This window comes from Otolemur garnettii, unplaced genomic scaffold (genome assembly GCF_000181295.1).
Source record: "Otolemur garnettii isolate 467f Iridium unplaced genomic scaffold, OtoGar3 scaffold00062, whole genome shotgun sequence".
Classification (NCBI taxonomy): domain Eukaryota; kingdom Metazoa; phylum Chordata; class Mammalia; order Primates; family Galagidae; genus Otolemur; species Otolemur garnettii.
Genome location: NW_003852457.1, coordinates 7,469,630 through 7,613,808, shown reverse-complemented (window position 1 = coordinate 7,613,808; position 144,179 = coordinate 7,469,630). Strand labels below are relative to the sequence as shown.

Genomic DNA, 144,179 nt, shown 5'->3' with positions numbered 1-144,179 from the left:
GGAAAAACTCTGCCGGAGAGAAACTGGTAACCACTGAACAAGGGAGGGTTAATAACAGACTTGTGTCACTGTGACATGCGGGGAGATTTCTGTTCCTTTAACATGAAGTCTCCTTCATACTTCCTGCCTTAGTCTGAGGGAAAAACTGACCCTATTTACGAACTTGAAGGCAATGAAGGAGCCAGGTCTTGAGGAAAACTCACAATATCTGGAGAGGCACATTTTTTTTTTTGTTTTTTTTGAGACGGAGCCTCAAGCTATCCCCCTGGGTAGAGTGCCATGGCCTCACAGCTCACAGCAACCTCCAACTCCTGGGCTCAAGCGAGTCTCCTGCCTCCGCCTCCCAAGAAGCTGGGACCACAGGCGCCCGCCACAACGCCCGGCCATTTTTTGGTTGCAGCCATCATTGTTGTTTGGCGGGCCGGGCTGGGGATTCCAACCCACCACCTTAGGGGTATGTGGCTGGTGCCTTAGCTGATTGAGCTATGGGCGCCGAGCCTGGAGAGGCACATTTTAGGCGAGATCCTTATAGTATGTCTTGTAAGAAGAGGCTGCTTTCCTTTTAAGGGGAAAGAGGCTGCCATGGTAGGCTGTAATTCTCTTAGGAGAATTTGAGGGTTTAACACTCTCAACCAGCCTCAACAACCCAAATATCCCCATGCTCGGTGTCATAGTCCCACTCTTTCCTTCTCATGGCCCAGTAGACTTTACTATAGGAGACCTGTCAAGATTACACATAATTTCCTTTGAAACTCTGCCTTTTTAAGTAATCTGAAGAGTTGGATCCTGGGCCATGACGTCAGCCCAGTCTGCCCTGTGACTGTAGCAGATGAGATTCTTCTTTAAAAGGGCCTTCGAGACTGCCTTAGTCTGTGATGATACAAAGGAATACCTAAGGCTGTGCAATTTATTTAAAAAAAAAAAGAGGTCTATTTATCTCACGGTTTTTCAGGCTGTACCATGTGCCTAGCACTGGTGTCTGCCGCTCGGCTTCTGATGAGGACCTCCTGCTGCTTCGGCTCACGGGAGGAGAAGGGCAGCCACGTAGTGGGGGAGGAAAGGTCGACAGGGAGGGAGGTGCCAAGCGCTTTTGTCGACAATCACTTTGCTCCAGAATGGCAGAGGGAGAACTCACCTGCGAGGGATCTGCCCCCATCATCCAACACCTTCTACCAGAGTCCACCTCCAACACTGGGAATCAAATTTCATCATGAGGTTTGGAGGGTCAAATATTCAAATTATACCTGAGGCAGTCTGGCTTTCATGGAAGCTTTAAATTTGTAATTAACCCTTCTGATTTTATCTTTTTCATTTTTAAAGCTTCAATGCTATCGAAAGAGGTCACTCCACCCCACGCTTCTCATAATTATCATTGCCCACAGACTAGTCAAATGCAGCTGCCACTTGATCTCCCAAGCCCGGCCTTTCTGAGGTAGCTCATTCCAGTTAAATGATAAGTGAAATTTTAGTAATGTTGGTGCCATTTCATGTAAAGGTTATTATTACACACTTAACCAAAAGCAATCGATTTTGTCTTACCTTCAGACTCACAGGAAATTTACATCCAAAATTTTATCTGGCTGGTCCGTTTTCTTGATTCATTTCTGAGAACCAATTGTCTGAGCCTGGGTTTCCTCAAAAGCAATTCCTGAGCTCAATTGGATGGGTTTCATACCAGGAGAGCGAGAGCGAGAGAAAAAGAAAGAAAATGAAGCTGACCACAGCTTCATAAGAAAACGCAGTCTGTGGCTTGGCCGGGAAGGGTATCTCTAGAGTGGTTGTATGGAATCATTGCATCAAGGGAGTGGAAAAAGGGAAATATATGTGTGTGTGTGTGTGTGTGTGTGTGTGAGTGTGTGTATGTGTGTGTGTGTGTGTGTATTTCTTACAGGCTTCTCGCTTCATGGATCACTGTTCTAAATCTATCCCATAGGGTATTAACATAAATATTTAAATATTGTTTTTTGCTCCTACAGACACCCACTAGGGAAGCCAGAGTCGAGATGGGTCTGATTGGCTTGGACCTGGGTGGTAGAACAGTTTCAGTTCTCTCCAGGATAAGTCTGATTGAGCCTGGGTTGAGAGAAGGCTGAGATAATGGCAATGTTAGGACATGAGACTCTGGCCACAAGGGCTTTACAACCATAGGAAGGGCATGAGCAAGGAGCCTCTTGGAAAGGGAGCCCCAGGGGACCTCAACTATTGCATAAACTGGATGAAGTGGCTCACACCTATAATCCTAGCACTCTGGGAGACCAGGGCAGGGTATTGCGTGAGCTCAGGAATTTGAGACCAGCCTGAGCAAGAAGGCTGCACTTCTACTAAAAATTAGCTGGGCGTTGGGGCGGGCATATGCAGTTCCAGCTACTTGAGAGACTAAGGCAAGAGAATCACTTGAGCTTAAGAGTTTGCTGTGAACTATGATGCCACAGCACCCTACCCAGGACTGAATTAAGACTCTACCTCTACAAAAAAAAAAAAAAAAAAAAAAAATACAAACTATTGCGCAAACAAGGCCAACCTATCTTGGTGCTCCATTTGTCCCCTTCCTCATTTATTCCTTCTCTTTCTTTACTCTGTTCTGTTCCCTGAGGTGCTGGCCTAAGGACTATATTATTCCACATACCTTTCCATGTCACCTGTAGTTGGATTCCACTAATGGTGATACAGTAGATCAGTAAATGGAAGAAGGAGTGGCCAGAAACTAGCCCCTCCCACTCCCTTCCTGACTGATGCTGTGATCCTAGCAGTGGCTGCCTCTTTCTGTGGCTGAGTACTTTAGGAGGGCCCTCCTTCCATGAGTCCACTAACACTGGTTCTTCTCCCTTCCCTTTCTGGCTGAGGGTTGGGAATGGCTTCCTACCTGAGCTCCTCAACATCCCTCAATGGTACCCTCTACCCAGTGCAGGCATCTGTAAATGGACTCTTTTTTTTTTTTTTTTTTTTTAGACGGAGCCTCAAGCTATCCCTGGGTAAAGTGCCATGGCATCACAGCTCACAGCAACCTCCAACTCCTGGGCTCAAGCGAGTCTCCTGCCTCAGCCTCCCAAGTAGCTGGGACTACAGGCGCCCGCCACAATGCCTGGCCATTTTTTGGTTGCAGCCATCATTGTTGTTTGGCGGGCCCGGGCTGGGGATTCGAACCCGCCACCTTAGGTGTATGTGGCTGGCGCCTTAGCTGCTTGAGCCACAGGCGCCGAGCCTAAATGGACTCTTAATTAAATTTCCTTCAAAGTCTCAGACAAGTTCCTTCTGTTTCCTAGTGGGACACTAAGTCTACATTTTCTTTCTTCTTCTCATTCAGTTGTTATATCAATTCTTGTAGGCGCCTTTTTGTTTTAATGTTCTTATTAACTTATCCTAGCACATTATGACTATTATAAATGTGTCCTTATAACCTATAACACATTTCCTTCACTTCTGTATTTCTTATAGGTTAGAGTCTGTTTGCTGCCTGCTGCATTCATTCGCTGAGTGTATCTATTTCTTCTAAGGGTATTTCCTTCTGTACTGTATTTGCCTAGTCATTGTGTCATTTCTTTCTATCTGGCTCCTGCATGAGCAGCTCTGTGCAGATGTTCTATTTGCTCTGATAATTTGGGACTGATTTACTGATTCTTCTCTCACTGTACCTAAATTCAGTTAACCTTCTCTCCAAAGCATAGTTGTTTGGTTGTCTCTCCACATTCAGACCCAGAGAGAAGATCTGAGATACACATGTATGCACACGCATGGATGCACACACTCACCCAGCCATACACACTACGGAGAGTGTCACTGAGTTTTTGGCTAGTTTTTCTTAAAACATCTGAAGTTTTTTTCTCTACCTCTGATCTTTTGTGCTGTTTGCATAAGCCTTTGAAGAGGTATCCTTGGGCTTTCAAAGTTCTCTCCAAGTCCCTGAGGGGCAAGCACTTATACATGAATCAACTCAGTGTTTTCTCAAGAACTCCTGCACCTCCTGGAAGCTGAGGTATTAGCTTCCATTTGCCTCTGTAACAAATCACTGCAAGTTCAGTGCTTAAAACAATATCAAGGCATTATCTTACAGTTCTAGACATCAGAAATCTACAATTACAGAGCTGAATTTCAGAGGAGGCTCCAGGAGCCCATGCCAGGTTGAGTAGTGGTTTTCCTCAAATTCATGCCCATCCAGAACTTCAAAATCTGGCCTTATTTGGAAATAGGCTCTTTGCGAATGTAATTAATTAAATTATCTGGAAGTTACATTGGGTTGAGGTGGCCTCTCAAACCGATAAGTGATGCCTGTCTAGGAGGAGAGAGCTACAGAGACACAGCCAGAGAAGGCAACCATGTGAAGATGAAGGCAGAAATTGTGCAGAGGCAGCTGCAGGCCAAGAAATGCCAAGGATTGCAGCCACCTGCAGACACAGGATGGATTCTTCTTTAGAGGCTTTGAAGGGAGCTTGGCCCTAAAGACACCTTTGATTTTGGACTGTTGCACATTGGGAGATAATACATTTCTATGTTGAACTACCCACTTTATGATACTTTGTTTGGAAGCTTTAGAAACAAATGCAGGGAGAATCTATTCCCTTGCCCCTTTCAGCTTTTAGAACCTGCCATCATTCCTTGGCTAGTGTCCCCACATTAATCCAATCTGTTTTCACTGTCTTATGACTTCTCTCTGACACTGACCCACCTGACATCCTCTTATCAGGACCCTTGATTACTTTGGACCCTCTCATATAATCCAGGATGATATCCTCATCTCAAGAATCTTAATCACATTTTCAAAGTCTTTTTTGGTTATATAATGTAACATCTTCACAGGTTCCTGGAATTAAGCCATGAACATCTTTGAAAGGTAACAGCAGGAAGGAACTATTCTTCCTACCAAAGTTGGGTTGGATCCTTGAAGCTTGAGCTATGACAATGATATCTAATAAATTAGATAACAAGAGAAATTTCCCCAACTTTATAAAAAGGGAAGTGTCAGAAGGCTCCCAGGCTTGGGGGTGTTATTACAGACTTATTTTGTAAGACCTGAGAAACTGTTATCTGACTATGTGTCCTGAGAGGGCTCAGACAACACTCTCTTCATTAAGAAAGGAGTATCATGGTGAAGGGGGAGTATAAAAATCTTTGATAGTAGCCACCATCTAAAGGACGAGGTTGACAACTGAAGATGCTGTCATGGACCTGAGTTTACTAACATCAATTAGAATAATGGAGCTTCCTGAAGCAGTGACCAGGTGGCAGATCTTAACCTCTAGAAGAAACGCGGACTTAATCACTTGCTTTGTCCACCTGTAGGGCTGGTAATTGGAGTGCTTTGATGCACAGCAATCCTTGGTTAAGAGATCACAGTGGTCTTATGGTCAAGAAAGATGCACTGCTTACTATTTATAATAATAGACAACACACTAGAGGTATTGCTTTCTATTTTTAATAATACATAGTTGAGATCTGGCAAGCAGAAGGCTGATGTCAGCCACCTTAATAGAAACCTGAGGTCCCCATCAAGTTTCCACACAGAGACAGTTACAGATACACAGTCTAATTGATGGGAGGGGGAACCATGCTCCTTTGAGGAAGGACCCTGAAAAGTCAACACAAATACATGCAATAAATACTTCTCCAGTCCTTTCTCATGGGCCAAAGGTCATGAGCCAAGTACAAGTCCACCAGGGGTTGGACTTTTAGAGGTTGGATAATTCCCAGATCTTTTGGATATTGTTGCATACAGAGTCTGAGTGGATGCTGATACTACTCAGAGTCATGCCGCTAGAGTCAAAAGGTCATTATAGCCCACTTCTGTTAGGGTCAGCACGTATGGAGGAGAGTGAGAGTTCCAGCCTCCTGGAGCCTCCTGAGGGAGCATGGTACAGACTTGGGACTTGGGTCTAGTGGGACCGTCCCAGGATGCAGAGGGAAAAGCAGCATTCTCTGGGAACAGGGAGGGACTTGCATCCCTTAAATGCTGTTTGTGTGGGGTCACAGAGGTCTGCATTTCTCACTTGTGACCTTATCTTTATCACTGTCTTGGTCAATCAGCTTTACTGGTCCCACTTCAGGAGCAAGAAACTGAAACCTGGAGATATCAGGTGTATTGCCCAAAGTAAAAACGATGGTAAAGGACAGAACTAGATTTGAGCCCAGGCTGATTTCAAAGTTGTGTTCTCACCTATTCACCTATTAGGCAAAGGTTCTGGGTATGGGTTCATGTTGGGGACCCCATCCTCCTACTGCATAGGAGAGGCAGTCTAAGCAGCATCAGAATTACCTTTCCTTAGGAGAGCTCAGAAAACTTAACGAGATGCTGAGAAGGGAAGTAGTATAAAATTAAACCTCCAATCACAGGGTGGGTCAACTGAGACCCACTCCCGTAGGCCAATGTCTGGAGCCCACGGCCTGTTCTGGCTTCATACTTCAAGGCCAACAAAGGGCTGCATACCAAGGGAGAATTGGTGCCTATTTCAAACAGGATGAATTCCACCTGCCTTAAGTCTTGGATGAGCAGATGGAGTCAGCACCTGGGAACATGATTCCTATTCTGCCAAAGATTTAAAGAGGTGACTTGGAAGCAAACTGATGAGGAAGGGGAAGGCAAAGTCAGGGCAGAGGTGGAAGGAAGTCAGCCCTACTTCCCAGGGATTCTCTGTGGTCCCAGACAAACTTCTCCCCTCTCTGGGCCTCAGCACCTTTTAATTTACCTACCAATCTCTGAATTGCTTCAGCTCTGACATTCCAGGACTCTCAGGAATACAACAAGCATCTGGTCTTGGGGAACAAATCAGTGTAAAGGGAAATCCTGCTGTTAGCCCACAGTGTGCACGGATGGGGAGAGCCCTCCTCAAGCTGGCAGAATGTGGGTCTCAACTTTGAGCAGCCCTTGGATTGTACAGAGATCATAACCTGATGATTTATGAGCAAAATGCCTCTTGCAGACCAGTTCTGTTTACCTAACAATGTGAATGACAAAAGAAAAGGAATTGGAGTGCCTTTACAGACGGTGTGCCCTCCCTGGTGGGCCACAGTCCCGCCCCCTCCTTTGCCTTAGCTCCTGAGGACAACGGGTTTGAGTTTTTGCCTCCAAATTAGAATCTTAATTTGTCTTGCCGAACACTAGTTCAGCCTCCATTTCCTCCTGCTCCTCCTTGGCCACCGCAGGCCAAGAGGGAAGCTGTAATTTGTGGGCTGCCCTTTCATTGCAACACGAACAACATAAATGCCTTAATCCTTCTTTGCCCTGCGGAGCTGTGCCCGACAGCCAGGCCCCCAGAGGGCCTGAAGGCCAGCGTGAGCGGGATTCTCTCCCATGCATTATTCACACCAGTGCTTCCCTTTCTATTTTTAATGTTCAGCATGTAGCAGTTCCCTCCGCCAGCTATTTTTAGCATCATTGCTGCCAGCTGACAGCAGAGACAAAGGCACCCAGGCACCTTGAGAATGACGAATGGCGATTTCAATGATGAAAATAGAAAGGCCATTTTTCATCCAGGAAAGAAAGGGAAGAAAACATCTATAGTTGCAAAGTTGCCAGGGCTTGAATTGAATTTCTAATTTGGAACACACAGGCTGGCATGCACGTCAAGGATTTTCTTACACACACTCACATGCTCATCATTTTCCCAGATCAAACCTACCCGCCCTGCAGTTTATCTGAACTCTCCCCTCTCTGCTCCCGATGAGACCTCCTTTCTCTAGATAAAACATCTACATTATTGCGGTTCTCACACAAACTTGTAAATGTTTGCTTCTCTGCAGGCTGTGAGCTCCTGGAAGGCAAAGACTTATTGTTAGGTCTCCATTGTCTAGTGCTAAGAAAAAATAAGCATCTCCTGCCATCCAGAAGACGACTAGGAGCTCATAATGGGACCAGATTGTTCTCCTGTTGCATATAAACAATCTCACTGAATACCAGAGTAACAGGGTTACTCTGAGACCATGAGAAAGTGAGACAAAATAGATTACTTCATAATTTTTTCAGCACACAAACACAAACAAGTATGCTGGGCACCCACAAAATATCAGATCCCCCCCTCCCCCTGAGTGACAGCTAATTCTTAGTCACAGACTTATTCCCTCTCTCATCTGCCCTGCTTATAGACAAGACTGATTGAGATACCCAAATTGCCTCCACTTCTGACAGCCCCAACCCATAGCAAATCCCTGCTTCTTTAAACCTACCTCCAACTCTCCAAAGTCTGAATCCCACAATAGGTTCTTTATAGCGCCCCCTTGCCAAGACACATTTAGTTCCCAAGGGTGTGTGTTTTCCTTTGCTGCAATGGGTAATAAACCTAATGGATTCAGCTATAGGAGTGTTCCCGGTGACCTTTGGTTAAAGGGTGCTGACAACACAGGGTCTCACATAAATATAAGGTTAATGCATGTTTGATGAATAATGTGAAGAGGCAGGGCCAGGACTAGGGTGATGCCAGCAAGGCACCCAGGTGCAGACCAGAGGGCCTGGGCACCTCATCTGATGCACTCTAATCCCAGCCCTGGGAGTAGCTGTCTTCCTGGGTGTCAGCTCTGTGCTATACATGCGCTGACTCTCTAGTTACAGCTCACAAGACTTCTATAAGGTAGGTACTATTATTTCCATCTATTTGGGGATCAGAAAACAGAGATAAAGGGATGAAGTAGACTGATGAAATCTTCCCAGTCACCTGTATATTTAGGGGTAGAGAAGGGGCCTCTCCAGGTCTGGCTGTATGCCTGCCCGGTGTAATCAATTACACGTGTGTATGTGAGAGATGAGTGTATCATGTATCATGAGTGTATCATGTTGCATCAATTTAAATGCAAACTTTAAAGCAGTAGTAGTAGGAATTTTAAGGTAAGAACTCTGTATGTAAGACACAGAGCAGAGTATCTGACATGAAAAAAACATATGTAATGAAGGCATTGCTGGTGGGGCCTGTATTGAATAGTTCAAGCTAATCATGTAATTACATCCTCCCTGCCAGTGACCGACTCAGAACAAATATTTAACCTAATTCTAGGACTGAAACACGGGAAGAAAGCCTTCTGTGGGGCTTCTGAAAATGGTTTCCTTGCCCCTCAAAATGAACCCCTAGAAGGGGTTCTCCTCCTCTCTGTGTTGCCTTGTTGGGTGTGATTGGGATGTTGTTGCAGTGCTGTGCACCCAGGCCCAGAGTGAGGCCAGCCTTGAGTGTGACTGCGTGGACTTTTTGTTCCATGAGCCAAGTGCTTGCTCATTGGAGAGGCTGGTTCACCTTAGAGTTTGTGTTCCTTACACAAAACTTAACTCCTCTCATGCCCTTGCGTATCCACGCACTGGTTGTTCTGAAGCTTCCTCTGACTATCTCAGCCCAAACAGCACCTTACTCCACATACTATGTTTGTACTATGCCCACATGGCACTAATCATGACCTGAAATTGTATTAGTCATTTAACTCTCTGTGACCTCCTTGGGTTTCATCTCTAGAGGGTGAGCTCCATCAGGCGAGGGTGGCGTCTGTTTAATCATCGCTGCATCATCACTGTATCAAACAGTGCTTGGCACGGAGGACACACTCAAGGAATATTTGTGGGATAAGTGAATAAGTGGAAGGGTGTTTGAGCAAGTGAAAAACCAGAGGAATCTACTTGTGAACATTCACCAAAATTCAACCTTCACTTACAGTTTCTATCCTTCAGATATGAAAGGTGTGAAGAGACTGAATGACTTGCAGAGTCACACAGTTAGAGAGAGGAGGACCGGGTGTCAAGGCCAAGTAGGTTTGAGTGTAATGTCCTTGTTCTCAGCCACAGTTCTTTACTGACTAATTGTCTATGAGCGTAGGGGTATTTAGCTTCTTGTACGGTATACAGTCTGTGTTTACCACAGTTTGGATGTGGTTTGTTTCTGCTAACACTCAAGTTGATATGTGATTGCCCGTGTGTCAGTGTTGAGAGGTGGAGCCTAGTAGTAGGCTTGGGCCGTGGGGTAGAGGGGAATCCCTCATGGGCAGATTAACGCCCTCCTGTGGGAGTGGGTGAGATCTCACTCTATGGAGATAGATAAGTTACCAGAGAGCAGGTTGCTATGAAAGTGAGTTTGGCTTCCCAGACTCTCTGTTGCTTTCTGCTTTGCCATGTGATCCCTTCCCACACACTGCTCTCCTGTGGCTTTCTGCCATGAGTTGAAGCAGTACGGGGCTCTCACCAGATGCAGCTGCCCAATCTTGAACTTGGGCATCTTGATTTCTTGGAGGCACCAGAATTGTGAGCCATGCCAGGCGTGGGGGCTAACACCTGTAATCCTAGTTCTCTGGGAGGCCAAGGTGGGTGGATTGCTTGAGCTCATGAGTTCAAAACAGCTGAGTGAGACCCCATCTCTGCTAAAAATAGAAAAACCAAGGCAGGAGGATCTCTTGAGCCCAAGAGTTTGAGGTTGCTGTAAGCTCTGATGCCAGAGCACTCTACCCAGGGCGACAGTTCTAGACTCTGTCTCAAAAAAAGAAAAAAAAAGGAATTGTGAGCCAAATAAACCTTTTTTCTGTTTAAATTACCCAGCCTCAGGTATTCTGTTATAGCAACACTAAATTGACAGAGACCATGCACACAACATGGGCTACTCGGAATAAAGAGAGAATGTCACAGTCCCATCTCATCTGCATTATTCAATCCACAGATGGTGAAAGAGTTTCCACGGTGCACTCAGACATGAGACCAGGAGAGGTTCAAGCCAAGTTTAGTGAAAGAGAACTGAGATCCAGCTGGGCAAAGGTGGTGGCTGCCCCAAAAGTGGTGGGGGGCTTGTTTTTATACTGGGCGTTGGAGGAGGGAGATTCTACAGGTTGCTAGTAGGCTTTGGCCTGGCTAGGGTCTTTCAGGCAGAACTCTTGGGGCAGGGCCAAGCAAGCCTTTTTTTGTTCTGGGAGGGGAGATGGGGGAATGGTTTAGGCACCTAACAAATGGAGGCCTGGATTAACTCCTCAGTGCCATGTTTTGACCAAGAGGAATGTATTTAGGGCAGAGAAATCTAGAGAATGAGAGATCTGAAAACTTTCAGGGATCTAGGAAAATGGTGACTCTGAGGACCAGAAAGAGTGGGAGGAAGACAATGGAATTTCTTGGGCAATGTATTCCCTCTGACCTTCCACTCATAGATGACAGAGCTGTGGGCCAGCCTCCGGGTGTGCATGGTTTTACATTAATGGAGACCCTTGTAATGACAAAAGAGAACATCTTAAAATTGCAAAGAGGAGGACTTCAACAGCAGAGTTCTTCTGGTGGTTTTTATATCAGTCAGAGCTCTCCCAACTACATTGAGACAATAGCGCAAAGATTTACTGTACCTACATTTAGCCGCCCTTTTCCACTGGGTTAATAAATTTTCATCGTACTCATCTATCAGTCCACAATTCTTAGGGCCCAGTCGGCTTTGGGGTGACCACCTCTCTGCTTCTTCATGGTTATACAGCCTCCTGGCTTCTGTTCCTCTAGTCCCCTGATGTCAATAGTCTGGTACTTCTAAAGATGGATCCACAGCAAAATCCTCTTTTTTTTCAACCCCTAGGCCTTTTATCTGCATATTTTCCTTCTGTGCCCACTTCAGCCTGTCCCTGAATGGGATTCTTCTGTAAAAGAGGATTATCATTATCTTCAGACAGCCCATACAGCGAAAACCTAGAGATTTCAGAGACAGACCTCAGCTTAGTATCATGAAGAAAGCTCAGTATTAGGGAGAACAGCTGAAAGATACAAGGTTCTGTGGTATGAACCAGAGAGTTGCCCAAGGCAGGGAGTATATAAACACAAGTTGCGGCTAGCTGGCAGAAATATTTACAGCACCAAGATGAGGTATGTGAGTCAGGGTGAGGGGCGTCAGCAGAAAGGAAGGATTGTTAAAGTAATTCCCAAGTCTTCATCCTGCTCCCTCTTTCTTGCAAATATATCGTTAAGTAGACTATAAATGCTATTGTGACTCAGACAAAATTTCCTTTTAAAAGTTTACTGAATTTATAGTAGTATAGTTTTTCAATCAATGGACACTAAAAATAAAACTTAACACTATACAGGAATTTGCGAAATTTCCTGACCCTAAACGTGCCTTCTCTTTCTTGAAAAAGTCAACATTGTAGTTTTAGTCATTCACACTCTTCACACAAGGCAGGAACAATATGATTAGGTGATATTTACATTTCTTCCTGCTATGATATGAATGCTTGTGTCCCCCTAACATTTATGTGTTGAAATCTCACTCTGACATGATGCTATTAAGATGTGGGACATTTGGGAGGTGATGGGGTCATGGGGCAAACTCTCATGAGTAGGATGAGCCAGTAGAGATGTCTTCCCTTCTGCCACGCGAGGACAGAGCTAGCAGGTGCCATCTGTGAAACAGGAGACAGATCCTCAGCAGATACCAAACCTGTCGGGACCTAGATTGGGACTTCCCAGCCTCCAGAACTGAGAGAACTAACTTCCCATTGTTTCTTTTTTTTTTTTTTTTTTTGAGACAGAGCCTCAAGCTGTCCCCCTGGGTAGAGTGCTGTGGCATTACAGCTCACAGCAACCTCCAACTCCTGGGCTCAAGCGAGTCTCCTGCCTCCGCCTCCCAAGTAGCTGGGACCACAGGTGCCCGCCACAACGCCCGGCTATTTTTTGGTTGCAGCCATCATTGTTGTTTTGGCAGGTCCGGGCTGGGGATTCGAACCCGCCACCTTTGGTGTACGTGGCTGGCGCCTTAGCCGGTTGAGCTATAGACGCCGAGCCCTTCCCATTGTTTCTAAGCCACCCAGTTTATGATATTTTGTTGTAGCAGCTCAGACAGACTTAGGTACTTCCAGACCAGTTCTTGGATTCTAAGCATTCACCTTTAATGTAACATGATTTCATAAAAGAAGAAAAGGAGAAATAAATAGGCTATTAGCCACAATGAGATTTGTGTGTGTGATTTAGTTTGTCACTAAGCAGCAATGGATTATTTAAAAAAAACTAAGTAAGGGTCATGCCCATGAGAAAAAGGGAAATTGTGTTTAGTAATGCAATTGTCCTCATATCTGTCATTGACATTAATTTAAGACATTTTTTCTTAAAAATCCATTTGTACAGCCCACTTAAGTCGCCTTTACTTGGCCCTGAACTTTAGACATCAACTAAAGTGACGCACTGATCATGTCTAAATGGTCTGCAGGAACAAAAAAAAATTCCTAATGGAGACAGGTACTCAACCCTTCGCCATTCAACTCCACTACGGAGCTGAATGACACAGGCAGCCTTTCAAACCTACAACAAGAGTTATTCAAACAGCACAAATTAAGGCTTTTTGAAAGCAAGTCTTGTCCAATTCCAGAGTTCTTGCTGGATTGGCTGAAATGGGCTAAGATGGGCATTAGTCCTCATTTTTATGCAACTGATGTTAGAGAATATGTTTACCATTTCACCTAGGAGATCAAATGGCTTCTAGAGAATGAAGAACAAGTTTAATGAAACATTTTTATTGGCAGTTTTTGGCCAGGACTGGGTTTGAACCTGCCATCTCTAGCATATGGGGCCAGTGCCCTACTCCTTTGAGCCACAGGTGCCGCCTAATGAAACACTTTTTAATCGTACACTTGAGGGAGAAATCATATAATTTTCATTTTTTAGGTAGCAGAAGAATCCTTGGATTACAAGACAGGGCACCTGTGTGCTGCTTCAGTTTGTCTACATCAGAGTTTTATTCCTGTCCTCAGTTCACCATGGGACTGTTTTAACCATATTAAAATGGGCTATGAGGTCAAAGGAGATGCAGGTCAAAGGAGAGACTGAGACAAGTTCTGCAGTTTTTTTTTTTTTGGAGACAGAGCCTCAAGCTATCCCCCTGGGTAGAGTGCCATGGCCTCACAGCTCGCAGTAACCTCCTACTCCTGGGCTCAAGCGAGTCCCCTACCTCAGCCTCCCAAGTAGCTGGGACCACAGGCGCCCTCCACAACGCCTGGCTATTTTTTGGTTGCAGTCATCATTGTTGCTTGGCAGGCCTGGGCTGGGGATTCGAACCCACCACCTTAGGTGTATGTGGCTGGCACCTTAGCCACTTGAGCCACAGGCGCCGAGCGCCGCAGTTTTTTTTAAGAGCACAGACTTTATTTGCTCTAACTTTTCAAATTGACACATAATAATCGTACATATTTATAGGGTACATGTGATAGTGATATTTTGATACAAGCATACAATGTAATAACCATATCAGGGTAATTTGGATATTCATCACCTCAAACATTTATCATTTCCCTGTGTTGACCATATTCCAAAGTTTTCTCTTGTCTGTTTTGAAATATACAATAAATTGTTGATGACTGTAGTTACCCTATTGTGCTATCAAACATTAGATCTTATACCTTCTATGGAGCTCACAGCTGGCCACACAGGGCCCCTCGGGAGGAACCATGCTTCCTCATGCCTCAGCAGGAGAGAAGGGAACTGTGGGCAGGCAGCTTTATTGTGATTTTTGTCAGGATAAGCCTGCTTAGAATTGGGTAGTTACATGGACCTTGACTTCCGTTTCTTCATCTTTAACTTGGGAGGAAGAACTAAAGATCTTTAAAGTTTCTTCAACTCTGAAGTTATTCACAGTGATGAAAGTGCTTTCTGAATTTATTTGCAACATTTCCAAGAAACCCATTGCTGGCCAGCTGGAATATGCTTCGAGCCTAATGTTAACATACCAGAGAATAAATATTCAATGAAATTTAATTTTTAATACAGTATTTGAAGTCCTGGTAGGTGAACCATGCATCTCCGCATTGCTCTCACATCCGTCACAGATTTCAGGTCTGCAGGCCACGCCCTGGACCGGCCTTTACCCTCCTACCTCGTCTCTAAGGATACTTTTTCCCCTGTAAATTATATTCTAACCTTCTTGAGGATAATGAATTTCATCATCTATTCATTCATTCATTCATTCATTCAATTATGTAATAATTCAACAGACATACATTAACGCAAAACTTCCATTAACCAGGCATTGTATATGCAGCAAAGATACAAAAGTAAATAAGGCATGCCTGCCCCTCAGTGAGGCCAGTGTCCAGATCAGGAAGCTATTCACTTCAATAGACAGTTAGGGAACATGAGGGAAAGAGTGGAAATCACAGAAAAGTCACAATTGTCAACCTGGCCTAAAAGAATGAACACGCAAATTTCTCTGCAAATTGAATGGGGTTGGAGGTGGGGGGAATGGCTTGGACTTCTCAAAAAAAAAGAAAAAGAAAAAGAAAAAGAAAAAGCAGAACAAAACAAAAACTGTGAAAGCAATGATGTGTGGCTGCCTCTTTCTGGGCCTTTTTCGTTTCTTTGGAATCTTTTTACAAAACCCTCCAGGCCAATGGTATTTTGAAGCCTCTCCTGAGGGCGATCCACTCTCTGAACTCCCTCTCATTTCCTGCGAACACCCAATACTTTACCAAACCCGCATTTCATCGGCAGGGCCCTGCTGAGACTGAATCTTTGTGTTGTCTGCTGATGGGCTTCCTCCTCCTGAGAATACGACAGTGAGAAAAGCCACATGTGAAGGTGATTTGTGGAAATGAGCGGCGTAGTGCAGGGGAGGAATTTATGATGACCTTGCTTAGGAGAAAAAAGGAGACAACACAGGGAAATCACTCAGCTTGTTTCTAAGTATGAATTTGCCTGAGCTTGTGTGCTGGAAAATTCTTGTGCCTTGCAAGTCTGAGAATCTACCATAAACTTAAGTCACAGTCAATGTAAATAAATACCCGTTTGTGGAATAGCATTACTTCCGCCTACCTGGTTCTGTCAGGGCATGACAAGACGATACGGGCAGTGGGCAGGACGTTTACTGGGCACTTGCGCAGGCACCGGGCCGGGCAACTCACAGGAAGGGTCTCACTGATCTCTCTATAACCCTGTGAGGTGGACATTCTCATTTTAGAGATAGGGGAAATGAGACCCAGAGAAATAAGAAGGCAACAAGAAAAATGTACTAACTGAGCAGGAACGGTCAGTTAAAGTAACGCTAAGATTAAAGACAGCATCAGTTCAACCAGAAGAAGGATGTTATGGAGGATGGGCGGAGCAAAAGGAATCAGAGGTCATTTGGAAGGACCTTCAGATTGGCGGGTTCAGATTCTGTTTTGTTTGTGCTTGATTTTTATTCTCCTGAGCCACTGTTCCCATGTGTTTCCTTCCCCTGGGGTTTCCATATTTGCTACTTTAACAACTTTGTGGCCCAGATACATATACTTAGCACCCTGAGCTTCACACAGTGCCTCTGTGCCTGGAGCTCCCCTTCTCAGTGTCATGGTGGCAAGGATTTCCACCTGGATGTCCCACAAGTATAACATGCTCACACCAAACTCACCCATCTCCTCCTCCTGGCTTCCAAGCTCACCATCTGCTCAGTCTCCTAAGCTGTGACTGTGGATCTATCCTTGGCTCCTGCACCTCTCCTTTGCCGCTGCATCCAACCATCTGAGACTAGGGGTTCCACACGTACTTCTGTGCCCTCCCCTCCCCTGTGTCCCTCTGGCACTATTCTTCCTCAGGTTCACACCCTGTCAACTGGACCTCTGCAACAATTTTCCTTGATCTCCCTGCAGGAGATCTCTCCTCCCTGTAGGAGAGGCTATTTAGCAATCTTTTCATTTTGGCATTTTCCACTGATCAAAATCAACTTAGACTGGTTTCCCCAGAAGTAAATACTAACACAGTGATTCACATGCAGATAATTTTTAAGGATGTATTCCTAGGAGAACACGATAAGGGACCAAGGAGACTCTGCTTAGAAAGAAGTGAAGTGGGAGGGAGTACAATTTGAGGCCACATCTCCAGCCTAGTCCTGCAGGGAAGTCTGGAGTAAAATGGATACCCCAGAGTTTGTCCCAAGTCAAGTAAGGAGACTGGGCTTTCATATTCCTGCATCCAGCAGTCCTTGGCTGAGGAACATCAGGGAGGCTCTGCTCCCATCGGCTTCCTGCCCTCTGCAGGTGCATTGTCAGTACCCTAAGTGCTCAAAGCCCCCAGAAATTGGGGAGGATTTCATGGAACAGGGCAAGGGAACTCAGGGGATCTGGCTAGAGCACCAAAACTTCTGCTTTGGAACTTTTCCAATGTTAAAGAAGGATGAGAACTAACCTTTTCTAAGTACATCCCATAAGCAATCACTCTGCAAGTGGGTATTATTTTCCTTATATTATTGTAATGGGACAAAAATAGTATCATCTTAATGAATGGCTCCAGAATTTCTCAACCGGAAGATAATCCCAAGTCAGGTAATATGTTCAGGGCTTGAGTGTCCAAGAACAAAAGCAGGTTACCTAAGTCTCTGCATGGGGATAAACCAGCTCTCCAGGAGAAAGAGAAGAGAAACCAGGAGAGAGTGGGGAGCAAAGTCAGGCCGGTGGTGAGGGCAGGGTGCAGCAGAAGGCGGCAGAGTCAGGGTGGTGAGGGCAGGGTGCAGCAGAAGGCGGCAGAGTCAGTGAGATGTCTCCAGTGACGACCTGAGAAAGTGCAATGTCAGACCCATTAATGATCAGAGGATGAGATACCTGGGAACCCAGGAAAGCCGGCAGTAAACAAGGTGCCCCCCAAAGCCAGCTGAGCTCACATGGCTGACGAGGGATACCTTGTCATAAGTGATTCCCCAGCCCTCTTCTTTCCTCTCACCACTGAACAAAGGGACACTCAGTTATTCCACTGCTCCGTTCCACGTGCAGAGCCGCTCCCCACTCCCCTCGCCCCTCCTCCGAGTCACACAGCAGAATCCCAACCCCTGGGAGCAGCAGCGGCTCCTCCTGAGGAGACGCCCACAGTTTCTCTGCTGTGTGGACTCCCTCTGTGCGACAAGTTAGTAAACCGAACTTGGTTCACCTTCAGGTGCGTTTCTGAGCTGTGTCTCATGGGCTTTACTAGACTTTTCACAGAGCTGTCTAATAAATACACGGTTGAACAGTGTCGTGGCTCACCGGAGATAACACCCTCCCTGCCATGCTTCCTCCTTCTTGGTAACTCCCTCAGGCTTTGTGTGAGAGGGGTTCGTGGTGGGCTAAGTTTCACCCCAGGATTGACGCAACATGGTATAGAAATGTTACCACATGAAGAGGGTCCAGCCATCTGTCACTGTCAGCTAATACTCAGAGACAGAGAGAGGGTCACCAAACTTTATCTGTCAGAAGGCCGGGATTCCGGAGAACAGCGAGAGCAGCCTCTCCAAGACTGTCCTGTTCTTCCGTTTCCAAAATTAGTCTTACACATAAAAGTTCAAAGTAAAAGTCATGTTAATCTTTATCTTAAAAATAATCGACTTAACCCATGGCCCATAGTAAATAATAATCAGTATCACCCAAAACAACATTCCAATTCAAAAGTTAATCTCCTAAATCAATTGCCCTAAACTACTCAACTACACTTTTTGGTTAAAGCTGAATTTACAGGCTCGGCGCCCGTGGCTCAAGTGGCTAAGGCGCCAGCCATGTACACCCAAGGTGGTGGGTTCGAATCCAGCCCGGGCCTGCCAACAACAATGACGGCTGCAACCAAAAAGCTGAATTTACAAAACAGCAGGAATGGGAGACATGAGGTGAAGGTCACGGAGGACCTAACCCAGCCAGACCAGCTGTGTCGTCTCAGCCCTGGTCTGAATGACTCCTTATTCTCACTACATGTGTTTTCAGAGTAAGATGGAATAAAGATCCCAGAGGTCATGGTCACAAGAGAATTGAAATTTCCACCAATAGCCACAGCCCAGCTGGTGTGTGCTTTGGACTTCCATGGCGCGTGTGACCGTGGAACTGGTGAGGCTGAATCAGCCTTGGATGAGGAGGCCCTGGGGCTCCTTCCAGTTCACTGTCTCCATCTTCCTCTTGGCAGCCTCCCTGAGTTTCACTGGGTACAAGGCCAGCTGGCTAGAGGCTACATTCTCAAGTCTCCCATGAGTCAACATGTGGCCATAAGCATTGGTCTGGCCCAAAAGATGGAAACACAAGAAATCTGCACAAGTTTCAGGTCCTCACAGTGGAAGCCCATTGCCCTTGGTCCAGCTTCTTGCTTCTGCCACACGGGCAGCTGGTGAGTCTGCGTTGACCAAGTGGACGGAGCAACGCCTGGAGACACCACGTACCAGCCAGCAGCCTCACTGCCGGGCCTGTCCCCTCCTGCTGTGTGAGGGAGGGAGAAATAACATGCATCTGTGTATGAATCCCTGACTCTGGGAGTCTCTTTGTTGGAGCAACTGAGTCAATACTCTGTTAAACAAATTTAGATCTCTAAGGATTTGGAGACTCAGCTCATAACCAGTCTTCACACTCCAGGCCTGCTGGTCCACATCCAGAGGTCATGTTCCTCTGCTTGGTACCAGGTCAGTATATCTGACCCAGCCCGTGTCTGAGCAGTGTGTGGGAACCCTGATTCCCTCAGCTATGTCCGTCTCTCTTAAGCACCCTCAAACTCCTGGCCTCACCCATATCCTCCAACCAAAGTGACAGCTCCAAAATTCAGATATTTCTGTTTTGTTTCCACATAGACACCTTGCCCTGGAGCGTTCTCTGTGATAAAAAGCTCTGTGAGGATCACTCTGGCGCCTCTGGAAATACCAGGATGACTGAAAGGGCTCACATCTGCAATCCTAGCACTCAGGGAGGCCGAGGCAGGAGGATCCCTTGAGCTTAGGAGTTTGAGACCAGCCTGAGCAAGACTGAGACCCCGTCTCTATTGAAAATAGAAAACTTGGCTGGGTGTCATGGCAGACTCCTGTACTTACAGGTGCTTGGGAGGCTAAGGCAGGTCCATCACCTGAACCCAGAAGTGAGGTTGCTGTGAGATAGGCTGATGCCACAGAACTCTAGCCCAGGCAACAGAGTGAGACTGCCTCAAAATAAAAGAAGCAGAAGATTTCACATCCAAATTATAATGTGAAAAAAAGAAGAAAGAATGAAAAAAGAGACAGGTTCCTGAGCCTCTTAAGCCGCAAGATGGAACTCCGTGCCTCTGTTAGTGTTTATGAACCAGGCTTTGTCTCTCGGGGCAGGACGATTGAAGAAATGCCAGGACAGAGAAGTCAAGTGGAAAATACAGACTTTAATGGCCCAACAATAATCCCCTTTCCTGGCATGTGGAACTGGGCACTGACAGAGCGCTCCCCACCTAACTTTCTGCTGATAAACGACGTCCTGGCAGAGTGTGCAGACCCTGGTCTTGCACCTCAAAACACCCTGCTTTGGCTCCAAGCTCCCGCTAACTAATTCTGTCACCATAGATAAGGCAGTCGGCCTTCTTACTCTCAGCTTACATGTTAGTAAAGTGGGTACAATCCGAGGTTGTTGAGAGCATGAGAAGCACACGAGTGATAGCTGACAGCTACAGAGGGCTGCCTATTCGTTTGCCAGGCACCATCCTGTTATTTACAGGAAATCCTTCCTTTCTCCCTTGTGACTAACTGAGGAAGAAGGGAGAGAGAGTGAGAAGTGAGAGAGAGAATATCAGCCTCTCAGTATGGACTCGGAAAGACCAGATCTGCCTATGGTCTGTGTCTGCAGTGTGTGCGTGTAGCTTGAGGGCAGACGAAGGTGGTGGAGTCTATGCTCATCTCTTTGGATTTCCAAGCACCCGCATAAAATGCGTTCCTTTCCAGGGAAGGGTGGGTTTACTTACTTGCCTCCCCAACCAGACTGCTAGGATGGCAGAGGCTCTGTTTCTTTATCTTTGCAGTATTTATTCTCTTAGAGATATTTGCATTTTAAGAAAAGGAAGCCCTCAAAGACATGCTAATTTCAAGAACATCCATGGGAGGCAGAGTTGGGAGCTTGGGCGGCAGGGAGAAACAGGGCATTTCTTTCCCCCCTCATGTCGGCCTGTACTAATTCCCGTGTCCCTGTGGGACACCAGCCCCTAGTGCCATGACCTTCCCTTCTCTCCTCCATGAGTGTTGGTGGCTTTCTGCTGTGGACAGTCCCCTTCCATCGCCTATGTAACTAAGCTGAACTGTCTTGTGATCGTTACAGCTTTCCTGTTTTCTGGACTAGATCTGGCCCTCAAACAATGCGGGGAGTGAGGGTGGAGGCTGGTGGAGCCACCCACAGACACTCAGTTGAGAATTGACTATACCTTTTGACTCCCCAAACTTAAATACTGTTGACAGAAGATTTACTGGCAACACAAACAGTTAACACGTACTTGGTGCGTTTGATACGTATATATGCTGTATTCTTACAATAAGCCAGAGAAAAGACAACATTACTAAGAAAAGGAAAACGTAGGTACTATTGATAAGAGGAAGTGGATCATCACAGAGGTCTTCAGCCTTGTTGTCTTCACATGGAGCAGGTCGAGGAGGAGAAGGAGGAGGAGTGGTGGCAGAGATGGAAGAGGACCCACGCACCAGTGGTCCCCAGCAGCTCAAACCCAAGTCTGCGACCATAGACAGTACCAACAGTATCTCCTCGCTCACCCGAACCCTGAGCAGAAGGGAAGTTCCCTGCGGGTGGGGCTCTCTCTCCCTTTCTCCCTCCTGTCCTAGGGGCCTTGGACATGTGTGAAGAGTGACTGAAGGACGGATGAATGACTAAAGGGATGAGTCTCTGGACGGTTCTGCTGGCAGTGGCCCAGGCGGCCTCCCTTTCTTCCTGACTCCTTTTCACTGATTTCATCTTCCAAAGTTGCAATGGTCCAAGCCCTTTTCCTTCCTGTCTGCCCTCACTTCCTTGGTCACTTCGCCCATCTTATTGCTTTAAACACAATTTATGTGTGAACAACTCCAAGTTTACATCCAGCCCAGAAGGTTCCTCTGGCTCCCAGGAACTGCCTGTGTCAGATTTCCACGAAGGCACATCTCCTACCAGCGTGCCTGAGACTGAACTCCTGACATTCTTCCCACAGTCTCTCCCTGGCATACAGCCGTCTTACTCTTGTAGGTCCCTAGGCCCAAACCCTGGAAGTTATTCTTGACTCCTGTGTCTCCAGCTGCGTTTTTGAAGCATCGCAAATCCTCCTGCTCTATATGGAAACGCGTCTCCATCTGACCTCTTCCTGCCCCTCCACTGCCTTTCCCCTTGTCCCAGACAGGGCCGTCCCTCACCTGGACCCACTGCAGTGGCGTCTGCCTGGCCTTCTATGGAGCAGCCTGACGGATCCTGGTAACATACTAGCCAAATCATGTCACTTCTCTGCTGCTAACCCTCGGTGGCCCTGCATAACCCTGCCCTGCACACCACTCCATCTCCTTCCTGACTTCACGCTAGTTCCTGTGTCCACCTGGCTCCATCCACACCACCCGCCTCGGGGGCTGTGCACCTGCTATTCTGTCTACCTGGGGTGGGCTTTTGTCAGATATCTGCTCGTTCAGGTCTCACCTTCTGGGTGAGGCCATCTTGGTACTACCTCTCCTCTCACTTCCTAGTACTCCTCCCTGCCTTGGCTTATACTTTTATCACAGTTTTACTGATTTATCTCCTTACTATCTGTCCCCACTGCCTGCCTTGCCAACCTAAAGCTCCCTGAGGAGAGGTCATATCTCTCCCTTTCATCCCCTGCTGTCCCAGTGAACCACAGCAGGTGACAGATTGTTGTCAGAGCACTGGATGCTCTGGACATGTGGGGACACACCTTCTGGGTTTCCTACTCCACTCATGTCACAGTGGGGTTAATTGCCTACTCTCTGCAATTGGACAGAGGTACGTTTAGACTTTATCTCTAAGACTTAATGACCTGGAGCCAGGGATTGGATCTCTGTTACTGAAAGTCTCATCTGTAAAGCAGGGATTTGTATTTACATCTTCTCAGAGCTTCTGAAGGCCATGGGTACAAGACACTCCCCACAAGCCCATAGCTCTGTGTGCCTTCCATGTGAACTATGGTGTGGGTGCCTGAGAATCCAGGATAATTTTGAAAGTCTCAAATATTCACTTAGTCTCACCTCTGAAATTAGCTGTTAAGTGTGAAAGAAGCTAGCTTGCTGGCTTTGCAGCATTGGGCCTGAGATGTTACCTTATTATGTCAATCAGTACACAATTTTAGTAGACACATTAACAACATTTAAATAGAATCTTGGCATAATTTATGGATAATTGAGAAAAAGAGATTGAAAAAATTTCCATTTTCTGGGCTTCCTTTTCCAAAACACCTTAAGAAATCCTTTCTCATAAATACTCCTCCCTCCTATTTAACATTCAGAGTTTCCTCTTGACCCTCACATACATTTATTTTGTTTTAACATATAAGGCCAATAAATTGTACTTAGTTAAATATCTAGCATAGAAGGGAGCATCACTGACCTCTCATTCATTCATTTACCCCACTTATTCATTGACCAAATGTCTACTGAACACCTAATACATACAAACCTCCTGGTTTGGCTCTCAGGGTAATATAGAAGTAGATTAAAGATTCCACTTTCATAAAACTTGCCATTTAAAAAGTGACAGAGATTAAGATCTGCACACAAATATCAGCAATCCAATATTAAAATTGATCCAGAGAGATACAAAGGTGGAAAATGGTAATTCAGCAAAGGGGAGCAATTGCTGAGATTGTGAGCCATCTGGTCACGCTTGCCCTCAGCCCCTCTGCCATCTGTGCGTGTGTGCTCCCATGGAACAGGAGGCAGAGACGCAGGGGCCAACACCTGGGCAGGCCTTGGGCTGCTCCTCCTGTCCTGGCTATTCTGCCTGCTCTTGCTCAGACTGCCCCACCTCCCCATTGACACTGCCAGAGCCTTTTCCAGTCTCAGCCCCACTCTGACATGGGGGCTGCCTGTCCTTGTGTCTCCTGGTTCACTTATCTCCTACCCGGGGCTATGGCTCTGTGGCTCAGTCACCCTCCTGTGAGTGGACCTCCAGGGAGGGCTCCTTTGGACCTTCTTTGCCTCTCAGAAGGGACAAATCTCCAAGGCTCATACAATACTGCCTTGCCCACAAGACCATTTATTTCAACAGCAGCAATACCATCTGTAGTATTTTTATTATAAACAATATAATAAAACCACACTAAGGGCTTTGGATAAGGTATAAATGGCTTCTTCATGACCAAAAGACATAATATAAATCAGCCACCTTTTCCCTGCTGAGACTGAAAGTATGCATGGGAGGGGACTCTAAGGATGCTTGGTCAAGGCAGGCAGAACATCAAATGGGGTAGAGTTTACTGACTTGAATGCACTTTCCTTAGATAACAGATTTTAATATCTTGCCAAGGCTCCCAGGAGGTGGTGTGAACTTGTGATCCTGGAAGCACAGGAAACACATTGCCTTATGCTGAGCAAAATTGCAAGGCTCGCACTTCGGTGCCAGCGGGCGGGAGAAAGAATGGGAAATCTCAGGGCAGTGGGCTGGATTCGACTTACCATGACCATGCTGGGGAAAACTCATCAGATTATTCACTGGAAGCCCCAGACAAAGCTTTTAAGGAATGCTCCATTGAGAGGACACTGCTGACACAAAGTCTGGTGGAACTTCTCTGCAAGCCTGGGATGAAGTAGAGAGGCTTTAAAAGAATGTGGCTTGCAGAAAACAATGGGGATGAACGGCTCCTGAAACAATAACGTCAGGTGGCAGCGCGGAGCTGTCTCAAACTGGGAGTTGCAACTACCACAATTATTAGACCAGGGGCCTGACATGCAGAGGATCTTGGAGACAATTCACAGAAAACTGTATCCTTAGGGGCAAAACAGATGGGCGGTGACAAGGGTAACACTCAACTTCCCAACTCATACAAACAGAAGAAATCAGGGATGATGACCACCAAGGCAGTAGCTGAAGGTGAGTAGTTGGTCTTATTAACTTCCCTTTTCTAAGTTTCTCCTTAGGAAGAGAAGCCCACCAGAATCCTGGAGAATCGTATCTGCCAATATATGTGGAAAAGCAGGTCTGAGCAGAGAAGGAGGTGGCCTGTGGTGGATGGGTGGATGGGCTGCCCAGATCCTTTTCCTAGAGAGAACTTGCTGCCAGGGGTAGAGGCTTGACCAGCATCAGCCTCTTGCTCCTCCAAGGTCTGACTGAGCCGGCTAAACCCAGACTGTGCCTTTCCTGGGGCAGCTAGTGACTGGACAAGATGGTGATAATCCATCTGGTGAGATTATTGTGGTTCTTCTTTCTCTTTCCCACACCCTACTTGCAGCCTCCTGATTCGAGGGTGCTGTAAGCCTGATTGGTACTATAACCACCAGGACTGGTGCACCTACGGAGATGCCTACCCGTACAGACATAGTCTAAAGGAAATACATTTTGAGATTCTGCTTTATGTAACAGGTCAATGCAAACGTCAGGAAAATCCTGGATGCAAATATAAACACAGGCCTACAATATGTACTCTGCTCTTAAGTTTTCTGGAAGACTTTTCATGTGTTCTCATCAGTTCGTACAGGGTGCATTTTGTTTTCATTCCAAGAAACTGACTGCCTGTCTTCAATGTCACCCATTGAACGTGGCACCGACTAGCCACCATCAATCAACCTGGAGTCAATCTCTTTTCAACACTGCAGATCTTGCCAGGCTCAAGAAAGCATTTGTTCTCTGGGGGCTTCCAAAAATATTGACAGTTTCTGGAAGAGATTCAACACTAATTTGGGGGACTTTCTCTTTTTCTTTTCCATGGTGACAGCTTTCCTGACAGCATGAAGCTAAGCATTTCTGCTGTTTAGATGGTGATTTTTTTTTAAAGATGATGATGATCTCATCTCTATGGCTCTGTGTGGAAAGGCACAGGAGCAGAAGCATCTCACATGCCGGGCTTCATAATGTGATCTCGAGTGGATGATGTCTTGTTGGATTGCTGGCACCACCGTGGGGTTGGGGGTCAGGCTCTTTCTGCTTGTCTGTGGCATTAGGGGAACCCTTGCTTCTAAAAATAGCAGAGCTGGCATTTTCTCTTCCAAAAGGCCATTGAAAGCTCCTCTCCATAGGGATGATATTTGAGGCAAATACCTTCTCCCCAAGGTACATGAGACAGGCCATTCCTCAAATGCGTCTGTTACTGTACTGTCTTCAGACTCTTGCAGGGCCCTCCATATGGCTCCTTCATTTCCACATGTCCACTTTCAGCTAACATTACAATTGTGGTTGGCCCCAAGAAGTCTCCCCCAGTCCCTCACATTGGATTTAATATTTTTCTTATCTGAACATCCATAACATTGCAATGCTATGATACCTTAGAAATGATACTTGTGTAGAATTTTGATTTTCCAAACACTTTACATGTACATTATTTAATCTCTACAATGTATTAGCCCATTAGTTTGTTGCAAGGGTTATTTGCCGGGTGAGTCATCGGTACTGTCCACACAATATTCCCAGATCTCTTGGCACATAATAGGATCATACACCCCTGTTTCTGGGAATTTAGGTATAGCCACATGACTTGCTTTGTCCAAGAACATAGAACAGATATGTCATTTCTGGGCTATCGTTTTAAAATGAAATTTGTCATTTTCTTTTTTTTTCCTCATCATAATGACCGGTGATATTTGAAATTTTGGTTGCTCTGACAGCCTGGATTCTTCTAGGAGCTGGGGATACAGATGGGTAAAAGTTGGTCCAGTCTGGAGGTGCTCACGGTCTAGAGTGGAATGACTGGAGCTAGTGTTAATGCATAGAGTGCTATGATAGAATTATATAATGACTGTATTAGAAATATTTTCAAAATAATGTAGGTATATGAAGGAAAAACCTAATATGTACCTGAAAAGACTCATGGAAATAGTTACATTTGAACTGATCACCAGGAAAGAAAAAAGTGGGGGTGGGTTCTTTCAGACAGAGGGAGGACCATGTGACAAAGAACTTGTAACAACAGATCAGATGGAGTGAACGATTGGCTTCCCAAAGAGATTATGATGAAGGATGACACCCCAATGCCTTCATAAATATTTATCTTTATTATTATATGTCACAAAATAGGCACTGAGTAAATGATTCTCCCATGCCTCTCTTCCCATGTCAAACTCTGTATTGTTTCTGAGGTCAGGGATGATGAAACTATTTCACATTCTCTGTGTCAATTTTCTACAAGGATATCCAACTGTCTTTCCCCAAGTTCTGCCTCTTATATTGAAAAAAGTATGGTGTTGTAAGTCAATGTCCTGATTCAAAACTGTCAAGCAAGGTTCTCCACAACCTTCCAGAGATAGTTCAAATAATCCCCAGGCAAGACATTCAAGGTCATTCACAGTCTGATCTCGGGCTATGTTTCCAGGATCAATTGTTTTCTATTCTTGTTCCTACTGGAGCACCTGTCTAGAATATTCAGCTCTCTGAGCCAGTCATTCTCTCACTGTGAAGGTCTTATTCTACCAGGTAAAGTCTTGCCATCATTTAAGGTCTAATACGTACTATTTCCTAGATGAAGTCAAATTCTTCCCTGGTTCCCTCTCTTTTCTCCCACAGAGGAAATCTGTCTCTTCTCTGTTCTCATGCTGTTTTTATGAGGGTTCTGCCTCCCTTTGGGTTTTGGTAGTTTTAATATGATGTGTTTAAGTGTAATTTTTATTTATCGGGCTTGGGATTTGTAGAATTTCTTTCATCTTTAGTTTAATGTCATTCATCAGCATGAGAAAACTTCCAACCATTATATCCCAAATGCTGTTCCTACCCCATTCTATCCTGAAATGGGCTCCATTACCCTTTCTTCCGTGGTTACCTGTATTTTCTCTAATCTCATTGCATTCTAGATATTTTTCGGTTTACAGATTATCCTACTGGCTTGGTTTAATCTGCTGTTAAAGGAATCTGTTGAGATTTAAATTTCAGCCTTGCATTTTTCAGTTCCAAACTTTTAATTTTTTGATAGTTTTGGACTTACTGCCAAAATTCTCAATCCTTTCTTTTATTTTCTGGAATATATAATGCATATTTACTTTACATTCTCAATTTGAAAACTCCATTATTGGATCTGTCTATGGATCTGTTCCTATTGCTGGTTTTGTTTTTCACTTCTATCAGCTTGTTTCCTTGTGTGCCTAGTTATTTTTTATTGAGGTACATATACAAAATATGGTATATTAAAAAAATAGGCAAAGTGGATAATAGATATGACATGGCTATAATCCCTGATAGGGAAGGAGTCTCATGATCTTCCAGATTTTGCCTAGGGTAGCTTTTTAGAATATGGTAGAGGGAGGTGAAGCCCAAGAACAGAGAAGAGGTTCCGGTGAGTGAGGAGATGCCAAGGAGGCTGGAGATTATGGGGATGGATGCCAGAGAGAAGGGGAAAGTTTCCAGAGATACGCCAGTGGACACTGAAGTCTTTGATCAAATATTCATCTGTGCATGCAAAGAATGAGACTCAACTGAACCTGGCAGAAAACAACCACAGAGGGGTGGGAGCTAAATGGAGATTCTGGAGGCCACTCAGGGCTGGGGACATAGAAGTTCTAACCAGCCAGAAAGACCTCGAGTAGCCACCAGGTCACTCAGGGGACATTCTAAAAGCCCTTTGTGAACTGCAGTAGTCACTGTAGTTATCTTCGGCTTATCTTACCCTGGGGGTTGGGGAGAAGTTAAGTTGCCCCTTAGCTCACAAGTCTTTGGTTTGAGAAGAACCATGTTTAAGGAAACACACCAATGATCCTCATCTGCACCCAGAACTAGATAAGATGCTGAGATTCCGAACTCCAAGCGAAGGCAGTGAGAGTGTGGGATTTGGGGTTCTTGGGAAGGGAGGACCATATTTTGCATGTGGCAAAATGGTTTACGACCAGATATAGACCAGGGGAAAGAAGACCATGAATTCTCTGACACTGCTTCCACTGAGAGGTGGGGTCTATACCTCATCTCCTTGACCCCTGAGATCAGCTCCTAGACAAGAAGATACATGCAGGCCCTATTTCCTGTCTCTCTTGGGGAGGTTGGATACAAGGGGGCCCCTCTCTGCTTGGCACTTTTCCCTTCCCCATAGTCTCCCCCAGGGCATGTTACTTTCTGCTATTGTGCAGGGTAGGCTGGCTAATGTAGTGGCCACACAGAATCCCCTTGAGGAATAAGTATCTTCTTTTGGCTGGCTGGTACCAGTTTTTATGAGCAATTCCCTTGACCCCTCTTTCCCTTGACTTTGAGGAAGAGAAACTTCTCCACTTTCTCCAGCCCCCAGCAGATGGCTATGGGTAGGGAAGGAATGGAGGAATGTAATGTCTCCGTATCAGTCCTGTGTGCCCTAAGAGGGCCCTCTCTTGTCAGCTCCAGATTCCACTCAGATGTGCTGGAGGGTGCTGCAGGAAGATAAGGCATAGTTGTAGGAAATTTTCTGCCTAAATGACACTTCTCTGGAAGCCACGTTTAAAATGGGAGCCCTAGAGCAGGGGTTCTCAACCTGTGGGTCGCGAGCCCTTTGGGGGTCGAACGACCCTTTCACAGGGGTCGCCTAAGATATTTACATTATGATTCATAACAGTAGCAAAATTACAATTATGAAGTAGCAATGAAAATAATTTTATGATTGGGGGTCACCACAACATGAGGAACTGTATTAAGGGGTCACAGCATTAGGAAGGTTGAGAACCACTACCCTAGAGGGTGTTCTGTTTTCAGTTGTATCTTTACTTTTACATTCTAGCAGGGGGAAAAAGTGAGGTCTCATTCAATCTCTAACAATGCCCTTTTACACAGATAACATGTTGTCTATGTTTATCAGTTACCAATTGATTTTTTAAATTACTGCAATATAGACTAGGCCAAAATATAACCTTGCATTCTGTCTTTTAAGCCTAACATTTCAACAGAACCATTTTCTATGACTTATCACATTCTTTCTAGCAATGATTTTTGATGTCCCCAATTTACTTAGCCATGTCTTCACTGAATGTTAGATGCTTTAGAAAATTCTAGCATTATAAATGTGGCTGTGATGAACATCTTTGAGCATAAGACATTTTTATGAGATTCTGATTATTTTCTAAGGTTAGATGATCAGTCTCAGAACTTTGAAGTCACAAGACGTAAACATATTTAATATACTTGCTACACCTTCAAAATGTTCTTTCCAAAAATGTACCAATTTACATCGCAGCCAGACATGGTTCTGAGAATCCCAGATAGGATGGATTTTGAAGGGGAAATCAAAGGCGCTTGGGGTTTTCCCTGTCCATAGAGAATGACATCCTCTCTTGGTGTCCCTGCCAAAAGCAATTCTCTTTTGGGTGGACTGTGACGCGTGACTGCTGTTTAAGCCAACGAAAGGCTGTCTAAAAATGGGATCTTACATTTTTTTTTTCAAGTGAGTGGGAACCAGTTGGCTCTAGATCTAAGCTTAGACAGAGGAAAGTTTGAACTGAGCTACATTTTTTTTTCATATGAGAGATTCACAATAGGATTTTCTTTTTACATCTAAAACACTCTGCAATAGAACTGGGATGGATATAGCACTGAAAGTTGGTTTCCAAACTGGGTTCAAATCCTGACTCATTAGCTGAGTGATCTTGAATATCATAATTAACCTCTGTAATTGAATTTCCTTCACTATGCAATGAGGTTAATAAGACTCATTGCCAAAGAGTTAGAAATATTAACATCTGCCCAGTCTTTTCCCCTGGATTCTAGACTCTCTGCCTATATAACCTTTCTTTTTGGAGATCCAGTAGGCATTTAAAACTCAGCATGCCCAAGACTGAAATCCTCACCTCTCACTGTCCCAGACGATGATTCCAGGTCTCTGTAAAGGTTGACTCATCCTTCCAGGTTCTCAAACACTTCTATGCCACCCTTGACTCCTTTCTCTCTCTCAAAAAATGTGCATCCTTCACCTATAAATCCCAATGTGTCTCTATACAAAATAAATCCAGAATGCAGTCACTAGTCCCAGTCTTCACTGCCACCCTGCCATCCAACCCAGTGTCATCTCTAAGAGATCCCTGGCTTTTCCTTTGCCCTTATGGAACAGCCAGATGGGGTCTTACATTTTTTTTTAAGTGAGCAGGAGCCAGTGGCTTCCAACCCTTCAGTCCTTCAATGCCCTTCTCTACCAAGCCTGTTCCACTTAGAATAAAAGCAAAGTCCTGACCACAACCTGTTGCCTTGTCCTGGTCCCACTAGCACACCTTAGAGTTGACCTACCCAGTTGCTTGGAGATGTAATGTGCTCTCTTCAAAGGGGCAAGCCTGGACAGAACTATTTGACCCAGGACAGAAAGCTCTCTTTGAGTTCTGGGGGGCTGCAGATGCAGAGAGTAGTGCAACCCATGGGAGCAGGGTGATTAGAAGGACATGGTTGGCAAGGAGGACTTCACCTTCTCTGACCCTGGGATTCTGCTGATGGCTAGCATAGGCCTGCTGAGTTTCTGCTGAGTGCCCATTCTTGTCTGAAGTCAGCAGTCCGGGGGGTGCTAACCGCATTCAGGTAACACTTTAGAAGGTAATATCACGCCCTACCTTGGTGCTGATCAGGCACTATTAATTTGGGGACACTTTAACACCACTTCACTGTGCCAGGTTAGCAACCTGGCTAATTAAGAAAAAAAAAAAAAAGAAAGAAAGCAAAAGGTTGATTTAAAGAGACAATACAATAAAAACATAATCAAGAGTCACTGCAAATGTTTTGATACAAGGAAGGAGTTTGAGATTCTATACATGTCAGTGGAGATAACGCTAGGTTGTTGTTGATACATTTATATGGAATTTATACGTTTTCTAATATATCAGTGAGTTGGAGTATAAAAGAAACATATATAGTCGGAAGCATATGGATTTGAAATAAGATAGATTTGAGTTTAGTCCAGACTGTATTCTTAATAAAACAACATGGAGAAGTTGTTTAAACTCAATGAACCTCAAGTGTCTCATCTTTAAAATGGGGATAATGGTTCCAACATTGCCAGGTTTTTTGGGGATCAGAGTTGTGTATGACATGCTCAGTGCTGTGTTTGTCCACAGTAGGCACTTTATACATGTTTACAGTGGGAATTCAGATGACAGCCTTACAGACTGGAAAAGCATTCTTGACATGGATTTGGTGAATCAAGAATTCTATGTTCATAAACCCCCTTCATTATACTTCTGTATGAAGAACTGGAGGACCTGCAGGGCCCAGTGGAAAGGATACCATCTAGTACAGGCTCACCTGGGCATTTGGGACCCAGCAAAGGGTCAGCAGAGCTGAGCCTCAGGGAAGTCAGGCCTTTGAGTTCAGAATATAAAGCCTCTGGAGGATTGTGGCTATAAGGTGGTGGCATGGAAGATAAAAAACTCTGACGCCAGTGCGAGGGAGTCACACAAGTGGCCAACTCATGGCCAGGCAATGATCCAGGGATCTTAGAAAACACTCTTGGCAAATGCACAGGCTCTGCTCCTGGGGAGATGGGGAGAAAATGAAGTGGAATAATTCAGAGGTTGTGCTTACAGGGGTGAAGGCCCAGACCAAAAAGTGTTCCCGAAGAAAAACATGAGGAATATAAGTAGAATTTACAGTGTTAAGATGCATGGGAGGGAATGAGCCTGCACCTGTGAGTTCAGCGTCAGGGACTGTGAGATTCCAAATCAGTAGCCTTCATATATGCTAACAAATCATCAAGCTGAGAATAAAATCAAGACTTTATTCCTTTCACAGTAGCACCTAAGAAGATGAAATACCTGGGAATATATCTAACAAAAAATGTGAAAGATCCCTATAAAGAGAGTCATGAAACTTTGAGAAAGGAAATAGCAGAAGATGTTAATAAATAGAAAAACATACCATGCTCATGGCTGGGAAGAATCAACATTGTTAAAATGTCCATACTACCCAAAGCAATCTATAGATTTAATGCAATCCCCATCAAAGCACCAATGTCATACCTTAATGAACTTGAAAAAAAATAGCACTTCAATTCATATGGAACCAGAAAAAAACCAAATAGCAAATATAGTTCTCAGAAATAAAAACAAAGGAGGCATCATGTTGTCAGACTTCAGGTTATATTACAAGGCTATTGTGATCAAAACAGCATGGTACTAGCACAAAAATAGAAACGTAGATCTATGGAATAGGATAGAGAATCTAGAGATGAACCCAGCCACATATTGTCATTTAATCTTTGGTAACCCTAACAAAAACATGCAATGGGGAAAAGAATCCTTATTTAACAAAGGCATGGGAGAACTTGTTGTCCACATTTAGAAGACCGAAACTGGACCCATACCTGTCACTATTGACAAAAATTGATTCTCACTGTATAAAAGATTTAAATTTAAGGCGCAAAACAAAACAAAAATTCTAGAAGAGAGTGTGAGGAAAACACTTGAAGATATTGACCTGGGAAAAAATTTTATGAGAAAGAGCATCCCTAGCAACTGCAGCAACATCAAAAATAAATAACTGGGACTTGATCAAGCTAAAAAGTTTTTGCATAGCTAAATGTACCACAAACAAAGCAAACAGACAGCTTTCTGAATGGGAGAAGATTTTTGCATGTTATGAATCTGACAAAGGCCTGATAACTACAGAGGATTCAAATTAAACAATGAGAAAAGTACAAACAACCCTCTCCATAAGTGGGCAAGAAATTTGAACAGAAACTTCTCTGAGGATGACAGATGAATGGCCAACAAACACATGAAAAAATATTCATCTTTGATCAACAGAGAAATGCAAAAACCACTCTAAGATATCACTTACCCCAAGCAAGATTATCCCATATCACAAAGTTCCAAAAAACCAGATGCTGGTGTGGATTTTGAGAGAAGGGAACACTTCTACATTGCTGGTGGGATTGCAAACTATTACAGCTTTTTTTGGAGAGAAGTATAGAGAATCCTCAACAGTCTAAAAATAGACCTTCCATTTGACTCTGCAATCCCATTACTAGGTATCTGCCCAGAAGGACAAAAATCATTTTACCACAAAGACATCTGCACTAGAATGTTTATTGCAGCTTGATTCATAATTTCCAAGTTGTGGAAGCAACCTCAGTGCCCATCAATCCATGAATGGAGCAACAAACTGTGGTATATGTATACCATGGAGTACTATTCTGCCATTAAAAAAGATGTAGACTTTACATTTTTTACATTTACCTGGATAAAGTTGAAATACATTCTTCTTAGTAAAGTATCGCAAGAATGGAAAAATAAACATCCAATGTACACCGTACTAATATGAAATCAATATATAAACAATTACATGTTCCTAAGAACAATAAAACACTATTATAGTCCAGTTCAGGGGTGGAGGGAAGCGGAAGGGGGCAGGTGGGAGGACATTTGGCAGAAGGAGGAGGAGCCCGAGGCTGGATCTCACCTAATGTGCACATGGTGAGGGTGTATAACACACCCCCTGGGTGAGGGGCTCTTCTACAAATGGAACTTTACCTTGGAAGGGAGAACAATGTAACCCTCATAACATTGTAACCCTAAACATTGTACCCTCATATTAATTTGGAAAAGTTAAAAAATTTGAAAAAAACGGAGTGTGAGATTGATGGACATTTGTCTGCATGGAAGGAGACATCAGAAATGGGCAGTACATGTTCCCTTCCGCAAGGGATTTGATAGTAACATGAAAATAAAACATTGCCACTTAGTTGATGTTCCACATGATACACTCTGCTTATGACAAGCAATCGGCTTCAAAGATCACTAGGCTGTCTCATCACCAAGTAAAAATACCTGTCTTTCAAAGGTGAAAATGGAGTTTTATTTCCTAAACTTACCCCTGCTTTAATTTTAGGATGCATTGCTCAATTTACTTTTGTAGCCAACTCTGCTGGGTATTTATTATTATTATTATTTATTAAATCATAGCAGTGTACATTAATACTATCATGGGATACAGTTTCTCTATACAATTTGAAATACTTTCATCCAACTGGTTAACATAGCCTTCATGTCTTTTTCTTAGTTATTGTGTTAAGACATTCATATTCTACATTTAGAGAGATTCACATGTACCCTTATAAGATGAACCATAGGTGTGATCCCACCAATCACCCTCCCTCCCCCCACCCTCCCCCATCCTCTCCCCTCCCTTCTCTGCTGAGTATTTAAATAGTATACATTCTCCTGTTCTTCCTTTCTGATAGAACCTCTATTTCCTTTGGTGTGAAATGGTGCACAGTTGAAAATATTGTATCTCCAGGCTCCTTTGCAGCAAGTAGTGGCCATGTGTCATAGGCTTGGCCAATGAGATGAAAGTGGGAGCCGTGATGCAGGGTCTGGTGTGTGGGGAGCACGCCCAGTCATACTGTCTCTGGCCAATGAGATGAAAGTGGAGCTGTGATGCAGGGTCTGGTGTGTGGGGAGCACGCCCTGTCATACTGTCACTGTTTTCTGATTTCTCTTGTTTTTCTTCTTTCTTTCTGGAACATCAAAGTGTTGCTTGAAGGTGCAGTGTCAGTTTGTAATAACAAAGGTGCAAAGTGATGCCAAGGATGATGGGAAGATGGAAGAGCAGTGTTTCTGAACTAGCAGGCTGGCCCTGGATTGCTTAACCCCAGAATCCCTAGACTTCTTGTGTACTAGGCCATTATGTGTTGGGTTTTTTGTCACCTGTACCCAAATGCATCCTTAATTGATGTAATTTTTTAATTTTAGATTTTCATTTAGATTAAATGAAAGCATGGACTTTTAGTCTCTAACTTATGAGACATACATTCAGAAAAGATGACACACCATTAACTGACCTGGGGGTTAAGAAGGGCAGAGCTGAACAGCTAGTGACCAAGAGTTCTGCTTTGAGAGACAGGGTCAATAGCAATTTTTATAATCACAGGTTGGTATGCAAGTTCTGACAAACGATTTTATCAGGAAAGAGACTATTTGAAACTTTGTAGATTCTTTGATTCTAAGGGATCAAACCCTGAGAAGGTACCCAAACGTTTGAAGGGAGCATTATGGAATAAGGTAGAATATGAGTTTGGGAACCAGAAAGACAATAGTTCAAATCCCAGCTCTGCCACTCACTACTATGCATTGGAGTGAATGACTTAATCACCCTGGGACTCAGTTTTCTCCCCCTGTAAAATGGGGCCATGAAGTCTACCTGGAAAGGAGATAAAGCCCACACACTGGGCCATGGAAAGTCACCCCCTGGAGCTGGGCTGAGCACACTGGCACAATCAGATGTGGCAGTCCTGCCCAGGAATGTGGGTGACCAAGAAATGATCCTTTGCCATGGATATAAACTTACCATCACAACACCTGTATGAAACAGATGTGATTATCCTTGTTCTGTAAATAAGAAAACCAAGGTCAGAGAGGTCAGTAAATAGCCTGAGGTCACATTCCTGGAACAAGACAGTGCAGAAACGTTCATTCTGGTTCAGTTTGGCTCTTACATATTCATGCTATTTGCCAGAATTAGCAGAGATCACCAGCCTTTATTTTGTGCCCAGACTCTGGTTTCATCTGGGAATATGGTCATACAGAGCACAGACTCCATTTCCCAGCCTGTCTTGGAGCTCAGAGCCACCATATCTCTAAGTCTGGGCCAATGAGAAGCATCTAGGAACTCCAAAAAGTATTTTTGAGGACAGCTAACATGTACTCTTTTCCTTTGTCTAGCTGGCCCACAACTATGTTGGTTGGCCCTCAGCAACCATATCAGGCCCTGAGGTGACATCTGATTGAGAAGCCATGTGCTTCAGTGGAGAAGTGGAAAGTTGAGACCATGAGACTTCCAGACTAGCCCTGGATTCCCTGCCTTTGGACTCCTGTTCATTGGAGGAAAAATAAATGCCACTCTTATTTTATTTTCTGTTATCATCTGAAGCTAAAGGAATACTAATTTATATAACACAAAGACTAACTGCTATAAGTAATGTGCCTGTTGGTGTTATTGGTTTATAAGCTTAGTCTGAGGTTGTGGGCCCCACATTTCGGTCAATTGCGAGGGGTAATTGGAGAGTGTCCCAGTGCAAGGTCTGTGGTGAAGACTGGGTGTGTCTATATTCTCAAGGTGTTCTTCTCTCTGGGACATGCAGTTGAGGCACACAGGAGGAGCCCTGGGCTTGGAGTCAAGTGTAAATCCACCTGCTAGCCAGCCCGCATTAGCAGCATGGCTCTGTGCTGGCTTCTGAGCCTCCCTGACCCTCAGGTCATCATTTGTAAAGCAGAGGTCATACGATAATTTCTCCCTCATTGTTGCTGTGGTGAAGACCAAACAGACGCTGAGTGTGAAAGGACCTGGTACAGTTTTGAATCTCTATAGGTCCTGGGTTAATGTTTATGAATGCAACATTGCTGAATCTGAATTTTTTCACCTTTTTGGTTCTCTCAGTTACTTTCGCTGTGGTCCTATCTTAATGTTTAGCATAGTTGGGTTGCCTGTGGAGGTCTTCTCAGGATGTGAGCATTCCAGGACAGGGCCAGAGGCTATCTCTATGTGTCCAGCGTCCCGCATGGTACCTGGTATTCAGAGGCTCTCAGCATCATTTGCTGAATCCAGAGCTTTGATTTTCCAAACCCTGATTGGAGAAGGAAGGCTGTGGTGAGTGCCAGTTATATTTTCCTTGACACCTCTGGTGATTAGCAAAGTTATATTTAGCGCCGAAAACAACCACAGCCCAGAGCAAGGGTCACTTGACTGCAGACTGCAATTGATGTTCCCAGAGGCAGGAGGAAAGAGGAATGGCCTTGGGGGCCACAGGGACCAGGTTGTTTCCAGCCCTGTTTTCTTTTAGCCTCTGTGCTCTCATTTTCAACATAACACAGGTGACAGGTGGTTACTGAGATGACAAAGTGAGAGTGAGGCACTGAGGACACAGATGCAGGAGCCTGATCCCACTTGAGAGCAGTCTCAAGAAGCTGTACAGCCATACAGGTGACAGAGTCACAGAAGCAGCCAAGACTGAGGGCTGAGTGTGGGGTGGGCTGGGCATGACATAGCCTTGTGGAGAGGCTGCAGGGCCCCGGGCACTGTGCTGCACCCTTCTGTCCAGGCCTCTGATGCAGACAGTGTTCTGCAGTCTGCACTAAAACCGAAGAACAGAGGCACAAAAGCTTCAGAGACTAGAACTCATGAGTAAATCCACAGCTGAGTGGAGAGTGCAGTCTGACCACCTTCAGAGTTGCAGGACCTGTGAAATTATGTGTGCTTTTGAGGAGGGGTGGCAAGAGGCCAATGCACATATGATTAACCTTGCTTGATGCAATCAACAAATACTCCCCACATGTTCCCTCTGAACTAAGCACTGTGCTAAGCACTGGGGGCACTGGGGACAGTAGATGACCTGAATCCAGTCCCTGTCCTTGAGTAGTTATGATCAAGGGTGGTGCAGATGAATGGAACAGTAATTTCACTATGAGACAATGAAGGTTGAACTTATAGGTATCATATTTTTAAAAATAAAATATAGGAAAATACTTCAGAAAATTATTGTGCCACTTCTGGTGTAAGGAGCAATCTGAAAGACATAGTTTGGGTACAATCTAAGAAATCTGAAGTTTTTTTGATGGTTTTTAGGAAAACCTGATAGGATACTTCAATGGAGGCTCTAGCCATGACCCTGGTCCACAGTTACCAGGGATGTGCACACCCAGGACCGGGGCTGGTTAGGTCTAACAGGAAGGAGGAAAGAACTGACTTGGGGGGTTGGCCAGGTGACAGTGAGGAGGGGTCAGGTGGTGGGACTTGGTGAATACACTCTTCCTGTCTGTCTCTACGAACTCACAGAAATCTGTCTTCTCCCTGCCAAGAAAACTAGTTCAACATAAATTTGGAAGGACGTGGAAACGAAAACAGAAAGAAGAAATAGACAAACTCCTGGTTTCTTGTGGGGGCAAAAGCTTTGCTGGAGCTCGTGGAAGATTGACAGATGATTAAGGTAATTCTTTTAAAGTGGAGTGGGTACAAATTGAGTGCTCTGAAAATACTGTCCAAAGGCTTTCACAGGGGAGGGGTGCCTCGGGCTTTTGTTCAGGAATGGAGGTCACACTCACAGCTGCCCTTTGAGGCAGGGTTCCCTTCAATGACCTAAGGGGAGACTTCCATAGCCCTTTAAGCAAGAGAGAAATTGCATATTTTGACAGTTTTCCTTTCAACAATTCTCAATGGAAAATGGTTCTCTAGCCCAAGAATTAAAACATCTTTACTGGGAAGGGTCAGATAGTCAACATTTCAGGCTTTGTGGGCCACAGGAAATCTGCCACCACCACTGAACTCTGCCACTGTGGCATAAAAGCACAGACAAAACAGATAAGCATGGCTGTGTTCCAAGTAAACCTGGTGAGAGTGAAATCTGAACTTCCTACATTTTTCGCCTATCATAGTCTTCTTCTTTTGATTTTTCCCCCTAACCATTTAAAAATGTAAAACCCATTCTTAGTTCGCCAGCTATCCAAAAACAGGCAGTGGGGAGTTTTGGCCCTTGGCTTACTGATCCCGGCTCTTAGTCTACAGAGTGTCCCAAAGGGTCAATACATTGCCAATGTGGTCCCTTCACATGGCCAAATGTGGTGGATGTCCCGACTGACCGAGCTCAATGGAGAAAACAGCAACAAGAATAGTTTGGAAAAAAGTTTATGCACATAAAACTTTAAGTATATGGTGTATTATATTTACATAAAATTAAATATATATGTGTTGCATATGTGATATATACATAATCTCATACATATTTATTCTGGGTCTGATCTTTGTGACTTGGTTCCATGTATTCTTCTTTCTTTAGTGAAGGCAATTTATTAAATGTCCAACTAAACAAAGTGGTGATTTAATGGCTGCATGTTGTCTTTCCCTTTAAATGAGTTCACAAAGCAGGAAGTGTCCTGGCAGATTATATACCCACGTGCTGCCTGGGAAGTTTGGCATCTACTCAGATACTCTGAAGTCACCATGCTTGCCTGCCTTGCTCTTCCCTCTGTCACCTCCCTTCCTCTCATAAGCACTTCAAGTGCTCTGTGAATCAGGTACTAAAGGACATACAAAAATAAAAAAGGATCTTGAGCTAATCTCCAGAGGCTTGTCTTGTCCTTCAGTGGGGAACAGAATATCCTGTCTCTTCATCATTTCCAAAGGAAGGATCCTATGAATGGTGGCAGGTATGTTTAGAAATTCTGCCACTCCCTACCCACTAGAATATAAGCTCCCAAGGAAAGAGACTTGTTACTTGTCACCCATGTAGCTTAAAACAATGTGTTCATAAGCTCTCCTTGTGTTTGCTGAAAAAAATGTTGAGTGACCCAATCTGAAATTGTTTGTTTCTTGTTGGGTAAATTACTTCTCAAATTCCCTAAGAGTAGTGTAAAAATAAGAAATCAGTATTAATGTACTAGGAAGCCAACTGGCGGGATCTCTTCTAATGTACACAGTGTGAGGGTATTCAGCATGACCCCTGGGTAAAGGGCTCACTACAACTTGAACTTTACCTTAGAATTAAAAACGGTGTAACCTGGCCTGCATGGTGGCTCACGCCTGTAATCTGAGCACTTTGGGAGGCCCAGGCCAGTAGATCCCTTAAGCTCAGGAGTTGGAGACCAGCCTGAGCCAGAGTGGTACACCCCTAAGAAAATAGAAAAACTAGCTGGCATTATGGCAGTACCTGTAGTCTCAGATACGTGAGAAGCTGAGGTAAGGGGATCACAAAGGGAAATCAGCAAAGGGAAAAGGAAAATGGGGCAGAGACTGGAAAGTTTCCAAGAGTCCCTTCCTGATGGGGTCACACAGGATGCACCCAATTCTTCCTGCAACAAGTAGTGGCATGTGAAATGCTGTCTACTAGGAGCAGTCCTTAGAGACTTCATGGCCATGGTTTTTATTGTCTGCTTAAATCCCAGACCTTCAGAAAGGAAAACAGGTGTTGAATAAATACCACACCGTCTGTTTAGGAACTGCAAGCCACTCCTATCAGTTCTGGGGTTGGAAACCCTCCTGAAATCCAAGATCCAGGATGCAAGAAAGTCTTTCCAAGGATGGTGGTCTTGGGCCTGTTCTATTAACTCATTTCCGCTTAAGGAACCTCTCAGGAGAGAACTCAGTGTGAAGGGAGGGGGGCTTTGAGAGCCATCCCAGAACCAACTAAGAAGAGCTGCACTTCAGAGTATACTGTGATGACTATTCCCAGATCTGCCTTTAGCAGAACCTGCGGGAATTGGCTGAGTCCTAAGGAGAGAAACACTTTGCACAGGGTGGCTACTTAAATGAGAACTCCACCCCTTTCCTGACTTGGAGGAGAATCCTAGCAATTCAGGGGAGGTCCCCAGGCACAGAATGTTGCAGAGTTTGATAATATTCTAGGGCTCTGTTTGTTCATGAGAAATGAGCCCAACCATTTCTTTCTGTGATACCAGAAAGAACGTGGTGGTCACATGGTGTTGAAATTGGATGTTTATTTGTGGCGTAAGGAAGAATATTCATGGAATGAGGTATGTTTTACTTTGAATCTCAGAGTAGAAGATCCCACCCCACCTGCTGCCTTGTTTTAGCAGGGATGCCCTACGTTTTCTTTTTTTTTCTCCCTGCCATGTGTTAGAATAATTGTCTTGGACCACACATTAAATATACAAATACAAACGAAAGTTGATGAGAAAAAAATGCCCATGAATACTTTTCATGATATCCAACATCACAGATAAGCAAAAAGAGTTCTCACAAAATCAGCATGCAGGCTGTGGGCCACAGGTTGGACACCCCTGAAAAGGGTAGAACTTATTCTTCAGGAAGACCCCAGCCAAACCTCACAGAGTCAGCTTTCAGTGAAATGAGAGCTCACCTTTCCCTCTGCGGCCCCCAGGATGGTGTAAATGAAGAAGTTTTTAAGATGCAATAGGAGGTTCAGACTTGATCACATCTGCGGAGTTTAGTTGGACACTTCCAAGAAAATGGGGCAGTGGAGATTGTGTTGGGGAAGACAGTACTTGAGAAGTAAGAGGAATGGAAAGGGAATTACAGAGAATGAGTATAAATGTAGGGCATCAACTCAGGTCTTAGGATCTGATGTCTTGTCCCCGGATGATAGTGAAGGGACTGGATGAGGCCTAGTTCTTCACCAGCTATGTGCAATGTTGGGTCAATCACTTGAACTTCCTGGGAAGGATGCCCTTAACTTTCCTGGAGACCCAGATGGTATTTTTACCTGAGGATAGGTAGGTATGGTGGCAGGGAATGTCTAGGGTCAGTGCTCTCATTATGAACCTTCTAGGTGGCAGCTGTTGTCTACACAGATGGAGACACAGCAGGAGAGAGAAAAGGTATTGTCACTTATGCCCCCAAACCCCCACTTACACAAACGATGTAGGGCAGCAAGGAATAGTTTCAATTCATGCAAAGTAGTCCATTCCTTAAAGTCTGGGGGTCCCCAAAAACCTGCTCTGGGAACCTCTCTAGCAAAGGATAATAGGCAATTGCTGGGCATGTTGGCATCTCTAGAGCCCTGGGCATGGGTCATGGTCCAAGGAATAGCAACAGGGACTAGAGCCTGGAGGGAAGGATGTCCCCAGAAGGTGCTGTCCAGGTGGGGAAAGGAGCACTGGTACTGTGAGGGATTCCCTGGGAACACCAAGGGACACAAACTGGAGGTCCTTCGGCAGCAGGTGGGATCAGATCCAGGGAAATTTGAGTTAAGGCCATGACAGTGATTTCAAATGTACTTACATACTGACACTTTGGGAAACTTGAGTTGTAGTAGATAAAGTGCAAAGATACTAGAAGAAAAAATAATTAATGAATAGATAGGTAAGGACATCACATTTCACTGTGGCTCTCAAAGAAATAAAGCCAGAGGAAATTAAAATTTTTCTTTTTTATCTTTATCTGCATAACCCAAGGAACAATAAACAGGATCTAATTCATAATTCTGAATAACCCTGCTCCACTGCCTCTGAGGATCTTTATTTGGCCTTGCATTGATTTGTAAATATTTTTATCTGTAGAATTCGCCAACGGAGGAAGAGGCAGGCAGTGGTGTAGGTTATAAAAATGGCCCTGGGGTAAAATTAAACATGCATCTCTCCCCACCACTGCCCATATCTTTTATTCATACAAGAGGGAAGGAACCACCTTCTCTTCTCCTTGAGAGCAGGGAAAGTCATAATGTCACCTAATAGAACTCAAGCTTCATGGAAGAAGCAGGGCTTTGCAATGGACTGTATTTTATAACCATCTCACAACAATTTCTCTCATTTCACATTCAAGAACCTTGGCCTCTCCCAGCCAGGAGACTGTGCCCTCTCCTCTAGAACCAGGGCAGCCCTTTGTAGTTGCCCTGGTCAATGGGGTGTGGCAGAGAAAGCTAAGCGACTTCCAAGGCCAGGTCCTAATCATGCCATGAATTGCTCCATTGTTCCCATGGGATACCACCCTTGGGACCTGGCTGCCATGCTCTAAGGAAACCCAGACTAGCCCTCATAAGACACGTGCAAATGTTCTGGTCTTTAGGCCAAGTGAACTCTTGTCAAAGGTCAGCATCTACTCCCCAGTGTGGGAGTGAAGACACCTCCAGATGACGACAGCCTCCAGACTTCAAGTTACCCCCTGATTTGGGGATCTTCCAAATGAGGCTCCACATGTTAGAAAGAAAAGACAAGTTGTTCCCATTCTATCTGACCTACTGTTGACCTACAAAAACCAAGGGCATAATAAAATGGATGTGTCAACATCACCAAGTGCAGAATAGTCTGTCATGTTGGTGGTAAACACCGTGGTCCTCTATGGCCCTGGGTGCTGCTGGTGGGAGCTCATGGGTCACTGTGGCCAGTGATTTCTGCCCTTGATGGCACAGAAGTCTGGTGCACTTCCTGGGTGAAGCTGAAGCAAGATGACAGCTCATGACAGCAGACTTAATGTCTCTCTGAAAAGGCTCCCTTGCTTATAACTATTCCAACAACTGAAGTTCTTGTCGGGGAATAGGTGTCTTGCGCATTTGTCTTGCCTTCTCTCCCCCAGCAGGCCTTCCACTCTGTCCCCAGCCTTGGCACCACTGCCCTGCCCTGCCCTGTCCAACCCTGAGAGATGCTAGGCTGGGCCCCTGGACTCAGCATATCACCAGCTTCAGGCCAGTCACACCACTGGCATGTCCCAAGAGTGGTGACCACTTCTGTGCAGTGGGCAGACGGTTGCCCATGGAGAGTTAGTAGGGATGTAGCCCACAGTGGCTTGGGGCCAGGGTGTGATGTGCTCAGACTGGTCCTTAGGGAACATTGATACCAAGGAGAGCTGAGGTGGGGGCAACGTTGGAAGAGTAGGTGATGGGGACTGAACCCAGGCAGCGGAGGTGGGTTGGAGAAGACTGCAGATCCTTTCCTTGAGGTAGAACTGATGGGACTTAGTTCTCAGCTGAATGTTGAACACAGGAAGCAGTGGATGCTCCACAGCGAATCCATAAAATGAAAGCCAGAAAAGAAGAGGCAGAAAAAAAGAAGTTGGAAAAAATGAGGGTGAAGACCCTGAACTGAACAAGACACCAGGAGAAGACAGCAGGAGTTTAGGCATCACCTGGGGCCTGGCACAGAGACCCTGAAGGCATCAGCGTAGAGCTGATGGCAGGCGCCACGGGGATGGGACTGAGGGCCCAGGGAGTGTGCACTGAGCAGAGGTGGGGCCGGCAGGGACCCCTGGGCAACTGGCCTTTATATGAAGGACAGTCATGGGCACAAGGGAGGTAAGACCTGCAGCAGTGGGGTCTCAGGAGCGACTCTCTCTGGCATCTAATGTGGCTCCTTGCAAATCATAGGTGCTTAGTGAGTGTTTGCTGAGCAAGAGACCCAGTGCCTGTGCAAACTGCAGCTCGTCTCTCACACCAGGAAAGCACTAGACCAAATGCAGGGGCAGTGAGGAGGGTGCAGACCTGAAAGCCCAGCCCGCTCAGCTGGGCTTTGCTACAGAGTGGCAGACCACCGGCCTGGCGTGCGTCAATCACAGATGGGCTGTGCCTCATATCCAAATGTACCAGGCGAGCTGTGACAGGCTGCAAATGGTGACAGCCACACACTGCCTGCCGCAGCTCAGCTGTCAAGTGGAGGGCAGCCTTCCTGTGAGTGAGCAGGGACACCTCCACTCGGGGCCAGGGGTCTAGAACCTGACACACCTCCCGAGTGGTCACTGCTGGCGGCCTCCTCTGGACATCTGCAGGCCACTCACATGCAGGCAGGTCCTGCTGCCAGGCTCAGTCATAGTGGCTGGGAATGTCATGCAGAGACGTGAACAGCTGTGCTGGGGATAGGGACCACATGGGCGGCGATGAGGAAGGGCCAGGCCACACTGCTCCCGAAAAGCCTGAGAAGAAAAGCAGCAGCAGGGAACGCGTGGTGGACGTGTCTGGGCATCGTGTCCGGTGACATGTCCTTCCTCCTGGGGGCTGGGAGGAGGGCCAAAGGTCCCCCTGTGGGGGACAAGAGGAGACAAGTCTCTGGAAAGACAGACAGGAACAGAGGCACGGAATGAGGAGGGAGGGTTTGGAAAGAGCAGCCAGAGCACCCGATGCTGGAATCCTCAGTGCTCTGGAACTCTGGCTATTCTCAGCATAATCTGGAAATGGGACATCCACCTTGTAGATGTGATCCACACAAAACAGGCTTCTCCTTCCCCTTTCCTTAGTGAAGGTGGCCACCCCTGACCTTGGGTGAAGATTTAGGCAGGACCTGTGGCATTCCCTCTTATTCTTGGGTAAGCAATGGCCTTGTAGCCACTTGAATCACATTCTGAGTCTCAGGCTGCAGCTGAGGTGTTTGCTGAGGGAAAGGCAACATGGAGTAGGTAGTGGAAGAAGGAAGCAGTGAACATCAGCCACCAGCTTCGACCATGTGGCCAGCTACATAGAGAACTAGAATAGTGATGGTCTCTCGTCCTTGCTGTGATATGAAGGTGTGTGTATTTACACAGATCCACATATGAAAATCTACCTAGTGTTTTGAAACACCTTCCCCACTGACACCTACCTGACTCACAAGGTCACGGTTGGATGTATTGGGGAAAGACCTCCTTTAGACACTGCCCGGACTTTCATAGTGTGAATCTTCCTGCTAGGCCCCGCAAGGGCGCCCGCATTTATCAGGATGGCTGTGCATCGGAAGGAAAGAAATACCAAGGCTTGTCAAGGATGACCGAAACTGGCTCTGAATGAACGATAATTCCTGGGGACCCAAAGCAACACTGCGGTCCACAGTTGGGGGGGACACATACTTACATCCATGGGTAAATTTTATCCATATGCTTAAATCTTTGTTTCTATTTTCCCACTCTAACATGAGATGTGTTAATAATGGTTAACTTTATATCATGATGTTTAATTCACAGGATACAGAATCAGAGTGTGACTTCTCTAGAAGAGGAAAAGCCATCCTCGAGGATGGAAAAGGTCACACATGACGCTCAGTGTCCTTTCTGGGAGAGGGATGATGTCAGTGTTCTTGGACTGCCATAAAAACAAACAAACAAACACGACAAAAGCACAGACTGGGTGGCTTACACAACAGAAATTTACTCCTCACGCTTCTGGGGGCCCAAAGCGTGGGACGGAGGTGCCAGTTGATCAGGCTCCGGGTGGGCAGCCTCTTGCTGACTTCGTGAGAGTGAGCTGTGGAGTCTCGTCCTGTCCTTATAAGAGCACACGTCTGGTCATGAGTACCGGCCCCCATGACTTCATGAAACCTAATCACCTCCTCAGGCCCTATTCCGTCTCCCCAAGCACTGGGGTGAGGGCTTCAGCATAGGAACCTGGGGGACACACTCAGGCCATAGCAGATATGTGCTTTAGTTTAGTCCAAAGTATAATCATGTTCTGTCTTTATGCGGAAGTTTAACATATAGTCCTGACAGATGGCTATCCGAGCTGATGGGGGTTGAGCTCTTTTGGATTATGGAATTCTGGCCTGGCTACAGCCGCTTTGCATCCCCTGCCCTGTGTGCTTCCCAGGTAGAGCTGACCATGCGTCTGGGGAAGTGAAATCCGAGGCGCTTCACTTCCCTCAGAAACCACCCACTATATTACAGTGCCTCAGGTTCCTGGCGGGACACTGACTGGAGATTTTGGTTCTCTGCTAAGATGCTAGAGAGGCTGCTGTCGGAACCCTGTCTAACAGAGAAAGGCCCTGGAGAGAGAGCACCCACTGCCCTCGCCCCCTCCCTGACTCGCCTTCACAGCTCTTCTCTGCGCCCGGCGCCCGGCACAGCACGTGTGTGTACACTGGGCTGCTGTGTTCCCAGAATCCCTCAGGAACACAGCAGGTGCTAGGCGTTCAGTATTTATTGGATGAATACTTGGGGGAAGCTGTTTTAAACACTGGTAGATCATGATCAGAGTAACAGCAATTTTTCCTACAGTGTATGCAAAATATTGAATTCATAATACTCTAGGTAAAGAAGAAAGTAAAGAAGGAAGTGGGGGGAAGGGTAGGACAGGGAGGAAGAAGGTAAAGGAGGAGAAGAAGAGGAGGAAAGAAAGAGGAGGGGAGGAGAGGAAGGGAGAGGGAGGGCGGGAGGGCGGGGGAGGCTGTGAATGTGGCTGACAATGCAGGAGCTTTGTGCAGGTCACCGGGAGGCAACTCTGCGCACAAGTCTTATTATCAGATGACAGGTGAAGCCCCTAAGGCCCAGGGGACTAAAGGACTTGTAGAAGGTCTTTACAAAGTGGTTGAGCTGGAGTCCAAATACAGGGTGCCTGATTTCAAAACTCACATTCTTGCCATCACACCACACCACCAGAGAAAGCAGATGTATTATGAGAAGAAAAATTGAAATGCTCTTTAAAATCGTATTAAAGCATCCCATGTGGGTCTGAAATTACAGACTTGACTTCTTAGCTTGACCAGTTTGCTGAAGTACCAATTAATAATCAGTCCTTTTACCTGTGGACTTCATCTGTGCACTAGCAGGCAGTTCTGTGATTTATAACCAATGTTTTATGTAACAGTTGTGTGATCTCACTGAACATTTTCAATACCAATGCTTTGTTATAGACACATGATGAGTTGTATTATTGAAGGTATACGTTTTAATTTTAAACTAGTTTAAGAATATTACTATACAAAATACAGGTTAAAACATTAGAGCAATAATAATGATGACCAGCTCTCTGTGGAACCCCATGGATAACCCCATAATTTCTCTACACCCACAAAATCTGGAGCTGATGGGTCACAGCCTGGGACAAGGCAGCCTGATGTTTCAAATCAATGGAGGAACTTCAGGGTCATCTTCAAAGCCTGGGTCTTCCTCACTTGGGGTAATTTTGGGTTCAGATTCCAGTCTTCTGGGTGTGTGTTTTTTCTCTTGAACTATGTTAGTTATATCAGGGAACGAATGTTTGCTGGGATCCACTTCTAGTTTTTCAATGTGCTTGCTTCTACAACAACACAAAAGAAAAGGGAAATTGATGTCACGTCATTTAAAATTTCAAGTAGATTTGACTCATTCACTCATTTATTCAGCAAACATTGGCAAGTGATATATATCCCTGAAGCACAAGATAAAAATAAAAGACTGTCCCCGGCTTCAAGTAACTTACAGCCTTGTGGAAGCAAGATTCTGACTTGTGAAGAAAAAAAAGTGCTACAACGTGCTGCAGGGCTGTCCTGACACAGGCAGCTGGAGGAGAGTTCACCCAGGAAACTCTGCTTACCTAGGACTTTTTTTTTTTTTTTTTTTTTTTTAATAATTGAAAGGATACAGCAGCAGGCAGAATCCCTCAGCTGGTATCAATAACAGAATCTCTCGTGAATGCAGCTTATCAGGCTTCTGGACCCTGTTGCTTCAGGCAATCCAACCCATCAGGGTTTGGCAGGGGCATCTGTACCACCAGTTCAGATGCGCAGCAACGCTCGGCCACCAACTTGCCCTGCACAAAACCTGCGCCTGCTGCCTGCATCCAGTTCTCAACTCAGCACAAATGAAACAGAATAAGGAGGGACCTCTGTTGGCCAGTGCTCCCAGTATCATGGTCCAGAAGGAACTCTGCAGATGATGCAGGACCCGGGGCTGCATTCCTGCTGATTTTGTTTTGATAGATCTGGAATTTGGCCCTATCATCTGTAGTTTTGTAATGCTACCCTCCAGTGATTCTGATAACCAGTGAAGTTATTTTAAAATTGCAGTGCCATTCATTCATCCAGCAGATCTATGCCTGCTCCATTCCAGAGGCAATGTAGGCACCAGGGATAGTCAGTGCAAACAGGCCAAGGTCCTGGTAATATGTAATAGCACAGTGTAGTTCTCTCACATAGAATTTGCTATACTGTCGTGTAATTATCTCATTATTGGTTTGTTTTCCTACAAGACTGACATCCTTGCAACGAAGGTTTCGTGTTTTTCACCTTGTATACTTGCATACAGCTGCTGCATAAATACTTGTTGAATAAGTGAAAAAATATTATTCTACTAGAGAAATAATGAAATTATATCAGAAATTACCTCTGACCTTAAAAAAGAAATCACAGTTAGTTTAATCCAGAATCTCCAAACTTATGTCCTGAAACTACATTCATCCAGCAGACCACTGTTAGGGAAGGAAGTTCCCATTTTCCTCTGGAACTGTGAACTCTCTACTGTCTTTGCAACCCCTCCTCCTCATTTCTGTAATCTGCTCAGCCCTTGAAGGCATTTGAGTTTTTAATTCCTTTTAGTATTTTGACTAATACACACAGACCTGTGAAGAGAAATACAAAGTGCACAAAGAATATGAATAGGATAGTCTGAAGACCCAGATTGCACGCCATGAATAAACTGTGTATGGCACAGGAGGAGGAAGGGCTTCAAAGGGGCTTATGTATTCTCTGAAGAGGTGGGAGAGGTGGGAGTGCCCTGGAGGATGTAACAGGATGCGGATGCACAGAAGAGGGAACCAAAGCTCCAGAGAAACGGTGCCGTGGTCATAACCCAATCGCATCTTCTCAGATGCCCCTGAACAGCGGTATTCACTGACTCCTCTGCCTTTAAAGGGACAGAGATTCATGGCTTCTGCGATGAAGCGCTTATCATCAATGCACAGGAAATAACAGTCCTCACAAGGCTGGAGGCTTACTGCAGAACAGAAAGAACACCCAGAGCCGGCCAGAGGTGACACTCTTTAGAAAGGCCCACCTGCAGGGCTGGGTGTCGCCTGCTAAATTGTTCCTTGTCTCTTCATGAAACTTTCCCTGAACAATGAGGGTGATGCACTGTGCCCTAGAAATGTACGCAGTCAGCATGGTTTATGCTCTCCTTCTGGGAGTACAGGACTTTGGTACATGCCAGGCAGAGGGTGCCTACTAGTCCCTAATAAAAACCCCAAGCAGTGAGTCTCTAATGAGCTTCCCCAAAGGACATTTCAAATGTGCTGTTGCGAATAATTACTAGAGGAGTTAAGTGTGTCCTATGTGACTCTACCGGGACAGGATGCTTGCTTGCACCTGGTACTCTCTGGATATGGCCCCTTTGCTGAATTTGCTATAATAAATCTTAGTCATGGATATGAATATATGCTGAGTCCTATTAGTCCTGATTCTAATAAATCACTGAATCTAGGGTCATCTTGGGGACCCCTGACACATTGTCTTTTACTGAGACCTGTAGTAAGCCTCTTACCTGTGTCACTGAATCTTCAGAAAAGCTCATTACCACCTCCTTCGGGCCCAGGGGTAGGACAAAAAGAGCAGCCAGCCAAGGACAATCCACAGATAAACAAAGGCAGGGCTGGGCTGGGAAGTGAATATGGGTCTGTGATATTAACATGACATAAACTGTCCCTCATGGAAAATCAAATACCATACAAGGCACAAATAATCAGTTTCCTATCTTTCATATCTGGCTCATAAGATTAAATCCATCAAAAAAGTTCTCCATGTCTTTTGTCCACTTTTTAATGGGGTTATTTTTTTTTCATGGTGTTTTGTTTGAGTTCTTTGTAGATCCTGGATATTAACCCTTTAGTGGACATGTAGTTTGTGAATACTTTCTCCCATTCTGTAGGTTGTTTAGTTACTCTGTTCATTATTTCTTTTGCCATGCAAAAGATCTTTAATCAAGTCCGTTTTTTAATTTAAAAACATTAAGGGGGTTACACGGCTTAAGTCAAGGCCTATCATCTAACTAGTGTTCATTATACCTCTTGGGTGTTTTTTTAATCTCATTTATTTTTTTGTATTTGCCTTTAAAGTCTTAGCTATAAATTCTTTGCCTAGTCGGATGTCTAGAAGAGTTTTTCCTATGTTTCTTCTAGAATTTGTATGGTCTCCTGCCTTACATTGAACTCTTCCATCTATCTTGAATTAAATTTTGTTTATGGTGAAAGATAGGGATCCAGGTTCTTTTTATCCCCTTCATCCTGTTTCATTCTTCTGCATGTGGCTATTCATTTTCCCCACTCCATTTATTAAATAAGGCTTCCCTTCCCAGTGTAGGCTGTTGTCGGCTTTGTCAAAGGTCAGTTAGTTGTAGACGTCTGGTTTTATTTCTGGGTTCTCTATTCAATCTGTGTCTCTATTTTTATACTAGTCCCATGCAGTACTGGTTATTGAAGCTATAAGTCAGGTAATGTGATGCCTCCAGATTTGTTCTTTTTCTTAAGATTACTTTGGGTATTCATGTTCTTTTTTCATTCCAAATGGAACTTAGAATTTCTTTTTCTAGAGATGTGAAATATGGCGTAGGTATTGTGATGGGTGTCGTGGTCAGCCTGTAAGTCACTTTGGTCAGTATAGACATTTTAACGTGTTGATTCTACCAATCCATGAGCTTTTCCTATTTGTTTGTGTCATCTGTGATTTTTTTCATTAGTGTTTTGTAGTACTCCTTGTAGATATATTTCACCCCCTTAGTTAAGTATATTCCTACGTAGTTAATTTTCTTTTTTTTTTTGGCCGGGGCTGGGTTTGAACCCACCACCTCCGGCATATGGGGCCGGCGCCCTTCTCCTTGAGCCACAGGCGCTGCCCCGTAGTTAATTTTCTTTGTACCTACAGAAGTTTTTCAAAAGAAGATAGACAAATAGCTAACATATGAAAAAAGGCTCAATATCAGCAGTCTTCAGGGAAATGGAAATAAAAATTACAATAAGATGCCACCGTACCCCATCAGGCAAAAAAGAAAAAAAAAAGATGCTGGTGTGCAGAGAGAAAGGAACACTTACTCATTGTTGCTGGGACTGCAAATTAGTACAACCTCTATGAAAAACAGTATAGTAATTCTTCAAAAAAAGAAATGTAGACTTACCAGTTGGTTTAGCAATCCCACTATTGGGTATCTACCCAGAGGAAAAGAAGTCTTTTTACCAAAAAGACCTGTACTTGAATGTTGATGGCAGCACAATTCACAACTGCAAACATGTAGAATCAATCTAAGTGCCCATCAATTCATGAGTGGATAATGAAAATGCGGCATATATAATGTATACCAGGGAGCACTACTCAGCCAGAAAAATGAACGAAATAATGCCTTTCACAGCAACTGGAGACTATTCTCCTCAGTGAAGTATCTCAGAAATGAAAAAACAAACACTACATGTACTCTCTAATAACTGGGAACTAAACAGTGGGTACCCAAAGAGATGTAAAGGTCACTGGAAATCGAGAAATGAGGAGCATGGAGAGGTAAGGTACAAAACGTACCTGGTAACAGACACACAACAAGCCCGGACTCAAGCACTGTACAAGATACCCATGTAATATGCTCCTTTTGGAAAGAAGTCTGGAGAACACTTAGGGAACTAAAAGTAGGCCTGCCATTCGATCCTACAACTGTAGTAAGAGAGGAGCACAAGTCAGTGTTCCAGGATAAGGGTAAGAGGCGGCTAGTCAACTCAGCGTGCTTTTCAGTACACACCTTTCAGGTGCCTGGTACCATATCAGTGCTAGGAATCTGGAGGTGAGCAAGACACGGCTCGTTCCCCAAACCCAATGCAGTACATCCACATACTCGGCTATGTGCAGCGTGGCAAGGCCTCTGCAAGCAGAATACACAGATCGTGTTGAAGCCATAGGAGGAAACAATCCTCAAGGTCTAGAAGGAATTGCGGTAGGAATTGTACAGGGAAGGGAACTCGGCACCTGGCACTGAGGAAGGACAGGATTTTGCTAGATTTTGAGGGATCAGGACATTCCAGATAGATAACACATTCACATGGTAAGAAAACATGTGTACGGCTCAGTCTTAGCCTGGTATCATTAGAGAATGAGGTACCCAAGGGGAGCAGGGAGTGGGGGAGTCATAGGAGTGGGAAAGTGTGGCCCAATCCAGCTAGGGTGGGGTCCCAGTAAATGAGGGAAGGTTGTATGGAAGAATTAAGTTCACGTGATGAGGAGGCTGCCTGGAGAAGAGCGTTCAAGTCAGAGGCCGAAACTTATGGATACGTGGCAAGTGCTGGAGGCACAACTCCTGGAAAGGGGGGCACCTCACCCTATCATGTCTCTCTTTCCACTGTGAGGACACCCGACCGCTAGAGAGTGTGTTTATTTTCAGGGAAGTTAGAGCTGCTTCCTTTTTCTCAAGGAAGGGAATGAAGTTTAACAATGTGGTCATTATATTGAGTGTCACATAAATTTAGTTAAAAAATGGGACAGTGATACTAATCCCTGGTAGGGCCCCACTGTGCAAGTTTCTAGTGTTTCTTTAATTGCTACATGTCACAAAGTGGCTGACTGACTTTCCCTATTAGCGGCTTACAATTCACTTACCCGTTCACTCAATAGTGTTTACTGAGCACCTCCTGTGAACCTAGGCCTGTGTGGGTCCCGCCGACTGGAAAGGATAAGCTCATGCTCAGTATGTAAAGTGCTATTACTGTTATTAGCGAAAGGAGCAGTTACAATAGTGGTAATGATTATTTTTGTTTTTAAGATGTCATATGACTTGTGCCTAGTGGGACAATTTGACTGACCACACCGACCCAGCTGTTCTGATGAATTGAAAGGGCCATGCTGCTATCTCTCAGTACAGACTGAGTATCCCCAACATGAAAATCTGAAATCCAAAATGCTCCAAACTTCAAAAGTTTTCGAGCATCAACATGACACTTAAAGAAAATGCTCACTAGAGCGTTTTGGATTGTGTGTGTTTGTGTGCCAGCGTGTGTGTGTGTGTAAGTGAGTGTGAGTGTTTGAATTAGGGATGCTCAACTGTGTAATGAAAATATTCCAAAATCTGAAGAAGTCTGAAATCTAGAAAATGTCAGGTCTAAAGCACATCAGAAAGGGGACCCTCACTCTTCCCGGAGCAGTCTTGTCTGATGCTTGTGCCAGCACTGAGTGCCCAGCCTGGCCCAGACCACCAGTGCGTGTGTGAGGGAGGGGCAGGAGGAGCCGGAGCCGAGGGTCAGGCTCAGGATTAGGGTGAGCAATTCACTTCATCTGTGGTGATTTCAATAACTGTCTAAGCCTTTATACTGAGAGAAGTTCATGCACAGAAAAGAGCCTAAGTCACAAGGGCAGGGCATTCCTGAGCTGAGCATGTGGTGGATTCACAGCAGAATGTTTTCAGCTCTCCAGGAGCTCCTGTGTGCTCCTCCGGCCCTGATGCTCACACCTGACCACTGACAGCTTAGAATCACTTGGTTGTTTTATTTCATTTTGTTTTGTTTGTGATAGGGTCTCACCCTGTTGCCCAGGCTAGAATGCAGTGGTGTCATCATAGCTCGCTGCAGCCTCCAGCTCCTGGGCTTAAGCAATCCTCCTGCCTCAGCTTCCTGAGAAACTGGGAAAGCAGGTATGCACCATCATGCCTGGCCTCGGCCTCCCAAAGTGCTAGGATGGCAGGTATGAGCCACTGTCCCCAGCTTTCTTGATAATGTTAAAATCTGTAAGCTTTGAGGACCCTGGCAGGAGCTGTGTCCCTCCCCAGAGGTTACCTTCCTCATTCTTCTCTGATTTCAGACACTGTTGGGAATCCCTTAACATCCCTTGACCTCAGGGAAGGTGGGATTACAGCACCAAGGGATGAATCCTGAACAGTCTAAATCACCAATGGCAATTCCATCCCCCTCATGATGCCTTTCTACCAACAGGAAGCCAGGGGAGCCTGGCAAGGAGGAAGGTTTTATCCTAATTCCTTCTGTATGAGTTTCCTCTTGCTGCTGTAAGAAATTACACACTATGTGCATGTGTTACCTCCAGCTCTGTAGGTCAGAAGTCATGTGTCTCACTGGGCTAAAGTCAAGGTGTCGACACGCCTCATCCCTCCTGGGGACTCGTGGGACCAAGTGGCTTCCTTGCCTTTTCCAGTTTCTAGAGCCTGACCACATTCCTCTCATCTTCAAAGCCAGCATTGTCCTCACGCAGCATCACTTGGTTCTGGCTTTACTGCCTCCTGCTTCGTCTATAAGATTCCATGTGATTCCACTGGGCGCACCTGGATAACCCAGGATACTAAGGTCAGCTGATTCCAACAGCAACCTCAGTCCCCCTTACCATGTAAGGTGACCTGTTCACAAGGGTTTGGTAATAGAACTTGGCCAACTTTGGGGGCCTCTAATTTGCCTGCCATGCCTTCCTTCCTATAAAGCAATGGTTCTCAACCTTCCTAATGCCGCAGCCCTTTAATACTGTTCCTGTGGGTTGCGACCCCCAGGTTGAGAACCGCTGCTATAGAGGATGCTGACTTGGGGTCTGCCAGCTGAAGCTTGAGCAGGCACCTGTGATGCTGAAGGAAAGGCCAGAAGAACCACAGAGATACTCACCTGGGGCCCTCCTGCTCAGTGGCAGAGCCACCGGGGAGCCCCCACTTCCAGACTAAATCTTATTTGGAGAGACAGCCTAAATATTTTTTTTTTTATTGAATGGTAACTGTGTACATTGATGCACTTTGGGGGTACAGTGTGGTGTTTTCACACACAATCCAAGACACTTCCATCAAACTGGTTAACATAGCCTTCATGTAACTTTCTTAGTTATTATGTCAAAACGTTCACATTCTACTCATAGAAAGATTCACTTGTACCCTTGTAAGATGAACCACAGAAGTGAACCCTCGAATCCCTCTCCCTACCCCCTCCCCATATCCTTAGGTTGTTATTAGGTGACAGCCTCAATATTAAGCCTGTGTTAGCTATTAAGTCATTTGTAGCCAAATATAACCTAACAGATACAAGTCATGTCCAAATGTTGTCTACACAGGGAAACATAGGAAACAGGATGCCAACATCTGTCTGAGAACCAGGAATCCCATAAACTAATAGGAATCTTTACACGGCTTAATGACAAACTGGACCAATTGTGACTAAGTTTTCATAATTATAGTTATCATTTAGTACGGTTATTTAGTTGTATAAGTAATAATTATGACAACAATGGCCACTGACATTGACATGGCACTTTCCAGTTTGGGAAATGGTTTCTGATACAAATGGAGGACATCATAGTTCATGGGAGTTTAAGGGCCTACATTCTAGTCATTAATTAAAACTCAACTTTTCAACTGCTACTACACATGCTATTTAAAGGCTATATATTTGTGTCATAATTAAGGAAACTTTAAATTCATCTATTATAATACATTTTCTTTGGCTTTTAGGAAAAACAGCCTATCTCACTTCCAGGTGTATGTCTTGGCCCGTAAGTTCTGGATCTCACGACTTAGCAGCCCATGGTTACTGCACTCACCCTCTTCAGACTCCGTGAGGAATGGACTAATCTGCAGTAGAGAACGTTCATTACTCACAGATCTCTGGGTAGTAAACAGCCAGCAGCTAAGCCTGCGCTGCTTGAAGATCACGCTAATCCCCAAAATAAAGAGGAGATGGGCTCTTCTCCCTGCTGTTTCCTGCCTCTGTGTCAGAGGCCGGAAGGACAGATTCCCATCTCTGGTTTCCACACCTGACTGTCAGAACCAGAACCCTGGAGTCCAGCAAGAATAGCTGGAAGATAAAATGAGCAGCTTTATCACCACAGAAGGAAGCGTGAAAGATGATTATGTCTAAAGCCAATCACGAAGTGTAAAACACGTTGGAGATTTGTTCCATCTATCGAAGATTAAAAAGAAAGAACTTTTGGGGGGTTATATAGGGAGCTCGCGTATTTGGACCAAGACTCTCACCTCCCACTGAAAACTTTCTTGAGATCATGAAAGAGCTACTAAGATCATAAGGAAGGAAGTATAAGGTCAGAATCCAGTGAAGGCAGGAACCCTGGAGGAGGAGCAGAACCCTGAAGCCGCCTTTGCCCCCAGGCATTTGCAAGCCCTTGAAGTTGTGCTTTGGACCACTGATCTGGTAAAGTCTGAGGACAGAGGTCAAAGCCACGAGCCTGCGAGGTGGCAGTCAAACAGGATGCCCTCTCTGTGACAAGGGTACAGTGGCAAATGGGTCCTCTCGCATTGAGAGCCAATGAGAAGTAAACCCCCTCTTGCCACCTCGTGGGGAATCTGAGGGAAGCTGCCTTAGTGGGGCTGAGGAAGGCTGAGCTGTCACCACAAGCTGGGAAGTTTACAGCAGCTGCTGCTTAAAAGTCCTCAATCTCGAATTTAGATGAAAGCGGTTCCAAATTGAAAGTATTTTTCCTGGAAGCACATGCCAATGCTCTCTGGCCAAGGGCCTTCCCAGCCTCTGAGAAGCCTCCAAACTATTTGCCAAAGCAATAAAGTGTGAAACAGGTTCACTATACTGGTTCCTAACTTGTCTGAGTCCGGTAAAACCAAACATTCCCAAATGCAAATTGCATGAAGCAAGTTTATTACTTACAGGCAAGGAGCAGAAGCCAAAGCCTAGGGTTCACTGGGAGCTGGTCCCCGGGGAAGGTGCCCTGGGGATGGTGATGTCTCCTGTATATGCTCCACTTGCACTGATGCTGAGGGACCCCAGAAACCAGCAGAGGATTTCTAGGCAGCTCCCCCTTATTTCAAGAGGTTTTATTCTCAGCACATCCTACAATTATCCTTGAGAATTATAAATCAGAAAGGGGGTCAGTCTAAAGTCACCCAGATAACTTTCTATGTAGAGCAGCTCACAGTAAAATATAAACAAGCTTTCCAGGAAAAGGGGCGCTTAGCACGAGAACCAACAGAATTAACAATAGAAACAGAAATATAAGACCTTCAGATGCCGAAATGTGAAAGAATGAATTATAAATCACTACAACTACCATGTTTAAATAAATGTCTCAGACTTAACAGAAAAAGGCTGAGAGCGCTGGCTCTGGGATTGGCAATAAGACAGACGTGCCCACGTCACACCTCTCCAACATCACCTGGGGCTTTTCCCTATGCAGTAAGGCATTAAAAAGAAATAAAGAGGATAAGAACTGGAGAGAAAGAAAGCTATCACTCTTTGCAGATGTACAGAAAATCTAAAATACCCTCCAGATAAATGAATAAAATAATAACAGAAATTAGTAAGGTCAGTGGGCACAAAATCAAACACGAAAGTGACTTACATGGTGGAGATGGTTGCACTCATTGCGAATATACTAAAAACCACTGCATTGTTAACTTCTAAATGATTAAAATGGTCAGTTTGATGTAATGTGTATTTCACTATAAAAAAGTAAATTACAAATATATATGCTAGCAACAGAAAAAAACCCAACACATTTATAATAGCATAAAAACATTACACATCAAAATTAACACACTAATAAGTCTTCTGTCATGGCTGACCTTACGGAAATGTTATACAATTTTACAAAGAGACATCCAAGAAGGCGGAAAGAGATCCTAATACTAACGGGGATTCTCCTCCCTAGGTTGGTCCATAACACGAACATGATTCCAATAAAACTCCAGTTCAGGTGTTTGTGTGTGTGTGTATGAAACTTGCCAAGTTGATTCTAAAATATACAGAAGTACAAAGGGCCAAGAATAGCGAATTCATGTTCAGAGAATAAGGTGAGAGACTTCCAACCAGTTATAAAGACCCACAAAACTGCAGAAACAAAGGCAGGGGAACAGTAAAGGCTCTAGAAACATATGTGGGCCCCGATCCACGACAGAGGTGGTCGAGATGACCAATGCAGACAAGGTAAACTTTTTAATAAGAGACACTCAGAGAGTGGGGTCCCCATATTGGAAAAATACTAAACTGTCATATCTTAAACATCAATTCCTGATACATTTGATTTCCCATCAAATTATATACTTAAATGTGAAAGGCAAAACTATAAAGTCTTATAAAAGGCTATCTCCATGATTTCCAGGTAGGAAATAATTTCTAAAACAAGACCAAAAAAAAAAAAAAAGCCCAAACAAACTGAAACCATTAACTATAGAAAAAGTGTAATGATCTGGATTTTTTTTTTTTTTTTTTGGAGATACAGAGTCTCACTTTATTGCACTCAGTAGAGTGTCATGGCGTCACACGGCTCACAGCAACCTCCAACTCCTGGGCTTAGGCGATTCTCTTGCCTCAGCCTCCCACGTAGCTGGGACTACAGGTGTCTGCCACAACACCCAGCTATTTTTTTGTTGCAATTTGGCTGGGGCTGGATTTGAACCCACCACCCTTAGTATATGGGGCTGGCGCCCTACCCACTGAGCCACAGGTGCCACCCGATTTGGATCATTTTTAAATCAAGATCTTCTGTTCATTAAAAGACACCATGAAGAGTTAAGAAAGCAAGCTCTAACTTTTATAATCCTGGTTTCACCTTTTATCAATTTTGTGATCCTGGGAAAATATAACCTCTCAATCTCAGTGAAGTGAGAAATAATAGTATTTATCTTACCGTGTTAGTTTTGAAGATAAAAGATCCAAAGCATAACCCCACGTGTCCTGTAGTTAGCACTGAAGAAATGTCCTCACGACGTGGGATCACAAGAGGTCACCCAGTGTTACCCTTCCAGTCCTGATGAACAAAACCCCACCTCATCTGCTCTTCTCTCCATCTGCTGCCTCCACAGCCTGAGAAAGGGGCCACTCTAGCCAAGAGAGGATCAAAGGGCCTCCATGGCCCTCCCAGCACACTGCTGCTGCAGCTGTCCATCTTTGCCTCAAACCAACACTCCTGTCTGACCTCCATCCCCATGTGCAGCTTTGATGAGCAGCTGTTTAGATAATGGGGTCGCCCAGCCAAAGGCTGACACCTGGCCACAGTGAAGTTTGTCGAGGATTAAGAAGCACTACAAAGGACCTTGAACAAACATTTTATGTGTGGTTGTGAGATGATCATTTCTCAGTAATCAAAATGAAAAAGGCAGCCCTTGCAAAAATACCACAGGAGGGACTACTATGAAGAATTGTGCTAAGACGTCTTGAGTCCTCATGTAATCACAGTAATGATAGTTTTCCTGGGGTCTGAAAACCAGCTCCAAACTGTTTGCGATGATTTGGCTTCTCCTAGCTGGAATTCCTCACCAATTAGAGTCAGATGCTTTACATGTGTTGATGCTGCTGGGGGTTAATTATGACTGTGAATATTCATAATAGTCATAATACCCTGGAATCTTGTATCTGTAATGGAAATCACTAAGCTGGGAAACAGGAGAGCTGATTTCCAAGGTTAAAAACAGCAGCCCACTTTTCAGTAGGAATTCAATTCCATACCTGTTGTTCAAACAAACCTCATATTTAATAATCTCTACAAAACTTCAACACTTGCCTGTGGATATACCAGTGCCCGCCTGCTTTATTATGCAATGCATAAATATAGCTTTCGTTCAGGTATTTTTATGATGCTAATTCGAGCATATACATTTGTATCACAAAGATAGTTTGTCTTAGTTCAAAATAGATTTTACCATCTGGATGGTAAGAGTCTGGAAATCACGAGAAGTAGAAGGACAGTTGAGAGAAGTGGGACCTCACTGTAGAGAAGAACTGAGAAATGGGAGAACTTTGTGCAGAATACTTTAAGGGCTGTCACTGTCTAAGGGAGAGAGGCTTGGGTCTGAGGGTCTCCAGAGGCAGAGCCAGGATCCTGTTATAGGACTCAGGCAGAGAGAGGCTTTCTCACATTGGGCATATTGAGAATGGGATGGTTGTTCTCTTGAGAGGGTGAAGGTTCTGCTGGGAAAGGAATTTAAGCAAAACCCAGATGATGACCATCAGGAGACTGACAAAAGGTTGCATCATGGGGACTCTTGGGTCTTTGGTGCCCTGGGAGTTGAGGAGTCTGTGAAGTGACATGTGAGTCATAAAAGGGAGGAAGTGAAAGCAATGGTGTGAGCAGGGCTCATCAGAGTTTTCCCAACATGTCACAGCTACGTGGCTTTCAGGACACTCTGAATTCCTCCCACCCCTAGTTGTGACAATTAAGTGTGTTAATACAGGCGGCACAAAGCAAGTGCTCAGTAAACGTTAGTAGCCAGTCATGTGGATAGTATCAGTCTTATTCTTATGGGACAGTGGGAACTAATCTGTCTGTATACAGATATGTTTTTTAGGGATTAGGAGTTCATTCAAATCAAGAGTCCAAGGTTTGGGGAACAAACTAACATTCATGGTATTAATGATTTAAATAAATCTTTATTTTGGAAGCTGCTGCTTCATTTTGGAAGCCGCCTTCTACCCAACAGATGAGAAGGGAGAGTCTCAGACAATGCAGCTAAGGACCAGGGGGTGGTACCTTGAGCTTGTTTGTTCTTTGCCTCTGTCCAAAGTAGTCTTCAGTGACTTGAGTGTTCGTTGACCACTTTTGATTACTTCTTCTACCTAAAATAAAAATACGACACACACCGAGTGGTTCATTACTCTCTAAGGTACCTTTAATATACATATAAAATATGTATGTTTCAAAAGATGCTAAAATATTTTAATGTTTTCTCTACATATTCAATAAAGGAGTCGACCTGGAAGTCCCTGTATGTGGCATAGAGAAGGTTCCATCACAAATTGTGTGTTAACAATATTCTTGCAAAGCCACAAGCTATCCTACCATTTCCAAAGGCCAAGAAGAAGATATGATGCATTAATTAATTTAACAAATACTACCTGAGAGCCACCAAGATGCCAGGCCATTTGGGGAGTATTGGGGATAATGATGTGATTGCAACACTGCCTTAGAGATGCTCCCAGGTAGCTGTGCCATAGTGGAAAGGGGTTAAAGCTGGAAGGTTGAATCCCCTGTTCTCCCTGCTCACTAGGCCCTAACTTTTTCCTTTATAAAATGAAGGAATTGGCTTTTGATCTCAAAGCTTCCTTCTTGGTCTAAAAAAGTTCTATAATTCTACTACTTTTAAACTAAATAAGCTCAGTGCTAAGGATATTGAGGTCTCAATAAATAAAACTGATTCCATTCAACAAACACGCTGGGAAGATTATCCAGACCCAGCACTTCCCCTCAGGAAGCTCCTGGGATATCAGAGTGGAGGGGGAAGAAACCCGCTACTCATGAGACTCTAACCACCTGCTTGGCACACACCAGGTATTTTACATATTTTATTTAATCCCCTCATCTCCCAGCATTCCTATGAGACAGAGATTGCTCATGTGGGAGAGAAGGAATTATACAACTCTCTCCTATCCCTAGGTCTAGTTTTCAAGACAGGGGCTTCTGCCCTTTCTTTTCAAGGAGGAGAATGACCTGAGTGTGAGACTGACCAGTCCTTCCTCTGAGGGATGACTCATTCCGGGTCATATCTCCCTGGTGAGCAGGCTCATTGCTCTGGAAGGAGAGGGCCATTGCCACCCTTTTTCTGTTCTGCCTGAGACTTACTGTGTGGCACAGCTGTAACCCAGGACCATGCAACTAAGAAAAAGGACGAGGCTTGCACTTTGAGGGCCTATCATCTCCCCTGCTGCCATATGCTGGCTTAGACAAGTATGCAGGACTCACAATCTGTACATGTACCTGGGAAGGGAGTTGGAAGCCCAGTTTAGCCTCAACCCTAAGCCACCTTCCCCAATTCAAGTTTTATTAGCCTTTTCCACTGGAGTGCTAAACATTTAATCAAATTAATACTTAGGGCAATTTGTTTCCCATTTGACAAGGGATCCTTAGTTGTGGAATCCACTCAGCAGAACCTCCAAAGCCCAGCCATTGTTTATCATGTACATGCTTCAAAGAATAAACGATGAGCAAACAAACAAAGGAACGACTCCTCTTCTGAGGGACCTCAGCAGCAAGCTCAGGCCGGTGAGTGACTTTATGGATGTCCACTCCTGAACAGCAGAGCTTCTCCTACGGCACCGTCACATGGTGGCCCAAGACCAGTTTTGACATAGTCCAGTGGTACCATTTTCTGTCCTATTTTATAAAAAAGCAACATGTGTACAAATGTGTGATTTCATTCAGCTCCCTTTCACAGGGGACCATGAATGTAGAAGTACATCTTTCCTTTCCCAGAGGCCTTCCTGTGGGGTGCAGGAAGATCTGCCTAAGCTTCACCCTTTTAATATAGGAACACTAGATTGGGGGAAAATAGCACCATTAACATCAGAAATGGCTCGTGCAATGGCCAGATTTTTGCTGAGGCTCTGGAAAGAAAAAAAAAAAATGAATGCTACCAAAGCCATTAAATTTCAAGGCTGAAAGGACTTGTTCAGAAATGTTTCAAAAAAGATGCAGTCCGCATTTCAAAAACTCTTAGAAGAATGCTGTGGAAGCCACCAGAGCAATGTTTACTGAATAATTAAAGAAGGTGACTCATGGAAAGGTTCTCCCAACAAAGCAGGCTTTATTGTCAAACATAGTTTGTTTCGGAGTAGGCTAGTTCTAAAATGTTTCTTTCATTTGCTATATTTTAAAACATACTTAATGTCATAATCTTATTATTTTCCACTAAGTTTTTGCTGGCCAATGTTGTTACATGTTCGGATGTCAGTATGGCAGTGACTGTTTAGATGGTTTTAATATGAAAACAATTGGTTTTCTTCTTTGTCTTTAATTGAAAGTGGGATGAATATAAATATTTCTTTACATACTGACCTAGCCTTAAGGAAATGGAAACATGTTTTGGCTGCTATTGATTCAGTTATGATTTACTGAACCATATTAATGTCAATTGTGGATGAAAAAAAACAGAATTAAGAGGAGATTCCCTTTGGTTTTAAGGGAGGAGCGAGAGGCTGGGGGTTGTCAGGGTAATGAGAAGGTGGGAGCCAGGAGAGATGTGGTCGCATAGTATGTGTGGAACAGTGCTGGCCAACAGAATTTCCTACAATTCTATTTCATTCCAACATTTCCAAATGTTCCAACATAACTGATGGAAATGTTCCTTGCTATCCAACATGATAGTTGCCAGCTATGAGTGGCTACTAAGCATTTGAAATGTGGTTAGTGTGACTGGGAAACTAAAATTTTAATTTTATTGAATTTTAATTCTTTTTAACTTATATTTACCAGCCAGAGAGTGGGGAACATGTCCAGAGTCAGCCCTAAATCCGTCTGTGTTGGTCATGTGATAGGCTAACTCTTCTTCAGGTGCAATGGGCAGTAAGTATCCATACCAGACACCTTTTACTCATCTGTGGTCCTGGACCTTATTGCCTTTTCAATTCTGTAACTCTTTGCTCTTTCTGTCACATACCTGAGACCTGAAACTCTCATGTGACTGTGAGACTGGAGCCTAAGTCCAATCTCTCTGATCAGTGTGGGGTCTAAAGGGTGTTCCCCTGAGCCCAATGCAGCCAACCTTACAGACCGAGGTCAACCACAGAGATCACCCAGGTGCTGATTGAGGCCTCTGCTGGGCCTGCCCTGCAGCTCAGCTTCTCCCTTTTCTTGTTCCTGGCTTCTTCCTTCCCTCCCTCCCCAGACACTGCTCAATACAAATTTTGCATGCTCATCTTGGTCTCAGAACCTGCTTCCCAAAGAGCAATGACACCTTAGCACCTCTTAAAAATATTTTAATATTTTAATTACTTTAAATGAGGTCAGTGTTAGTTAAAATTCATTAAAATATCAGTTTCAAAAAAAAGCTCTGAAACTCAAAGTATGAGTTTTATATTGCTTAGCATTGTAAATGCACCACCAAGAATGGGAGCATGTGCATAATTAGAGTCTTAAAACACCCTGTTTCTAACACTGTTATCTGTCACATAATAAGCACAGACAAAGACTATGTTTATGGAAATGCAAATAGTCACAAATTTGGAACTTTTCTTCACAGGGAATTTGCTGTGCACCAGAATCTAAATGCATGTCTTATTTTTAAAAGGTATTTTCAGCTCATTTAGTTTAAAAGATTCTTTTAAGCTTAAAAGTTAGAATTAAGAAGTCAGCTGTAAGAAAAATATCAACACCGGCATTTGTATTAACACTGAAATTCATCTTAACACCAACATTTACGTTAACAGCAGGTAAAATTCTTCTGATAAGATATGATTTGCCCCAGCGGAGGACTATGGCTCAGGGTTCTGAGGCTTTGCAGCCCTGACACGTGGTCTCCCCCACCCCAACCTGCAGGCCTGCACTGCTCTTCCCCAGGAAGCGACGCTCATTAACATCAAACACCGTCTTGTTCATTTGAACTAAGTGTGTTTAGAAATAACTAATGGAAAAGTAGTAAGGGCCAAAATTTGTTTAATAAATTAGATAATGTGAGACTAATGGTTTCCTGAGTCCACAGAGAGAAATGTAATCAACTACTTGAAAATTCAATTGTGGAATAGGCACAAAGGTACAAATTAACATTTTAATGATGTTTCATTATTTTAAATCTCATAGAGTTATGCAATTGAAAGTTCAGATGAACACAGAGGTAGTAATAGAGCTCACTTTGCTACAGAATACACAAGTCCTTTCCACGGCTTTTCAGAAGGATGACTTTCTAGCCTTGGCTTAAATAGTATCCCAGGCTGGAGTCTCATTACCTCCTCAGGCAGGAGGTAATAATTAATATTTACTTTAACAAAATGAAACGATTAATATTTGCTTTAACAAAATGCATGTGGCTGCTTCATCAACCACAAAAGGTACTTACCCCAAAGAACACAGGCTATGTGAGTTGTGTAAAATTATAGCAAACTGAGGCAAGGGAGAGACTTAGGTCTTAATCCCTCTATTAATTTAGGGTGAACCACAGACATTGCCAATAGCTGGCTATTTTTCAACAATGATATAAAACAATGACTGTATATCTTTCAATTGAATATTTATATCAATTTTTATAAGAATGAGAAAATAATCACTCCATTTCAGATGAAGACTTGCTACTTGTAAATTAAAAGAGTGAATGGACAAAAGAAAGAGAATATCATCATTCAGGGAGAGAAAAAGGCATGAGCCAAGACAAGAAGGAAAATGATGCCTTAAATAGCACAGGGCATCAGGCAGGTCACAGAGGGAGAGAAGGCTGAAAAACTGGGCAAAGGCCAGGTCTTGGGGGATTTATTTCAAGGTGCTTGGACTTTGCACAAGAGCTGATGGGATGCAGTGCTTTTTCTCCCTAGACCCAGGTGATACAGTTATTCACTTCAACTCAAGAGTAATGTCTTACACACATTTCTTTACTTTCCTTAGACAAGGTGTCTGATGTTAACAAAATTTCTAAGTCCAGTGAAGTGATCACTTTTGAAGAAAGTGTCTCTTTCCTAACTAAAGAGTTACTTTTCTTCTAATTTTAAGACTATTTTTGTCATATTTCTGTTTTCTCACTCAACCCCACTCTGAAAATAGCAATGACATGTGGTCCTTTTGGGAAATCATCTAAATGTGCATAGTGGCCGTCAAATTGATTTCAGGGATGCTCACATTTGAACTGCTGGTTAATTATGCTGTTCTGTTGGGCTCTGGTTTGCCCACAGACTACTGATATGCATGTGCACATTTCTCTAGCTGACCACGGTCTCACTGGAGGTAGGTTTTGGACTCTGTACTCAAGATCACTTAGCATTTATGCATCCTCTTAAAAAGGATTATCTGCATGAAATATAATCCATTATCCAAAATTGCCCCAGAGTGAAAGGACATGAAGTTAATATGAAAGTTAAATGAATATATTCCTTAAAAATAATTTAGCATTAACATTAAATTGACTTTTACGCTCTTTAGTCTAGACTTTTGCAGGACTTTCATGAGGATGTGATATGTCTTAACTCATAGTACGGGTACTAAGCTTGTGTGCCATCCTGTCCTTCCTACCCTGCTGTTCCTCTGCTCTGTATATCACAGGGAGACAGACCTTGCAGGTCTCACCATCCAAATTCTCATGTTCCCTGGCTTCCAGCTGAGCCTGGCCACGAGGAAGCACCTGAGGGAGGCTGGAGAGCTAAGAACTCCTGACTTGATTGTGGACAGTGAAGGTAGAGAGAGATGATAAAGATTTTTTAAAGTGAGTAGATGACGGTAACATTCATTAAGATAAAGGATTTGGGAGGTGTTGTCAGATTGGAAAGAAAATAGAGTTTAGATATTAACAAAAATCCTGGAGATACATACTTTAAAATTAGTAGTATTTAGGAAGTAATCTAAAGGCAATTCAATGGACAAGATCAATACGAAGAGAGTAAGAAGGGAATTAAATAAGAAATGGGCAAAGGAAGAGGCACATACACAGGAGACTGCAAAAAAATGAACAGAGGGGTAGTAAATAAAACAGAGGTACGTGAGTATACAAAGATATAAAAAGAGCTTAATTAAAAGGCTGAGGAGGCTCCAACAGTATCTAATGCAATGGAGAAATAAAGTAAAATCAGTATTGCCAAGTTTCTATTAAGTTTAGTAAAAAACATACTTTGTTCAATGTGATAGTTTGACAGATAACAATAATAAACTTATTATATTGTATAAGTTATATATAAAGCATGCACACATCCTATTTAAAGGTATTAAACAGCAATTGAAAGCAGTGAGTTGACTAGAGGGAGGCTGACACTTGACAGAGGGACTGCAATGAGTAAAATGCATGTCTACATGACATTTCAGTACAAGGTAGTCCCTGGCCTTGATGGAGAGGGTGGCTAGTACTCAAGCACAAAGATGTGCTCTTACTGGCTCAAGCAGCAAAAGATAAAATCTGAGACCATCAGGACTGCTGAAAAGTAAAAGATCCACAGAAAGGGGCCCCCAGATAGGCATATAAATTCTACCCAAATCCTTGGCTGACTATGCATGCAAGGCAGTAATTCTAAGGAGCTCAGCGAAATCCAAGAACCAAAAGCTTAAAACCAAATAAACAAACAGAACTAAGTTTCCATTTGCAGCCTGAAAGAGACAGCGTGTAGAAACTTAATATAGTCAAATTAACTGTGACAGCAAAAGTCAACTTCCCAGGGAATAAATGAATATGGTCCCCACAACATATCATCAACAATGTCCAAAACACAATAAAAATTTACTAGACATGTGAAGAAATAAGAAAATTCTTCTGACTTCAATAAATAAAAAATAAATGGAAAAAGACCACAAGATTATCCAGATATTAGAGTTAAAGAATGGATAAAAATACCAGCAGACCGGCAGAAAAATTAGGTGGCTTTCTAAAACTGGAAATTCCATAAATGAAAGGTATAAGACCTGAAATTTAAAAAAAATCACTAAATAGAAATAACAGCAGAACAGAGAAGGCAGAAGAAAAGGTCAATGAACTTGAAGATAGGTCAACAGAAATTATCCAATCTGAATGACAGAAGGAAAAGAGTTTTTAAAAATGCCCAAAGCAGCTCAGTGCCTGTAGTTCAGCAGCTAAGGCGCCAGCCACATACACCCGAGCTGGAGGGTTCGAATCTAGCCCGGGCCTGCCAAACAACAATGAAAACTACAACCAAAAAGTAACCAGGCATTGTGGTGGGTGCCTGTAGTCCCAGCTACTTGGGAGGCTGAGGCAAGAGAATCACTTAAGCCCAAGAGTTTGAGGTTGCTCTGAGCTGTGATGCCACAGCACTCTACCTAGGGTGATATAGCAAGACTATGTAAAGGTACACAAAGCATCAGTGTTAGATGGGGCAAAATAATTCTTCAGATAGTGGTCTAGGAACATGTTTTTAAACAAGATTTTTCCAGGTGATTCTTATATTCAAATGGATGAATATACACCTGGCTAGAGTCTTAAAGAAAAAAAAAAATAGAGGTTTCAGCCAGACAAATATTTAAAGAAAGAATGGCTAAAACTCTCCAAATTCAAGTATATGTACATGGTGATTCAAGGAATGCACAGAACCAAAGTTGTACGAAAAAAATAAAATCATATAGATGAAAACAAAAGTTTTTACAGGACAACATCTTTAAAAGCAGCCAGAGAAAAATAACACATTATAAATTGGGGAAAATACAAATTACTGCTTACTTCCTTTTAATAACAATGGAACAGCATCTTTAAAATATCAAACAATTAAAAGGAAAACCTGTCAAAAAGCTGTCAACCTGTAACGGATGAAAACATTCTTTGAGGAGGAAGATATCCTGGACAATTGGCCATGCTGAAGGAACTGGTACTGAAATTGATCTACTGCTATAAACAACTACAGAACTGAACAGAAGTAAATATGAAGCTCTTTCAGACAGTGGGTGACAGGCAGTGCACCACTGTAATCTACAAGAGAAGGGGAGTGAAGGAAAGGAGCCCTGTGATCATCTGGGCCTTCACTGGAGGCATTTTCCAAAAGTAGATAAAGCATAAACCAATAAACAAAGGAATAAGGAGTAAACTTTGAAAAGCAAAAAGTAAAACTCTATCCATTGACAACGTAATTTTTTAAATATGAAAAATTTTAAACAACTTACGAACACAATAATCACTACTTCTAGAAGTTAAGAACATTTAATAAGTACATAAAATCACTTTTATTTCTGTATACTAGTAGCAAATTATTTAAAAAGTAAAATTTTAAAAACAATTTTATCATAATGACAAAACATAACATAAATAATAATTTTAACAAAATCTGTATATTACTTCTACATTAAAAACTAAAAACTTTTGATGAGAGATACATTTCAAAACCCTTAATGGAGAGAATCCCCATGACCACACATTGGCAAACTTAATAATGTTAAGATATTAGCTCTTCCCAGGGTGACCTACAGATTCAACACAATCCTAATTGTCATCCCAGTAAGGTTTTTGTAAGAAAATTGATAAACCAATACTTAAATTTATTTAAAAATATAAAGACTAGCCAAATAATCATTAAAAAATAAATTATAAAAATTTAGTTTTATTATAAAGCTAATTGGCACAAAGATAAACAGGTCAATGGAACAAAATACAAAGCCTAAAAATAGATTCTTATTTGTAGGACCATTGATTTTTGACAAAGATACTAAAGCAGTTCAATGGATTGGTCTTAGAAATGCATATCCAATGGGGAAAAATAAACATCAACAGTTGCTACCTGCCTATATAAACATCGATGTGAAATGGATCACAGATCTAAAGGTAAAAGCCGAAATGATAAAGCATCTAGAAGAAAATATAGGTGAGTATCTATAAAGCCAAAGATTTCATGGTCAGGAAATAGGAGGGAATTATCAAAAGGGAAATAAGAGAATCAAACCTAAAAAACTCTGCTTATTATGTCATAATAAAATAATAAGCAAACCACTGGCTGGGAGAAAATATTTAAAAGTCACATAAAGCAGGGTAAGTATGAATATGAAGCTTTAGGGGTTTTATTCTTCAACTAATATTGACTTGGTACCCACTGGAAGACTGGTACTGTTCCAGACCTTGAATGAGTCATTGTCTCTACTCTCATGAGCCAGACAGTTCGACAGGAGAAAACAAATTACACAAAATTAAACAACGGAAGCCACTTCACATAGTAATAAACACTGTGATCAAAATAAACCGCGTAATATAGCTAACAAAATATGCCTGAGAGAAGAATGTGAGCGGCTGTGTAGCTCTGGTATTCAGGAACAGCGCCCATGTAAAGGTGACATTTGAGCTAAGACCTGCATGGTACAAAGGAGACAGATGTGAAAAGGAAAAGTGGGCAGAATGCTCTTCGCAGAAGTCCTGCGGTGGGAAGGAGGTTACTGCGTTCCAGGGAAAGGAAAAAAAAAAATAGCTGTGTCTAGATAGAATACAATGAGAGGAGGAAAGTGAAAAAAGATGCCAGAACCCAGGCACAGGCTTCCTCGTACACAGCCTTCCAGGCCACAACAGGGAATCTGAAAAGGATTCCAAGTCTTACAGAAAGCCCTCAGTGAGTTTCAGCAAAGTCATTCTGGCTTCTTTGTGAAGAAAGAATCAAAAGGTAAAAAGAACAGAAGCAGCATAAACAGTGAGAAGGCTCCGTGAGGTAGTCTGGTGGAGTTACTCTAACCCAGGGGCAGGACAGGGCTGGGGCTGGGGCTGGGGATAAGTAACCGACAGTAGTGCCAACAATACAAAGTTTTTGAGGCAAGTTAAGGATGCTTTCTAATCTTTGACTTGAACACCTGGTAGATGATGGAGCCATTTTCTGAAAAAAGGAGGGGTAGGCTTGGAGAAGAAAATTACGGATTCATTTGTCCATTTTGAATTATTGACACCAACATCAGTGAGACAGTAAGACAGGAAGTCCATCCTGGTTATGCATTCATGCTGGCAGGTGCATATGAAATATCTTTGATTCTAAAGCCAATAAGTTTGCTACTATTTATATATTTTTATCCTCCAAATAACATGTAATTGCACTTTTAATTTTCCTTGTGGTTTAATAGCACTTTAGGATAGTATATTGATTTTCTCAAATTTATTTCTTGGTTTACTCTATAAAATAAAATTTTACACTCAATTTTATTCCTATTGACTTGTGATTAAATGTATTTCCGTAACTTTTTTCTTCTGGAAATGAAGATGAGGTTTTTGTAGGGTTTTGTTTATTATGAATTTTGAAAATTATTTTAAAGAAGGCATTTTGTGGTCTGGGTGCAGTGGCTCATGCCTGTAATCCCAGCACTCTGAGAGGCCAAGGTGGGTGGATCACTTGAGCTCAGGAGTTTGAGACCAGCCTGAGCAAGAGTGAGACCCTGTCTCTATTAAAAATGAAACAAACAAACAAACAAACAAAAAAAAACCTGAGGAAAGAGGATCACTTGAGCCCAAGAGTTTGAGGCTACCGTGAGCTGCAATGGCACAGGACTCTATTGAAGGTGAAAAATTGAGACAATGTCTCCAAAAAAAAAAGGCATTTTTGTCTCCTTGTAAGGAACATAAATGTTCAAAATTATTAATTATATTAATTACAATATGCAAATAATTAATGGTCTTACTTTTGTTGATACATCAAAGCTTAGACATTGGTCACAAACCTTCTCGTAGAGCTGATTCTGTTGATTTTCCCCTTGTTTCTAAAATCTTATGCTTTATACCAGGCGTCCTCAAACTATGGCCCACAGGCCACATGCAGCCTACCTAGGACATTTATCCGGCCTGTTGGGTGTTTTTGCTGCTGCTGCCTGTGCTGTTTAGCAGCCAACTCGTCCTGGGGCCTGCAGTCCAGCCCTCCAATGGTCTGAGGGACAGTGAACTGTCCCCCTGTTTAAAAAGTTTGAGGACCCTGCTTGATACATTTAAGTAATGAACAAGCTAATGAATGAAAGGCAGTTGGTTCTTAATATAATTTTTGTTACTATTGACTGATTCTAACAGTTCTTTTAATCCTTTTTCTGCTTAAAATTCTATCATTTGTTATTAATTTTTTCATAGTTTCTATAATTTTGCTTGTATTTACCTAATCTTACCTAATATAACATTACCTAATCTTTTTTTTAAAATATATTTCCTGTATCTTCTAGATTCAGGTGTGCTCTTGTAAGCTACATAGAATAACCAATTTTATATCTGACTTTGTTACAGATTTTTGACCTTTTAGTTTTTTTTTTTTTTTTTTTTTTTGAGACGGAGCCTCAAGCTGTCTGCCTGGGTAGAATGTCATGGCATCACAGCTCATAGCAACCTCCAACTCCTGGGCTCAAGCGACTCTCTTGCCTCAGCCTCCCAAGTAGCTGGGACTACAGGTGCCCACCACAACGCCTGGCCATTTTTTTGGTTGCAGCCATCATTGTTGTTTGGCGGGCCTGGGCTGGGGATTCGAACCCTCCACCTTAGGTGTATGTGGCTGGTGCCTTAGCCGCTTAAGCCATAGGCACCGAGCCGATTTTTGACCTTTTTATGTTTCTTTTCTTCTGGTTTTCTGTACTATGTAACTGGATTGACTTTTGTTTGCAATTATTGCTGGAATGTGTTCTTTTTTTTATTTCAAAATATTAAGGGAGTACAAATGCTTTGGTGACATGGGTATCTTGTATAATACTTAAGTTAGAGCCTTTAGTATGCCTGTTGACAGAATAGCGTTCATCATACCTGGTAATTTTTACCCTCCTTGTCAGTGTCCCTGGTTTTGGACTCCAACGTTGTCTATAACTCTTTGTAGCACTGTGTGCCCATCATTTAGCTCCCAGTTATTAATGAATACATGTAGTGTTTGTTTTTCCTTTCCTGAGATACTACACTTAAGATAATGGTCTCCAGTTCCATCTAAGTTGCAGCAAAAGATATTATTTCATTCATTTTTAGGGCTGAGTAGTACTCTGTTGTATGTGTGTGTGTACGTATGCCACATTTTCTTAATCCTTTTATGAATTGGTGAGCATTTAGGTTGATTCCACACCTTTGTAATTATGAATTGTGCTGCAATAAACATTCAAGTATAGGTGTCTTTTTGCCATAAAAACTTCTTTTCCTTAGGTAGATACCCAGTAGTGGGATTGCTAGATCAAATGTTAAGTCTACATTTATTTCTTTGAGCAATCTCCATACTGTTTTCTATAGAAGTTGTATTAATTTTCAATCCCATCAAAAGTGTATAAGTGTTACTTTCTCTTTACATTCACACCCACATCTATTATTTTTTGACTTTTTTTTTTTTTTGCAGTTTTTGGCCGGGGGCTAGGTTTGAACCTGCCACGTCCAGCATATGGGGCCAGCGCCCTATTCCTTTGAGCCATTGGAGCCACCCTATTTTTTGACTTTTTGAAAATGCCCATTCTGATAGGGGTGAGATATTTTTTATTGTGGCTTTAATTTGCACTTCATGTTTGTATGCCATTTACCCATATTCTTTTGAAGGACTTCTATTCATGTCTTTTGCCCAGTTTTTAATAGGATTGTTTGTTTTTATTTTCTTGCTAATTTGTGTGAATTCTTTGTAGATTCTGGATATTAGCCCTTTATTGGATGTATAGTTTGCAAATATTTTCTCCCATTCTATATATTGTCTCTTTATGCTGTTGACTATTTCCTTTGCTGTATGCAGCTTTTTAATTAAATCTCATTTGTTTATTTTTGTTATTGCTGTCTTTGCCTTTACAATAAATTCTTTGCCTAGATCAATGTCTAGAAGAGTTTTTCCCATCTTTTCTACTAGGATGTGTACAGTTTAATGCCTTGCATTTATCTCTTTTTTCCATTTGACTTAAGAATCTGGTGCTCTTGTATTAGGTGCATATATATTTAGGATTCTTATGTCTTCTGGTTTGACTCCTTTTACCATTTATAATGATTATCTTTTTCTTTATGACTGGTGATTTAAAGTCAATTTCATCTGCTATGAAAATGGTTATACCTGTTCTCTTTTCTGTTTTCATGGATATTTTTTTCCATCCCTTCACTTTGAGTTGTTTTTCTCATCCATTCAGTCAACATCTTTTGAGTGGGGCATTCGGACCATTAGTGAATGATAGAATTGATATGTGGGATGCTGTTCTATTGACTTTTTCATGTTGGGCATACCTTAGCTTTGTTTTCCCTCTTGTGCTATTTTTTTTTTTTTTAACACAGGTATGAGTTTTAGCTTTGGGGTGATTTTAAGCTAGTGGGTATCTACTTTGCTGATTCATGAATAATGGAGTTCTGAGTATTTCCCGTAGGGCAGGCCTTGTCATGACAAATTCCTTCAGTGTTTGCTTGTCTGAAAATAGCTTTATTCCTCTGTCAGTTATGAAACTTAGTTTTGCAGGACACAAAATTCTAGGTTAACAGTTGTTCTGTTTAAGAAGACTAAAGATGGGATCCCAATCCCTTCTTACGCCTAAGATCTCTGCTGAGAAATCTGTAGTTAGCCTGATGAACTTCCCTTTGTAGGTTAGTTGTTGCTTTTATCTTGCTGCTTGTAGAATTTTTGCATTCATTTTGACTTTGGCCAGGTTGATTAATATGTGTCTTGGAGATTTCCTATTTGCTATGAATTTTCTTGGTGTTCAATGATCATGTTGTATCTGGATATCTGAATCTTTGATGAAAATAGGGAAGTTTTCCTCAACAATTTCCTTGAGTTTTCCATGCTTTTTGCTTTTTCTTCTTCTCTATCAGACATACCTATAATTTGTATATTGCCTTGCTTCACATTGTCCCATATTTCTCTGAGTTATTGTTCATTCTTCTTTATTATTCTCTCTATATCTTTGAATTAGTTTTAAAGCCTTGTCTTCAAGTTCTGACATTCTTTCTTCTGCTTGGTCTTGTCTGTTGTTGAAGCTTTCCACTGTATTTTAAAGTTATCTAAATGACTGTTTAATTTCTTTGAGCTCTCTTATATTCTATATTAGATTTTTGGCAACTTTTTCATTTCTTTTCAATGATGTCCTGGAATTCTGGTTTCTATATGTTTGTTTTCAACTTTATTTTCAATACTATTCATTTTATGTGCCACCCATATTCCGAATTTCATTTCTAGCATTAACATTTTTATTTAGTTAGGGTCTGTTGCTGTATATCTGTTGTGATCCTTTGATGGGGTCAAACTTGCTTTTTTTCCATGTTTTCAGAGTTTTTTTTGCTGGTTCCTTCTCATCTGAAACAGCTCTTGGCTCAGGCAGATAGAGTTTCAGCCTATTTGAAACTGGGACTTAGAATCTGGCAAGGGCAGACCTGAGTTTATAGGGAGTCATGTCATGGTTGGTGGCTTCAGTGAGGAAGATATAGGAAAATTCCCTAAAAGACCTATACAATTTTTTTCTCTTCCAAAGTAATTCATGCAGTGCTTTGTCTAAGTGCTTAATAAATCTTCGCTGAATTAATTAAATACTTTGAGTAATTAATAACTTTTATTGTCTAACATTTTTCAGCATTTTGCAGAAAGTCTTCTATTTCTGAGTTCTAGCCCCTGACTGTCATGTGCAGTAACCCAACTCACGCTAAGTAATTCCCTCTTCTAATAGAAGTAACCCTATATAATTTATTTTTGGATATAGTATATCTTTTCCCTGTCATCACTTTGTTTAAGTATATACACTTATCATCTACACCCATGCCTCATAAACAACTTCTAAAAATGCCTCCATATTTTTTTCTTCATAAAACTTCCAAACTAAATCCTTTAGATAATACCATCCAGGCAATTACATGATTTGGGAAGAGGTGGGAGAGTTAAATTAAGACTATGTGAGGCCCAGCTGTGCAATTAAGATAGACTTATATTTTCTAGAAATCTTCACATCAACAGCAGAGTAATTTATTCCTTTGTAAATTGTTCATCTTAATACATATTCCTGGTATTTATATTTATTAGTTAATTATCCATAATGCTGATGTTGAACATTTCAGTATGCAAAGTTCTGACTCCTGAAAAGAAATACTAGAATAGAAAGACCTCAGAATCAACAAGATTTTTTTTTTATCCCCTGGCATTGAAGGAAGTTTATATATATCCAAATTTATCACTGATATTTTAATTCTATACTTTACTATTTCTCAACTGTGTTCTGTTGACTTTACTAAGAAAAATACATAATTCACTGAGCCTATCAAAAACAATATCTTTAAGGAAAAAAGGTTTTTTTCTATTTTAAAAAAGGTCCTTAATACATAATTGTAGCAGCTCGTATAGCCTATGGCTAGGAGGAGTGAGAGTTATAAGAAATACCTGTAATGGAACACCTTGGTGAAAAAGGCATGGAGAGCGATTTGGTTCTAACAAGCATGAGTGAGCTCGCGAGATGAGAGCATTGGTGAATTGGCAGTCTCTACACCTGTGGTGTTGAGAAGCACGAGCTCAGCCTTATATTAGGCTGGAGGAGAAAGAAGGCAGTCAGGAGGCATGCGCATGCTATCAGGGATCCTCTTACTCTGACTCCTCTCCTGCCTGCAGAACGCCAGCCTGGCGTCTCTGCTGAAGTTTACCAAGCTCTGCTAAAGACTAAGAGCTATCTGTTCTAAGAAGACCTTTACTCTCTCTAAGATACTCTGTGTCTCTCTCTCTCTCTCTCCAGCTAAAGTAGGTAGCCCTCAAGCGCCTACAAGAAACTGTTCCTGAGCAAGGTAGCTTAGTGGCCCGTGTCCAGAACCTACCTAAGCTGGGCCCAAGACCTGGCCAGTCCTGGGCCCTGACAAGTGGTGTCAGGAGCGGGATAGTGAACGCCACTGACAAATGGTGCTGTGAGCAGGATTCAGTGAACGTGGACTGAGAGGGAAATAAGCTTTAGCAAAATAAGAAAAAGAGAAGAGAAATAGAAATACTTAGAGGGAAAAGAAATATCTAAGAAAGACAGCCAACAGTAGGCCTTTCTCATTTGGTTTTTCCTCTTCTTTCCTCCGTTTTCTCTTTCCAAATTCTACTTTTGTGGGGAAAAAGCTAGTAAAAGCCTTTAGCCTCTTCTGTGAAGGGACTGGAGGAAAAACAGAAAAAAGCCTTTAGACAAGAGGGAAAGAGAAAAGATAGACCTAGGAGATAAGAATCTTTAGTAAACAAGCCTTTAGCCTCAGGGGTGAGAAAAGCCTTCCATAAAACAGCAAAGAGAAAAGTTTGGGAACAGGTTGCAAGGGTTTATTAAATTAGGGAGGAGAACTTCTAACTGCCTTCCCCTAATACCTTCGCCCAATGCCAGCAGGAAGCAGCTTTTGAGAGACCGACGCCCCGATTCCCTTTTTGGCAGTTAAGAGTTCTGTTTAAAAAGAAAAGAATTGAGGTGGATAGAGGCTGGTGAAGAAATAGTGGAAGTAAAGTTTGTAAAATAAGACTCCAGAGTAAAAAACAGCTAAAGAGCAGTCTTTTTAAGGCAGCCAAAGGTTCTAGGAATTGAAAAAGATCGTAAAAAGTAACAGGCTGAAAGAAAAAAGCTAGTAGAGAAAAATCATGGCAAATGAGATACAGCAGTTGAAATACAGTTGAGAGATCAGATGAATCTTATAGTAGAAGCAGGTAAATGCTATATTGACATCTCAAATTGGGCAGCTGGAAGATCAGAGGGTAAATCCCCCAGTCAGCATCAAATGCCATAAATGTGGGAAGCTAGGCCATAAGAGAAAAGAGTTTAAAAGGGAAAAGAACGTTGAATGCTAAAAAGAACAAAGAGCATGTAAACCTCCAGGTGTATGTCCCAAGTATAAAAAAAGCTTTCATTGGGCCAAACAAATGCTATTATCAATTTGATAGAAAATGGAACACCTTTATTGTAGGGAAATTATCAGTTGGGCTAGAATCAGGACCCACTGGAAAAGCAAAGAAAAAGTTTAATATTTTCATTTCAAACCATTCTCAGGAAAAACAGTATAATTCAATTCTATGCTGTGGGAGCACTCTGCCAGCTTGGTTAGACCTGTGGTGCCTTAGTGTAAAACAGGAAATTAAACCAGACCAATGGATGACAATGGAGAATAATTAGATTAAATATGTTTGTGGAATATTAGGTTATCCTGTGTGGTGAAGGGGTAACCGACCTCTCATCAGTGTCTGTGCACTACAACCGGGTCCAGCTAAGGAGACTGGACACAGCCCAAAGGGGAAGTGTCACTGGGAAGCAAGTGAAGCCTTTGGAAGATTATGAGAGGTGGGAACAAAGGGAGGGAAGAGTACAAGTTAAACCACCTCTGTGTTAGGAAACTCCACTTGAAAAAAAGTCTGGAATCAATTAGGAAAAATTTCGCTGGAAAAGCAGCTTGAAAGCAGGAAAAACTCTATCAAGGAATTGTGAAGGGTGGTACTTTTTGGACCACGAGTAACAGTTCCATGAGAGGAACTGCCAAGTGTAGAACCATTAATCCACGAGTAACAGTCTTTTGTGATCTGTGAAGGGTGGATTTCAGTACCTCGAGTAGCAAAACCTTTGGAATAGCGAGAGAAAAATCCTTGCTTGCAAAGATTGCAAGGAAAGCGTTATTTTTTGTTCCTCTGTTAAGTAAATATCAAAGGAAAGTTCCTACAGTTAAAGAAATGATAAATCCTATCAGGAAAGATTTCAGTTTTCTCCATTTAAAAAGACCTTTAAGGGAATTAACATCACAATCATTTTCCTCTAGCAGGGGCTAATAGTTTACATCTGTATTGGGCTTCCTCATTTAAAGAGCCCATACCTGGAATTCTGAACTCTGATAATTACCATCTTTTGCCTAGAAAGAAAAGGGCTAGATAACAGGAAGAACGGCCCTTACCACATTAAAAATTTTGTTTGTATATAAAAAAGGGGGAAAATGTAGCAGCTCGTATAGCCTATGGCTAGGAGGAGTGAGAGTTATAGGAAAAACCTGTAATGGAACACCTTGGTGAAAAGGGCATGGAGAGAGATTTGGTTCTAACAAGCATGAGTGAGCTCCTGAGATGAGAACATTGGTGAATTGGCAGTCTCTACACCTGTGGTGTTGAGAAGCACGAGCTCAGCCTTATATTAGGCTGGAGAAGGCAGTCAGGAGGCATGCGCATGCTATCAGGGATCCTCTTACTCTGACTCTGTCTCCTCTCCTGCCTGCAGAACGCCAGCCTGGCGTCTCTGCTGAAGATTACCAAGCTCTGCTAAAGACTAAGAGCTATCTGTTCTAAGAAGACCTTTACTCTCTCTAAGATACTCTGTGTCTCTCTCTCTCTCTCCAGCTAAAGTAGATAGCCCTCAAGCACCTACGAGAAACCGTTCCTGAGCAAGGTAGCTTAGTGGTCCGCGTCCAGAACCTACCTAAACTGGGCCTGAGACCTGGCCAGTCCTGGGCCCTGACACATAATACAAGAAAATATGTAAGATACCATTGGCACATTATCTGAAAATCTATGAACAAATAATATACCTGTATAAGTCAAACATTTTTGAAGTAGTATGTTCTATCTCAAATGCATAATTACAGCAAACAAAATTTAAATTTTGGAAAAACTGATCAGAAAAATAAGGATTAGAATACTGCTTTGATTCCAAAGATACTCAAGTTGTCCGAAGAAAAATTTAAAAGGTGTCATTATTGATATAAATGTCAAATCAATATTGATAGCTACTTAAGACAGTTAAATGATGTTGGAAAAAAAGTAGAACAAATCAATCAACTGATTCCTTGGAAACTTTCATTTGTGAAGAACCTATCAGACAGTCCCTTGTGGAGGAGCATTCCCACATTGCACCCTAAAATTGAATATGCTATTTTATTAAATTACGACAAATATCACAAATGATAACGATGTCTATAAAGAAAAGAAAAGGTCCTTTTACAATCTTGCTAGAGATAGTAACAGTGGGAAACAACCTCCATTTACATTTAAAAGTTCATGATTGGCTTGGCGCCTGTAGCTGAGCGGCCAGGGGGAGATGGCAGGTTTAAACCCAGCCTGGGCTTGCTAAACAACAATGACAACTACAGCCAAAAAATAGCCAGGCATTGTGGTGGGCGCCTGTAGTCTCAGCTACTTGGGAGGCTGAGGCAAGAGAATCACTTAAGTCCAAGAGTTGGAGATTGCTGTGAGCTGTGACAGCACTCTATCGAGGGTGACAGACTCTGTCTCAAAAAAAAAGTTCATGATTATATGATTATTTTTGTGTATCATTCATTCATTCAACAAACATTTATGGAGCATCTATTAGAAACCAGGAAATTTTCTAGGTCAGGGGATTCAGCAGTGAATAAGACTCACAACGAGCCTTGCCCTCATGAGCTTATATCCAAGTATGTGTGTGGGGGGGTTAGACACAAACAGATAAATATCTAAACATACAGCACTCAAGTGCTGTGGAAGAAAATGAAGCAACAGAGAGGCCTTGGTCGGTGGGGACGTGGGGTGCTGAATAAATTGGGTATAACAGAACACCACACTAAGGGAAGACTTAAAGGTGGTAAGAGAACAAGACCTTTAGGGATAGGGGGTTTCCCAACAGAGAACAGCAAGTGCAAAGGTCTTGGGAAGGGCGAGGCCAGCTGGCAAGGCAAATAGTAGCAAGGGGGCCAGAGGCCATGTGGAGGCAGTGAAGGGGGCCAGCAGGCAATGTCAGTTGCCCTGCAGGCACTAGGGAAGACTCTGGCTCGCACGGTAGGTGTGAGGGGAAGCTCTTGGAACATGCTGTGCAGAAGAGAAACACAGGCGCGATCTCCCTTCTGCTTCAAGGAAGGCTGAGCTGCAGTGCTGAGAACACACTGCATAGGGCTGGAGTGGAAGGAGGCTCCGCAGTGACCCCTGATAGATGGAGTGATGGTGAGACAAGACTGCTCAGGGCTGAGGTGGTGAGCAGTGGTCCTTCTGGACATATCCTGAGATAGACCAACAGTGATGGGTTAGATGTAGGGAGTGAGTCAGGAGAGCAAAGACTATCCTGAAGCTTTCTCTTTGTTATTGTTGGCTCTTCCATACTTTGTGAGATTTCTAAAATAATGGGAAAGTATCTTTATCTTTCAGATACTTCACTAGCCCCTCCTGATAGCAGGAATGTCTCCAGTTTTTCTGGGAAATGGGGGCCGGCCAGGCCCTGTTCCTGCATTTACTACACACACCACCGTAACACATCCTGGTCTTGCCAACTCTCTCCTTCTCCTCCCTTCTACCTGGCTGCTTTTCCCAGGTTACAAAACAAACCTCTGGGAGCACTAGGCTGTCTCCTCCCTGAATTCTGGGGGATCTGGTTCCTACATCTCTTTCGTCTGCAGGCTCTTGCCTTCCCCTTGAAACTGTCTGGAAAGATAAACCCATAAACTTCGCTGCATTTCACTGTGCTTCCTGTCTGACTACTCTGCTCTTTTGCTTCACCTACATGGGAGATTTTATACTTCTCTGAGATTATCTCATAAAAGATGCAAAGAGGAAAAAAGGACAGGAAATGTCTCCTATGCTTTTCCTAAAAATACTACCACAATCATGTCTGGGGGAAAGATCAACTGTCTACAAGAATATTTTTCTTTGTAGTAGGGGTTAGTCTTGTTTTCTCCTGGCAACTGGATTTTAGGGTGAGAAAAACCACCTGCGAATGTATACAGTAAAGAGTGAACAGCTGTGAGACCTGAACTATCTCGTCAGCATCACTTTGGGAAAAGACCTGAAAGGGTTGGAAAGGGTTTTGTGCCATTGACAGAAATGATGTCTTGAGATCAACCGTTCTTCCCATCCACACACTAAGTCCCCATGACCTTCTCCCACTTGGGGTGGTGGCGTTCATATTAGGTAATCATGTGAGCAAAGATCCAGATGGACTAGCCCGACCAACTCCAGTCTCACTGCATAGAGAAATATTAAATATCAGAAATCTGGAATGGAAAAAAAAAATGCTCCCTCTCCTGTTGTCCCTGGGAAGGATCCAGAGCAACAGAGGTGTTGGCATGGCTCCCTGGCTGAGGGGACTGTGGTAAGATGTCAGCCTCAAGACAGCGTCTTGAGTAATCACAACATCTGCGGTGTCGCCCAGTTGCCTTGGATGGATGTTTGACCTCACCTTTTCCTCCTCGTCTGCTGGAGGAAACAAGGAGGAAAGAGGAGGTAACAAGAATGATCTGTTACCTACCTTACCAGCTGATAAGAAAAAGGGACAGAGCCCATGTTAAGGAGCAGCTTTGCAGTTCTGTAGGTGCTATGAAACCAAGTCACACAAGGAAAACCTTTGGAGTCTTCATTGCCAGGAACTGGGGCATCATTTTATAGCAGAAGGCCAGCTCTGGAGCACCTTTTATTTTCTTATAAAAACCTTACACAGACTCCAGAGGATGAGGAAGGGAATTAGACAGAGGATAAGATGTAATTGATGGATTTAGTTTCAGAGGCGGCTATTCCCCAGGCCCAGTAAGCCCTGCCAACCTCGTGAGCGTCTCTGCCTTGATGCAGTCCGGAGGAGCCCTTCCCCTCACAACCAGGAGCCTCACAGGGCAATGTGAGGCCTCTAGGTTTCCAGCGCCCCCAAAGCGGACTCCTTTCTTATGTCAAAGTCAGTTGTGTAGGGAGTTTCGGGTGAGATATGACTAACCTTTCGAGCAGCAAAGTCCTGACCTTCATCTGACATCTATATTTTTATTCTGGAGCATTTATATAGTTGAAGCAATAAATCTCATTATTTAAGTTACATTTGTTTATTTAACTTCCGGGAAACCAGAAAGAAAAACGTCAACTCATTTGATCCAGAGGGAAGCCAGAGAAGGTTTTAGAAAGCAGCTTCACTATGACTTTGAAGGAAATAATTACCTCCAAATAACGTGTTTCCTTGTTCTGTTGACAAGACAGCCAGGTAACTGCAGAAGTTATCTTCCAATTAAAATTGTATGAGGAATCATGGAGGAAAGAATAGATTTCATTATATCTAATTTTAAAGCTGAAAAAATACAGGTTCCTCCTTTCTTAAAATGTGTATACATTTTTTAGCACACTATATGTACACATATGTATGGTGTGTGTGTGTATACACACACATGTAAAATTTGAGTTCGTGGATAATGCCAACTCTTCCTGAAATGATTTTCACTGGGTTTTGCTTGGCATAGTGGATGCTACTCATCTGAGACTACCTTCACTCAAGTTCAAGGCCCCATCTGGGGGCTATTTAGGTAGTGTGAAGACAGGCTGCAAGAGGACTGGCCTACTTCTTATTTATCTCACTCCTAGGTCATAATCCTTCAACATAACCATCCCAAAATGCAAGTGATTTACTAGAATCTCTTCCTTGGCCAGCTCTGACTTAATTTTCCTTCCCATCCCCGGTGGTCACTGAAAGTATAGTTTATGCTCTTAGCCATTCCTTCTGGATCAGTGGACAATAACTGTTCACTATCACATTAGGTACTGAGGCGACTAAGATGTTTTTGAAATATGTAGTCCATCTTCCTTGTTAATTGGCAGATGAGGGAGCCTAGAGCTGTCATTTGAAGTCATGAGATTAGATGAGCATATGTCAGTGATGAGCACAGAGAAGAGAAGGGGCCCTGGAAGTGAACGGCTGCACGTGCCAACTTTCAGAAACCTGAATGTGAGAAAGAACCAGCGATGAAGCAGCCAGTGGCAAAGGGCATCCCGCAAACAGTATCTGGTGACACGGAAAGAATTAAATCAAAGTGGCATAGCTAAAGCCAAGTGAACAAGGGTCTAAAAATAGAGGGACTGATTAAAGGTGTAAAAAGCTACTGAAAGGCCAAGTATGAGGGGGATCAGGCTTTGATTTGGTAATGTGGAGATGTCTGGAGACCTCAGAAAGAGACGTTGCAGTGTAGGGTGGTTGGGGAGGAGCTAGTGCCTAAGTGAGGTTGGTCTTAGAGATTATGAGAAAAGAATTGAAATAGCAACTACAGATGTCTGGTTTAAGAGGTTTTCAATAAAGTGGATCAAGGTAAATAGGGGATTTTTATACACAGTCCGGACACATCCACTTGCCAGCTGTTGGGCACTCAGGTTGATCCCACATCTTTGCTATTGTGGACTGACAGCATGTTTCCTAAGGTACTATCCAGAGAGGTGAAACTCAGTGAAGCAGGACAGAGGAGACAATTTACAAAGGAAACAATAAAGGTATTTCAAAGGCGAGTGGAGACAGGACCCAGTACACATCTAGAGGGTTTGTATAGAACTCAGGCAGCTCATTCACAGACTCGGGGAGGAAGCCTGGCCAAGCAAGGGTATATAATGCAAGTGGGTTAGCAGATAGGATGGTTGAAGTATGTGGAATTTATCTTTGGAAGCTTATATTTTTTTTCATTGTTGGAAGGTTGAGGAATAAGAGATAAAAGAGTGGAAGCGTGAATGGTGCAGGGAAATCTAGAAGATTTCACCACACACCTACTTGACAATACATCAGATCCACTTGACAATGGGAGAATAAAAGTGAGCTTATGTGAGGCAGATCACAAGTGCATTTGAGCAGAGAGAAAGTATTGTGAAACAAGACTCCAACTAATAAGGAGAAGGGAGTCTGAGACCATTTGTTTAAAAAAGTGTGATCTGTTTTATTGACCTTAATATGTGACCTTCACCTCCTGTGCTCAGTATAAGCAAATCAAGCAAGAATGTTGACCAACTGAAGAGGCAAATACATTTTGCTGTTCAGTTCAGATGGCAACTTCCTTAACCTCAGTTAATTATTCCGAAAGAACACCCAAAGGAAATCATGAAGCATATTCTTGGAGTGTTCCTGTAACTCGTCAATTGAGAATCTAGATGGGAATTTAATTTAATGATTTGACGCAAGTCAACAAGCCTCTCAGTGAATGCAAAATTTCAGTTAAATCTTGTTAAGTTGGACTGTGGTGAGATCATATGCCAAATATCCCCAGGATGATGATGAAAAGATTATTTATGTACATATAACTTAGTCTGATTACATATTTAAATAAAAAGACTGAAGGCCATGCATAAACTCTTAGGAAATGTGATAGGGAATAATCCCACCCAAAATAGAAACTAAAATCACACAAAATGATAACTAAAATAAACTTTAAAGAATATGCAGCAACTACAGAGAGAAAACTACAAAAAAAAAAAAATAACCAAAACCCTCTGAGGAACATCAAATAAAATAACGGAGAAACACGTTATTTGATATCCAATTTTGATAATGTAAATATATCAATTCCTAGTCCAATCTATAAACTCAATATGACCTAAACTATTATAAACAATATTACTGAGTAGCAGTGTTAACTAGGTAATAATATGAATGACTAATATTGAGTAATTTTAATTGCAATAAACATTAATGTAGTGTGTAGTATGTTCCAAGACCTGCTCCAAATGCTTTATTGAGATTAACTTACATAATCCTTAAAACAACCTGGTGAGGCCTCAGTTGTTGTTCATATAAATTTATAGATAAGAGATCTGAGTCACAGACAGGTTAATCATTTGCCAAGGTCACATAGCTTCTGAGTGAAATATTGGGATTTAACTCAGGTTCACTGGCTCCAGAGCCCATTCTCTTAATTGTATCTTTTCATTGCCTCTAATTCCATGACAATAAGAATTTCAGTGGCCTTTTTAAAGGCAGAATTTGATAGACTCTTCTTAAATTTAACCTGGAATAATATATATGGAAAAATAATGAGGCAATGTTTTGGAGGGAGAATAACTTAAGATGTATTCAAAATATTTTAAGGATGCATTTAGTGTACTCATTCATTCAACAGAAGGTTATTGAGCACCTACTTATTCTCTTCTAAGCTCTGTTCTTGGTGCCAAATGACAAGAACAAACAAAAATCCCTATTCTCATGAAGCTTACATTCTTGTTGGGGGAAGTAGAAAAATAAATGATTAAATATTTAGGCTGTCAGTGGTATTAAGTTCCATGAAGAAAAACAGGAACAGGGGATATATAGAATGCTGGGATAGGGGAAGAGATGCTTTTATAAATATGGGCATCAGGAAAGGCCTCACTGGCATAATGACACTTGAAAAGAAACCTGAAAGAGATGAGAGAGCAAATTATGAGGGCATCTTGGAGAAGGACATTCCAGCAGAGGGAACAGCAACTGCAAAGGTCCTGGGGTAGAAGGCACTTACCATGTTTGTGAAATAGCAAGAAGGCCAATGTGGCCAGAATGACCACAGAGGGTGAAGTGGAAGAGGATGATGTGGGAGAGGTAACAGGGGTGTGGGGACATGGGTTGCCAGCAGACAGGACCTTTAATTCTGAATGAAATGGGAAAAGTGACCTGGCCCGGTACACATATACAGTCATGTGCCATGCAATGATGTTTTGATCAAAAAGGGAACACGTATATGATAGAGGTCCTGTAAGATTATAATGGAGTTGAAAAATTCTTATCACCTAGTAACCATAGTTGCCATGATGTTGTAGCACAACACACGACTCTGTGTTTGTGGTGATGCCATTGTAGACAAACCTACCACACTGCCAGTCACATAAGAGTACAACATATACGATTATGCATTTCGGGGATGAAAATGAGTAACTATGTATCTACTATATCAAGCTTCTTATCGTTATTTTATCTATATAGTAGAGTGTATACTTTACTCATTAAAAATAGAATATAACAGCTCCAAGTATTACTGCCCCTGAAGACCTTCCAGCGGGACCAGATGTGGAGATGGAAGACAGTGACACTGATGATCCTGACTCTGTGCAGGTCTAGGCTAATATGTGTGTTTGTGTCTTAGTATTTAATGAAGTATAAAAAAATGAAAAAATCAAAAATAGAAAAAAGCTTACAGAATAAGCATATAATAATATTTTGGTATAGCTCTACAATGTTTGTGTTTTAAGCTAAGTGTTATTACAAAAGAGTCAAAAGTTAAAGTTTACAAAATAAAGTTATGGTTAGCTAAGGTTAGTTTACTACTGAAGAAAAAATGTTCTTAAAATTTGCATAGCCTAGGGCTACAGCATCTATAAAGTCTACAGCAGTACACAGAGTGCTAGGCCTTAATGTTCACTCAGCATACAGCCACGGACGCACTCAGATCAACTTCCAGTCCTCCAAGCTCCATAGCGAGTGCCCAATACAACAGGTGCACCATTTTTATGGACTGCCATTGCCTGATGCCACCTTTATGAGATGGCCAGAGTATTGGTTCATCTACTACCCCACTTAACATGTCCAGCCTAGATAGCCATCCTGATAAAACGGTAGAGGAGGCATTGTGGGAGATGGCTTTCTGGGAAAAGTGGTACCCACAAATTAAGCTATAGACAGTGATTGGAGACAGAATCCCAGCCTCATGCCAGCAGTTGTGTATTGTGTATTACAAAGGTCTGTTGTATATCATGCACTTGGTGGTGGATGTTGGGCAGCATCTAAGACTGAACTTATACATCAATGTTGCTTTAACATAGTAGTCTGAAAGTCTTTAAAAACATATCCCTCAAGGGAAAATGTTATAGCTTATTAATGAAGAAAAAGTAGAATTATTCCTAGTCTATCTTACATAAATCATCTCATCTTCAGCCAAGCACTTCTAAAATGCTTTTTCCTTAATAATACATTTATTAAAGTTTTCATGTGTTTTTTATGTAAAAAGTTTAAATAGATACACAAAGGAGTAGTGTATGCATACCATGGAATATTATTTAGCCATAAAAAGATGGAGACTTTGCATCTTTTGTATTTACCTGAATAGATTTGGAGCACACTGTCCTAAGTATCTTAAGAATAGAAAAGCAAGCATCCCAGGTACAGAGCTCTAACCCAAAGCTAGCAGATCAGCAACTACAGACCCACACGAGAGAAAAACACAATTACATTTAAGAAGGGAGAAGGCTCGCTACGTTCCCACCTATTGGATACAATGTAGGGGTATATGGGACACTTTCTGGGGGAAGCATTCAATTCCAACTCAGGCTTTAGACTCTATCATAGAAAGGTAACCTAATTGTAAGTACCCTCTTATTAGCCTGAAATTAAAAATAAAGGAAAATGAAAACAGAATGTTAGATTAATCTAAGACTCATAAGCAGTGACAGTAGAGGTTTTTTCAGTAATTATTTGGCATCCTGCAAGAGGTACATAAATTATGTCTTGATTTCCCTTTAGGAAATAGCAGAGCTCCTATTTAATCTTTAGCTTTTCAGTTAGAAGCTTCAACAACAACAAAAAAAGGCTGCTGATCATAGTGTCATGCAAACGTCTATATCAAAACACTAAAGTAATTCTATTATTGCTTAGATTTCCCTACAGGATATTCTAGTCATTATAGAAGTCATTCCTTAATTTGTTGTGGTCACCAAGGACAACGTGATTCTTACAGTTGTGTTTGTTATTTCACTGCTTGACAACAAATTGTATTTGCTGTTTTATTGTCTCAGAGTAAAAATACATTAATTGGTTATCTATCATCTGTTGGAAATTGGCTATAAGAAAATGCAGGATTATTAAATCATTATGAAAATCTTATTGGTTAATCAAGTTTATGCTTTTTGTAGCAGACACTGCCACCCCCATTCTCCTACCTGGAGAACCCCATATTGACTGGTTTGTCTAGTCTTCCCCTTTGAAATCTGAGTGACTTGGGGGAAAGTTGACCCCACCTCTAGCTCATAGGATGAAGTCTGATTAATAGAAACTAATCAAAGTCTAGTTGTCTGTCAGTATCTGTGGGGGACTGGTCTCAGGACCTCTCACAGATATCAACATCCACTGATGCTCACGTCGCTGATATAAAATGGTGCAGCAGTTGGATATCTCCTATATACATCCTCTTATATGCTTTAAATAATTTCTACATTACTTATAATACCTAATAAAATGTACATACTATGTAAGTAATTTTTATACTGTCTTGTTTAGGTAATCATAACAAGAAAAAGTCTGTATATGTTAAGTACAGATGTAATTTTCCTCCCATATTTCTTTTTTGTTGTTGAGACAGAGTCTTACTTGCTTACCCTCAGTAGAGTGCCATGGGGTCCTAACTCATAGCAATCTCAAACTCTTGGGCTTAAGCAATCCTCCTGTCTCAGCCTCTCAAGTAGCTGGGACTACAGGCACCTGCCACAACACCCAGCTATTTTTTAGAGACGAGGTCTTGCTCTGGCTCAGGCTGGTTTTGAACCTGTTAGCTCAGGCAATGCATGCACCTTGGCCTCCCAAGTGCTGGGATTATAGGTGTGAACCACCGCACCTGGCTATCCCACATATTTCTTTCTTTCTTTTTTTTTTTTTGTTATTTTTCCTTTTATTAAGTCATATATGCATAGATCATGAATACATTTATGCCTTTGTGGGATTCAATGTGTTGATTTTTTGTACAAATTGGAGTGCTTACTTCCAACTAATCAACATAGCTTTCACCTCATTTACCTAATCACTGTGTTAAGACATTTGTGTTCTATACTTGATAGACTTGATCTGTACCCTTGCAATATACTCCCTAGGTGTGGTCCCACCGTTTACCCTCCCTCTATCAACCACCACCCTTCCCTTCTCTCCTTTATCCTGAGCTATAGTTGTGATTCATTTTTCATATGAAAGTGTGAGTGATTATAAATTGGTTTCATAGTAGTACTGAGTACATTGGGTATATTTTTTTCCATTCCTGAGATACTTTACTAAGAAGAATATTTTCCAGCTCCATCCATGTAAACATAAAAGAGGTAAAGTCTCCATCTTTTTTAAGGCCACATAATACTCCATGGTATACATACACTACAATTTATTAATCCATTCATGGGTCGATGGGCACTTCTCTGATTCCTAGTTGGATGAAATCCATGGATGCCAAACCCAGGGTTACAAAGGTCCAACCGTCCTATCATCCCTGTGGCCAGAGATTGGTTTAATTGTTCAGGATTATGCTAGTCAGGACTTGATAGGCTCTTCAGCTAAATGGAACTAATTGGTGGAGAGGAATTTTTTTTCTTTTTTGAGACAAGAGTCTTATGTCACTCTCGGTAGAGTGCCATGGCATCACTGCTCACAGCTACCTCCAACTCTTGGGCTTAAGTGATTCTCTTACCTCATCCTTCTAAGTAGCTAGGACTACAGGTGCCCACCACAATGCCTGGCTATTTTTTTGTTGCAGTTGTCATTGTTATTTAGCTGTCTTGGGCTGAGTTCAAACCCGCCAGCCTGTGGCTGGCACAGTAACCACTGTGCTATGGCCACCAAGGCAAGTGCAGAGGAATTTTATTCCATAGTAAAGGAAGAAATCCTCTCTGTGTGTCTCTTTCTCTGATTCTCTTTCTATTTCACGCAAAGTAAGGGCAAAAAAATGTGTTGCCCAAGTTACTATATGTGCACATCTCATGGAAAGAAACCAATTTTAGGACAAAGCTGACCTATCAGAAACACCCTGTCCCTACCTGCCTGGAGCCCTCCCTACCTTCTCTTCTACTCTTTTAAGAAATAAAACATTTCATTATGGCTTAAGCCAGTTTTATTTGGTGTTTCTGCAGCTTAATCAGGAAACACTCAAGTCCTAACTCAATCATATGACCTGTAATGAGGAATCCAGATACTCTCTATATACAAATTATTATCATCATCATTATAATTTAGAGACAGGATCTCACTCTGTTGCCCAGGCTGCAGTGCCTTGGCATGATCATAGCTTGAACTCCTGGGCTCACGCAGTCTTTCTGCCTCAGCCTCCTGAGTAACTAGAACTATAGGCATGTACCAACATACCCAGATAATTTTTCATGTACTTCTTAGAGAAATGAAAAATGTACTTCATAGAGAAGAAAGAGATCTCCCTATGTTGCCCAGACTGGTCTCAAACTCCTGGCCTCAAGTGATCTTCCTACCTTGGCCTCCTAAAGTGCTGGAATTACGTGTATGAGCCACCATGACTGGCCACAATTGTTTCCAATTTAATTTCCTTAAGTTCTCTCAGGGAAGGATAAGCCACTTCAGGACCCAATCATGCCCTTATCCTATCTTTTGACAATTATAAGCATTTGTTCATCTACCTTTGTTGGTCTAAATAGATTTTCTAAGCACTTTGATCAGAAGTCATCGTCAGTCTTGACAGATCAAATTCCTTGAGGAACCAACATACCCAGACTTGAAATTGAGCCAAATGACATTACCTACCTTGGGCATGCAGATAACCAAATGTCCTGTTGTCTGAGATCTTTTAGCAAAGCTGCTATCAGGTTTGACTTCTGCAGGAAGGACAAGCTGAAATGGCTGAAAATAAGCAGGAGGTGTCATCAAGACTAGGACCGTTACAGGAGAAGGTTATTGCAAGAAGTGTTTTCATTATAAATTCAGGATAAACCATTCAGTTAAGAGATGTGTTTAGATGTCAGGGAAAAAGTAATACATGAGCTACGCCTGATATCCATAACTATTTTTACCAGTTTTAACAAATAATCTAACAGTTATCAATAATAAACAATGAAACACTTATGGGTCCATTTATGGCTAAACAGTAATTTATAAATAAAACTTATTATAAAACATCAACATATCTTCCCTAAGTCTTCAAGCTAATGCACATGAATCAGCAAAAGTTCTGTTTCAAAAATGATAAAATTATAGTTGCTAGGAAGGAAATTATTGACAATTTAGAGTAAGTATACTCCATGAATGGGCTGTCACCCATGTTATTGGCTTTGAAAAAAGTACAGCACAATGGACACAGGTTTAACATATTCTGTCAAGCTACATGATGGCCAGCAGCCATGTTCCCTGTATACCATTCCATGGAATAAAACCATGTGCCTAAAAAACAGCACTCTGATTGGGTTTCTTTTTCTATTTTCATAATACTGTAAAAAAAAAAAAATTAAGACAACATAGCTTACTTAATTCAAGGATTAGCTTTGAAAATTGAAATAGCCTACAGGGTCACTACGTTACCTTGCCTTTGACCATTACTCGCACGTAAGTCGGCTGTACATCAACATCAATTAAAGAGGTATCCATGTACCTGCGAAATTAAACACAATCTTACCATTTTCGACATTATGTTTAAAGCAGTACGAATACAAGTTCACACACATAGGACCATTTAAGTGAAGTAAGTTTAAAATTTTCATGCAAAACAAGTCTTTAAATGTTGTCTCAAGTTAATCCCCAGACCAAAGGAAATTCAACATATCAGCAATTTCATTTTTAGACCCACAAGTACATTTGGCATTGATTGCCCCTAACCCAAAAATATCTGAGGTCTAAAACACCAGAGCTTTGCAAAAAACAGCTTGCCATGTTCTTTCATGAATATTTTATTTTAAGCCCCTAAGACTTGAATAGCCAGGAATGCTGAATCTACTCTGCTAGAGGCCTGAAAGCATCAGCGCCTTCTCCTTGGTGGTTCTCAATCCCCTGCAGATGTTCTGCAGCTGCCCTGCTGCTTTCTGTCCTGGAAGCCCAGCCTGCTTCTCCCCTAGAAGGACTGCCTGCTGAATAAGCAGAGCCTTCCATTTATGGCAGTGATGACTCCAAGATCAGGTGGCAATTACTCTCCTCAACTCATGAGCAAATGAAAATTGAGATTTCACATCACTAGTCAAAGTCAGAAGTTTAGCCACGTAACTATTTTTACATACAGTAGAACCTCCATCGTTAACCACCTCCCTACACTGGCCACCTCTTTCAGCTGACCTGATATTCACAGACTAGATATGCACCCCATGCACGGATCAGTACAATAGGCCTAGTACCTTGTGTTGACCACCTCCGTATGTTCACCAGTTTGTTACAGTCCCTTGGGTGGTCAACTTACAGAGGTTCTATTGTATTTTTAAATACTAGTTGTGAATTGTAGATAAGGCAGTGCTGATTCAAAAGTCACAACTATTAAGGCAGAGAAGCTCGTGCAGGGGTTACAGGCACAGGCTTGGGAGTGACCTAGAAACGTGGGGAATTGTCTCCACTCCCTCCTGCATATTTACCTGGAGCACAATCCTTAACCCCTCCAAGCCTCAGTTTTGTCATCTGTAAAATGAGGATAATAATAGTTCTTATCCCTTAAAATCGCTAGGAAGATACACGCAGAATGTTATTCTAATGAAGTATCATGATATATTGTTTAATAAAATTCTTATAATAAAATTGAGACAAAGTTTTCCACAGCGTCATGTGTAATATCTCCCGCTTTAACGGATTACGCATTCTTTTCTGTGTTTAGGTTTCCTAGAGTGTTCATCTGTCTTTAGTTGCAAGGCCCATCTCTGCCAGGAACAATCTGCCACTTCACTGCAGAGAAAACTACTTCTCAACCTTCAATTTTCATTGCTCATATCACCACCTCTCTCTGACCACCCTCATACCACCAACCAGCAGACCCCACCCACCATTATTCCCTGTCCCTGAAGGCCAGATGAGCTCTCAATATGCTGCCTGGGCAGGTCTTCTCACTTTATAAGTGCTTATCAGAGGCCTATTTAATATCTGTCCCCATAGGGGAAGGTGACAGGGGAGCGTGACTGGTTTTAGAATATGCCAGTCACAGTCCCCAGTAACTGGCACACTGCAGTGATTCTACAGATATTTGCCAAACAAAGGCAAAAAGCAGACATGAAGAAATGAATGACCTTTCCTTTATATACTGACAGGCCAATAGAAATAAATAACAGGGAATTTTAGCATAATTCATTTAGACGGTATCATGGAATGGAAGGCCTTTACTACATAGACAGGAGAAGTATCACTATCCTTAAAATTTGTGAATGTGGGGATGAGGAAAGTTTCCATCAGAGGACAGAACAGGAAGCAGCCCACAGAGCTGAAATTGAAGAGTTATGGATTCATTAAACTCCAGAAACAAGGCCTAAAAATGGAAAAGCTTAAAAGAATGAAACAGTGAATGTTTAACTAAAAAACAAACAAACAAACCAACAAAAAGCAGAAAGGAGAGCTTGGACTTGGGAACCTGGCTGAACAAAGAGCATGAAGTTATCTGGAGAGGAACTGGAAGCTTTTAAAGGCAGGTGACCTGACAGCAAGTGGGCAGGAGAATTGACCTGAGGTCTGCTGTGTCATACACCAATCTGAGACGGGGTAGCACGGAGAGGAAAGGACCACACTAAGGCTGGCCCCAGTTCGCAAGAGCCATGGTGGAAACAACTCAAGCATTTCACCATTAGAAGGTGAATGGTCAGATGAAATTTGGTGTATCATGTAATGGAACAGTATTTGGCCGTATAAAGGAGGGGGATTCTGATGCCCGCTACAGCATGAATAAACCTTGAAGACCTTATAGAAGTGAAAGAAGCCAGACTAAAGGTTGCATTTTCTTTGACTTCATTTATGTGAAGTATCCAGAATAGCAAATCTACAGAGGCAGAAAGCAGGCCAGTGGTTGCCATGGGAGGGAGAACGGGAAGCGACTGCCAACTGAGGATGAGGGCTCTTTGGGGATAATAAACATTTTACGGAACTAGACAGTGGTAATGGTTGCATAACACTCTGAATTTAGTATTGTGCTGTACAATTTGAAATAGTTGAAACGCTAAATTTTAAGTTACGTGTATTTTACTACAATTACAAAAGCAAAGTTGGAGGAAGACCTGGGGGTTAATGTTCTGGGTCCTCCAATCAGTTTCCTTTGACAAGACTTATCCTCTGAAAATTTATCCTCTTGTGGGTAATTCCAGGAAAACAATCCTTCCTACCTCCCAGGGTAACTGAGAGATTAAATAAAATAGAGCACCTAAAAAGGCATTAAAAAGAGAAAAGCTTTTATTATAATTCATGCATGAAAAGTCACACTCCCATTATCAGTATTCATTCATTTTCACTCATTTATTCATTCCTGTACATCTAACAGGTGCCAGGCACTATTTTTCATGCAAGAGATATACAAAGAAGAATAGAACAAAGTGCCTTGACCACAAAATTTTAAGTTTTGTGAAAAGGTGAGGAGAGATAGAAGGAAGTTCTGGGGCAAAGGTAGGGATTGGTTTTTGTGGACTGTGAGGCCTCTTCAATAAGGTGACATCTGAACAGAGGCCTGAAGGACATGAGGCAGCAAGCCTCAAGGACACCTCAGGTACCAGCAATACAGGAAAAGGGCAGCACACACCAGCAGTCCCTGAGATGTCGTAAGTGGACACCGAGCATGCCAGAAGGATATTAGACGGTGAGCCAGAACATAAAATCTTGGAGTGAGGCAGAGTGACCTGGTGTCTTCAGATGACTCCCTATGACAAAAGGCACAGAGTGGTACAGGCTGAGGGTGACTGGCATTTCAGGAAGGTGAAAGGGACAGTAGTCTAGCTGTGGTGCTGAGGAGCAAGCAGAATGCCTGTGAGCCCCTGGCTCCCCAGAATAAAGAGAGGGTGAGAAATCTTTCATGATGTGAGAGAGCAGCAGGGAAGAGGCATCTGCCTGTGACAAAGCAGCTGCTTGGTGTACCCCAGGTCTCTAAGATGGGACTGAGGGAGGGGAGCCGCCCACGTGATGCTTGTTAGTACAGCAAAGCATACTGGGAAAACAGGAATTTAACAGCAAAGAGCAGGGGGGATCCTTATGGTACCAGCACTAGAAAATAGCAGGGCTCTGAGGATTATTTAAACTCTGCCTTAGCTATTCCAGTTATCATAGCCAAGCAATTTTGAGTTTATTTACTTTTCATATTCATGTTTTTAGAAATTATAGCAAGTTCTCTGTCTTAAAAAAATCAGCTCTCCATTTAACTACATGACAAATAAAATTCCATTTCAAAATGTTTCAGAACTCAAAAGATTGCTACTGAGAAGGAAAACAGGCAGAAATGTCAGTAATAAAATGTCTTTACCTATAGACAGCCAGGTCCAAGATGATCTGGTTACGTTTTTCATCATCTTTCAAAGAGAATTCAAGTCTAGGAATAATTCATTTAGGAGAAAAAGATGATGTCTTTAGGATCCTGTAAAATAACCTCATCACATAATCAAAAATAAAGTTGATAATAATTACACAATAATCACCAATGACAAACTTATTTTGATAATTAGATAATAAAAATTTGATGTTAATTTTAAAATTTCAAAAGAAATGCACAATATATTAATAAAATATTTATGCTTATGTTGTTTAAATCTGAGAGTCTTAAGGTAAATTACATGCAAAAAGTTAGCTTTGGTGCAGAGCTAGAGACATCTGGTGGCTAAAGTTTACTTTTCCATTTCATGGGTTTGCTAAAAGCAAACTAAAATACCAGAATTATTTATAGAGAACTAAAAGTTGTATTAGCCCCCACTTTACCCAGCGTTCTATTCTGCAAGTTTTATACAATCCTGTCCTCCTTCCTTGTTTTTGCCATCTTTGTTCTTCTCCTTTCACTGTGGACCTTTCCATTGCCTGGGGAAAGGCTGGGACCTCTCAAAGTCTATTGCCTCTGTTTTATAGATGAAGCAATGGATCCAAGGGGGTTGGCACAGCTGGGGAAGAGGCTGCAGGACGCTGGATAGGTGGGATTTCACGGCCCTAAGTCTTTCAACTGAACCCTGTGGCTGAGTCCTAGGTACACCTTCCACACTAGCAACCTACTTACTATTCAGAATTACCGGGTCAATTTTCTTGAACATTTCACTTACAAAGTTCATATGTAATTTACAATGTAAAACTATTTTAAGTTGCACATGAACTTCGTGGACACCCTGTATTATTCTATAAAATATATAACCCAACAATATTAAGGAACATAAGAGAAACTGTTTGAAAAAATGTCTAGTAGCAATAGACTTGGCTGTGAGCAGTGAGTCTGCTTGTGGCAGGCACTATCTCATTGTTCCCAACAATCCAACCATGTGGGACTTCCTCAGCATCTCAAAGGACCCAGGCATGTTTTTATCTCATCTCAGGAACCTTTTCATGTGCTGTCCCATCTGCCTTGACTGCTTATTTCTCAATTCTCCAACCAGCCAACTTGAATTCTCTCCTTGAACATTTAAGAGGTAATTTCAAAGGGGTTTTCTATGGCGAGATAGCAATTCATCACCTAGTATCTGTTCTCCCTTTATATGCAGTGAAATGAACCATGATTTTGACTGGTTTATTCTACAACCATAGGATATAGAATAAAATCTACAATTTTCAGCCTCCCTTGCAGCTAGGTATGGTCCTGTGAGAGAAGGGGTTGTATGATACTTTCCAAAGATTTTCCCTAAAAAGGGGAATGTGTGTCCTTTCTTTCCTTTCTCTTTATTCAGCTGAGTAAAATAGATTTTAGGAGGTCAAATGATACACCATGGGGGCTACTTAACAAAATACTGAAATTGCTTGCTCTGAAGCCAATACTCTGAACTCCAATACAGAGGCTGCTGGGTTTGGGTAATATTGAAGGAAGAGTTCATAGGGCTCACTGATAAAATAAGAGAAGAATCAAGAATGAATCCAAGATTTGGGGTTTTGACAAATGAGCAGATGCTTGTTACTGAGATGGAAAACATTGCAACACCACACAATACAGCAGAGAGAGGGAAGGCATCAGGAGTTCTGTATTAGTCATGATAAGTTTTGCAGTAACTATTTTATAATTGTATCTACAAAGTGCCGGCAAAGAACTAATTGAATAGACAAACCTTGAGCTCAGGGAAGAGGCTGGATCACGTTGTGAAGAATGTAAAGATAGTCATTCAAGCCATGAGATTTGGTGAGATCCCTGAAGAGTGGAAAGAGGAGACAGCTGAGGAATTTGCCCCAAGGTACTCAGGACACAAAATAAAAAGGATCCAGCAAAGTACAAATGATGAGCTGCCACTAACATAGAAGAAAAATCAGAAGTAAAAGGAAAAAAAATACTTTAAGAAGGAAGGTAATGATCACCTTGATCCAAATCTGCCAGGTCATGTAAGACAGGGACTAAGATTTGAACAATGAACACAGCAGTGAGGTGACTAAGCCTCAACATGATGGAACGCACAGGAGTTTCGAGAAGGAGCGTGAAGTAAGAAATGGAAACTGAGCACAGACAACTTTGTTAAGAATTTTGGCCACTAAGTCGGGGCAGGGAAATAGAGCGGAGGCTGGAAAGGAAACTGAGGAAGGGAGGTTGTTGTTATTTCTTTTAAGATGGAGGTTATTATAATTTGTTTATATGTGGGAAAGACTGATCCAGCAGAGCGAAGAGAAGAAATAACTGAGAAGCCAAGTCCTTGACAGGAGAGGGAACGGGATGGGGGGCCAGCAGAGACTGACTTGTGATAGGAAGTTCACCCAGAGCAGCCAGAGAGAAGAGGATATTTGGGACAAGCCCAGGCATGGTAATTAATTGCTGTTGGAAGGAAAAGAAAACTCCTGATTGCTTCTGTTTTCTTGATGCAATAAAAAAGAAGGTCCTTAGTTAAGACTGTGGAAGGGTCAGGGAGTGGTGGAGGCACAGAGAGAGGAAAAGGTTTGAGAGCAGCCTACAGAAGAGCAGAGGAAGGGACTGCCCAAGAAGATACCAGGAGATTGCCAGAGTCCATTTGATATCTATAGCCATGAATTTATAGTCTATGACCAATGAATAGACATAAATTGCTTCCTCCAGCCACGTGGGAGGACCAGCCCAGGGTGGGTAGAGGCAAGATTAAACAGGACTAGGCTTTGTGAGGTGAGGATAATGGAAAGGGGAGAAGGACAAGAGAGCTAAAGATGTTTGCCAAGGACTGATTCTGTGATGAATCGTAAAACCAAAGCAGGGTGAGAGAAGCTGAGGACCTGAGGAAGTGGGGGCAGCAAGATAAACAGCAGAGTGAATGGATCCTGGTCTTAACGGGGCACATGACTGTGGAGTAGAGTGAGTCCCCCAGGAACACAGGAGCTGGTGCTCAGTGGAAGACTCGAAGTGAAAATTCCAAAGATGGAAGAGATTTTGATGGTAGTTTCAAATGAAAACAAAATCATGCAGCTGAGCTTAGTTGGAGAAAAACATGGTTGAAATTGAGGTGGATGAGGAACTGAGAGGCCAGGGCTTTGGGTGGATTGCCAATGTGTGTGATGGAGTCACCAAGGCTAACAGTGGCAAGAGAGGCAGAGAGATATTGGTCTGTGTGTAAGATCTTCAATGAACGGGGGGGCAAAGGGTTGAGGGCTGACCAAGGTGAGGGAGCGGACTATAGGAAGAAGGACTAAGATGGCTACAGGATGTGACTGTCCTGTGGTGCACGTAGTAAGGATGGAGGGCAGGCAGCAGCTTCAGTTAGTGAGAGAAGGAAAAGGAGGAGGATTTGGGTTTGGCTGGCCCAGACCAGCTTGAGAGGGCACAGGGAAGGGGCAGGGTCCAGGAGGGGGCAGGAATGAGTTGGATTAGTGCCATATGGCCATGAGATTCTGGATGATGGTGGATAACCTGGAAAGCAAGGAAAAGGACTGAGGCATGATGGGAGGAGGCAGTAGCTGGGGAAGCAGTGGGCAGTTCTTCAAAGAATCTCCCGAAGTAGAATTGATGTCAGGTACAGGTGAGGTGGTCTCACCAGGGGCATAGGGAGCTCTGAGGGTCTCCCTTCAGCACTGCTTCAGGCTAAAGAGATGGTTTTCCCACTAGATTTATAAACTCCATGAGGGCAGAACCTACTATATTCACTGCTCTGTCCCGAAAGCCAAGCCTAGTGTTTTGTGCTGCATTCTGTCTGCTGGATAAAGGAGGTGTGTATGTGTGATGGAGGGTGAGATTATAAACTTAAAAGTGGGTTAGCATGGGCAAGTCAGACACACCACCTATTAGCTGTGTGACCTTGGGCAATCACTTCCTCTATCTCAGGCTTAGCTTTTGGACCTGTAAGGAAGAAATGCTGGCTACCACACCTGGGAATAATTCAAGACACACCCTTTACCATGATAATGACATAGCAAATGAAATGACAAAAGTAATAGGTTTGAGTAATACAATGAAGTGAGATTTAGTCCATAGACGTTCTGGTCTATATTTTGACTGCAAAAGGCCTATCTGCCCTGCTTTCTAGTTAAACTATTAACAGAAAGAATAGCTCAGATATTACTATACTTGAGGATTTTTGGTTGGAACATTTTCTTTCTCATTAAATTAATTGAGGTATTTAAATCAATATCTTTCCTTAGCTCTCGAATGCTTTGCTCCAGAGTATAAAGTAGATGTGGAGGGGATGTTTCAGTGTTCTCAATCTGCTAAACACATTTCCAGGGCAAAGTTTTAAGAATTCATAAACACAATAATGCAAAGGCAATTTTCAGACATAAAACTATATATGGTCCAAAGTTCTCTGAGATTCATAAAAAACATTTCCATATGTTAAAATCATTTTCTGGATGCCAAGAAAATGATGCACTTGAAAACAATAGATGTTTTGCTTTTAAATATGCACAAAATGGCATTATTATTAAATTCATCAAACTTAAAAGCAGCCAATATGTCCTTTGCAGAGCAAACCTAGAATTGAAGCAACAGTTGGCCAACACCACAAATTTTGCCTCTTTACGTGTCTATTTGGCGTCACTTACTTGGGTTCGTTTACATTCAGGGGTCTCCCATCTTCCTTGATCAGGGTCCTGGGTGGCTTCACTTTCTTATTTTTTTCACTTAGGATTATGGGTAGGTGAGAACAAGGGGCAGTGGGGAGAGGGAAAAGTAAACAAAACAAATATAAAAGTAATAAATTTTTGTGAAATAGCTTAAAATATAGCAATATGACTTTTGTGAATATATCAATAATTCAATAGCAGAGAGCCCATTCTTTTAAGTTTATGCTGGGAATTGATAATCAGCCATGTTTTTATATGGTTGTATCTATAAAGCAAAAACGTTTTCCAGATAATTGAAATGGGAGGAAAATACTCTTGTTCATGAAATATCCACGAATATTTAAATAAGTCTACTTTATGCATGATTTACCCAGACAACTGTCAATCCTCCATTCATGTATAGAGCTTCTGCTTTAGTTAAAATTATAATTTTTAAAGTACCAAGTGGAAGCTATTCAATAGAAATGAAAGTACCAGCACATAAAGATCTATAAAAAAGGATATTTCTCAGCATTATTTGTAGTGGAAATGTTATGAATGGCCATCAATGGAGGAATGATTGGATTAACTGTGGTTTATTCATGCTATGAATTAATTTGTTGCTATTAAAAAGATATTTGCTCTTTACCTACTGATCCAGAAAAATGTTGATGATGTATTCAGTGAGAACAAACATAAAATATAAGTACGTTTTTGTTTTTTTAAAAAAAGACCCCCAAAACTAAATTTTCAGAGATAATTTTTACAATTGTAAAGGTTAAAGAGGTCTCTGAACACTCTTTATGTTGAAGGGCTGAATAGGAGGGAAAGAAAGGGAGCAAAGAGAAGATTCATAAAATCATGTGAAATAAAAATGCAGTACGTAAATTCTATTTAAAACATTGCTGAAAATACATAAAAACGCATATGTGGACAGGAAGTAGAAGACTAAGTGGACAAATTTGCTTAGATGATGAAATTGTAGGCAATTCTTTGCCTTGAATTTCTATTGCATTTTTTTATTGCATTTTTTTTTTTTTTTACAGTAGACAAAAGGGATTTCCATCCTTTATTAAGTTCTTATTTTAGGACATATCAATTTGTACCCTTAGTAAAAAGCATGGCATTAAAAAAACAAAACAAAAAAGATGAGTTTTTTCTTCTTGTTTCCAAAATTCATATCAGTCTCCCTAGATGATTAGGAGCAGAGTTAAATGCAAAAAGTAACACATACTGTACATCATCACATTTTCAGTTGAATTTTTCTCCAAATGGTACTTTTATAAATTAAAACTAAATTCAGGATCAGTCAATTATTGCTGGGTAATGAGGAATAAAGCAAGTACATAAATCTGGCAACTTAACCTTATAAGTCAGACTTAGTGACAAATTGGACGAGAAAGAAGTTATGATGTGGGGGGGTGTATGTATATACACATATACCCCTGTTACAAATTTGTGGGGGGTTGTCACCTTTGCAACAATCAATCAAGAGGAAGAATAGTAATTCATTTAAAAGTTTGGAACTGGTCATGCCTTTAACATCTCAACAGCGTATTTCTTTGTATGGTATTCCAATAGATGTCATTTAAGACTGTTAGCTGAAGCCTAGGCAAGAGTAAGGTCTATTTTGAGAATAGCATTTAGTATTTCCCAAAACAGTTTGGAAAATGGTGCAGATTATCTTTTATACTTTTAATATAAATTTTGCATCACTTAATTTTATTTTTTAATCATAAACATTTCCCTGCATCTTAAATTTGCTTTTCAGATTCAATTAAATATTTCAATGACCCAGGTAGGACACTTATGGGACATCTAGAAGTACTTGGCTTCATCCTACTCAATGTAGATAACAGCAGACTTAGGATCAAAAGATTGATCTTATCCTTGCTTTTTCCTAGTTAATGAAAATGGCTGTCTGATCAAAGAGGCAAACGTCTTGGGGACCCATTGGATTGGCAGATGATAACACCTGAATAGTGACTTAGACCTCCATACAATTCAGCCTTACTTTTATCAGTGTTAGAGGGGAAAAAAATTTTTTTTCTACTAATATTAGGCTCAATAGATTATGGATTGCATATATATTCTATAAATATGTACAACTTCCATTTCAAAGGACTCTTGAGCCTGCAAAGCACTTTCACATTTGTTGGTTCATCTGATTTTCTTAATAATACAGTGGGGTAGGTAAAGCAAGTATGATAATCACCATTTAACAGATGAGAAGCAACTGAGGAAAAGTTAGGTATCATACTTGCCACCGTCACATAGAGGGTCATAAGAGGCAAGACATGAATACACAGCTTCTGACGCTATTCATGGTTCTCCCAAGGCGCTACATGGACTCTCAGTGTATAAAGTAACCACAATTTACAAACAAATATTTTAGATAAAATTTGATTTTAATTGTTGTACCTTCCCATCTTTCTAATTAACAAAGTTTTAGGAATGCAATAGAGATTTCAAATAGTTTTTCTCCCCTTTTAGTTTCTTGATTTTAGCTGATAATCACAGGAAGAGATGTTACCTTTCACTTGAGTCATTGCCATGCAGATTAGTGTATTTCAGAGTTAACTGATCACATTCTCAAGCTCATGAATAATAAGTATTCCCATAAGTGATACATTTTACATACTAGACTCAAGCAATGACATCAAATGAAATGACATAGAGCCTACCTTTGAAAAAGCTACTCTGAAAATAATAGCTTAAGCATCTTAGCTTCTAACAAATCAGATTATATCTAAACAATTCAAAAGTGAAATCATACTGTTAAATGTCCAAGAGAGTTGTATTAGGAAAAATAAAATGCCTAATGAAACTAATTTCTAATTCACCATTTTGCACCTTGATAGAAAAGACGCAGGAACTCATCACCCCACAAAATGACCTTAGGTTTTTTTGTAACACAGTAACTAGTATTCCTAACCCAGGCCACGCTATGGTTAGACACTACACTTAGTTATATTAAAGGTGGTTAAAAAGGTAAAGACATACAAATGCAACCCCACCTAAAACACTGTAGTTCATAATGTTCTAAAGAAGGTATGATGATGTTAAGGAATGGGAGCTGATACAAATTCAACAAAAAGCTGCACTTTGAAAAATCAACATCTACATATGACAGCTAACAAAGATTTAACACAGATGATGGGTAAAATAATGTGCAATCACAAAAGTGAGTTTAGAGAGTGTTGCCTCTTCTCCTAGGAGAAGAATGGAATACCTTAATTTTTCTTGTTTTTCTCTTTGCTTTTCCATGTGTCTAAGAGTTTCCAATCTAGATTCAGGAGTAAACAAAGAGGGCTTATTCCAGAATTCCACATCATCTTCGCTTTCATCTAGTCTTTTTTTGTTGTCTTCCTCTTCTTGTGTTTCTGGTACTTGGAGGCGATCTTTGTTCTCTAAAGATGAACTAGGAAAAACAAACAGATACAGAGCACATAAGACCAAAAATGTATAGAAGAGTTTCATCCTCAATGTCTTAGATGCTTTTCTTATGTTTATCTTTTTGCCTTTGAATGTGAAAGTGACTCTGAAAGTCTGATCAGGCCCTGCTGGAGGGCACTGCCCCCGTGGCACTGGGAAGGCCCTCACCATTATCATCAGACCTTGCAGTAATCAGCTGCCAGGGTTCACAGACCTGGCTGATATGAGTTATCAGGATAGTTTTATAAAAAGGACAGACTGCTGGGCTCCTGTTGGTGAGTTTCTTTAGTAAGACTGGAGTAGGGCCTGGGAATCTGTTTTATAATATTTCAAGAGGTTCTGATGATCAGATAAGCATGGGGACTACGGGGCCTTAGCCATCACCCCACCTCCAGTCTTGTATCCATCAATTCCACTTCCCCCATTGCTCCTAGAGGGATCTTTCTCACAGGCAAGTTGGATCATGTTATTTCCAGGTTCTTTATGATTCTCTACCTACAAAATTCTCTTATGGGACATATGAATCCTTGCATGGTATAGCCTCTGCCTACTTTATTTTTCATAGATAACTTTGATTATATAGCTTTATATGAATGACTTCTGATTATATAGTTTTATATGGTAACAGCTCTCAGTTTTCTTTCATTTATGTTTTGTGGACTGTGAGAGAATTGAACAATGTCTCTATAGGCCACCATATGGGTATTATATAAGCTATTCGAGATAGACTCCAGAAATATTCATTGCACATCTTCTGTGTGTCAGGGACCAGAGATATAACCCTGGTCAGGACAGACCACAACACTACATTCAGGAGATCCTATTCTAGTGGCGAGAAAATGACATCATTCAAATAGTAAACACTGGGTATAGTGTCTCTTCCCTCACCTCTCCCTAGAATATACATCTTTAGAAAATGACATGAAATGAAAAAATTATATGAAGCCTTTAGTACCAAGTATATAATATAGTGAGTACCCAAGAAATGTTGGGTTTTCTTCTTGTTACTAAAATAAGGAAAGTTCATCTAGTTGATCTTCAAATAAGATGTTTTCTGAAGGGATGAACCAAAAATACTAGAACATGAAAAGTAAATAAACAGAGCATAGAATAAAATTCTGTTTAGATTCTTTACATAGAAAATGCACCTAGATATTTTAATAAGCAAAACAATATAAATTACTGAAAACAAATGCTTTGCCATATAGCTATAGTTCTTTACAGTACTGAAAAAATTCATCTACAAAGGGGAGCTATAATATCCTGGCTAATTGCCACTGAAATAATTATTTCCATTCTAATTTAAATGATTTTTCCCCCCTGGAAAGTGACTAATTGGTTCACTTTGACCTTTTGCAACCTAAAATAAAAATAATAAACATACAAATAACAGTACTTAAAAAAGTCTCAGAAATATCAGCTAATAACATAAGTCTCCAAAGGCAAAATGCATATAAATACATCAGTGGATGATAAAAGAGGATGTACTCATTAGGTTGTGAACAACAACAAAAAATTTCTCTTCAATCACTTCTCTAGATTTCTCTTTGTACCCATGAACAGCCTTGCTACCCACAGCCCTATGGTCACTTTTGAGAACAGTTTCATCTCAGCTAATGTTTACTTTCAGGTATTGAAAGTTCTGCAGTTTAAATCAAACTTTACACTTACATCCAAATTGAAGTCATTTCCTCTTCAGACTCCTCTCTCCCCTGGCCCTATTCAAGATTGGACTGTTCCTGGAGAGAGAGATGCCTTTCACTCCCTCCCTTCATTGCTCATCTGGGGTGGAGGACTGAGGCAGAGAAGGAGGTGAACATCTACATGATGACCACTTTTACGACCTGGCTGTTGCTACCATCTCTGGGCCAATGCCCACATACTCGCTTTCAGGTCTTGTGAGCACCCTTGTCATTCTTAAAGACACTGCAGGAGCCCTCTGAGAGTACCATTCCCTGTGGAGGTCATCAATATACTTTGCAGCTGGTCCTTTTGTGATAACTCCTCAGCTTCTGCCACTATAATCCATCCCAGAGTCTCTTATTGCTGCCACCCTCTGGAACTCAAGCGCAGCTCCTTCTACTAGATGTACTTGGCCTGTGGGATATTCACAAATCCTGGCTGTGTGAAATGCCAGAAGTGTCAGCTATTTCCATTTATGCCCTCTTTCCTGATTCTTCTGCTCCAGGCTGTTCCAGGCTACTTCCTATCTTTTCAGCTCTCCAGGATAGAGACAGGTTCTACCTGGGCAAGAGGTAAGATGCTAATCTCCCCTTCTTGCGGTCTCTGAATCTCGGTAGTGATTCATCTTAACAGCCTTGAAAGGGGAATAGCCTCCTATTCTTCCCCAGCTGAGTCAACGATCCGCTTTATTTCAGCAATCCTCCTCTAGCACGTTAATGTTTATGTTCCTATAGGCCAGATGGGGAGATAGTGGCGAAGGCTGAAGGATCAGCTGGTCCTGTGCAAGAAACCTAACGACAAGCTTCTACTAAAATACAAGGGACCGATAATTTTAAACTTTAATAAACTTTTATATACCAGGAATAGCAAACGATCACCAATGCATTGTGTGTGCCTATTATAACCTTGGTGCAAAATATCAGGAAAAAATACAATGAGATAAAGGATATTACAGCATAAACTTGCTTATGAACATAGGTTCAAATATTATAAATGGAATATTAGCAAAATGAATGCAGCAATGCATTAATAAATATATAATGGAAAAAGTAGGTTTATTTTAGAAATTCAAGGATGGTTCAATAGTAGAAAACCTATTAATGTGATTTAAGACATTAATAAGAAAATACAATTATTTCAATAGATTCATGGAAAGCATTTCAGAGAAATCCAATATCTATAATGATAAAAGCTCTTCATCAATGGAGAACAGAAGAAAATTTACTTAATGTTACCAAAAATAACCATAACAAACATGTTTAATGATTAGAAAGATAAAGGAACAGGAACAAGACACAGATATCCATTCTTACTGCTGCTATCCTACCCCATACAGTTATTCTTGGAAACTACATAAAGAAAACAAAGAGGAAAAAGAAGGATTGGAAATGCTTTTAAGCTGCTTCTTACAAAAATATGTTATTCTAAATAAAAAGCAAGATAATCTAGACACTATTGCATATTTTGTAAAGGTCAGCAAGATCAATCCAGTATCAGTATGCAGAAATCATCTGTCTCTTTATCAGAAAAAAGCAATTACATGTCTATTTTTAAAATCCTATTCTATAAGATACTTAGAAATAAATCTAATGAAAGATGATTAAAAACCTACTGAAGGACTCTGAAGAAGATCTAAATAAATAAGAGCTCTTTGGAAGTTTAGAAGGGAACGAATCAATGTCAGGAAGATGTCAACGTTCCTCCAATTAACATATAAATTAAATGCAGTTTCAATCAAAATTCCGATAGGGATTTTTAGGGAATTTTATTAGCTAAAATTCTTATAGAATACCAAAGCAGTAAGAATAATCATGATAATTTTGAAAAAATTAGAATATCAAATATTAAGATTTGATATAAATTTATAGAAATTAAAGGCAGGTAGAGGTGGTCCTGTGGAACAGTCTAGGAAACTCAGAAATGAACCCATGAATATGTGACTAGAAAGTATATGGTAGAAGCAGTGATTCAGATCAGTAGGAAAAGAATAGCACCTTAATAAATGGTATGGAGATAATTAGCTACCCATATAGAAAACAGTACCATACCCTATCCTGTAGACAAAGGTTAATTACAAATAGACAGATACAAACAAATGATCTTGGGTAATAAGGGATTTAATAAAGAAGACATAAATGTACAAAAGTAAGTTTAATTACATTATTTTTAAATTTCATAAAACTGAAGTCACAGACTGAAAGAAGATATTTGCAAAGTGCATAACCACCAAAGAATTTGTGAACTATAAATTGATAAGAAAACTATAAATTGGTAAGAAAAGAACTATAAATTGATAAGAAAAGAACTTACAATTTATTTAAGCAGAGGACCTGAATAGAAGAAATTTGAATAACCAATAAACAAGAAGATATTTAAGATATTCAAATTCACTAGTACTTATAGAAATGCAAATTAATTTAAAAAATTAGGTGCTACTTAACACCAAACTTGATGGGCCAATATTTTAAAGGATCAGATTACCTAGTGTTCCCCAAGATTGGAAACTCTCCTATACTGTTAATACAGGAGTCTAAATTAATAAAACTACTTTAGAAAACAATTTGGCAATAAAGTTGAAAAGACATCATATTGGTGATATAGCAATGTCACTGCCAAATAGCCTAAAGAAACTTTCGTACCTACACACAGAGACACTGCAACATTGTTTGAGAAAATGAAATAGAGAAATCAATGTAAACAGCATCCAAAAAGGGCAAGACTCATCAGCCAGCACCCAGTGATAGGGCCAACCATGTTGTCAGAGCTGGTGCATACTCTGATTGGTAAAGGCCAATGAATCACTGAGTGTTAAATATTTTAAATATTTCTTCTGAGTTAAAGTATAATGTATTCATCCAACAGAGTGTTATTCCATAGTTAAAATGAATGAATTCATTTTACATGTCTCCATATGCATAAATCTCAAAAGCATAATGTTGAATAAAAAGCCATCATTCATGCTAAACACACACACACACACACACACACACGCAAGCCTCAGTGAAGTAAAGACATTAAAAATCCCGATGAGAGTGACACATACCCAATATGTACCAGTCTGAGGACAGCAGACACCAGTGGGGGTGAAGAGAGTAATGGGATGAAGGAGAAGTTCTAAGGGTCTTCTACTATCTAGATCAGGCATCCTCAAACTACGGCCAGTGGGCCACATGCGGCCCACTGAGGACATTTATCTGGCCTGCGGGGTGTTTTTGCCGCCACTGCCTGTCCTGCTTAGCAGCTGACTCATCCCGGGGCCCACAGTCCACCCTCCAGCGGTCTGAGGGACAGTGAACCGGCCTCCTGTTTAAAAAGTTTAAGGACCCATGATCTAGATGGTGTTTTATTTCTTATGTAGAAAAAAAAAGATCCGAAGCAAACATACAAACTATCGTCACTTATTAAATCTGGGTAGTGGAACTATAACTGTCTATTTAACCTAATAGACATTTATGTCTGTCTGAAATATTTGATAATTATATTTTCTCAAGTTGAAGAGATTCTGTTACCTAAATATTTAAAGCTTTCACTGCATGAAATCAAATCACCTGACTATAGTTGCAGTTCACTATGTACGTGTATTAATAAACAAGTGTGAAAAATTCAGAATCGTAACAAAGACAAATTAGAGTTATTAATCACATTAAAAATGTATTCAGCTTATAATTCACAAAATTGAATGTTTTATGGTACAATTAGAATTATTCAGTTTATAATAATGTGATTTGCATTTAATGTTTCTAAAATATTTCTGCTTAATAAATCAAAGTACACCTGTTAATTCATCTTTCCTGTACATCTTTTATGGAGATTTCTCTGAGAATAATTGTAGATGCAAATTAAACTTCAAGTTTGGAAAGGCTTTTTTTTCCAAGAGAAGAAAGCCTCGCAGAATGTTATAATGGAACGTTCATATCCTTTCTTCCAAAATTCACATCATGTTTTATTCTTCCAGAATTTTGGTGATACTGTGAACACTTTGGGAAGAGAACATAGTTTGCTGTGTCTAACAGAAGTTAAGTGTTACAGAAAGTAAAGGCTCACAAATTTACATACAGCGTAGCGTTGATGTCTGTGTACCAGCGCCCGTCAAAGCCCGAGTTACTTCTCCTCTTCTTGCCCTCACTTTTGTGCTCTTCTTGAAGTTTCCTCTGAGCCTCTTCTTTCTCTTTGGTTCGTTTGAGGCAGTACGCTTTTTCCTGCTCTCTGATTTGTTGCTTAATTACTGGATAGTTCTGCAATGCCTGAATCCTTTCTGAACGCTCGATTTCTTTACCATCCAACCACTTAAATAAAAAAACAAAAAATATACTATAAGCATTCAATTATAATTGAATCACTGTGAATCGGTCCTGGCTTAGTTTTGATTAGAATTTTTTAAATTTAGATATAATAGTGTGCTATAGCGATAAAGACTTTTTTAAAAGTAACTAATGGGAAATAGCAGAAATCCATGTATATTTCATGCAATTAACAAAGTTTACAATGTATGTTTACTGGTAGTAATAACAAGTAGTTTCTGTCAAAACCAGTAATTAATGAAAAGCTCTCAAAATATTTTATATTAATTTTATAACTGTTCACAATACCAAGAATTTCAGTGCTTAGGTCAAATCATAGCTCCAAAGTATAACAGCAACACTTCCCAAATGTTCTCTACAAAAAAGACCCTTGAATATTACACATAATTGGGCTCTAACGCAAATGAGCCCACGTTCCAACCTAGACAACAAGAGGAACAGAGTATGTCCTTAATTGTAATAACATTGATCTGATATTTTTATAGATTTTCCAGAATAAAATATTAAAATAAAAACATCAACTGAGGCTCAGCACCTGTGACTCACGTGGCTAAGGCGCCAGCCACATACACCTAAGGTGGCAGGTTCGAATCCAGCCCGGGCCCGCAAAGCAACAATGACGGCTGCAACCAAAAAATAGCCAGGTGTGTGGCCGGCACCTGTGGTCCCAGCTACTTGGGAGGCAGAGGCAGGAGTCTTACTTGAGCCCAAGAGTTGGAAGTTGCTGTGAGTTGTGATGCCACAGCACTCTACCCAAGGGGACAGCTTGAGGCTCTGTCTCAAAAAAAAAAAAAAAATCAACTGAAATCTGAAATGTCAATGCTAACAGTTTAAAGATACCTATCTATCTAGACTCATCCTAGAAGATGAGGCCAGGTACTTATGAAGGTATGGTTGGCAGATAATGGCTCTTCAACAATGTCCATCTAATCTCCATGAATGTTACCTTACATGGCGAAACAGATTTTACAGATGTGATTAAAGTAAGGATTGGATGATCAGGGTAATCCTAATCAGGATCACGGAGGTGTTTGAAAGTAAGGCCAGCAGAAGTGACAGCACCAGAGTTGTTAAGAGAGATGGACATGCCACCCTGCTGGCTTTGAAGATGGAGGAAGAGGCTTTGAGTCATCTAATTTATCGTACTTTGTTATAGCAGCTTTAGAAAAGTAATACATCTATTAACACAATTCCCTTTAAGTAAGCCATATGCTATTAAGAGTGCAAAGTTTATCAACTCATTGTTAAATACTAGTAAACACAATGACAAATGCCAATGTTGATTTCTCTTTTATGAGAGAGACCCACTTCCAGCTCTCTTTGGAAGTGCTCTAAACTTTCTTTGTCCTTAAATAAAATTTTTCAAAGAAAAAAAAATGCCAATTTTCAAAAAGGGGCTGTTGTATGTTGTCTAAAAAGAAAGACTTGACCCAAAACTTGTACATTGACCTAGAGAGAGGCAGTGAGTGTGGTTATAGTGTGGATGGTGGTGTCTTCAGGGTCAGATACTCATAGGTCCAAATCCCACCTGTGCCACTCATCAGAACTGTCAATTTAAACAAGGAGCATCAGTTCTCTGAGCCCTGTCATCCTCATCTCTGAGTGCAACTAATTTTCTCCCTGCATGGGTCTAGGAGGATCACAGACAGTGTGCACAAAGTACCTGGCACTCAAGTGACGGGTCTCATACCTCTAGCCTGCAGGCCGCAGCAGTACTAACACACCCCAGCAGTGGTGACCAGGCCTTCCTGACCATTAAACCTTCCAGGGCAATGTCATGCAGTGTTGCAACACAGGATCTATTTCTATGATATTCTAGTTCTCATCAGTTCATTTTCTAGGAAGTTAATTTATAGTGATGAGAAGTCTGGGTAATGCTATATATAATTTGTCATTTATTCCAGACCCTATTATCTGAGTCACTCATTCTCTTAATCTAAGAAATTTTGTATTAATACAAACATCTTCCATTAATCCAGCAGTCAGAAATCTCTCAACTACAGAGAATATAGAAGTTCAATTAACAAGTGTTCTCTGAGAACTAAGAAAATGCTTATTACAAATATGTTCAAATTCATTGATGATATATAGGAATTTAAAATTAAAGTAACGATGAGATATAATTTTATAGAGATCATATTGGCAAAAAGTAAAATCTCCATTGCTTCTGGAGATAAAATGGAAAGGGTGCTCAAAACTGCTTGGTGACAACTACAGTACTAAACTTCTTGGAAGGCATCTAGCAACACATTTTAAAATTAAAAGTATTAATACTTCTTGAGGCATCAATTCCATATCTAAGGATGAATTTCAGAAAAATAAAAATACCAATATTTTAGGAAATATGTAAAATGATAGTAAAGCTTGGTTTATGAAGGCAAAAGAATGCTTGAAACAAAGTGACTGTCAGCAGTTCAAGAATCTGTGGGCAAGAGACATGAACAGAACTGTCTCTGAAAAAGACAGATGAATTTGACCAACAAACACATGCAAAAATGTTCATCATCCCTACTCATCATAGAAATTCAAATCAAAACCACCCTATGATATCACCTAACCCCAGTGAGAACAGCCCACATCACAGGGTCCCGGAGCTGCAGATGCTGGCGTGGGTACAGAGAGAAGGGAACACTTTTACGTTATTGGTTGGATTACAAACTGATACAGTCTCTTTGGAAAGAAGTATGGAGAATCATCAGAGAGCTAAAAGTAGACCTTCCATGTGATTCTGCAACCTCATTACTAGATATCTATCCAGAAAAACAGTCATTTTACCATAAGGACGTTTGCATTAGAATGCTTATTGCAGCTCAATTTACAATCGCTAAGATGTGGGATCAACCCAAGTGCCCATCAACCCATGAAAGGATTAATAAACCGTGGTATATGTATACCATGGAATTCTATTCAGCCATAAAGAAAGATGGAGACTACATCTTTTGTATTAACCTGGATGGAGTTGAAGAACTTTCTCCCTGTCAGACCTGACCCAGAGCCTCTGGGGATGGAACACAGCAATCTCTGCTTACAAAGCCTTCCAAGTATTCCGATGCACACTAAAGAGACCCACTGCCACAGAAAATGAATTAAGAAAAAGCAACGATAAAAAGTAGTAATTATAAAAGCACAGTAGTCTAAGACTACGTACAAAGGTACAGATATGTCACTGGAGCTACCTCTAAAACCCTACGCTTTTGGTTTATTATTAGTAATGATGAATTATAATTAGAAATGATGAATGCTCTTCATAAGGATGAACTGAACTCATCAAGAAATAGTTGAATTAAGTTTTGTGTGTTTAGAATGAGAAAGGCAGAAAGTATACAATTTATTTTTCAAAGATTTATTAAAGCTATTCAAACAATGTTAAAGGTTTAAAAGGCCACACAAGTAGTTTTGATTCTCTGAAATATTCCACTCTCTGAAGGCGACACATTTTATGACAAAGCTGTGAAAAAATCAGGAATTATTACAGTTTCTCATTTTCATTTTTCTGTGTTTTCTGCATCATTAAAATAAGCTTACTTTTAGTTGTTGAAGAGTTGCCACCACAAATTGTCTGTAGCCATCAAAGTCAGCACATGGGTTGCCCATGAGAAAGAGCTCTTTCAGATGGATATTGCGCTGTAGGGTCTTAACACTGCTCAGCTCTCCAATAAAATTTATCGTCAAGTCAAGTTTTGTCAGCCATTCACATCCTATTGAGAAAAAAAGTAAAAGCAGAAAAATCACAATGGAAAGAAAAGTATATAATAGAATATAATAGAAGTAACAATTGTAATATTTTAAAATCTGCTGGTTAATTACACCACTTACCATGAGGAGATTTTTCAGAAATATCAACTCAAACAGTCTTAGTTGTTTTTCTATCTGCATTTCCCCTTATTTTCAACCACTTCATCCTTCCGGCCAGAGAACATCACTTTCCTTGCTTATATTTACAAGGCTGTTTAATATTTTTAGTCCTTCTAGCCAAAAGACCCCACTTTCCTTGCTTATATTTATAAGGCTGGTTAAAATTTGGATTCGGTCACTGGTATGAAGGAAACCAAGTCTAAGCTACTGGGGCAGCCACTACATCTACATCAGAGCAGAACTCCCCGGAGAGGGCACTCGGAGTCTGTCCTCCTTTTGGAGGGTCAGGGGTCCCAGTTCCCTGAACCCAGCTGACCTGGTTCAATTACTTGATTACTCAGCTAAGCTAGAAAGTTCAACTGAGGCATGGTGATGGAAAAGCAAAACTGAGCGGATACTGAAAATAAAATTGGAGCAGCACAGGCAGTGTGGGTAGAAATCAAAAGTAACCTGCACAAGTTTCAGTGTAACAAAGAGAGGTTTTATTTAAGAAGAATAAAGTTTAGAGCACTTCCAAAGAGAGCTAGAAGTGGATCCCTCTCATGGAGGAGAAAAGGTGAGAGAGAACTATTGCAAAGACCTGCAGGGGTATTGAAATCGCTCTCAAGCCTTCCATTGGCCTCTCTGCACCTCCTGGCAGTATTGTCCTCTTCTATTGGTCATTGATGGCTTCTTTCTCCTGGTCATTAGCTACCTAGGTTACCTCAAACACACATTCTTAAGGGCCCTTCAGACTTCCTGGTTCAGCAAGCCAGGTTTTCCTTCCACCCCCCTTGAAGTCCCTTTCTTAGTGTCCCTTCTCACTCCTAAGAGTTTTACCAGGTAATTAAGACATATTTCACCTTGGAGAGTCACAGTGGGAAGTTCTCCCCAAAAGAAAGGCATTTCATAAAACCAAATGCCTCATAACCTGTATTCCAAAGTCACCTAGAAGAGAAAGAATGACCCCAAGACCACCAAGAACTGAGCTGAAGTTATCCACAGAGATGAAGAACAGAGCCAATGATGCTCAGAGGAATAGCAGGAAGAGGAGGAGCATGGATTTTATAGTGAAATTGACACATCCATTTTCATTACAGAGATAGCCAGATGCTATAGAAACTTCAACCAAACTCAAATTGGAATTTGAATTAATTCCCTCATTCACATTCCATGGGGGCTTAGTGGTTATGAGTCTAGACTTTGGAATTAGACATACATGAGTTCAAATCCTACCTCTGTCTCATTCTTGCTAATATGACTTTGGATAAGTTATAAGCCTTGACCTCCTCATCTGGAGAAATACCAGTATTGGTACCTGGTTCAGGAGTTGTTATGAAGATAAGATAATACACATAAAACACTCAGTTAGCATAGAACCTGCCACTTAGAGTGCCCATAAACATGTGGTATGATTAGAATAGCTCAATGATCACTTTTCCATTATCATTTGGCTTCTTGGACAATGTGCCTACAGGGAGAGAAGGAAGTGTAGCTGTCTCATGAGCATAAGAGTTTGCAGTTTCTTACTATGAATGAAGGAAGAGTTGGGCTGGTTTGTGAGACGGCCTCTGCAGTCTTGGTTCAGCATTAGACTGTCTCTCCCTATGACTGACTCATGCTCATGGGATTGACATGGCAGAGTCTCAGCATTCAGTATCTAGAGAGCCATTCCCAGCTGACAACCCTGCTCTACCTTGTTCTACACTCATTTCTTCAAATTTCTACACATTCTTGCCATATGCTTCCTAAGTAGATCACTACTTTTCTGTCATTGTTTTGTGGCTATATAACTCAGAGTGAACTTTTGTTCTTAAGATATTAATGTCAGCAACACGAATCTGATTCAGATCAGTTCATATCTATACAGCTCTATCATCTTTGGTAAGGTTTTCCTCCTCCCTAAAGGCTAGAAAGTGGAACTAACTTTGTTAAATAATAGTGTCCTCTCCCTTCAAGGGTGACATATGCTAGCATTCCACTCTTGACCCAATATTCGCTCTTACTATCTTCTTGATGACAACAGTCACGGTCATTATTTAACCAAACCCAGATTCTGATGACTCCCAAATGATATCCCCATGTCTGACCTGCCAATTAAATGTTATACTTCTATTTCCAGATGCCTGCAAGACATACCCCTATCACATTCAACATGTTTAAAATGGAAACTCTGTAACTCCTGTCATGTTCCAACCTTCAGCACAGCTTCTCTGCCCTCTGTGTGTCTAAATTCTGTTAATGCCATCACCACGCCATGAACATGACACCAAAAGTCATGTCACGAACTTGAAAGAAACCTAAATTTCTTTCTTAACCATTTATGTCATCAGCCAAGCCTTGAAGATCTTAACTTCATAATCCTATTACCAGTACTGCAGTTCAGGTTCTTATCACCTTTTGCATGAAATATGGCAATAATCTCCTAAATTATCTAGCTATTTCAAGAATATGAAAAGTTCAAAAGAATGGGAAAAAGTAGAAATACGTATAAAAGATGAGCCTGGCACACCTTAATGTGCCACAAAGCAAGGAAGTGCTCAAAGAATGACATGAAAACCCCAAGACATGGCAACCTACTAAAAAGGGCTCCTCTGACCACAGCTGGGACAAGCTGATCATCAAACTAAATAACAGTAATAACATGATCCACCGAATAAATACAAGAATCTATGAATCCACACCGATGAAAGTAATATGAATAAATAATTGGGGGAGAAGACAAAGTTTTTCCTTAAATCATAATGTCACCTAATAAATATAAAAAGAATGATAGAATTAGAAAAATCAGGATAATACTAAAACTAGTGCATGTCAGTATGATGAGAAATAGAATGAATGTTTACATAATGTCAAAGTACCTTCCCACAAATAATTTGTTAGTTAGAAGAGAAGTATAACAACTTTGTAGTAGTGAAACCTGGTAGACTCTTTCTTTCAGTTCCTTCTATGGCAATCAGACACTCTGTAACACACACATTATTTCACTTTAACTCTCTATACAGCCTTGGTCCTATCTAATATTTTTCTTATTTTGTTTGAGTGCATGTGACCTGTCTTCACCTATTAGAATATAAACTCCTTAGAGACTGGAAAACTGTCTTGTTCATTACTTCATTTCCTGTGCATAAAAGACTTGGCATAAGATAGGAGGTCCAGAAAAAAAGGAAGTGATGGAGAGAGAAAAAGAAAGGAGAAAAGAAAGAATTAGGGGGAAAGACAGAAGATAAATAGGTAAATGTTACAGATTAGTCAGTAGGGAGATTAGTTGGCTCAGGCAAAAACTAAAGGAAGAAAAACGTTGAAGATAATTGAGCAACTGAGTATAAAATGGAATTGACCACACTGAGTTTAGGTCACCACCAAGTGACTATTATAGCTGGACTTTAAATTCTAGCAAATATAATTACCTGATATAAAATAAATCAGTAGCAAGAGAAGACATTTACATTCCCAATTCAGAAAAAAATGGTTAAGCAAACTCCAATACATCTATTCAATGTACTGTTATAAGAACATTAAAAATGATGGTTTTGAAACCTATATCATAGCATGGGGGAAAGCTCATGGTATAATGAAAATGGAAAAAGTAAGATAAAATACTGCCCATACACTAAAATTATAATAGCAAGAAAGAAAAGACAGGAAAAATGAACTTACCAAAATGATAACAGTAATAGTAGAATTAAGAGTAAAATTATTCTTTGTCTAACAATTTTGCATCATGATTATATGTGAGGTTTTTAAAGTACACACAAAGGAAAAAACACATTAAATTGGTAGAAAATTAAGACATAATTAGTAGAGATTTTACAAATGTCATAAATCTGCTTTCTAGGCATGTAATATGCTTATTAACTATATGGCTAATACTTATTCAGTCTTTCATATACGGTATCTTATTTAATCCTACCACCATGCCTATGAGGGAAATATTACAATTATTACCACAATTTTAGGTCAGATAGTTCTGTGTGGGTGGGTACCTGGCTCCACGACGGCCACCATCCATCACGTGCACTCATGCCATTCCCCACAGAGAAGTGGTGTCCATTCCTTCTGCTACCCCCACCCCCATATCTGGGCTGTCCCTGTGAATGCAGTGACTGTGAAGTTCTGGGGATGCCTAGATGTCTTGGAATGCTTGTATTGGAAGTCTTGCTCTTGGAACAACTACTTTGGGACATGTTAGAAGCTAAATAACCTATCTGTGTACCTTGAGTCTGCCATGCTGTGAGAACCTGAGCCCCTTGAGGAACCATGAAGGCAGTGAGAGAAAAAATCTGCCTCCTCAGATAGAGGCAGGCCCAGAAGCAGCATCAGATGAGCAACTGAAGAAGTTGTCTTGAAGATGGATCCCCTAACAGCTGCTCCAGTGATGCCATGGATCAGAGAGGAACTGTCCAGTCAAACTCCTCCTGAATTGCTGACTCACAAATTGTTTATGTTGGCTGGCAGGGTAGGGAGAGCTATTTTAAAACTAAGTTTTGAAGTAGTTTTTTTTTTTTTCTTTCAATAGGTAATTAGAACTGTAAAGCAAATGAGCTAAGAAATTACCAAAGTTTGCATAGTTCCTAAATGGAGGTGTTGGGATTTGAACCCAAATCTGTCCCCCTATAAAGCTTCTCTGAACTGATACACTAGAAGGGCTCCTTGCCAATGTTGGCCATTTATTGTTAAAATATCATAATTACCACCACCATCTTAAAATTCTTGAGCTGAAATTTTGTTAAACACATATTTTAAGTCTGTAAAAGCACTTGGCACTACCCAGGAGATGAGTGGCATAGGACAGGACTTGCCTGGAATTCATGACCCAGGCGGAGAAGTCCAGAGCAGGATGGAGGAAGGCAGAGGCAGGTAGGTTAAGAAAGGCCTGAGATTAGAAGTGGGTCAGCGGGAAAGTGAGTGTAATCTCCTCAATACAGAGTTAATTCATAGCTGGGCATTGTGGCGGGCGCCTGTAGTCCCAGCTACTTGGGAGGCTGAGGCAAGAGAATCACCTAAACCCAGGAGTTGGAGGTTGCTATGAGCTGTGATACCACAGCACTCTACCAAGGGCAATAAAGTGAGACTCTGTCTCTAAAAAAAAAAATTGAGTTAATTCAAAAGACTAGTGCCATAAATGGGTTCATATCCCATCTATCCTTATAATATCCTGCTAATTAGATATAAAAAACATAAGGAGTGTGGGTAAAAGGGAATTGAGAACCTTGTGGATAGTGTAAGAGAACAAAATCTGCATCTTCTGTGTCAGGAAATCAATTGATTTTGTCTAAAGGAAGAAAATTGAGAAATAATAGATAAACATGAAATAAGTACAATACTTGAAAACATGAAGATAAACATGATGTGAGTGCTGTATTTGGACATATGTAGCAGAAGAGACAAGGGCTACTGATAGTGGTCACCTCTGCAGGATAGGACTTGGGGGCCTGAGGATGCTGGCAAGGGACTGCTATTTTCTCAACATAAATGTAGCACTTTGACCTTTTAAACTATCTATTATATTTCAATGGTAAAAATATTATTAAGAAATGACTATCCAGAAATGTATAAGAAGAAATGCTTTTATATATTCCAGATTTTACTACAATGAAAGAAATGCAGTAACTTTACATCTTCTAAAATAATTATTTAAATGAGAAAGGAGCCAGGCACTGTACACTCATGCCTGTAATCCTAGCACTCTGGGAGGCTGAAATGGGAGGATTGTTTGAGCTCAGGAATTCTAGACCAGCCTGAGCAAGAGTAAGACTCTGTCTCTACTTAAAAAATAGGAAAATTAGCTAAGCATCATGGCAGTTGCCTGCAGTCCCAGCTACTCAGGAGGCTGAGGCAAGAGGATCACTTGAGCCCCCAAAATTCAGATTGCTGTGAGCTATGATACCATAGTACTCTATTCAGGGTGACAGAATGAGACTCTGCGCCCCTCAAAAAAGAGAGAGAAAGGACAACAAAATCATTATTTCTATTAAATTAACAAAGATATAGACAAAAATTTTAAAACATATTGACAAGCCTATGAAATAATAATTTACAGTTCAGCCCACAATCTCTTGAAACATATAATAGATGTTTAAGTTCATTTTTCTCCCTACAGCCAGAATTTCACTGGCAGGGAGGGGAAGTTCCAATCAACTGGAAACACGTAATTTATACAAAGCTATTCAGAATACTTCTATTCAGAATAACAAATATAATTGAAAACACTTTGTGTACCATATAATAATGAGTTATTTAAAACACATCCATACATGTAATAATGCATTTGTTAAATTACAAAAATGTTTACTCTGGTGCTATTTCAGCAACATTTGTGAATGCTATGTAAAACTATATATAAGCATAACTAAGTCTATATCCATGTCTGCATGTTTGTTCTACACTGGCAAAAATGCTAGATGGATTTGATAAATGTGCAAGATACATTTGAGCACTCAGACTTAAGATACAGGTTATATGGTATTTCCTAAGTTTACTTTGGGAGACTCTGGAAGACATTTAAATTAAGTTTTCCCTTCATGTAAGAAAGGGCTGACATTTGAAAGTCTCCAGCGAGGTGAAAAATTGATATATTTTTGGATTTTGTTACAATTTTGTAGATGAAGAGCCCTCCAAATGTTCATTATATTTCAAAGTGACAAATCTTAATTGGCCTACACATAAGAAATTAAACCACATTTGCCATCCTAAAGATGAACAATTTTGGCCAAACTGCCCAAGTTTGAGAAAATCTCCTCTCCAGAGTCAGACAGCTGTTCCTTCAGCTGAGTCTCAGCCTTTTTATCTCCTGTTCTCAAATATCTAGCTCAGTGCCCCTTTGGGGTCTAAAAATCACTGAGATCAACAACATTGACTGCCGAAGGCAAGGGCTGGGGGAGCTACACACTTAGAAATCCCATCGCTCTTCCCAGGTTAGAGTGGGTAAGGGATGGGGGGAAAGGCACTTTATTCTACCTTGGTGAATCCTCAACTAGCAAAAAAGACAAAAAGACTCAGTTACTTTTGCCAATCAGGAGATAAAAAGAAAAAAAAGCCCAAAACATTTATTTTTAAAATTATGTTGAGATTTACTCAAGCAGGGGGGTTAAGTGTGTATATTCATCTTCCTCTCACCTCAAACCTTTAAGCAAAAAGTACATATTTGCCAGTAGATAAGATGCATTTTTCCTCTCCCTGTCCCACCCCTGACTAAACAATCCTCAAATTGCCCTCCACCCAATTCTCCATATTAGAGCTGGAGAGCAAAGCATCAATGGAAGACCTGCCCAGGTGTACAGCTAGAGGGGGACTCTGGACGGCAGTTCACAACACTCAAAAAGACAATAGGGATGATGCTGTCCTCTAGTGGCAGATAAATAAAACAGAACTTTTCATATCCTGTAAGATACTTTCTCAGCAAAAATAACAAGCCCTGCACAACCCAACTAAGAGTTTTAATCATTTCTCTGACATTTTAGATTGAAACTTCATTACCACAAAACATAAAGAGTAGATTTCATTATTCCTTTTGTTTGTAAGAGAACAGGTCTGGACAGCGTTATCTTTGGGGGAGTCATGAATCCATTTTTAATGTAGAAAGATACAAGTGTTGGGTTTGGGGCTTTGATAGTGGTGATTTTTCTACGTTTTGTGGATGAAAATTAAAAAGTTATGATGTGAATTATGTTTTTGATAAATAACCTTGATAGTCACTGAAATATCCATTTCTACACTAGTAGGCAAATAGGTTAAAATCCACCATGACCTAAGTAAATCCCTAATTTTAAATATTGGCAGATGGGAGTGGGGTGGGGAGAGCAGCTTGCCTGCCTCTGCTCCGTGCCCCTGCACTCTTGAGTAAAGTTTGCCAGTCAGCATGCCCCACCTACTCACAGAGAGCACAGTGGCTCTGCCAGCCATGCAAGAGGTTGGATGTGGAAACAAGCCTCATAAATACAGAATAAGCCCACACAAGCCACCTAATAAACAAAATTCTTTTGTAATTATAATCAGATGCCAAATATGATCAGCACAAAATAAATGGGTGCAAAGTAAAATGGAAAGCCTCAGATGAAAAGACATTAATTCAGGGAGTACAAGAAACTTAAAGCAAAAATTCTCCAAAAGTATCTCCAAAGAGATTTTAGAAGATACATCATCTATAAAACAACAACACACACTACAGAAAAGCATCAATCAGAGCATAGTAGTGAATTCAGAAGAATAAAAATTGTGGCCAAAAACAGAGAGTTTATTGTAGGTGAACTAAGTTACAGAATGAACAGAGATGAATATAAAGTTATTATTCTAGAATTTAACTCTGGTGAAATATTCCAGAATGTATAATGTATAGGCACAGATCAGTCCATTATAACAAAAACTGAATTAAGAGAAGTTCTTGAGGAGATTAAAGAAAACAGAGAAATCAAAGTCATTGGCAAAGATGATAAATAGATGGAAAAAGGAAAGACTGAAAGCAGGAGGGAGAGAAGTAGGGAGGGAGTCAAAAAATTATCAACCAAGAATTTTATATCTGGAAAACTTTCCTTCAAAAATGAAAAAGAAATTAAGATACTTCTAGATAAATAAAAACTGAAGTTTGTCACTAGCAATGTCTGTACCTGACACCACAAAAAGATACTAAAGGGAGTTTTTCAGGGTGAAATAAAAAGACACTTGAGAAAAACTCAAATTGATATGAAAAAATAAGGATTGGGCTGGGCATGCTGGCTCACGCTCGTAATTCTAGCACTCTGGGAGGCCAAGGCAGGTGGATTGCTTGAACTCATGAGTTTGAGACCAGCCTGAGTAAAAAGTGAACCCTGTCTCTTCCAAAAAAATAGAAAAACTGAGGTAAGAGGATCACTTGAGCTCAAGAGTTGGATGCTGCTGTGAGCTATGATGCCATGGCACTCTACCCACAGCAACAGCTTGAGACTCTGTCTCAAAAAAAAAAAAAAAAAGAGAGAGAAAGAAGGATCATCACTGAAGGGAACTAATAGGTAAATATAAAGGCAATCTAAATATATTTTTGAACTATTTTTCTCCTAACTTATTTAAAAGATGACTGTAAAAAGAAACAATAATAAATTGATGTTGTTGGGTAGATAATATATAAAGATATAATTTGTGACACTAACAGCATAAAGAAGGGGAGGGAAACTAACCTGTATAGTGAAATTTTATGTGCTATTGAAATTCAATTAGCATTAATCTAAATTAGACTTAAAAATTAAGATATTAATTGTAATTCCCAGGGAAACCACCAAGAAAATAACCAATATATATATATATATATATAAAAATATATATATATATATTAAAAGCAACAACATAGAATTAAAATAGTATACACACACAAATCTAACAAAAATCAATGCAGCAATACAAAAACGGAGAGACAAAGTAGATACAAGATCGATATATACAATATAAAACATAGTAAAACAGTAGATACAAATTCTACCTTATCACTAACTACACTAAATGTAAATGAATTAAACTCTCCAATTAAAAGGCAGAGATTAACAGGATGAATTAAATATAAAAACATGATCCATCTAAATGCTGTTTAAAAAGAAGCACTTTAGATTCAAAGACAAAAATAGTTAGAAAGTTAATGGATGGGAAAAATTGTACCATGCAAGTAGTAAACAAATCAAAAGAACTGGAGCAGCTATAGTGATATCAAACAAAATAAACCTTAAGACAAAGATTGCCATTAGAAACAATGATGGGCATTTTATAGCAATAATAAGATCAATTCATCAAAAAGATAAAATAATTGTAAATATATTTGCCCCTAAAAGCAGTGTCCTTAAATACATAAAGCAAAACTTGACACTATTGAAGGGAGAAACAGACAACTCAACAATAAATAGGTCGAGACTTCAATAACTTGCTTTCAATAATGAATAAAACACTAAAAATAATATTAGCAAGGAATCAGAAGAGTAAAACAACACTACAAAAGAAAAAAACATATAGATTTAATAGATATATTTAGAACATTCCACCCAAGAATAGTAGAATACACATTCTTCTCAAATGCACATGGAGCATCCTCTAAGATAGACCAAAAGGTTAGGTTATCAAACAAGTATCGATAAATTTGGAATGATTGAAATTATAGAAAGTATTTTTCTGATTCCTAGTAGAATGAAACTAGAAATCAGTAAAAGAAGAAAGTTTGGAAAATTCATAAATATGTGGAAATTAAACAATACTCCTAAATAAGCAATGCATCAAAGAAGAAATCACAAGAGAAATCAGAAAATACTTTGAGATGAATTAAAACAAAAATACAATATACTAAAACTTAATAGATGCAAGGAAAGTAATTCACAGGGGAAAATTCAGAACTATAAATACCTACCTAAAAAAAAAACAAGCTCTCAAATCAATAACCTGGCTAACACAGTGGCTCACACCTATAATCCTAGCACTCTGGGAGGCCAAAGTGGGAGAATCCCTTGACCTCAGGAGTTTGAGAACAGCTTGAGCAAGAACAATACCCCATCTCTACTAAAAATAGAAAAAAAATAGCCAGGCATTGTGGCTTGCATCTGTAGTCCCAGCTACACAGGAGTCTGAGATGGGAGGATTGCCTGAACTCGGAAGTTTGGGGTTTATGGTAGCTGGGTTGATACCATAGCACTCTAGCCTGGGCAACAGAGCAAGATTCTGTCTTAAAAAAATAAAATTAATAACCTAATTTTACACCTTAAGAAACTAGAAAAAAAAGAGGAAAATTCAACATAAATAAAGACATGGAAAGAAATAATAAATATTATAGCGTAAATAAATAAAACAGAGAAAATTCAGTAAAACAAAAGTTGGTTCAAAAGTTGGTTCTTTCATAACATTGACCAAATTGACAAACTTTTAGCTACCCTCAATCAAAATAAAAAGAGAAAAGACTCAAATTTACTAAAATTGGGAATGAAAGATGGGACATTACTATCTATCTTAGAGAACTTAAAAGGATTATAAAGGAGTAATAAAAACAATCATATGGCAACGAATATGATTACCTAGGTGAAAAAGACAAATTATAGACATATCCTACAAAAATGACTCAAGAAGAAACAGAAAATCTGAATAGGTCTATAACAAGGAAAGAGATTAAGTTACTAATCAAAAGAAAAGTATTAGACCAAAAGACTTTCTCTTGTATTCTAACAAATGTTTAGAGAAGAATTAATACCAAATATTCACAAACTCTCCAAAAATAAAAAAAGAAGAAGCACTTCTCAATTCATTAAGAATTATCCTGACAAAAAACCAAAGACATCTCAAGAAAGAAAAACTACCACAAAATTAAGAATATCTGCGCTTCAAAGGTCACCATAAAGGAAGTTAAAAAGAAGATCAACAAAATGAGAGAATGTATTTGCAATTATCTGATTGTGGTCTAGCATCCAGAGTATCTAAAGAACTCTTACAACTCAACAGTAAAAAGATATATCACATAATTAAAACATGGGCCAAAAATTTGAATAAACATTTCTCTAAAGAAGATTCTCAAATGGACAATAAGCACATAAAAAATGTTCATCATTGGTCATTAGGTAAACACAAACCAGAAACATAAGAAGATAGCACTACATACCCATTATGATGGGATATCTACTATAAAAACAAAAATATCTTCCTACCTTAAAAAAAAACATTGTTTGTAGAAAGTATTAGTAAAGTTGTGTAGAAATAGGTACTTGCATTTACTCAGTGCAAGTACAAGTTGATACAATCTTTTTGAAGAACAATTTGGCAGTTATCTTTCAAAGCATGCATATTTAAATGCAGGAATTCCACTTCTAAGTATCTATCCTAGGAAAAAACATGCACATGCACACAAAGTACAACACAGAAGGATGCTCATTGCAGCCACGCTTATTATAGCAAGATGCTGGAATGCATCCAAACGTCCATCTGCAGGCAGATGGTTAGATAAATCAGTCTACAGTCGTTCCAGTGCATAGCCCCATGCTCCTTTTCCTGGATATCCAAAGATTAGGGTAATTTCAGGGAAGAAATTAATTTTCAAAACAATACTCACAGTATGATCCCACTGATAGAAAACAAAATGAAATGAAACTACCTTCTATACACCAAAAGTGTCAACTCCAGCTATCTGCCAAAGTCCAGGTTAGAAAGGCGTGAAATTTTATTTTAGAATTTATATATCACTTTATTGTTTGGGTTTTCACAAGAATAAATATAAGATTTATATAAAATGTTAAAGAAGCATACCTGTTGTTATGCAATACATTAAAATCTAATTTAAATCTCAATCTTAATTCATAATAAAATGGAAGGGGAAATCTTACCTTCCAGATTTTCTATTTTTTCAATGTTGTTTAAAGCTAAATTCAAGTATTCAAGTTTCTTCAGTCTACTGACATTTTCTGAAATACACATATAGTAATTAATGAAGTTTCAAGATAAAAGACATTTTTACATAATCTATTGTGAAAATAATAAAAGAGAATCTAAGAGTTATTATTTTGGATACAAAAACCATTGTGCTTTTTCAAATCTACACCTGTATATATCAGACAGTGTAGTTATCTATCATGTCCCTGCCCAGTCCCAATACCAGATGGTTAGGTTTAGCCAAGCTGAGCCAATGCATGGCAACGCAATCTTTTTTGCTAGTGACAGCTCAGGAATCTAGGCTTAAGCCAACCAGCTCATGGCAGTCTCCCGGCAACCATGTGGTACAGGAGAGGGCCAAGTACTGCCAGTCAGATGAAAGCAAAAGACCTCCTTTCCATGCTTGGGGAGGGGATTTCTTATCTCTTTTTCTTGCTGGATGTTAATAAGGAAGAAAGTACTAATCCTACTGATACTCACATTCAATCATGAGGGGAACAGCTGAAGGATGAAGCTCACACTGTACCAAGTAGACAAGAGATTAGGAATCAACTGATCCTGGAGTCTGTCCCACCTCTGCACTTAGACTTGGGTAAGAAAATAGATTTCCTTACTGTTCTGCTACATTGAGTTTTTTTTTTTTTAATTTCAAGCCAAAATCAATCTGACACGGGATTATTTTTTGCTAAACAAAAAAATGTTTAAAAAAAAAAAACTGGGTGGCACCTGTGGCTAAAAGGAGTAGGGCACCGGCCCCATTTGCTGGAGGTGGCAGGTTCAAACCCAGCTCCAGTCAAAAACTGCAAAAAACCCCCAAAACTGAAAGCCCATACAGGCAAAACAAGCATAAACAAATCATAGAAACTCTGTAGAATAAGGCCTTTAACAAACAGACAATAATGCCCTAGCTAAACTAAGTGCTTATTATAATATGTATGATGCAATGTTTTAAGTATTTTGCTTATATTGTCTAATTTAATAGCCCTAAAAGGTTAAAAAGTATTATTTCCTTTTTACAAATGACAGTATCAAAAAAGTACAGAGGATTAATCCCCTTGTCCATAGTTAAGTGGTAGAGCCAGGAAATTCGACTCCAGAGCCTGGCACTAATTCATGATACCACACCTTAAGAGAACAGTCCTCTCTAAGATGACAAGAGTGCAAAAACTCTGCTAAGAAATGTGCATTTGGGAAAGCCGCACTTCACTGATGCTCCTCTGCCCATCTCTCAGGGGTAATATGAAAATCAAAACATGAGGCTATGTAATCATCACCCTAAATAGTTCATCTAAAATCAATAAAACATCATATATTTGTTTCCATAGACCTGAGAAAAAATTCTAGGTCTAATTTTCATTTTTTTCTTTCTTTCTTTTTCTTTTTTTAGAGATAGAGTTTCACTTTTGTTGCCCTCCGTAGAGTGCTGTGATGTCACAGCTCACAGCAACCTCCAGCTCTTGGGCTTAGGTGATTCTCTTGCCTCAGCCTCCCAAGTAGCTGGGACTACAGGTGCTCGCTCGACACAACACCCGGCTATTTTTTTTTGTTGGTTTGGCCGGGCCGGGTTTGAACCTGCCACCCTCGGTATATGGGGCCAGCACCCTACTCACTGAGCCACAGGCACCACCCAGTTTACTCATTTTCCAAAATGAAATTTTTTTAAAAAAAATTACTAAAGTTTCAAGCAGAAACTAAATTATGCCAAGTAATACTACTGTTTACAAAAGGTTCTCTAGCAACAGCTGAGCATTCAATAGTCAACAGATTTGGAGGTTTCTGTGCGCCAAGAATTATGATAGACAGTGTCTAGTCTGCATCCTGCACAAAAATAAAGTTATCATTGTTAAAACTGTCAGCCCACAGCAAAATAGCTGCTCAACATAAATTCCTCTTTTCTATCTTTGTTATATGTATAGCCCTCTAAATGGTAAAAAAAAGTTATCTACTAGGGAAAAAAGGTAAGGTTTGTTCAGGGAGGGGTTCCAAAATTAACTCTTCGAGAACAATAGGCCTCACTTGATTGGACAGAGCCTCTGGGGCAGAAGAGAGGAGGAGGTCTGAGAGCTCTAGGCCAGACCATTCTGGAAGCAATTCTCACCAACTGCCACAAGAGACCCACAAACTTGAAGTGAACCCAAGACCCTTCTCAGTTTCAAGAAGCTCTGTGGCCTCAGCTTCCTTCAGGCATGAGGCCCAATGGGAAGCCATTGAAATGTCTATTACTGGAGCCCACCCGCTCCAGGTTCTGACTCAGTGGATCTGAGAATCTGTGCTTTGACCGGACCCCAGATGGTGCTCAGCTCATGCAGGAGCCACGATGAGCAGGGCCTGCCTCCACAGCCTAGCTGTACCTCCCAGGGAGGAAAGGAGCTTTAGGAAAGACAACTGTCTCACAAACTTCCACCTTAATGCTGGAGAGCAAGTCTGGATCCTACAGAAATAGTTTTACTTGCAAAATAAGTATCTAACTGCCTATGGGTGAAATAGCACTGAAAAATCCCATTATTATGACTTAAAAGAGTGTTTAATTTAAGAATACTTTGGAAGCAAAAATTTAAGCTTTCTCACAGCCCTGAAAAAGACTGAAATACTATGCTACTAATTAGTAATTGTGATGGACCCAGCTGTGGAGATTAAAATTTCGGGAACTCTTTTAGATCTGTACAATTAGAACTGTTCTTTAATGCCCCCATGCATGAAAGCTGGTAGTTTTCTGTAATCGCCTTTTTAATTGAACAATGTGAGAGAGTTTCTAATTTCTGGTAAAGTGAAAAATGCCGAAAATAATTATCTGGAGAAATATAGAGAATTTTAGTAAATCTTCAAAAAACGATGCAAATCTAGGCTTTTTACAGTCCTAAAGCCAAATTTCAATTATTTACGAAACTAGAGGCAACCACATCACCAGGGTTTCTCAGTCTCAGCGGTACTAACACTTTGAGCTGGAGAATTCTTTCCTGTGGGAGGCCCTCCTGAGCACTGTAGGATGGTTAGTACTATCCCTGCCCGCTACAGAGAACGCCCCCAACCTCCCCGCCACACACACACGTGTCTCCAGACCTTGCCAAATGCCCGGTTGGACACTGCGGCAGATCATCATGGTAAGTTAAATCCAGGGTGGCCATAAAATTTGTGTGCAACCTAAAATAGTGTGCAGTCTAAAACTGCACGCAAACTTTAAGGCCACCCTGTCTAACCCTAAAAGCCACCCTCTGCATTCTAATAATTTCACACAGCTTGTAAGTTACAGAGTCAGGGTTCCAGGCAGGTCTGCATGACACCAGAGCCTGTGTTTGCTCTGACCACTAAGCTACACTGTTGGTTTTCTGAGTATTGGCGATACTCCTCCTGTTTCCACGTGACAGGACTTCCATCAGAGCTGTGGTCCCTAACCTTTTTGGCACCAGGGACAGGTTTCATATAAGACAATTTTTCCATAGGCAGAAAGAAGGGCAATAGGGGGACATCAGTTTCTCATGTGGAAGGCACAACCCAGACCCTCACAGGAGTGATTTATGGTAGGGTTTGCACTCCCATGAGAATCTAATGCCATCCCTGATCTGACAGGAGGTGGAGCTCAGACGGTGATGTGAACAACGGGGAGCTAATGGGGGGCGGCTACAAATCCAGAGGAAGCTTTGCTCTCTTGCCCTCCACTCACTTCCTGCTGCCCGGTACCAGCACCTATTGGCAGCCAAAGGGCGGGGGACCACAGCATTAGACTGACTCCACATGTCTCCTTTCTGTCCCTGGGTTTGTCATTCTTATGTGTGGGAGTGTTATACTGGGGGTGAGGGAAGGGTCAACTTACCTGATGGGTTAATTGGGAGAAGAAACTGAACATGCCCAGTCCCACCCTCTTGCCTGGCTTCTGGGATCTTCCATCCAATCGAGACCACATGGTTTCAATCTCCTCCTGCCATAAAGCAAGGACCCAACTGGGCAGGGAAAGGAATGTTTGTCCAGTTCTGCATGTGACTGGGTTCAGCGGTTTAATCTGGGAGCCCACTTGGCTGCAAGTCTAAGCCACATTATTCAGAGAGCTTTATCAGTTATATAATGTTGATATTTTGACCTTCATCTACCAAACTCCTATATTTACCCTCATTTTCACTCTAAACTGAATCGCCCTCAGTACCCAATAACAAGTACAATTTCTTGGACGTATATGCTCACAGTAACCACAGCAGAACCAGCCCTTGTAGTCTGTGGTAACTTGATAAGGAATTGTTCAATTCCCATACTGAACACGTGGTATAAAACCATGACAAGGACTTAGATTATATTCTCCCTTGCAAACTTTTTCAAAAAATCAGGTCAATTAATGGGTTCCCCAACTTCACCTGCTCTCCTAACTTCCTGATGGAGATATTCTTTTGGGCAATGAGTCTCACCACACATGGAAAAGTTCAGGGAAATGTTCCAGACACAATTACCAAAAGAAAGCCATGTCTGTTTTCTCATGTAATTCATTTTTGGTGTTTTGCTCCTAAAAATAACACTGCACTTTCCAAATTTCCCTTATTTAAAATGTTAAAGAAACCATGAGAACCAATACTGAAACTTACCAATTTTTCCAATAAGATTATTTTGTAGATAGAGAATTTTTAAATCCTGGCACCATTTGTCAATATGCTCTAGTTTTTCTATTTCTTGCTGATGCAAGGAGAGTTCCTCCAGGGAAAAAATTATACAGTTATTGTGTTCAGCATTTCGTCTAATAAGATCTTCAGTAACTGAAAGAAAAGTTGTTACATATTAATTCCTCTCCCCGTTGTTCAACATCAGGTTATCACCTTATAAATGTGATGGAGTTTTTTGTTTGTTTTTTGGATGTCAAATGTCAATTCTCCATACCCAAGTGATTTTCAACATGAAATAGAGCAGAAAAATACTTCCTGGAGTTTTTGCAACACTATAATGTGAGTCCGAAGGAAGAACACATGACGCTGTCTTGCCTTACTGGCTTTGGAATGTGTAGGGTCTATGTACGTCTTGCTATATGGATGGTGGCAGTTGACAGTTAATGGCTATGAGAATGTCAATATGGAATCCTACGGTGGTACCATGTCAAAATGGATGAGATCTACTAACTGATCTGAGACAGGCAACTTGCTACTGAGAGGCACAGTGGGGCTGGTAGAGGGCAGAAATAAAAAAATATATATCTCTCACCATTCATTTAGGAAATGTCATGCATTCATACATTCATTTAACTCAATTTGTTAATTTAACTAAAGCTTAAGAGAAGGTAAAGGAACACCCCAGATCTTTCACTGCAATCATTTTTAAACTTCAGAATGTTATGGGTGTGCTCATGTGTTAGTTACATAGTTTGCTTCTGTATATTTTAACTCAAGGATAAAAGTCTGCCCTTCACCCAAGAAGTGTGCATTATACCTCTTAGGTATGCAGTTACCCATCCCTTCCTTCTGATAAAGCAGTTATTACTTGTTTTGTTTCTACAAATAACAAAAGCTACTTACAGGAGGAGGGAAATGGGAGCTCCCACCCCTCTGGGAAGACCAGTGTGTAGCACTGGGGTCACCTGACCCAGAAGGTCAGTTTTGGCAGTCCCAGGTTACAAATGAGATAGGTTCTGTAGGTTCTTAAGTTAAATTTGTATGTAAACTGGAACAGGTGCATTTACCAATTACCTGTAATAGCCTCAGTTTCTAAGTATGAGTTGCACATTAAGTCAGATGTTTGTAACTTGGTAACTGTAATATTTGATGACAATGACAACAGCACCAGGGGAGACTGGACACAGTGCTATGGTCCATGGTTGGAGCCAAGAACAAAATCATGAATCATCTTTTTAAGATGCACTGAAACCCGAGAGGTAATGATAAAGGAGAAACCATGCATTTTCCAGTACTATTGGCTTGGCTCCTGCAGCACAGTGGTTACGGCGCCAGCCACATACACCAAGGGTGCCGGGTTAGAACCTGGCCCGGGCCAGTTAAACAACAATGATAACTGCAACTAAAAATGGCCAGGTGTTGTGGCAGGTTCCTGTTGTTCCAGCTACTTGGGAGGCTGAGTCAAGAGAATCACTTTAGCCCAGGAGTTTGAGGTTGCTGTGAGCTGTGATACCATAGCACTCTACTGAGGGCAACATAGTGAGACTCTGTCTAAAAAAAAAAAATAGTATTAACATACAGCAGAAGCTCTGTAAGGTAACTGTCCAAGGGACTGTAACAAATTGGTCAACATCCAGAGGTGGTCAACATAAGGAACTAGGCCTACCGTATTGATAGGTACATGTGGTGCATGTCCAATCTGAAAGAGATGGTCAATGTAGGAAGGTGGCCAATCATGGAGGTTCTACTGTAGTTAGACCCTCACATTTTATGTAGCATGTGGAGATAATGCATGTACACCCTAGGAGATAATAAAGACTTACTTATCATTACTTACCAAGTGCCAGGTACTGTCTTAAATGCTTTGCAAGTATTAATATATGAATACGTAGAGTTATTATTTACATTTTCCATATGAGGAATTGAAGCACAAAGAGTTTAAATAACTTTCCTTTGGTAGTAAGTGCTAGAGCCAGGGCTTACTTGCTACCAGGTCTTGGTAGTAAGTGTTAGAGCTAGGTTTTAAATCCACAGTCCAGTGCCAGATCACATGCCCATAACCACTATGTAATACTGCCTCAAATGAGCAAATAAGATTGGGGACTCCAGGCTCCCTGAATGTGCTGACACAAAGTTCTTTATAGCACCTTTGGCTGCCCCCCCTCTATACCACAGCCTTCACAATGGAGTTTGCCTGTTTTCTGTAATGTAAAAACATGTATACTTCTTCTAGGAGATAGGGTTATTGCAATGACAGTTCTCTACAAGAAAGACAAGGGGAATGCAGAAGTTGAGAGATTAAAATACCATACATAGGAGCTGTCCCTGCTGCTCTAAGCCTTAGTTCAGCTTATAGGCAGAGATGGCCACAAACCAGGGTCCTGGAGAGGCTCAGGCCAAAGGGCCCAGGAAGGAGGCTGAAAGCGCAGCCCTACCAGCCCTGGTTCACGGCTTCCTACTGTCAGCTGCACTCTGCTGTGCTCAAATTCCACTACTAGGTTGTGAACTGGTTTAAACGGACTAGAAAGGGAAAAGGAAAACACAGACACACACACAACTTCCCGAAACGAAAACCTGTCAGAGAATAGCAGTAAAATTACTCTCTAACCTCCCCACCAAAACTGGTTCTAATAAGGAATAAATGGGTACAGCCAATCTGAGGAAAGAGCAAAGCTGCTCTGTAAAGTAAAATGTACTGCCTACGTCTATACTTTATCTATAAGAATTCTCTTAGCAAAGATACAACATGGGTTAATGGGTTGAGATGCCACAACCTGTGTTCTCTGGGCTAACAATAAAATGTGAGAATTAATTTGACATTATTTATGAGACCCTCAATGATTAATGGTGAAATATATGACTTAAACCATATAAATCCATGGAGCAAGGGGGTCAATGATTGGAGGTCTTGCTGCTATCAGACCTGGAATACACGGGGCCAGACAGATGTGCCATCAAGGGCCCATGCCTCCCCCTCCAGAGCACAGCCCAGGTAGGAATAATGAGATCCTCTGTCCAAGAGGCTCCAAGCCTACCTCCAAGCCTTGCATTGGCTGCTTCTTTAGGTTCATTCCTAGAGACAGACCAGCTATGCATCCCAACAACCAGGGGTGTCCAGGGATCAACTGCTTTCCAGGATGTGGATAGCTTGGATGTGTCCACACCCATCCATAGGCATAAGGGACCAGGTTAGAGCCAGGGACAGCAAGAAAAGAGAGGAGGAGGCCAGGGGGCCAACTGTCCCCAACCTACCCCTCTGTCTTAGAACCACAAGAGGTCTGAGAAACTTGGTATTAGATGCTGCAGCCTTCTGAGTTGTCATGAAGGTATACTTGTCAAAGAAAGATGAGTTTTATTTAGCAGTTTGATTTTAACTTGATACAGGAGCATTTACATACAGTCCTGCCTCATGAGGAACACTGTTGACGGCTACTTTGGTACCCGTACTGAAGACATAACCTAAGGTGAACCCCATAAGAGCAGTTATCTGGGGTTAAGTTGAATGCGTGCAGAGGAATTCTGATAGCATCTCGAGCATCACCTGATCTCTGGCCTCCTATGGCCAGGTGAGCATCTGCTCAGCTCACATGTGGCTTCCTGGCTCTTGGGGCTGCTCAAGATATCCCAGGCTCCTCCAGAAAGGAGGCTGAAAGTGAAGGCTTTTCACTTTTGAAGGCTTTTCCAATTTGTCTAACACTAAAGATTTACAGAGTTGACAAAGTTCCTACTTCAACCCTTTACCAAATATCCTCCACGTATTCTCTTGTGGCACCTCTCAAAATTTAACAAACTCTTTACTTCGTGCTATTATGTGTGCAAATGTGACCATTTGCATGTAATTGTCAAATCTTCTCTTTAAGATGTGTGTAGATATTAGGGAGGAATCCTGTATCTCTATACATCCTAACCATGAGAAGTAAGATGATAGAAATCACTATTAGCTTAAAGGTGTTGAGGTGAGGGAACCTCCCTTAGCATGAGGTGATTCACTTACATACATGCACATGCACAAAGGAAGGGCGTGCACAACAGTTCATTCAGCCCAACAGAGAAGTCTGCCCAGCAGCAACAATTATGCACACACAATTAGGATAGATTAAAAGAAAACAACAACTTGTGGAGGAAGGCAGAACTGTGAAGGTCTGGAATTTCCCAGCGGACCTTTTCTAAACTCTTCTGTAATAAGGACACTGCTGTGTGCTTGTTAAGCACTCAAGCAATTGTTGTTACACAATATTGCTTCACCCATCATGACAAAGATCAAGGCAAGCAGAGCCCCAATAAGAAATATGGAAGAATATGTTCATGATATAGTGAAGATAACAGTGTTTCATGATTTTTAATAAGAAAGCATTTGATGTTTTACATACTATCTAATCTGGCCAAACATACTTTAATTCCAAGGAGCACTGTACATCTTTAGAAATTCCTACTCTAAATAACATAGCACCAAACCTCCATGAGATCATTCTAGGGATTTAAAAATGTTTTGGAAGCATTAATGTCATCATAAGACTATTTCAAGAGACACCGTATTACAGTATCTATTATAGAAGAACATGCCAAGACACTATACAAAACATATTGCTTTCACTTAGTTTAGAAAATTTCAAATAGCAAAATCTAGGACAGATGGATTCTGAGGAGTGTCTCACCCATACCAGTGCTAGCTGATATCTGCACGGCTGGAAGAATGAGAACTTGATGAAGAATACTGACAGCTTTCGCCACAGACGCACACTCATCTCACTGATAGAAGCTGCTGGGGAATCCAAAGGCTTAATCAAAACTGAGCAGCCAGCCCGGGCTTCTTTTCAATTCCTTATGTGACTGGGTTTTCTATTATTGAAGGAATATCAATAAAATGATTTTGTGGGGACAAAGGGAAGGAGGAGGTTTCTGGGATGTTGGAGGTTGCCCTGCTGTGCTCATTTTTACATTGAGCAAAGTTCTAGAACTCCCTAAGCCAACAATGTAGTGTTCATTCCTTCAGGTTTCATATCATGTTTTGTAAACGGCCCTCTCTTTCCTCCTGAATCACAAAAAACATCAACCAATATGTGATTATTGCAGATTTTGTAGAACTTTCAAACATCTTGAAAGCCCTAGCAAATACATTTATTAAATAGAGATTTAATATTACAAATGGGTTAGAAATAAGTGGTTACTTCTTATAGCATCTAAACTTTTTTCTTTTACCATTTGTAATGGAAACCTTAAAAAACAGGATTACACATTTGTCCTTCCTTTTCCTACAGACCTAGGGTGATCACAGTGAGCATCAGCAGCCATACTGCACCCTAAGCCAGTGACACCATTAGGGGCTACTGATGTGGAGTGAATGAAGTGTCATGGGGCAATAACAAAGCACACAGACAGCAAAATGAGTAGAGGAGGGCGTGATCAGTGCTATAGAGTGAGAAAGGGAGGTCAGAGAAGCTTCACAGAGGAGAAACTTGAACAGAATCTTGAAATGAGAGTTGGCGTTTGCCAGATGAACAAACAAGGAAAGGGTATCCCAGGCTGTCATGGATAATAGGCTGCACCACCCAGATCCTCCTCCAACACTGAAGGATTCATTCTTCCAGCTTCTTGGAGCTCTGCAATATGTCTATCCCCCAGCTACCCACCGGCTTAGAGAAGCACCTCAGATGAAAGAGGCACCTCGACCAAGGTCATATCCTTTCCCAGGGAAGGCCACATCCAACGACCAGTTGATGTCAGAACTTAAAATGTCCAGTTCTTCACCCCGACTTCAGCAAGTCAGAAAGTTCATTGTAAGTTTAGAGCTCCTAAAGTTGGTTAGTTAAGGCCGGTGTTAAGATGCATCACAGCCCAATTTCCCTCTCTGTCCAATCTGGCTTTCTTCCCTACCTACCTGAACAACATTCATAATAAACTTCCTGCACACTTATCCTCATCTTAAAGTCTGCTTCTTAGGGAACCCAACCTGGAAGAGTTAATACTAGAAGTGGCCCACATAAGCAGATTCTAGCCAAGATGGAAGTTTGGAGTTGGATCACCTGTTGCCACAGCAGCAATGAGGACACCACTGCTGGTTGCAGGTGGAACCCAGTGCCTGGCCCAAGGTAGCTATGAATTGCAAAACTTTCACTGGTGTTGAGCAGAGACAGAATACTAGTGGTAGGGAATGCACTAGTAAGTATGACATATCAGGCATTAGAGAACTATGGAAGAAAAGTATAACTTAGGGCAGGTGTCCTCAAACTACGGCCCATAGGCCACATGCAGCCTGCCGAGGACATTTATCCGGCCCGCTGGGTGTTTTTGCCTCCACTGCCTGTCCTGCTTAGCAGCCAACTCACCCCGGGCCCACAGTCTGGCCCTCCAACGGTCTGAGGGACAGTGAACTGGCCCCCTGTTTAAAAAGTGTGAGGACCCCTGACTTAAGGGATAGTTGTATTGGATGGCTGCTGCTAAACACAGTTGATAAGAAAGGCTGAGAGAGATCAATCACATATTAAAAGCTAAATGTGATAACCACAAAACCCTACTGATAGTATAGATAGAGGTTTTCATTTCCTGAACCCAGAGGGCAGAAAAAGCTGAGGACCAGGCCTTCTAAGAGTAACAGCAATGTCAAGGTTCTAGACGTGATCGAGTCATGAGACAGTATTTACACTACAGCCCACAATAACTAAAAATAAAGACAGACATATGGAAAGTATGCTTTTTAAAAAACATCAGACAACAGGAAATCCAAGGGCAAATTAGAAAGTATTTTGAACTAAACGAAAAATGATAAAAACAGCAAATCAAAATTTGCAATTTTCAGCGAAAACTTTACTTAGAGGGAAATTCATAGCACTAAATACCCATAATAGGAGAAAAAAAAAAGGTTTCAGATATCAGCTTTCACTTTAAGAAACTGGAAAAAAGGTGGCACCTGTGGCTCAAGGAATAGGGCGCCGGCCCCAAATACTGGAAGTGGCAGGTCAAACCCAGCCCCCGCCAAAAACTGCAAAAAAAAAAAGAAAGAAAGAAACTGGAAAATAGTAAAATACAAAATAATCAGAAGAAAGTATACAATAAAGATTATAATTGAAACTGATGAAATGAAAAGTGTAAAAGCAATAGAGAAAAAAATCAGTAAAAAATTAAATCTAGCTCTTTAAGAATAAAATGAGTAAACTTCAGGCCTCAGACCCTCTCTGTAAGATCTGGCACATCAGAGATAAGGAGGCCTCCTTGTCAGTTATCCTGCTGAAACAACTTCGTTTCAGGCCCCTGTCTTCCACTTCAACTCCAATACCGCCAAGCCATGCTTCTGAGCAAACCTCCTGGCTCTTCTGACAAATGTCTAAATTCTTAGTACAAAACCTGTAGCGTACAATCTGATCCCTGCCTACTTGCCCCTCAGAGGTCTTCTCTCTTCACCCTCCATCCCTTCTTTCTGTCCTTTACCCTAATTCCAGTTAGTGACAATTTGCCATCAAGGGGGCTGGATGGTTCTCACCTCTTGGCTTTCACAGGCCCTCCTGTTTTCTTGCCAGACAACACTGCTTGTTCTGAGAAGCCTCCATCTTTCCTGGAGTTAAGTCCCCTGCCTGCACTCTCAGGGCCCAGGCACCCCTGTCACGTGCTGTAACCACCATAGTAAGTGTTTGCCTTCCCTCTCACTAGGAGGGCTGGCCCAGCTTAGTCTTGTTCTCTGTGTGCTTAAAGCCTGACTCAGGGTAGGCACTCCAATACAAGTCCGATAAGTTAAGGAGTTAGCAAATGAAAGAGCAGGTTTCTGAGAAAGCAGGCTAAGGATAATCTATAAGGAAAAATTTAAAAGGCTAAGGAGCAAAACAAAGAAACAAACTAGGATGAGACCAGGGGATGGGGGGGCAGCCCTGACAGGAAATACAGGTAACTGGTGTAGGAAGGAGTTTTAACATTTACAAATCACTGTCTCTCCCTTCTCCTCCTCTGTGAGCTGTCAGATCTTCCAGAGCAGAAACCCGATCATCTGACACAGTCTCTTGCATGAAAAATATTAATTATGACACATTTACAACGTTTAGTGATAAATTGGGTGGAAGTGTACAAAACTGCCACTTGGGAAAGTCCATAACGTCGCTGTCATCAGAGCAGTTCAATCCAATATCAATAACCGTTCACGGCATTACCTAGCTGTCTAGCAGTATATTTTAAAACATTTTTACAACACTTATTGTGTCTGTAAAACAATGTTATTATTGTCTTCATCTTCAAGATTAAGAAGCTGGAGTCGGAAGAGGTGAAGTCACTCGCCCAAGGACAGGGGGCGTGTAGGTGGAGGAGGGAGGATTTAAACCCTGACCCCGGATTCTGCCCCCTGGACCACAGACTGCTACACGCCTCCTGCAGGGGCCGAGGGCAGCGACTCCAGTATACAGTCAGCCTGCGACCACGCGACAGGGGGGCCCAGCCCCCCTCGCCCTCATCAAGTCCGAGGCCTTTTTCTCCCCCTTAACCACACCTCCAGCTCATGCTACACAGGAGGAACCCGAGCCTCGAGAAGACCAGGCCGCCCAGCCACTCTGCAGAGGTCCCGCAGAGGGTCTGCACAGGGCGAAGGCCCAGGCGGGGTCTGGGTCGCCCGGGGCGCGCTGGGAGGGTCCCAGGACCAGGGGCGCCCGCAAGGGGGACGATCAGGGGCGGAAAGTGGGGAAGGACGCTTACTCCGGCCCATGGCGCCTCTCACGTTTGCTGACCCTCCAGGCCCAACTGGGACCTGGACAGCGGAGGACTCCCTTCTCCTTTCTCAGTCGCGCCTCGGCGCGTCCCGTCGGAATTCAGGCGCCATGGCAACGGGGACTCTACGGCGGCCGCACGGGGTCAGGCGGCGACGCGTTTCCCGAGCCCCAGAGGCGCGACCGGGCGAGACCGCGGTGGAGGGGGCTCGGGAGGGGGGACCGGTGGCTTGTCCCAGCCCAAATCTAGCCTTGGTCAACGTCCTCACCCTCAACCTCCTGCAGACTGCTTCTCTCTCCCCAAATCCACAGTCCAGACTGAACAAAATCCGGAACGCTCTTATTTGCTGATGAGATCAGCCTCATCGCCGTGACTTTCATAAGGTGACCAGATGTCCTGCTTTTGGCGGGACAGTCCCGATTTCCAACAATTTGTCCCGTGGCATTTTTTTAAAAGTCCCGATTTTTGGAAAGAATGTATGACAAGCTAGGGAAGGGCAGGAAAATGGGAAGGGAATATATGGTTTTCAGCTGCTGAAAAGGTTAATGTAACTCCATTTGGGAATGAAAGGGCTAATGTAAACTCTGTACTCCCCTCCTGGGCAAGGTCGCCCAGGTGGACCGCCGCCCTGCTCCTTTGAGCCACAGGGGCTGCCCTATACATAATTTTTTTTTAATGTATTATATTTGTAAATTGTACTTATGTTGAAATTAAAAAGATATATATTACAATACTATTTTTGCGTTCTATGAACATTTTTGTTGCTCCATATAGACCAAATTTTTAATTAAGAACCCCCCCCCCATGGTGTCCCGCTTTACCAATGTTAAAATCTGGTCACCTTAGACTTTCACGATGTCCTATACTTCTTTGTTCCTTTTTTTACTAAGGCTCCCAAAGGTAGGAGACCGAGATTTGACCCCCACTCTATTTACCAGGATTGTCACCTTAAGCTTCCTTTGCCTCCGTATCCACATCTGTAGGATGAGTAATAATGAGTAATAATCTCAGGATTCCTGTGAATCTTTAAGTGGATGACATGAGTGCATGAAAGACTTTGAAAATCGCAGGCTCAGTATAAAGGGTAGTCCTCATTGCTGTATTCTGTCTCTTTAAAGTCACCTCCCAACACCAGTTAACTTCCAGCTAACAAATTTTGTAAAATCACCACTCATCAATTTCTCTCCCTCTATCAGTTTTCCTTCCCAGAACTCTCCTGATTGATTATAAAGTATGGGAAGTGTATCTCCTACAGCCCCCTACTCCCTGTGAAGGTGTCCAACACACCTGCCTCTGTTCTGCAAACCAGGGAGGAAGTCTGCAAGCTCAGATGTTGGCTTTTCAATGCATTACACCTCCCAAGAATTTTTAATGTGTTATTATAATAAAAGTAATTGTTACTCTCTACCCATTCATTTAAAAAAGTAATAGGTAAAAGATAAGACCTCCGCTTAGCACTGTCATAACAAGCAGTATGGAGAGGATGCTTCTTATCGCGATATGTGTATTACCTCTGCATTTTAACAGAAGACTCAGAGCAATATGAGTCCAAAGAAATTAATTCTTTCATCAGTTAACTGTTGAAATTAATTCTTTCATCAGTTAACATTTACTGTTGGCACTTATTAGGGTTTAGCAGGTGGAGACAGGCTCATGAACTTAAGAGAGGCAGGAGAGTCAAATACAGTGAAGTGAAGGAGGGTCTGGGGACACTGATCAGTTTGTCAGTGGAGAGAACTGTACAGGAAGAAGAGTTTTAGCCAGTAAGCCTGAGAGATTAGATCCAGGTAATGGAGGCCCTAAATGCCAGGCCAAAGGAACCAAACTGAAATGGTGGGATACCAGGCGTTGTGTCCCTGTGGGGGTAGAAATATTTGGAATTGCAAAAACTTAAGAGACATCTACTATTTTATTTTATTGAAAGCAGGACAGTGTAGGTGACAAGCAGGAGCTATGGCATTGGAATTGTGGTTCAAATCCACATCTTTACTACTGCGTGTCACTGGACAGATTACTCCACCTTTCAGAGCTGGAACTTCTCCATTTCTACATGAAGAGGCCAATACGGAAACAAATATCTCCTGCTGTGTCACCAAAAGGTCTGAATGTGAGCATCCGATTATTCGATTATTCACGTGGGAGATGAAATGCCATGAACAACAGCCCATGAGTTTAGCAAATACGCCTATGCTTTAGCTTTTGCATTTTGACAAAAGGGGTTCATCAAAACTATAATAAAAAAGGACACAGCTTTTGGCAAGAAGCAGATACCAGGAGTATTCCAGGTAGAAAGGTTACTTTCTAAGTTGACAGAGGCATGCAGTGAGGCCCAGTATAAAGGATCTCAGCTACTGGGTCACAGACCCAGGGATCTAAAAAGTTCCCCGGGGGAGGGAGGGGGGAGTGGGTGGAGGGAGAGGAATTCGAGGGTTCACTTCTGTGGTTCATCTTACAAGGGTACAAGTGAATCTTTCTATGAGTAGAATATGAACGTTTTAACACAATAACTAAGAAAGTTACATGAAGGCTAGGTTAACCAGTTTGATAGAAGTGTCTCAGATTGTGTGTGAAAACACCACATTGTACCCCAGAAGTGCATTAATGTACACAGTTACCATTCAATAAAAAAAAAAAGTAAATAAAAAAATAAAAAGTTCCCAAAAGCAATGGCAGCCCAGAAGTCTGAGAGGTTGGCTCTGAGCTTCTGTCCTCTCCCTCAGATCTACTCATTCTTGAACATTCAATCTAACTCTTCAATTGTCTCGTTGTTGAAGAGACTACTATGGTTTGAATATTTCTGTCCTCTCCAAAATTCATATCAAAACATAATCTTCAATATAGCAGTACTGAGAAGTGTGGTCTTTGGGGGGTGATTGAGTCATAAGGGCTCCACCTTCACAAATGAGATTGGGCTCCTTATAAAAGGGGTTAAGGGAGAGAGTTTGCTCCCTTTAGCCCTCCTGTCTCTTCTGTCATGTGAGGACACAGCATTCCCCCACCCCCACCCCCACCCCCACTCCCCCTGCTCTGGAGAAAGCAGCAAGAAGGTGCCATCTTGGAAGCAGAAACAAGACTCGTACCAGGCCCTCAGCCAACCAGGGCCTTGATTTTGGACTTCTAACTTCCTGAGTTAGGAGATGCAAACTTCTGTTCTTTACAAATTACCCAGTCTCAGGCATTCTGTTATAACAGCACAAACTAGGACAAGTGTCTTTGGATTTTTACTGTGAAACTTAATATCTGTGAGACCAGAGTATTCTGTTCATTTATTCATAAGCAAACAAACAATGGAGCTGTCATTCTTCTGGGTTAAAATTTCCAAGATGTTTTTAAGCACGGTGTACCTGACACTGCTCGCATGCTTTGAAACGGCAAATTGAATTCTCACAATAATCCTCAGGCCAGGTTATCGTCAACATATGACAGATAAGAAAACGGAAGCTAGTGAGATGATATGATGAGAGCATTGTGAGTCAGGAGTTCGTATACCTAAACCTGAGTTTTTTACTACATTATTTTCTATACTGATAGCTACGTGAGAGCAGGGAGGAAGGTGGTTTGTTTTGTATTGTTTCTCCATCTCTTAATCCTGGCTCTAGCACAATTTCTGATACTGTTAGCTTGCCCAATACATATTTGTTGAACAGCTGATGAAAGAGTCAGTGAGCCATTCTCTCTGTGACCTGGGCTATCCTGAGTGTAAGGGCCACATCTTGTGACTTCAGTAGCATCACTCCAGGGATACCAGGTTGTAAGGGAATCTAGCAAGCTCCACAGGAAGAGTGCCCCATTCTTCTGGTCACTGGACAGGTTTTCATCATGGGCCCTATTCACTAAAATCTAGGAGAGAAAAGCCTTGGATGATAAAGCAGAGAAACCAGCAATGGCTTCTTTGTAATTTGTAGGAGGCCAGGCTGGGCTGGTTATGCTGTGTCCTTCCTTAACTCAACATCACAATCACCGTGCTTCCTAGAAACAGAGCACCCCTAGGGTATGACGGACGTATGTACAATGTGCTGTGATTGTCACAGACCACTGACAGGAAGGAAAATTGGGAAATAAATCACATGTGACAGCTGCAAGTAAAGCCCAGTTCATTTCACTCAAAGTGAATGAAGTCGTTTGAAAAGCCATGATGTATGTCTGTTTATGCACATCATTGTTCCAAATAGAGTTGTTTCCTAAGCTCCTGGAACAAGATGAGTGGTGCTTCCTAAGAAAGCTGCTGCCACATTTTTGTGCCTATAAGTAGAAGAAATAAATCTTGAAGAGGTTTTTTTTTGTTGTTTTTAATTCCAGTAACATTAAAATAATCCTCCTAAAGTCTTTTGTGCTGGATAAATTCCAGGGACATTGACTTACAAAGAAGTTTGGTTCATTTCATTTTTCACTGTTACATATAATTTAGTATTTTTATGATGTGTGACCAATACTGTGGCGACAATTCCATTGTACTTGCCTTCATTTACCTTTAGAATAGTTTCTTCATTGCCACTTCATGACAAGTACACCAAGCTCCCAAGTTTACCAGCACCTCTGCAAACTCAGTTCATGTCTTCCCTCCCTCCCCTTTCTTCCTTCCTTCTTCCCTCCCTTCCTTTCTACCTTCCACCCACCAGCAAGTATCCAGTACCTTCCAAATACCAGGTACTGTGAGGACGAATTGACACAATACAGGTAAAACCCTTAGAAGACAACTTGATGCGTAGGAAGCGTTCAGTATGGGCTAACCATTCATTTTTGAAAATGAACTAATCTCCTCCATAAAGAGTGATCCTAAACAGTAGGCATCAGTGTATCCCCATTTTACAGATAAAGACACTCAGTTTACTCTGTAGCAATCCAGTGAAAAGGATCTGAGA

The 144,179-nt window shown here is 41.5% G+C and overlaps 1 protein-coding gene across 1 annotated transcript; it reads right to left on the bottom strand.

The window, feature by feature from the left end:
- Window positions 1–47,907: 47,907 nt before the first annotated feature.
- On the bottom strand, window positions 47,908–136,874 carry LRRC6 (leucine rich repeat containing 6). The gene is made up of 12 exons (XM_003792870.2): window positions 136,865–136,874; window positions 130,621–130,788; window positions 126,007–126,084; window positions 113,384–113,556; window positions 109,614–109,843; window positions 103,672–103,860; window positions 100,440–100,517; window positions 95,794–95,859; window positions 91,914–91,983; window positions 91,143–91,238; window positions 61,200–61,285; window positions 47,908–48,085 (listed from the first exon to the last, which is right to left on the bottom strand). The coding sequence occupies exons 1-12, from the start codon at window positions 136,872–136,874 to the stop codon at window positions 47,908–47,910; spliced, it is 1,422 nt and encodes a 473-aa protein (XP_003792918.1).
- Window positions 136,875–144,179: the final 7,305 nt, after the last annotated feature.

What these genes read in the sequence shown, in the direction of transcription:
- LRRC6 (XM_003792870.2), bottom strand. An exon ending in ACAGACATCAACGCTACGCT is followed by an intron (nt 103,861 to 109,613) that starts GTATGTAAATTT and finishes TGTTTTTCCTAG; the next exon opens with TTCATCTTTAGAGAACAAAG. An exon ending in GAGTAATGGTCAAAGGCAAG is followed by an intron (nt 91,239 to 91,913) that starts GTAACGTAGTGA and finishes GCTTATTTTCAG; the next exon opens with CCATTTCAGCTTGTCCTTCC.